Source organism: Psammomys obesus, unplaced genomic scaffold (assembly GCF_907164565.1).
Source record: "Psammomys obesus unplaced genomic scaffold, mPsaObe1.curated_primary_1811, whole genome shotgun sequence".
Classification (NCBI taxonomy): domain Eukaryota; kingdom Metazoa; phylum Chordata; class Mammalia; order Rodentia; family Muridae; genus Psammomys; species Psammomys obesus.
The window spans coordinates 8,740,704-8,863,706 of NW_026586383.1; the positions used below are offsets into that span (position 1 = coordinate 8,740,704).

The window sequence follows — 123,003 nt, forward strand, 5'->3', positions numbered from 1 at the left end:
TGTGCATGTATGTGTGTGTGCATGTGTGTGTATGTATGTGTGCATGTTCCCCTGGAGGCCAGAAAAGGGTGTCAGATGCCCTGCAGCTGAGCAGCAGCACCTTCGGGTGCCAGGAGTCCACCCCCAGCCTCTGCAGGAGTGACCCTTGACCCCAGCCCTCTCTGCAGCCGGGTGTTGGTTTCTAACTCTTTCACTGGTCAGTGTGTTTCTGCATGGTAAACCACCCTGAGGCAAAAACCAACTCTAAGGAAGAAAGGTTTAATTTGGCTGCAGGTTCCAGCCCACCACCGTCAGGCAGGAGCTGGAAGCAGCCCGGCACACCCACAGGTACAAACAGAGAGGAAGGGGTGTGCGAGCAGGCCTGTGCTCAGCTTGCCCCCTTGCTCCCCAGCCGTCGTCTGGGACCTAACTCCAGTGAGCGGTGCCACCCACTTTGAGCTGGTCCTTCCTACACGAGTTAGTGCCATCGAGATACTCCCCCCCACGGACACGCCCACAGGCTACTTTGATCTAGACAACCCTGTACTGAGATTCTTCCGTGTGATTCTAGAATGTGTCACACTGATAACGGAAGCCAGCCATTGTAGTGTCTACACTGTGCGAAGCATTCCTGTGATCTCCTCCCGGGTGGTAAACGGCCTCTCAGGATAAAGCCCTGCGGCAGCCGCGCTGCTTGAAGTAACCCAGGGTTACCAAACTTCATCCCTGCTGCGCATTCCACCGCCCCCCCCCCCTCTGCCTGCCTCACCAGAGCTTCGGCTGCCCGCTCTCCTGTGCCGTCCCAGGCTCTGATTCACTTTCCCTGGAATTTCCTGTCTTAATTACCCACTCCTGAACTCCTACTCGCCCTCGGGCACAGATGACCTAAGTCCAAGATGTAAATGCCATGATGGAGAGCAGTTGACAGTAATTACCTCTGAGAAGAGGGAGGAGGATCTGAGCTGAACCACTTGGAGTCTCTGTTTTACACAGAGAACGCCCTGGACAAACATGCTTGATTTGCTGGAAAGCTATGAAGATGCTCACCAAGAGGTGTAATCGGAGCGTCTCGGGCAGTCAGTGGCCAGCCTCCCCTCTGCCTGGCAGGAACTCCTCCCTGGCATTCACAGCTAATCTTTGTTTTTCTGTATGTGTTCCTACACAAAACAGTTTAATTCCGCTTGTTTCAGAATCTCCTAGAGCCATATCGAATAGTTTGGTGTCTGGCTCCTTTTCTCCGATTCTCTTACAAGGTTCATTTACAGACTTGTGGGAAGCTCTCTCTCAGTCGCTTTCATCATAGCAGAGATCACACTATTTGAAAAAAATGACACAAGTTATTAAACTATTCTATTGCCGATAGACAGTGCGTTGTTTCAAATTTGGGTCTATTAAATCCATAAGAAATGTTTTTGTTCTAATTTTTTAAATCTTACGCATCTGGATGTTGTGCCTACGCGTGTATCTGTGTACCACATTGTGCCTGGTCACAGGGGCCAGAAGAGGGTGGTGCTACACACAGCTGTGAGGTGCTGTCTAAGTGCTGGACCTTGGACCCAGCTCCTCTGAGGGGCGAGCCAGTGTTCTCAACTGCTGAGCCATCTCTCCAGCCCATTTGTTTCCGAGACAGGAGCCCAGGTCCCTCAGGTTGGCCTGCAGCCCTGGGGGGGGGGGGGGGCTTTAACTCCCGCTCCTGCTTCCGCCTTGGAGGCACTGGGATTGTAGGCTTGAACCGCCATGCCCGGCTTCGGCTTCGGAAGGAACCTTAGCATACACACCTCCTAAAGCGTGTGTTCATGCTTTGGGTACCGTACCTCAGGATGGAGATGGCATCGTGTGCCTTCAGGCCCTCTAGATGAAGAGACGGTGCTTTCTAAAACCGGCCCTAGCAGTTTACACTCTCTCCGAAAGTACCCGAGGGCTCTTGTCTTTTTTTGTTTTTGCTAGGGTTTGATTTTTATTGGGCTCAGACTTTTTTTTTTTGTAGATTCAGTCGACATACAATGGTATTTCACTGTGGTTTTAATTTGCATATTTCCCTGATTACTAATTAGGTTGTGCACTCTTTTATATGTTTATTAGTTATTCAGATTTTCTCTATTGTGAAGGGCCTCTTCAAATCGCTCGCTATTTTTTATTTTATTAATTAAATTTGCTCCTTAACAATTTCACACTTGCTCATAAGGCGTACAGACCCTGTCACTGTCAGGCTCTCCTTCCCCCTACCACACCCTGTCCCCCTTCCCTCCCCCCACATCTCTTTCTCACACCCACGTCTGCTGGTTTTGTTTTGTGAACCTCTGAGCTGAAAGGGGGCTGACCGTGAGACCATGGGTTTGGAGCCCCAGCTTTAGCTGGTTGGCTGATATTTACATGGTTCCTCTAATCTTTTATGTGTAGCCTTTTGGAAACCTTAGGCTTCAAGTGAGTCATTCTAAAGAGATCATGTATTCTGAGTTTCAAAGTCCTGACACTGTTTGCCTATTTTCTGGAGCATTTAGTTCATTTTTATTTAACAGGATTATTGACATATCTGTGTACTGTTTGAGGAGGTAGCTCAGTTGGTAAGGTGCTTGCTGTGGGAATTTGGGGACCCAACTTTGGATCCTCAGGACCCATGGGTGCACCTGTGTGTGTCCATAACCCCAGTGTGGGGTGGGGCGGAGAGACATGAAGGTCCCTGGGGCTGGTCAGTCGTCCTAGTCAACCAGTGAGCTCCAGGTTCAGCAAGAGACATCTGAAGAGATGTGCTGGATGGTTCTATGTCCGCGTGACACAAGCCATAGTTATTTCAAAAGAAGCAGCCTCAGTTAAGAAAATTCGGCCACCACGTTGGCCCACGGGGAAAGCCGTGGTGCTTTATTTATTTATTTTTAAAAATATTTTGATTGATGACTGATGTGGGCGGGCCTAGCTACTGTGAGTAGTGCGACTCCTGGGCTGGTGTTCCTGGGTGTTTCAGGAAACAGCTGAACAACTCACGGGGGACAAGTTAGTGAGCTGCACCCCTCCATGGCCTCTGCATCGGCTCCTGCCTTCAGGTCCCGGCCCTGACTTCCCTCAGTGATGGACTGTGGTCTAGAACTGTGAGCTGAAACAAACCCTTCCCTCCCCAAGCTGCTTTTGGTCATGGTGTTTCGTCAGAGCAACAGCAGCTACACCTAGGGCAGGAGGACACTGTCAACCTCTGGCCTCCAGGCACGCACGTATGTATACCACAGCACTGCATAATTGCTTCTCCTCTGCTTGTTCCTCTTGTCCTGCCTGTCTCATGTAACCCCCCTCTTTTTACCACATCATGTGTGTGTGCACAGTTATGTGTGTGAAGGTGCATTGTGTGGAGACCAGAGATGGACCTTGGGTGTCTTCCTCGACTGCTCTCCACCTTCTGGCGTGACTAACTTGATTTGGATAAGCCTGCTGGCCAGATGGCCCAGGCACCCCTCGCTCCCCATCCCTCCCTCCTGACTGCTGGGATGGCAGGCACACGTCACAGGTTCTTAACTTCCCAGAGTCCTGTATTCCCCTCCGCTAACCACACGGCTGTCTGAGCTGTGCTCTGCTCACATCTTCCCAACGTGTCGCTTATCTGGTGTTTAACTGGCACTTCTCAAACTGTAGCGCACTGCAATGTGCTCTCCCTGGTGTCTAGGGGAGAGCCCTTACCTCCCTCATCCTCTCTGCACGTCTGCGGAACGCCAGCAACGGCTTACATTCCTTTGCTGGTAACCAGACCTGTCTTCACAGGGTGTTAGCTTTTCATGTTCGCTGTCCCGCTGCACCCTGCCCTCTGTGGGCATCCAGATTGCCCTCGTATGATAACACCAGCAATGGGCTTAGGCTCCGATTGAGTATGGCCTCTTCTTGATGTGGTTCCCCTCCAAAGAACCCACTTCCAAATAAATCCATATTTACGGGCCTCCTAGGTTAAGACTTCAGTAGATCTTTTGGGAGGACACAATTCAACCTACAAATTGGGGTGGGAGATAGGATAAGAAACGGCATCATAGTGTCAGCTGGCAACCTTACACACTTGGGAAGAGGAAATCCCAGATCTGCCCCCACCACACTGGCCCATGGCCATGTTTGTGAGGTGCTTTCTTGATTGCTAGTTAATGGAAGGGGGCCCAGCCAGTAGTGGGCGGTACCACTTGTGGGCAGGTAGCCTAGGCTGTGAAGGAAAGGCAGCTGAGCAAACCAGAAAGCAGAGTTCTTCCATGATTTCTGCTTCAGCGCCTGCTTCCAGGTTGAGTTTCTGCCTTGACTTCCCTTGATGATAGACCTTACTATAAAGTGTAAGGTGAAATGACTTCTTTCCTCCTCAAAATGCACTTTTAATCAGCATTTTATCATAGCAGCAGAGAACAAACTGGAACAATATCTTTGAGAATAACATGTATTTTATAAAATCCAGCCTGATATTTAGGTACTTCTAATTCCCCCACATTACACGGTAGAAATAAGCCAGTCTCTGGGGTGTCTGTCTATCTGCCCAGCTGTCTTGTAAATGCTGTGTGAATGTAGTTTTAGATAGCTTCCGCCGTGACCGCACGGGACCGAGATGTTGACAGCCTACTCTGCAGTCAGTGTCCACTTGGACGAGGGGCACCGTGGAGTTGCCAGGTTGAACTCGTCTTTCAGATGTGTCCCGACAAGTCTGGCTTGTGCTGGGCTGGCTCATGCCTGCACCATCCCATCACCACCATGTTCTAACACCTCTGTGGGTGCCGGCAACCCCCTACAAGAACCAGAAGGGAGGAATGCGCATATGTGAGAGACATCAGGTGAATCAGCCTCTATGCTTTGCAACTATCCCAACAGAAAACCTTATTGTTCAACGCACAGCCAGGGGACTGACCTGAACTTTTTGATTATGGCTGGGAATGCTTCAAGAGTTATCAGAAGACGGTAAGTGCCGCTAGGATTCCGTATGTCCCAGGTTGTCACGTCATGGCTAACCTTCATTGTCAACTGCACAGGCTTTAGAATCGTCACAAAAACACGTCTCTAAGTGGGCCTGTGAGGTGTTTCTAGAAAAGTTTAACTGAGGAGGAAGGACTCACCCTAAGTGCAGGCCCCACCATCCCCGGATCCCAGGGGGTCCAGGCTGGACATCAGCATTCACCTCTCTGCTTCATGACCGTGGCTATGACGGGAACCGTCAACTCACGCTCCTGTAACATGAAGGATTGTGCACCCTAAAACTGCGACCTAAAGATATTCTGCCTCAAGTGGCTTTGCTGGGTGTTTTGTCACACCAACAAGAAGAGGAACCAGCACAGGGTCCTACTTTGCTTTCAGCTGCTGTGATAAACACTGCGATCACAGCAGCGTGGGGAAGAGAAGGTTTGGCTTACAGATTGCCGTCCTTTACTGAGGGGAGTCGACGCAGGGACCAGGAGGCAGGAGCTGATGCAGAGACTGGGGCGGCGTGCTTCTTACTGGCTTGCTCCCCCTGGCTCATGCTCAGCCAGTTTCCTTAACTCCCAGACCACCCTCCCGGTGATGGCACTGCCCAACCTGGGCAGTGGGCCTTGCACACTAACCATCAACCAATGCAGTTCCTCACAGACATGACAGCGGGTCAGTTTGATCTGGACGATCCAGCAGTTGAGACTCCCTCTTCCTAGGTGCTCTTGGTTGTATCGAGTTGACAACAAACACTATCTTGGATGGCTAAAAACCAACTGGCCATAATATTTTACCCACCACATTTTCCTTGAAGGATTAGTTTGCTTTTAATGACAATAATTATGGGGTCCTGGTCCCTTGGGACCGTGATATCCTCCTTAAAGTTCTATGATGAGACATAAAACTGAATCTAGATCGTAGCCCAGATCTGCCTTGGTCACCTCATACAGGGAGACCTGGACACAGGATGTTGTCCTCCCTATCCACTGGGTCAGGGTACTGACTACTGAGACTTAAGATTTGAGAGATGTGCAAAGCTTCTAGCCTGCCTCCTGCTCCTACTAACAACTGAGACACATCAGAGAAAGAGCTTAGCCCTAGCTAGCCAGGCAATCAGTAAAGAGTTCAAGCAGAGTTCGTCAGGCCTGGAGAGATGGCTTGGTGGTTAAGGGCGCTTGCTGCTCTTGCAGAGGACTTGAATCTGGTTCCCAGCGCCCACATCAGGCAGCTCACACACACCTGTAAACTCTAGCTCCAGGGGAGCCAATGCCCTGTCTGGCTGCTCCATCTGTACTCACATACACATATCCCCTGTATACGTGCATATTTGAAAAAAAATTTTTTTAAAGATTAGAACCGGGCTCTCCACCTCCTAGGACAGGGCTTCCTCTTGTCCCAGCAATCTTCAAGTTCTGACCACAAAAGCTCCAGGAGCCCCGAGAGTGAGGGAGAAGAAGTTCATGGAACACATTAGTATCATTCTCCTAAGAGGGGAAAAACCATGAACTGATGCTTTAGTGATGGGGTGTAGGGATATCTCAGGCTGTAAAGAAGCATGAGGTCTGAATCGGCCCCTTTAATCTGCATAAAAACGCCAGACATTTGGAGAGTGTTCCTGTAACCCCAGAGCTGGGGAGGCAGAGGAGATAGATCCCTGGGGTCACTGCCCAGCCAGCCTAACTTATTTGAAAAGCTCCAGGTCCGTGAGAGACTCCACAACAGTGCCTGAGGAATGACATCGGAGAGTGACCTCTGGTCTCCAAATGCACACATACATGCATACACACAAACATACATATGTACGCACACACAAACACACAAACGATATGTCACTCTTGCCATACCTTTAAAAATATGACTTTTAATGGTTATTTCACAGGTGTGGCCCAGCATCTGTGAACATGCAGTCATGCAAACCGTAGGTAGTGGTGCCACCCCCGTGTGGCTTCTGGAAGACTACCTGAGACATCGAATGAGTCTTTGCCATGCATCTCTGCGAGTTCTGCTTCTGAGAAGTTGGCCACGGCAAATCACATCTCTAGTCACCAACAAGACAAACAGAGCAATGGCATGTTCTGGGAAGAGACATCAAAGACCTTGGCTCTTGATTCTTAGTGGGGGGAGGCTTTCTCAAGGATGTCCCCTCTCAGCCCTGACACCACGACCACAGTGTGACCAGGGGCATGCATTGGTGAGGCGTAGCTGGGAGACACCTCCAGAGGGAAGGAGTTATCACAGCAGAGGGAGACACTGGATCCCGCCCTGCATGGCGGAGTGCCTTCACCGAGGTCCAGGGCCATTCCCGTCCTTACTGGTGATGTCCTCTTCGTTTTGTATCGAGCTAGATGTGCTGCCATTGACCCTGTCACTCAGGCCCCTGGTGACACTGTCATAGGATGGTGGGAACGATATGGCAGAAGCAGTTTCTGATTTGTCTGGGAGTCCGCCGCTGTCATTTGCCATGAAGGTAACATAGCCTTCCCCAGGGGCCGGCGCATCGTCCTCCTCAGCCCTGGGCACATCCAGGCGGGTGGAGAGCGTCAAGGAGCGTTGCAACACATAGTTCCGATAGGCCTTTTGGATGACTGTGGCCGAGATGTCTTCCTGCTTCCACCGGAGGGTGGTTGCTATCGGTTCGTAGGATTCTTTGGAAATGTTAGTTGCCATAAACTTTTCTTCCATATTAATCTTCAGAGAATCCAACTCCCCAGATTCTCCCAAGACATTTTTTGTGAAGGCAAAAAGGATGTCCAGACAGTGGATCTTATCTCCAGGGACCAGCGGCAGATCCATCTGGATTAATATATTCTGGTTGGGTTTTGGGATCCTGAGAGGGCCAGAGAGAGTGTCTGCAAAGTCTGAGAGGGCAGAAAAGGCAATGAACTGGGTGGCCTCCGGGTCGAACTTCTCCCAAGTCTCATAGAACATGTCAAAGTCGTCCTCGCTCAGGGGCTCTGTGCTCTCTTCGGTGGCCACGTTGAAGTTCTCCAGAATCACCGCGATGTACATGTTGACCACGATGAGGAAGGAGATGATGATGTAGGTGGTGAAAAAGAGGATGCCCACCGCTGGGCTCCCGCAGTTCCCCCGGGAGCCATTGCTGTTGAGAAGGTTGGGGTCGCAGTAGGGGGGACCCGTGTTGAGGATGGGGCTGAGGAGGCCGTCCCAGCCGGCTGATGTGGTGATCTGGAAAAGGCAGAGCATGCTGTTGCCGAAGGTCTTGAAGTTGAACATGTCATCGATGCCAGCCTCATCTACAACGTTAGCGAAGCTGGACATGCCGAAGATGGAGTAGATGAACATGACGAGGAAGAGCAGGAGGCCGATGTTGAAGAGGGCAGGCAGGGACATCATGAGAGCAAAGAGCAGTGTGCGAATCCCCTTGGCTGCTCGGATCAGCCTGAGGATGCGGCCGATCCTGGCCAGACGGATGACCCGGAAGAGCGTTGGGGAGAAGTAATTTTCAAGTGACTTAAGGATAGCAGAAAACACCAGACCTGTGAAACAGGGCAGAAAATTATCTAATTAGCATCTCAAACCAGGAGCTCTGATGAATTGGCTATGATCATATTTCCTCATGGTTCGTCAGTATAGGCTTCCATATTTAAGGAGGTTTCCTCATCGTTTGTCAGTATAGGCGTCCATATTTAAGGAGGTTAGGCTACAAGGTACCATTCGGTAACTGTCCATTGCAGTACTCATCCCTCCTTCAGATTGGTTTTTGACCTTTATATGTTCTTATCTTTCTCTCTACCCAGAATATCCTACTAGTTAGCCTCTATGGTTTGCCTAAAACCTTGTCTTCTTCAACACAACATGCAAGCATGGGTAGGACTATCACAAATATTTAATTTGTTCAAATGATACATGTTAATAATCATAATAACCCCCCCCTCTCCACAGCCAAGTTCACCAGGAAGTGACGGTAGTCTGGCCCACATGTCCACAATGCTTTGCTTCCAACATGGCACAGCCCCACCGCACCCATTTCTGCACCCCGGCTCTGTGCTGCGGTTAGGCTAGGATCCCCTGTGACTCATCTCTCCATCTCCCACTGTGAGGACTGACCCAGTTCCTGGCACATGGCCCCGCAGATAATTGTATGGAACTCACATTAATTATAATGGAGGCTGGGAGTTGGGCAAATCGCTGACAGATAAACAAGAAAGGTTCTGAATGGCCAGCTGTCTGCACAATGGTTTTAATTGATCTCTTTCATGTCCAGCTGTACTTGAACTCTATGTTAGGGCCCATAGAGACAGGCGTTTTCAGGGTCAGTGATGTCCCCTAATCCTAGCCATGATTAGTTGGAAAGGGTAGAAACATGAAGAGCGCACGTACCCTAAATGACCTCTAATCTGGCCTATGTGTATGAATGGCTTCTTTGGGAAGCTCTTCTCTTAAAGTCTATCCTAACGGGAACCTTCTTCCCTCCCTGGAAGCATCGACTCCTTTCAGGCAGGTGGTGTGCAGCTTTCATTTTCCCGGGATTGTTTAGGAAAGAGAATGCCCACTGCAACAATAAACATCTTTCTGGTGGGAAAGAAGAATGGGAGGAAAAGGAGAAAGCTGGACATGCGGGCTCTTCAGGTGGTTTCCCATCTGTGCCTAGAAGCGATTCCTGTCCAGGGATGGGGCTGCAGGAACCAGGAACTGGTAATTAGAAGCCGTCCTCACAGCCTCACAGGATACATGGTCTCTATGTAAAGTCAACAGTCAAGCAAGCACACAGCAAAATGTCCTTTTGAATCTCTTGTTTTGAAAGATAAAACAAAATAAAAAAAAGCCCCAAACCCATTGGCCAGTCAACAACAAAACCTCTGTTATGCCAAGTCAAATAAGCCTAAGAGGGTAGGTCATCTTTTGTTTGTTGTCTGATTTTTATTTTTAAGGAAGCCTCACACTATAGCCAAGGCTGGCCTTGAACTCATTTTAGGCCAGGCTAACTTAAATTCACAGTGTTTTTCCCGTCTCATGTACTGTAGGCACAGGACACCACAGCAAGTGAAAGGGAGACCTCAGCACTAACTAACAAAATGACCAATGAGCAGGGAGAAGGCTTTCCGAGGCAAGGAGCGCCCTTGTGGTGTTGAGTGCGGAACGCTTTCACAAACCTCCGAGCCTGGCAGGTTGTATATCACGTACATGTAGTAGATTTTTTTATATCTCAATCTTAAACTCAGAAGTTTTGAAAATCCCAACAACAACCCAGCGGCAATACCAAGACAACACAGAGCCAGATTAAAACCTCAAGCCCATAAACACAACCCAAGATTCTGCTTTAACACCGGTGAGGGAATTGATGAGTCACTGTCTGCTGTATCTAGATGCCAACAGCTCTTGAGAGCAAATTCATGGAAATTAAGCCCACAGCTCAGCTCTGACTCAAAGGGTAGGTGGGCCAGGGTCTAACGGACTGAGATGTATTCATGATTCAGTATGATGCTGCTGAGTCAGGGTCTGTCCTTTTAAGAGTTAAGCGTCAGATAGCGCGTGAGTCCAGGGGGAATGTGGCAGGTCATGTTTGTGGTTGGCTTGCCCGCATTTAGGGTAACCTAGGAGACACATCTCGGGACGTTCTGGAAAGTCTGTCTCTTAGCTCAGCCCTAAGTGTGGCCCATCCCCTTCCTGGGCTGAGTCCTGGGCTGAGTGAAAAGAAGTGAGCTGAGCACCAGCGCCCGTCACTCTCGGCTTCCTGATGGGGAGACAATACAGCCACGGCTCTCACACTGCAGCCTTTCCCGCCAGGATGGTGGCATCTTTCTTAAACCAGGGATCTGGTCACAGCAGGTGAGTCACTTGGTTGTTGGTGTGTGTGTGTGTGTGTGTGTGTATGTGTGCTACTTCACAGGAAGAACACAGGCCTATCTGAGCTCAGATCTGCCTCTTACACACTCTGTCACCGTGCAGAACTTTCCTAATCTCTGAGGCTCCGATTTAGATGTATAAGATGAGGTCAGGGCTGCTGAAGACCTGGGGCACCCGGCCAGTGCTCAGAACTCGGTAAGTGGCTCCGTTTCTCCAACGGTAGACAACACTGCGCCCAAAGAACAGAGGTGTCATCAACACCCAGTGTTTTTACAGCATGGACCTCATTGCACGGGCTCCTTTCCTGTCACCTGTGATAGCGTGATAATGTCTTCTTTCCCTGAGATCACCCGGCGCATTTAAAGTCTGCCGCCTTTGGAAGGCTGCACGAGTGTTTGAAAAAGTGAGCTAAGGCTGGGGACCTAGCTCCTCGGGAAAGGCCCTCATGCTTCGAAGCATGGGAGCCTGTGTCTGTAATTCCAGTGCCCTTATGGTAAGACGGGAGACTCCCCGAAGCTCTCGGGCCAGCTTTCCTGGCGTAAAGAGCAGAGAACAATGAGAGACTTTGGCTCAAACAATGTGGAAGGTGAGAGCTGACACCAGAGGAGTCCTCTGGCCTCCACACGTATATCATGGCACACATGCACCTGCGCGCGCGCACACACACACACACACACACACACACACACACACACACACACACGCGCGCACATGGTTGCCACTTACTCCCGATGGAAAGGATCACCACTATGAAGTCGAATACGTTCCAGCCGTTGGTGAAGTAGTACTGGCGCAGGGCAAACATCTTCATGACACACTCGCCCGTGAAGACGGCCACGAAGAACTGGTTGATCCTGCCCAGGATCTTCGTCTTCTCCTCGCTCTGATCATCGGTCTCCACCATCATGGTGACCATGTTGAGGCAAATGAGGACCATGATGACAATGTCAAATGCTTGCCTGGTCACGATGTCGAACACAAAGCCCTGGTACTTATTCTGAGAGAGAAAGGGAGGAGTCAGACCAGTGTGTTCCGGTCTCCTGCCTCCAGCTCCTAGCTATGAGAGCTCTCAGGGCGTCTTGGGCACCCTCAGCTTCTCACCCCATTCTTCCCCTGCTGCAGTCTCTCCAGCCTGGGAGTTGGCATGTGTGTGGTTCTTGCTGATTATTTGCTCTATCACCAGTGCAACCTCTCCGAGAGCAGGAACTGTGTCCAGCTGGCTTACAGTTTGAATCCTAGCATCTGCCTAGTGCCTGCCATGCAGCGGGTCCTCAAGGCATTGAGGGAAATGAAGACAGGATGAGCAGCCATGAGTTCAGCCCACCTCAGCATTTGATAGCCATCCGGCAAGCTCTGGTTAACTAACACTGCACAGGGACACTCACGGGTGGAGGCTGTGTTTAGGGTCATGGAGAAGAACCTGCCATAGTCTACCAAGGTGCTTCCAGAAGCTTCCAGGTGGGTGGCGGGAAGCGCTGCTGCAAGGTTGAGCCCTGCAGTGGGGGCGGGTTGCTGCCCTGCTGGGTCAGAGCAGAGAGTCAGGCCAGAGAGGGCCCGGCTCTGTGTGTGACTGCTGGCTTTTGTCTTGGCTCGGGTGGGGCGTTGCTGGGCCACTAAGCCCTTCCATGTCATCGCTGAAAATGGAGGAAAAAACAGAGGCCCAGTGATGGTTACGTGACTTCTGGCTAAACCAAGCGAGCATCAGGTCGGGGTTAGGAATCCCGGCTCCTGGCATTGCAGGCTCGGCCTGTGAGGGCTCACGTCTGGCTGGCCCCCTGTGCTCGCAGATGATGGAGAGTGCGCGATAATGTTACAGCCTGGAGTCTACTCTTTTCTTACAACGCGGAGTGTGTGAAACCTGCTCTTAGCGAGCTCTGCAGGAGAGAGCATTACGGAATAAACCCACCCAGGCCTGTAGAGCCGTTAGCTTTTTCTATGGGTAAGATGAGATTTAGAGTGTAGACTTCACCAGAGCAAGGGGCAGGTGGATACGGGGATTGAACTCGGGCCCTTGTGCTAACAGGGTAAGTACTTTACAAATAGCTATCTCCCCAGCACTGTGTGTGTCTCCTCAGAAGGCCTTGCACACCGTTGCTCAGACTTATCCAAACCCAACCATCTTCATCTTATGGGATATAGAAGGCACTTCCTGCCTTTTGGGGTCTGGAAGCTCCTGCCATTCATCCCTGGTCTAATACTTCTGAGCAGATTCTAGGACAGTGACAAATTGATTCTCATTATTGGCCCATAAAATGTGTCAAAGGTGATAGCACTTTTCCTTCCTGTAAAGGTTCTGACAGCCTGGACTCACCAGAGTCACCTGTGTGAGGACCATGCCATCGTGTGGAAATCCTAGCCAGCCTTACTGTTTTGTGCTCTGTGTCCAAAGCCATGATTGACCCTAAGGCTGCAGGAGAGGCAGAGCTCACCAGACAGGCTTATTGAAGTGCCCGTTGGAGCTGTTTCACTTCATTTAAACTTCTCACCTTTGGGGCCTGGGGCCTCATCACTTCCACCTCTAAACTTGCCCCAGACCTCCCCCAGACAGTGCTGGCCCGGCTCCCACTCAGCCCAGGATTAGGCTGAATTAATTCACAAACCTGCCCCGAGAGAGAGAGAAACACAAGGGGCTCACCAGGGGCCGTGGGATGGGCTTCTGGGGTTTCTTGGAGCCCAGCTTCTTCATGGCATTGTAGTACTTCTTCTGCTCCTCTGTCATGAAGATGTCCTGGCCCCCTAGGTAGAGGAGAGGGGCGCGCTGGTGTTATTAAGATAACAACCTCCCCCCTAGAGAAGCCAAAACCTGAGTGTTCTGTATAGGAAGGACCACGTCAGCCTTTTCCCTGCCTCTGCAGGAAGGGCCAGGGAGTGTCTGGCCTGAGAGGAAACGAGCCCTCGGGAGACTCCCTGCCTGGGTTTCTGCAGCCACGTGCTTTACCACAGTGCTAGGCCCACTGAAGACACTGAGGTAGCAGGGTATGATCTACTGCCCATGTTTCTGAAGCAAAGCTCGTTTCCTGCCGAGAATGGAGAGGGCTTGGGAATAGGACTCTGGGCGAAGATGCTGGTACAATGAGAAAGCCTTCTATACCTTTAACACTCATAATTTATAACTAAATATTTGAGATTAGGTTCCAATGAAGCTGTGGGAAGCGTGGAGGCAAAAACCTTCTCTTCCCTCCCAAGAGGTTGGGATTCTGCCAATGCCGGAGGCCTTGGCCTTTCCTGAGATGTTCTGACTTGGTTCCCTGGGGGCTTAAAGTTCTAGAGTGGCAGATGCTGGTCCCTTTCGCTCCCCCTTGGTACTTCTTTAGGACTCGTCTGTGACACCTGGCTCCAGCTGAGCAGAGTGAGGTCTCTGTAGTGGAGGATGGGAAACCTTGGAGAGGTTATAGCATTGTGAACACTGTAAATATAGCTCCCTCGCTGTAGCGGCACCAGACACCAGGCAGTGGCGAGACCCAACCCAAGGGACAAATATCAGCTTGGTACTGCAGACAGGAAGAGCTCTAAGTATCATTGGCTTGTAGCCATGAGGCCACAGCTGTCCAAGGGATAGGAAGTACAGGATTCATTACTATGGCTGAGACACTTGAGCTCCACTTATCTTTTTTTTCTGTTGATTGAAGTTGTCAATTATGACCCCAACAAAGAGATTCAGCGTGAAGAAGCCACCAAAGATGATGAAGATGACGAAGTAGAGGTACATGTACAGGTTCTGCTCCCACACTGGCTGGCTGTTAACCTGTGGTCAAGACAAAGCAGGGGACTCAAGGAGGGCATGTGTCTGAGGTTTTCCCTAAAAGCCAACCTCTAGCAGGATTGACAGAGGTGGGGAGCAATGGCAGATAAGAAAGGCTGAGAGAGGGCGATATTAACTATGTTGCTGCTGTAGGCAACTGGAGTGCCAACCTCATGGCGAACACACCCCACCGTGGACCACCACAGAGTCAGGAAGCTGTGTCCACGAACTCCCAAGACTTATGAGAGCTGCCCAGGAACACCCCATCCCTGTCCTCTGGGAGGGGCCCCAGAACAAGATCTGATGACCTGAAGAAAAGCCTCAAACAGAGGGTGGGAATTCCTGAGGACTCCAGGGGCTAAGGGGACACTGGCAGGATGCCAGCTGTGCCTACCATGGCAGGAAGGGGCCCTATCCCATCAGAAGTGCCACTGTGAGGATTTGAATGTAAAATGCCTCCCTTATAGGACACGTTAGTGTTTGTACACTTGGCCCCCGGTTGGTGCCGCCATTCAGGAAGGTTGTGGAACATTTAACATTGAAAAGCTGGCAGGAAGAGGTGAGTTATTTCCTGTCCATTCTGCTTCCTGACTGGGACAGCAATGTGACCAGCGGGCTCCCACTCCTGCCCTCATGCCTTCTAATGAGAGACCGTATGCCCTTGAACTGTAAGCCAAAGTAACTTCTTTATGTTGCTTCTTTCAGCTGGTCACAGCAAGAAGAAAAGTAACTAATAAAACCACTTCTATCCAGATGTCCGTCGATGTTCAGTAGTGAGCCAAAGACGTGCTTGAGAGGCCTAAAGAGCATGTGTGGACAGGGGCATAGCAGCTGGGTGTCGCCACAGACATGGGTAACCTGTGCACGCCTGGCTCTTCAGGCACCAAGGCTATTTAAATGTCATCACTGGTATAGTCAGTGCGACAGGTTGCACAGATGGGAGGGCCATGAGCACAAGGAGCCGAGACTCACCTCTCCAGAATCGACAGCTGCATACATAATGTCCATCCAGCCTTTGAAGGTTGCCTGGAAACAAGAAGTGGAGGGCAATCAGTGTCTGTCCATTTGGCTGGACTCGTCTCAGGCCATGGTGGCTCAGTGGGAGCGAGCAGGATGCTAAGAGCAGAGGAAAGAGCTCAGGCAGAGAGGGAAGAAAGGAAAAGTCTTTGGGTGACTTGGCTAAGCTCATATGACTTCCAGTAATCCTGAACGTTGTGGTGTTGAAGACATGGAACTTTCTAGAATATGGCCTCCCTGGGGATCTGTCTAGTTACAAGGACAACTGATACTGTTCTATACTCTGTTGGGGCTTCTGTTTTCTCAATCATTTCCCCAGTTCATGCATGTGACAAGAATAAGATACACTCTGGGCGTGGTGGTGCCTTTAATCCTTATTTACTCTCCTTCATATGTTACATCCCGATCACAGCTTCCTCCCTGCTCAGTCCCTGGCCACATCCCAGTTTTAGCATTTGTGTGTGTGTGTGTGTGTGTGTGTGTGAGAGAGAGAGAGAGAGAGAGTGTGTGCAGGAGACAGGAGGTTGTCTAGTGCCCTCTTCTTGCTCTTTGCCATGTTCCCCTATGATCTCTCCCTGAACATGGACCTACACTTTGTTCTCCAGCCAGGATAGCAGGCAGTGAGCTCTAACAATGTCTCTGATTTCACATCCTCAGCACTGGGCTGGAGTGTCGTCATGCCCAGAATTTCACCTGATTAGTGAGCATGTGAGTGCAGGTCTTCATGCTCGCCTAGCAAGTGTGCTTACTCACGGAGCCGCCTTCCTAGCCCAGGTTAGCCTCCCTGGGCTCTCAAAAGCCGGGCTGCTTGCCAGCATATCTCAGGCATGAGAGAGACTTTGCTGGCCCCAAGGTGTTAGAGTATTTGATGAGCTGTTTGAATAATGTACTTGCCCATTTTCCTCATAAAGCCCTGGCTTCCGCATCCTGTCCTGACTATAATCTCCAGGGGTCACACACAGTGCCCCCGGAAGGCCACTGTTACACAGAGACTACCTGCTCCCTGGAGGCATGGACACGGGGTGGAATACAGGAACGAATAGACTAATAAATGTGACAGTAACAATCCAATAAGAAATGTGTAGGTAACTGTGACCTCACGTCAATCAACACGGGGCTGGATGAAGATGCGGATGTGGACAAGTGATGCACACGTGACTCACGTGAACATGTTTGGCCGTTATCACCAATAGCACCCACCATTGCAACAAACTTAGTTATAATTGTCCTACAGGAGATAACGAGAAGTGAAAGGGAGAGCCCTGTATAAGCACCTGTTTTGTATATCCTATCGTAAGCCATCTCAATAAACACACATACACATATATACACATTTATACATGCATGCATACATATATCCTAACCCTAACCCATGGACACATACATGTATATGTGTGTGTATACATAATTACCCTCAATATAGCCCCATGGATGGTCCATCTTAATTATCTTAGCCAGACTTGGCTAACTTTATCCCTGTGAGCTCACACTCATTAGTAAGGCTTCTCATCTGGTGCTGTAGTCCGTGGAAGTAGAGGATGGCTTCACCCTACACTCAGTGCTGCCTTTTGTGGCATCTTCTGAAGGAGTGTGGACACTCCATTTATTAAGCAGCCAAAGGGCAGAACTGACGGGCCTCAGGGCAGAACTGACGGCCTCAGGGCAGAACTGACAGCCTCAGGGCAGAACTGCCGGCCTCAGGGCTGACTCACCACCTGTAGAAGCGCCAGGTAGCCCATGGCAACGTTGTCGAAGCCAACTTTCACGTTAACCCAGAAGAAGCGGCCAGTGTGGTTCTGGTTGTGACACTCGGACCTGTTGCTCACAATTGTCGAATTCACAACAGAAAATGGATTGCTGCTGGTGTCGACACACCTTGAAAACTTCCCTGCGAAGAGGTTCACGCCCATGATGCTGAAGATGAGCCAGAAGATGAGGCAGACGAGGAGGACGTTCATGATGGACGGGATGGCGCCCACCAGCGCGTCCACCACTACCTGGTGGGAAACAGAACAGAACCTGAAATCCCCAAATGCCGCTTTTCTCACACACATACCTGCACACGAGACTGGGAGACAGCCTTCTGGGTCATCTTCAGAAACCCCACCCACCTCCTCTTTGCATTGACCTTGGGCTCACCAAGTAGGGTAGGTTGGCTGCCAGTGAGCCCGGGGACCCGCTCGGCCCTCTCTGCCCCGCTGCGATTATACACGTGCACCTTCAGGCCTGCCTTTTACAATTCTGCTTTTTACATGGGGTCTGGGACTTGAACTTAGATCCTCATGCTTGCAAGGCGAGCACTGTACTGGCTGAGCCATCTTTCCAGCCTGCAAGCTGATTTGAAAACTCCACCATTCATGAAGCTGCGGTGACTGCTTTGAGCCACTGATGGAGGTAAGTCAGGCAGGAGACTGGCAGCCATAAAGAAGGAAAGGGCTGTGTGAGCAAAAAGCCGTAAAGACCATGTCCAGAGCGATGACGCTTTCAGCGGGGCGCTGAGTGGAGGTTCTCTCTGCATTTACACTCAGTGTCAGAGAAGACTCACTTGTCACAGGACACGGAACAGTGGGTGCTCTGTTAGGGATAAGACCAAGGGACAGAGGACAACCAGGAGCACTTCCCTGAGGGCGTGAGGTCTGAGGCCCGGGAGTGGTGGCATTTCTGGGTAACAAGGAAAGAGTTTCTTAAACTCAGACTTGAGGGGGACAAGAGAGTTAGACTGCGCAGTGTCATCAAAGTGTGATCAGGAAGGGATGACACAGAGCTGACAGCTGGAGGTGGGAGCTGCCACTTTGGGTCATGGTGTGGAGGGCACTGGGTCGGGGGAGCTGGGGGCGATTTGCCAAATGCTGCCCATTAGAGAAGTTACGAAACCAGCCTTACCCTCATGCCTTCAAATCGAGACAGAGCCCGCAGTGGTCGGAGGGCACGCAGGGTCCGAAGGGCCTTGATGGATGCCACGTCTGAATAGTCAAGGATCTTCGCTATGAGGCTTGTCAGAGAGATCTGGGGCAGGTGGAAAGGGAAGCATCATCCTAGATTCCAGAATGTTGGCTGGTGGGAAGGGACAGCGGCTCCAGGCCCGGCCTCCCAGTGCCTGCTCTCTCTCTAGCCCATAGTCCTGGCTCCCACCTTCCTCTGAGCTCTAGAAAGTCCTTTTCTTTTATTGAATTAAGATATTTATTAGTACATATTAATTATACATAACGACAGATTTCATTTTATTTTCACAAGAATATATGTTGATCATATTCACCTGCTGTGGTTCCCTGTTGTCTCTTTCATCCTCTGCTGATGTCCTAGTTGGGTCTCTTTTTACTTTCATATTTTTTTGATGACCCAGTGAGTTTCATCAGGATTGCTTATGGGAGCATGGACCTCTAACTAGTGGCTACGCTATTAAGAAGATATCTCTCTTTCTTCTAGCAATCACCAGTTCTCTATAGATCCTTGGGGATGGGTGGAAGAGCCTCTCCTCAGTCATGACACGGTGTTGATGGGCCCCATTGTATGCAGGCAATCAGCATTGCTGTGAGTTCAAGGCACAACACTCCATCCCTTCCTGCAGATTGCACATTCTTCCTGCTCATCTTCTGTGATCTTCTCAAAACCTACTCATTACCAGTTCTGGGCAAGAAAACCCATTTTTAGCCAACCATATCCCCAGATACATGAGGTCAGACTTCTTTTTCTCCTCCAAGGATGCTAGCTGAGCCCCAAGAACCTTGACATTTTGACTGACTTTCAGAGATTTGGGGAGCTGATGTCACTTCATTAGGCCTATGATAAAGCTCACTGTGGTGGTTTAAATGAGAAATGTCCCCCACAGGCTCACATGTGGCTGGAGAGATGGCTTGGTTTTTAGCTGGTGATGCTATTTGATCAGATTATGGACCCTTTAAGAGGTGGAACTTTGCTGGAGAAAATGCATCATTAGGACCTGGGGGCTGGCTTTGAACATTTATAGCCTTGTCCTACTTCCTGTTTCTCTCCCCCCCACCCCATTCTTGTGTGAGTATGGAAACATGATCATCAAGCTTCCTGCCCATGCTGCCATGCTTTCCCTGCCTGTTGTCATTCTTCCCTGTTATAGTGGACTCTCTCCCTCTGGAACCATAAGCCAAAGTAAAACCTTTCTTTCCCAAGTTGTTTTAGGTCATGAAATTTTGACAAAGCAACAGAAAAGTAACTAATATATTTATTCTGAAGGATTTAAAATTATTCTTGATTGTATTTGCTCAGGAAATTGGAAAGAATCCTGCTTGTATGTGTATGTTTAGTCCCTCTTTGTCCCTGGCTTTCTGTGACCTGCTGGATTGGAACACATCTGCCCTTTGTAAAATCAAAGAGTCAAGAGGGAAGCAGGGAGTCGGACCAGAAGTCAGCTAATTCTCGTAGCTGAGCAGTTGTCTGAGATCTAGCTTCAGTAGACATGAGTCCCTATTGGTCTGCCAGTTCTCTTTAGATGTGTCCCAAGGATGGAAAAGGACATAGTTTGTCATGGAAAAACAGTCAACTTTCCAGGAACTTTCAAGGTGCTGGGGGAGACATTCTGGGAACAAGGTTAGCTTGATGGGGCTGTGACCCGGACCCATTAGATCCTAGCTGGTGCTGAATTGAGGTGTAGTTAACTTATTTTGGTAGCCACACTAGGATTCTAGAAAGCAAGGGTTGACATGTGGTTCCCTGTGTCTGCATGAATACCCATTCTCTGAATGGGTGGCCTAGTCTGCAGGGCCAGCACCTACCACAACAAACGAGACAGACTCCCTTCTTGCGCTAACACAAGGCTTCATACACCATAGGGCACCCATCTGTCTGTCTGTCTGTCTTGGGGTAGCAAGGTTTGAGGCCAATTTTATGTCAATCTTGTACACATCCTTCAGGGAAGGCTGTTTCATGTTCAAACTTCATAGATCATGTTCTTCTTCATTTCTGTGGCTGTGATGAAACAACCCAAGAAAAAGCAACTAGGGGGAAGAAGGGCTTGTCTGGCTTCTGATTCCAAGCTACACCCATCAGTGAGAGGAAGTCCAGGCAGATCTCAGCAGGAAGTCACATCATATCCCCAGTGAGAGCAGAGAACAATGAAGGGGTCCCTGCTTGATTTCTTGCTGCCTCTGCTCATCTGTCTTTACTGTTGTGCAGCTCAGGGGCCAGCCCATGAAAGGGTGCAGCATATGTCCAGAGTGGCTCTTCCGATCCCAGCTAACCATCGAGGCAATCCCTTATAGGCATGCCTACCAGCCAACTAGATCTAGAGAATCCCTCAATTGAGACTCTTTTCCCAGGTGATCCTAGTAGACATTTTAAACTGACTATTACATTGGAAAAGAAAGTATGGAATGAGGGTAGACCATATGGCTAAAGGACAAATGATGGATGCTGGGATAGATGATGAATGAGAGAGTGAACAGAAGGTTAAATGACTGGCTGTTTGGTTAGAAGGATGAATCAAAAGATAGATTAGGGTTAAATACTAACGGGTGAATGGACAGAAGGAAGGCAAGGATAAAAGGAAGAGAAAAAGATGAATAAGAAGGGTTAGCTAGAAGAAAAGGGCAGATGGGAGAAGTGAAAATGTATGGACTATTATTGGAAGGAAGGAACAAGGGAATGAATGAGGGAAGCAAGGAAGGAGCATGAATGGTGGAATAAATAGATGGGAAGAAGGCTGCGTAGAAGGAAGGATAGACAGTCACAATGAAGAAGAGACCTCCTCTTCCTTTTCTTCTTGGTTTTCTGAGACATGGTCTCTACATAGCCCTGTCTGCCCTGGAACTCACTGTGTAGACTCAGGCTGGCCTCGAACCCACCGAGATCTGCCTGCTTCTGCCTCCTGAGTGCTTGGATTAAAGGTGTGTGCCACCACTACCTGGCTTAAGAAGAGACTTCTTAAGGTGATCAGGATGGGAAAACAATGGAATCTACATAAGCAAGAGCTCTAGGCAGGGTGGTGATCTAGAAGAAAACATTTTCTTTTCATTTGTGAATAATTATTTCACATGAACAGAACTGTCGCTGGTGACTCAGTCGTCAGGTCTTCGTAGTGAGACCCTGTGGCTCAGCGGCATTAGGAAAGACGGGAGCTGCACGCAGGCCTGTTGCAGAGATATTGCCAACTTAGGCTAGACAGAATGTTCTGTACTGGACCTCAGCCAGATTCAGGAGGCAAATACCAAACACAGACATGTTTTCCTACATCTCTGCTGTGCAAAACCCTGATGCAGGTGGCAGCTGGCGGACGGAGACAGAGACAAACAACCCATGGCTCACCATGCTCCCAGGAACTCTCAGCTAGACAGCGGTGAGAAAGTAACGCAGGTTGCCATATTGAAAAGCCAAAAAATCAGGTGGCTGACAAAGGGGTGCAGCAGTGGAGTGGTTGAAACGTGGGAGTGATGATGGAACGTGTGTGGCATGCGTGGCTGACCCCCCATACAGGGGTTAGCAGGCAGGCTAGGAGAGTCCCTGCCTATGAGCTCCAGCAGGACTTTCTGTTGCTTTTTGGTGCTACCAGGGAGGAGCCAGTGCCCTCAGCTCAGAGGTCCACATCCACAGCTGCACCTTGGAAATGACTGGCCATATTAACAAAACCCTGATGCCTGGAGCCTGCCCGAGACCAGAAAGGCCAGAATCTCTCTGTGTTCTGCTTGCCCAGGGTGTTTTTTAAAAAGCTCTACTGGTATCTTCAGCACAGCCAGGGCTGGAGACCATGAAGCTAGCAGGCCGACAGGCTCTGTTTGAAGACCACAGAGTCCTGAGATCCAGAGCCTTGGCAATCAGTGAAAGGACACAAAGGCCTGAATGCCTGTGTCATCTTGCTTTGGTTTTACCTAACAGAAGCTGGGGACAGGTGGGCTCACTGGTAGGGGTGGGGATGGGGTCACCACTGTCTGAATTGTGAGCCTGCTGGAACTTCCCACTCACTGACATGCAGTTATCCTGACTTCCCACTCAGTGCTCAAAGCGGCCCCTGACAGACAGCCATCAGGGCTCCGTCTGTACTAGCTGCAGCCAGCTGTCCAGGGTGGGATGCCCACCCCACCCCACAGTGCCCACAGAACCACTCACATTCACAATGAGGAAGTCCAGCCAGCACCAGGCATTGGTGAAATATTTTTTGAAGCCATAAGCTACCCACTTGAGTAACATCTCGAACACGAAGATGAAGGTGAACACTCTGTCGGTGTATTCCAGCACAGACTTCACTCGGGGCTTTTCTTCCAGGTAGTTATCCTCGAAGGCCTGCAGGGAAGGGAGGAGACCCATAGCACTGTAGTCCTGACTCCAGCAAGAACCTGCCCATAGTCTTCGGAAAACAGCCTCAGTAGTCGGCATGGCCATGCTTTTTTTTTCCTTTGCTCTGAGGATTTGAGCTGCACAGAGGGGGAGGCCCTGTAGGATATAAACCGAGGCTGTGCAGCCCACAGGGACACCCAGGCCTGGTACTTCGCAGGGCTGTTGGGTACAAGTGAGAAAAGAAACCTCAAACTGGATTTTGGAAGCGTACCAAAGGGATGTTCACAGTGACTTATTTTAAAAATAAAAGCACGGAAGGGTATCCGCAGGCAGGCCAAAAGAAAGGAAAGGATCGCCAAGTGGCTTCTGAAAGTGAGGGCCCCATTTCACAGGTAATCAAGAAATTCAAATTAAAAAGGGGTGGCAGTTCTTCCTTCTATTTGAGGTGAAGGTGAGAAAGAACAGAGATGGCCCCAGTGGCTGGTGGGAGTGAAAACAGCCAGTCCTTGGGAGCCAAAGGCGTGTCAGGAAGTAGTCTACTTTGAGGATATGCTGAAGTCACTGGATGCTACTGGGGGCATCCACAGGGCTCTGCACGAGGCTGCAGTCCGCCAGCTGCTGGGCACAGTTTCACGGTTTGGGGAGTACCTTAAGGTTAGACCCCCACCTCCAGGACAGTCCTAAGACCTGTTTGCCTCTACACGGGGCAACTCTGTGATGCTCTGGGTGGCCAGGGCTCCTGTGGGATCAGCTGAGGCTAGACACCATCTCTCAGCTCCTTCCCCTCCCCCACCCTGCTCTCCCTCTTTCTTTCATCCACAAGAACTCCTCAGTAAGCTGCTGGGTCAGAGACCTGGCCTCAACACCTGCCTTGTGGACTAGGCAGGCATTCAAAAATCTCCACAGTCTGTCAGCATCTTTGACCATCAGTCAACATCTTTGAGCATCATTCAACATCCGTCTGTTATTCATATTCTCGACAATCATTAAAAACCCCTGACAACCCCATACCTATCTCTGATCATCATTCAATGTCATTCAGTACTGTTGACAATGATCTCTGATGGTCATTAAAAATCTCAGGTAAGGATTCAGTGTCTCCACGGCAGCGTGGAAGGCCTCAGGAGTGGCTCAGATTTGACTCCCCAAGACCTGGCTACTCAGTGCAGTTCTCGGCTACCACTGTCAGCCTCTCCCTGCAGCTTGTTGGAAATGCAGGTTCTCAGGTTCTGTCATCAAGCTCCCGAACGGGGCCTGCGTTTCTACAAGCTCTCCAGGTGTGAGGCGTGGATGTGGGCGCAGACTGAACAAACGAGAGTGCAGTCCTGTAATGGCGGATGCTGTGGCTGTTGAATGGGTTTGTAGAAGTGTATTTCCTGAAGAAATTTCTTGAGAAATTACAGAATGTATACATACATTCAGTTTTCTACTATTTATATACTCTATGCATCAGAAAGCTGGGAAGAGACACCTAAGTGTGTTCAAAGTGAGTTTCTCTTCAAGTGACAGGAAAATGGCTAACTTTTTCCCTTTACCTTTTTCTATAATTTCCAAGTTGTTTTTTTTTTTTTTTTCATTTTAGTTTGTCAGATGAAAATTCATGTTATTTTTTTTTTAAGCACTCAAAATAAAAGCATAAAGAAGCCTAAGTTTGGTGCATGTCTGGTCCCACAGGAAAGGAGATAGGGACTGAGGGGAAGCTGCTGGGGGTGGGGCTGGGCAGAACAGCTGCTTTAGGATCTGGGTGCTCCCCTGGGAACAGGGAGGGTGGCGCTGGACTGCAGAGCAGCGATGGGGTACAGAACAAAGATGGGAGCCTTTGGGGGAAGGCCATGGGAGAGACGGAGCTGTGGGGTGCTGAGGGAAGTGCCCACTCAGCCGAGTTGGCCTCTCTCCCTCCCTTCCCCTCTCTGCACCTGTTTCTTCCATGTGCTCGTCCTTAAGGCCGAGGCCACACACTGAACAGTTCTGGCTCTCCTCCCAGGCGGTCTGGCATTTAGTCAGCTCTCAGGCATTCAGCAGACTTTTGTTTTTAGAGAGCAAATGACACAGGACAAGCAAGACGAACGGACACAGACATGGGTAGAGACTCAGGAGAGTGGGGCTCTAGTCCCAGCTCCTACGCATGCTAGCTCAGACCCCAGCTGAGTCTTTGGTGCCAGCATTCTCATGTATGAAGCATGGCCAACTCGGGATAGAAGGTCCCTCCTGATGTCCACGTCCACTTTTTAAAATTAAGATGGGCACTCAACACTGCAGTGAGCCCGAGCTCACGGGAAGAGAACTGTCTTTCCTTGTTCTCCAGGGTTCAATTCAGCCAGTGGCCTCAGGGGTGGCTCAGATTCTACTCCCCAAGAACTGGCTCTTCAGCGTGGCTCTTGGCTGCCAATGTCAGCCTCTCCCTACAGATTGTTGGAAATGCAGGTTCTCAGCTTCTGTCATCAAGCTTCCAAATTGGGCCTGCATTTCCACAAGCTCTCCAGATACTGATATGTGAGGACATGATGTTTGGATGTGAGATATGAAGAAGTAGCTGGCACATGATTTGTTAGGGGAAGATGGTCTTGGTCCTCAGAAAAAGGCAGTGTGTTTGGGAGGTCAGGGGTAGAAAGCCAAGGCTTTGCGGATGCCTATGGGTGAAGTTAGGTTTTGCTACTGCCTAGCTGGTGACATTGGGAGAATCCCCTAACCATCCGAGTCTTGGTTTTTCCATCTGTAAGGAGGGAGACATAGCCGCATTGCTTGTAGTTTGTATCTAGGTTTAGAAAGCCATGTGAGGGCTGAGCTGAGCCCCACCCATGAGGTGTGCTGGCCTAACACTCTCCTTCCACCAGTAGCCAGGGACTTTCAGCTCAGATCTTGGGGCATCCTGCTGAGGCAGCTGCAGCTCCGAGGCCCTTAGATGGAAGCCAGGCCAGCTGGAGGTAGGGATCCCACTTTCTCTTACCAGCGCTCCGCTGCTGAGCAGGATCATGAAGATGATGAAACTCTCAAACCAGCTGTGCTCCACGATGCGATAGCAGGTTTTGCGCAGCTGCCAGCCTGTGGCCCAAGGAAACTTACTGGTATTCACTTTGCAGCAGGGACAGCGGTGAGTGCAGCCTGGAGGGAGAGGTGGACAGGGCCCTGCTTAGCTTTAATTGTCGACTTGACACATTCATTGCTCTTTGGGCACATCTGCGGGGTATGTTCATGACTGTGAACTGATGTATGGGGACTCAGCCCACTGTGGGCAGCACCATTCCCCAGGCAGATGGATGCTATAAGAAAGCTAACTGAGTATGAGCCTGTGAGCTAGCACAAACAGCATTCCTTCATGGTTTCTGCTTCAAGCTCTTGCTTGGGTTCCCTCAATGGCAACTCTGACTTGGAAGTCAAACCAATCTTTTCCTCCCCCCCGCCCATTGCTTTCAGTCATTGTGTTCTGTCATAGCACAGACAGAAGGTGAACTAGAACAGATACTGAGGGATAGTCCCCAGGCATGACTGTTGCTCTGGCCTTCAGGGAAGGCACTGTGTTTGCAGGACCGGGGAAGATTCCTGTTCTGGAACATGAGAGGTGTGGTTCCCCTGCTCTTCTTCCAGTCTAGCCTGTCAGGGGCTCCGCTCACGATGGGCTTGCCGTTCCAATGCCCTCCCCAGCTTCCTTTCTTACTATAAATGAACCTTATGCCCACATATCCTGGAAGACTGATAAACCCTGAGACCTAAGTCTGATGGTGTCTGGGGAGCTACAGCATGACCCTTGATGGGCTGGGGAACTACCACATGGCTGGGATGGAGCCTGGGTCCAGCTTAGTGGAAGCAGAAACTCAGTGAGACGCTGCCCACAGTTCCTATCTATGTGAAGTCACCAAGGCCATAATTACCTTCATAGCAAGAAGTGCTTGTTTATTCATCCTTCACACATGTGTTTATAGAGACTGTAATGTGCCTTACCTTTGTCAGAACGACACCAGAGATCTAAGGGAGCAGATACCCCATGGGCCTCATGGGGTCCTTTACACTCCCAACCAGTTCATGGTGATTCCATGGTAAAATCACTTTTCACTTTTAAACTCGAGGGCTGGCTCACAATCTCTGGAGGTGTTCCTGAGGGTGAGGTGGGAGGAAGGTGCAGGGAGCCTGTCCTCAGGGCACAAACAGCACTTGTTCTGACACAGGTGCCCCAACTGCTGTGATGCTGTTGGTTCCTGTGGGTGACAGGCCTTGGTTCTGGGCATAAGGGTGCTTAGGCAGGTGTTGGGTAGGACCCTGGCCCTGATAAACCCTCACGAGGTGGTCCATGGCCCTGTACCTTCTGTGAAACAGTCCTCTGGCTCTTCCAGGTCATCTGCCAGCTCAGGGATCTTCCTCAGGATCTCCTCCGGGTCGGGGCAGTCCACCGTGCTGCCCTCGGAGGAGCTGGTGTCATCCACTCCCTGCAAGGCAGAGGCTTGGGGCAGTGAACGTGGCTCTTTGAAGAACCCGGGACATCTGTGCGTGGCCACCGCCTAGCTGGTGCGCTGGGATCCCTGAGAGGCAGGATAAGCCGCCTCGGGCCCGGGCTCCGAGGCCTGCTGCCTTGGCCTCCTCGTGTGTTTAGGACTCAACGGCTAAGGCCGGTTCATGGATGCTCCCTAAGGAGCCCTGTGGCTTAGCCGAGCCAGGATGTAACCTCAGGGCCCTGATGGAGAGCTGGCAATGGCCCGAGACACCGTAATTACACCCATAAAGATGCTCAGCTTTCAATGCGCTTGAATATTTAATCGGAGAGCTGTGTTGTGGGGCCCTGCTGTCCTCCCGGCAGCACCGGCCTGTAATGTCTCCAGACGAATTCAATTAGGAGCCAGAGCGCCTCTCATGTTGGTGAACCTGATCGCTCGGCTAATGGAGCCAAATGGTAGGGTGGGTCCCCATCTGTCACTGACAGGCCCCTCCCTGCCTGGACAGGGTCACGGCCAAGGAAAAAAAAACAAAATTAACACTCAGGAGCACAGAGTAGGGAAGGCCAGTCAGGGGTCCATAGAACAGCTTAGAAGGGACAAGACTCCCACAGGCAGAATGCCAGTAGCCTCACCCACCACTGAACGGCTCGAATTCAGGGCCCCCAAACTCCATCTCCGTCCACTCTGTTATCTGAGTCTGCTGCGGTCAGCCCTGCCTGGGCTCAAAGCCAGGAGCTGACATTCCTCACACTGAAGGATAAGTGTGTGTGTGGGAGAACTGTGTTTGCCTTATCTTAGCCCAGTCCAGTGGCTGTCACAGCTGCACTTGGGGCCGAGGTGTCAAGTTAAGGTCTTGGGTTTCTTACAGGGGCAGTAAAAATGCTAAATATCTGGCTCCTATGTGCATGTGTGTGATCGTGTGCCTGTGCATTCACATGCATGTGTGGGGAGAGCCCGAGGCTGAAGTTAGATGTCTTCCTTAGTCGCACTTCACATTTATTTTTTGAGGCAGGGTCTCCCACTGAACATGGCGCTTACTGTCTTGGCTAGACGGGCCGGCCACTGACCACTGGGATCCCCTGTCTCTGCTCCTCCCCGACTGCACTGGGGTTCCAGGGGAGCAGTACCAAGCCCAGCTATTTACATGGGTGCTGGGAATGCAAAGCCGAGAACTTTACCGATGATGAACCATCTTCCTGAGGCTTAACAGGTGTTTCTTTGCACATAGCCACTCCCCCAGGATTCTGAGCAACAGGGCAGTTTATTTTTACCTCCTCCAGCTGAGTGCTCTCCCTGCCTGGTCTCTGGGAGGCTGTCAGTTCACCACACACCTGTAGACAGGTCCCCTCTCCCCAGGCTGTTTTTGGCTAGAGAGGATGATGTGGACTCAAGAAAGAGGGGGGGGCATCTCCAGGAAGACTCCCTCGCCCAGGAAACACCTCCGACTTCCACGTCGCCTCTCAACGATGACTTGACTCTCTTTGTTCACTGTCTTTTGTTCCCCTTTTCTCCCCTGGCTGTCATTTTCTGGGCACTTACTCTGTTTCAGACAGGAACTGAGCATTTGACGAGCAGCTTCTCATTTAAGCTTCCAAATAACCTTACCTAATAGCTCTGCCACATAGCTCTATAGACGAAGACAGGCTTAGCGAGCAGGAGCTGGTCCTACGCCCCACAGCCTGGGGAGCCACACTCTTCCTCCCCGCTCTCACAACCAGCTAGGGATGAGGCTTGGCAGTACAGCATGGCGTGACTCACCAGAGCCTGGCGGAGGCTTAACAAGGGGTCCTGCAGTCAGGGTGCGGCCCTATCCAGCCTCAACCTCTGACAGGACCCGTGCGGCTGGCAAACCTCTCCAGGAAGCTCACATACCTACCTCGGCAGGGCCCTGAGCGGTGGCCTCACTCTTCCGTCTCTCACCCAGGTATGCAGCCAGGTCCTCGGAGGACATCACGGAGCCTGAGCTCCCAGGAGCCTGGTGGTCTTCACATGCTTGTACTTGTGGCAGCTGTTCCTGCTGGTGAGAGAGGGCCCATCCGGGTCACTGAGTCAACCTCAGTTGACCGATTCCGAATCTGAAGCGCTTTGGCATGTGACAGGCCCCCAGAGCTATGGTCCTCAGACATGAACCTTACACGCATATGTACATGTGCGTGAAGTAAGCATGGAAGCTGTAGGTCTGTATGTAATTCCTGGCTCCATGTGCAGCTATGTGACCTTAGGGACTCTATCTAATCTTTCTGACATTCCTTTGTTCCAGCTGCAAAATCAAGAAGGTGAGATTTACTTCATTTTCTTCTTTTGGTCACTAGCCATATTAATGCTTAGATGGCACCCTGCTGGAGATCCGGCTCCATAGACACAGCCATGGCCGCCAGAACTTTGCCAGAAGTCAAACCGGCCAGGAACTAAGGTCATTTGGGCACTCTTGCCCCAAGGACCCCAAAGTAACTGACCATGCCCCTGAGTGGCAGACAAGTCCCGGGAGGCATGACACTCTGGCCCTGCTGTCACTCGCACAGAGGAATCTAGAAAATGATAGTTGATAACAGCAGCTGCTAATATGAAGGACAGCTGGAGGGGAGGAAGGCAACGGGGAGCTGTAGATGCAAGGCATAGCTTTAGCATGGCTTTAGATCTGGCCAGCAGTCCTGGGTGTCCCTAGGGGCCCTCGGGGATCTCTGTGCCCCTCACTGAATACAATGGATGCCCTGAGTCACCAAGGACAATAAGGGCATGTGTCAGCTTAAAGCACTAGGGACCTGTTCAGGCTACTGAACAGGTATGCATTATCGGAAGGCTTCAGGGTGCCTCAAAATCTTTGGTTTCAAAGGGAATGCCATTTCCTCCTGGCATCTCTCATCTGGAAAGTCTGTAAAGGTGTCAGAGAGTAAGCAGGACCTTCCCTGTTCTGGCAGAGATGAGAGGAGCCTGCTTTCTGATGACATCCTGGTACTGCTAAGGTTTGCCCTTAGCAGCTCACATAAGGGCCTGGGCTGCTGGGACAGGGCAACGGTGTGAAAGACAATGTAAAGGCAAGTTCTTTGGATGGTCTGGGCCTCACTTGGTGCCCCTGCCCCTTTGGCCTCTTTTGGAATGTTGACCTTTTCTCCTAGGCCTTGCTTGGGTGAAGTGGTGCCTCCTCTGGGATGCTGGGCATGGCTCCAGCTTCTGTTCAGCTGTGTTGCCTAAGCCTGGCACAGCTCTGCCACCCTATGTTAGAAAGCCTCTCTGATGGCTAATCTGCTTGGCCAGATTCTGAATCAGCGTGGAAACACACCTCTAGGTGTGTCTTTGAGGACGGAAGGCCCCCTCCCAAGTGTGGTCCTGAGAAATGAGGACGTGAGCTGAGCCCCAGCACTCATCCCGCTCTGTTCCCCGGCCGGGGCCCAGTGTGACTATGTCATCCTCCTCAGCGTGGACCTGACAGACCTCCAAACCACGGGAAAAACGAGTCCTTCCCCCTTTTGAGTTGCCGTTTTCAGGTATGCTCTCACAGAGATGAGAAAACTAACGACTGCAGCCTCGTTATCAAATCACTCTGCCCAAGGCCTCCCCCACTTCCTGCTGCCCTCTGACCCCTGGAAAGGACTCTTACCTGCTCATTGGGGCTCTCTTCCTGCCAGGAGCCTTGAGAATCCTGCTCAATGTCCTCCTCGAGGTCGGATTCTCCCTCAGCAATGGGCACAGACACCCACACGTTAGGATTGGTGATGAAGTCCCCGTGGTCCTCCTTGGGGCCACCAAGGGCTGGCTTTTCTGGGTTCCCCACTGCAGCATTGTGGGCATCAGTAGCAGCTTGGTTCTCAGCTTTGGCACTGGCGAGTGGGGGTTTCATGCCCAGCTGGGGCTCTAACTTAGGCCAGCGGAGCCGGCAGCAGCTGCTGAAATAACCGGTAATGGCCTGACTAGCCTGACAGCCAAATACCTGTATCCTGGCCAGTGCCACCTGCAAGTTGTTCACCTCTCCATCATCCTCTGGGGCTGTGAGATTGTCGGCGCTGAAGGAGTTCAGCAGTAAGGCGATGAAAAGGTTGAGCACCTAAGAGAAGGCACAGAAGGGAAGAAGACACACGCATCACTTTTCACGGGCAGTTGGGAGATGGAGAGCGATGCGTGCTGATACCTAGCCTTCCTCCTTTTTATTCAGTGCAGGGCCCTAGCAGGTGGGATGGTGTTACCTACGTCCAGGTGGCCCCAACCCCTCAGTTAAACCTTTCTGGAAATGTCTGCACAGGCACACCCAGGGCTGTGTGTCCTAGGAGAGTCCAAATGCCACCAAGTTGACAATCAATACCAAGTGTCACATAGGCTCTCTGCATCTTCACTGGCACAATCTTTGTCACTTAGGCCTAAGATAGCCTGGGCTGTCCCTGCCCATCTGGAAGACACACGTCTTGGCAGAATTAATACCCTGGGCACAGCCGAGGGGAGCTTGGGGCTGTCTTGGGTACCCTGTCAATGTGGATGAGGCTTCTAAACACACACCTCACCAGATTATGGGTCATCCTGGGGAGTAAAAAGCATTCGGAGGGATGATGAGTGAGTGCAGGGGGGTCTACCAGCAAGGGTCAGCAGAAAGCATTTGTACCCCCCAGGGGCCAGGATGGGGAAACAGACAAAGGCCTCAAGGTCTTCATGCTGTCAGCTGAGCCTCCCCCCTCTCCACCACAGACACACATGGATTCTTGGCCCCCTTTGCATAAGAAAGGGGCTCTTAGAAGATCATATCTCCACTTCTCAGAGGCCACCAGTGACCAGGAGGCACAGACACTCACAGGCCTGGGGTGGGGAGGCGCTGAGGAGCTTAGCTGGGCGCAGAAGGGGTGGCAGGACTAACGGGTTCTCCTGAGGTACATCCCGCCAAAACCTGGGAGCAGACTGAAGTAATGGATCCCCCAGGTACCATCCAGCTTGTCTCCCGCTCCAGACCCAAGTGGAGAGCATTTTTAGTCTCTTGAAGAAAATCATCTGAGCACCCCGGAGCAGGAGAGAAGCTTTCCTTTGACAATGAACAGCCACTGTTCACTGAGTTCCTAGACGCTGCACCAGGAAATCTGCAGATGTCATGCCTGGTAATTTAATTCTGCCTGGACACGCATGAGTAAGCACTGCTTTCTTGGTTTTGAGCAAATTAGGGCTTGGGAAGGTCACTCTCTGGTCCTGAGTCACTCAGCTAGAAAAGGCTGGAAGGGGATTTTCCTGCTCTGTCTACAGGCCTGCTCCTAGCAAGCCAGGCTGCCCCTGAAGCGTACTCACTTCTCAGTGTGTGTCCACGACTTCATAAGAGTCAAGATTGTATGTGTGTCTGTATGTGTGAGAGTGTGGTGCTGGGTGCCGGAGGACAAACCCTGCTGTCACTCCTCAGAAGCTATCCACCATTTTTTTTTTTTTGAGGCAGGGTCTCTCACTTGCTTGGAACTCACTAAATAGGTGAGACTGGATGGTTAGCAAGTCCAAGGGGCTGTCTCCGCCTCCCTGGAGCTGTCTCTGCCTCTCCGTGGTTTCTGGGGCCTGAACTTGGACCTTCGTGTTCACTCAGCAAACCCTTTACTGACTGGCTGTTTCCCCGGCCCGTACTTCAGCCCGTGAGGGTAACCACTCACCACCAGGTTACCCAGCACCATCACGGTCAGGAAAAGGATGAGGCAGATGGATTTCTCGCTGACTTGCATGCAGACCCACATGTTCTCAATCCACTCTCCACAGAGGATGCGGAAGACGATAAGGAAGGAGTGATAGAAGTCGCACATGTGCCAGCGCAGCAGCTCGCCATCCCGCACGGCGGTGCCATCCCGCATGCACCCGTAGCCATCCCCGAGAAGCTGCCTGCCAACCAGGGCGAAGATGAAGACGATGATGGCCAGGATGAAGGTCAGGTTGCCCAGGGCCCCCACCGAATTGCCGATGATCTTGATGAGTGTGTTCAGGGTGGGCCAGGACTTGGCCAGCTTGAAGACTCGAAGCTGTGGAAAAAGAGACCGTCTGAGGTGCTGGTTGCTGAAATCTTGACTGGAAACCAAACCTGTGGGACAAGTACCACCAAGTCACCTCAAGAGTGTTGGCCCATCAGAGGCTGCTTCCAAAATCTTTTCCTTTTCTAAATCACTCGGAGCTATGATTACCTTCCAGGGGCAGAGGCCACACGCTGGAGAGGTAGGCCTATCACCTCTACTCTGTTTCATAGCCATAGACTGGGTCCTTCCTGGACACAGGCCTGCCCTCTGACCTAAGTTTAGCTGTGATTGGGACTCATGGTTAAGAAGAGCCTCACTCCTGACCCGAAGAGGGGCTAGCTTCCCTCGCTTAGGGTAAGGTCCACTGCATCAGGCACACACTGCTTAATCTTTTTAGGGCATTTCATATCTTGAGACAGCTGACAGCATCTATTGTTGCTATTAACTCTGAAACACCAAGCATGATTTCGTGAACCCAGAATTCACACGTTTGTTGGTTGGGCAACCAACCTCCCTGACCTACTGAAGTCTAGTCATGCCGTTAGTCATGGTGCCTAACTGGTTTGTGGGGTGTGTAGAGAAAAGTGGGTGTGGCCCTTCTCTCATGGAATTAATGTTTAGGGAGTGAAACAGCATGAAGACCCAAACTTTTCATTGTAGGGAGTGGGGTCATGGCTAAACTCTTGCCAGTGAAGCACGAGGAACTAAGTTCAACCCCCAACACGCACATAAAAACTGGGTGCAGTGGGAAGCACCCATGATACCAGCACTGGGGAGGCGAGGCAAGGCCAGCCAGTCTCGCTGAGACGCTGACTCCAGGCTCAGCTGGCTAAAACAGCAATGTCCATCTGCCATGCTCTAGATCAGCGCCTCACTCAGCCATCATCACCAGAGAAGCTTCCTCCTGCAGCAGATGAAACAAACACAGAGGCCCACACCCAGATGTCCTGGAGTGAGAGACCTTGGAACTTTCAGTCTCCGTCAAATTCCTCCCCTCGGGGCTCAGGGAGTCCTGTGCAAGAGGAGGCAGAAAGAGTTTAAGCGCCAGAGGGCAGAGATAACACCAAGAAAACAAGGCCCTCTAAATCAACATGATCAACGCTCAGATGAACTCACAGAGACTGGGGCAGCAGTCACAGGGCCTGCAGGGGTCTGCACCAGGTCCGAAGTGTGTTATGGCCTCAGGTCAGTGTCTTTATGGGACTCCTGAGTGCGTGAATAAGTGGTTCTCTGATTCTTGTGCCTTTGCTTGGGCTCTTTTTCTTCTCTTTCTCTTGTCTAACTCCAATGTGATAGTTTTGTTTTATCTTATTATATTTTATTATTATCCCTTAGAAGCCTGCAGAAGTGGGTGAAGAGAGGGAACTGGGCAGGAGATGGAAAGGGGAGGGAGACAAGGGTGAGGATCAAATGTGGGGAGAACAGGGTGGGAGGTGAGAGGGCTGGGAACAAGAAGGGAAACTGGGAAGGAACATCTCTTTGCTAAGCTGGAGGCCTGGGACAGGGTAGGCTCCTGGGAGGACATGGGTGTGACTCTAGCTGAGGCTCCTAATGGGGGAGGCATGAAGAGTGCCACTTCCTTGCCAGGCAGGACTAGTGGAAGGAAGAGAACAACAATCCACAGACAAAACCCTTGATCCAAAAATTACCCTGCCTACAAGAAGTGCAGGGATAAAGAGAGAACAGAGATGGAGGGAAAGTCCAGCCAATAATTGGCCCAGCCTGAGACCCACCCCTGACACTGTTAATGATGCTGTGCTGTGTTTGCAGGCAGGAGCCTGACTTGACTGTCCTCTGGGAGGCTCCAGAAACTCTAGAAGCTGATGGAGCTAGATGCTGGGACTTGCAGCCAAGCAGGAGGTGGAATTCCGGGACTCCTGTGGAAGTCTTAGGGGAAAGATGGAAGAACGTGGAGGGGACAGGGGCTTCACAAGAAGACCAACAGAGACAACTAACCCAGTCCCACGGGGCCTTTCAGAGACTAAGACATCAACTAAGGAGCATGCACGGTCTGTGTTGGGATCAGTAAGCAGGCACTTCTACGGCCAGCCCCAAGGGACCCGACAGACCAGTTATCAGGCATTTGTGAAGACACCCAGACCACCTGCTGACCACCTGGAACTACCTGCGCATGCCCTGGGTCACCCTATAAGAGAACTGGAGCCCTCCCCCTCTCTCTCTTCCTTACTCTTACTCTCCTCCTCTCTCTCTCTTTCTCTCTCTCCCCCCTTCCCCTAATAAACCTCCCACGTGGAACCAATCTCGTGGTGTGATTTGTGAACCCGAGTGTAACCTCCACAGGCGCACAGGCACACGTTTCTCAACATTCCTATGGTTCCTAACAGTCTGGACCAGGGCTTCTTGCATACATGTGGCCAATGGGTGGCTTGGTCTTCCTGTGGGTCACCTGGTGAGTGTGGGGGGGGGAGCTGTTTTTAACATAGACTCTATTGCCTGCTTTTGGATCACTCCCTCCTGGCAGGGCTGCCTTGCCTGACTGAGGATAGGCTCAGTCCTTATGTGACTTGATGCGCTGAGGAGGGTTGATACGGGAGTGGGGGTGGGGAGTAGGGGATTCCCCTTTTATGGTGGGAAGGGGAGAAGGAAAGTGGAATGAGGGGAAGGGGGACTGGGAGTGGAGGAGGGGAAGAGGAATGAGGGGAAGGGAGAGTGGGAGTGGAGGAGGGAGGGGCACCCTTGGACTGTAAAGTAAATAAACTGAAAAAAAAATCCTTAAAAAAAAAAAAAAAGAAGCCTGTTTGTTTTCTAGCAAGAGACAGAAAGAGATCTGGATGGGAGGGCAAGTGGGGAGGAGTAGAGAGAGGGGGGCTGTAATCAGGGTATACTGTGAGAAAAAAATGTGTCTTCAATAAAGGGAAAAAGCCAGTAATGTGGATAGTGACTAAGAAAGACATAGGATGTTGGCCTCTGGCGGCCACAAGCACACACATGTGCACACACAGCTGCCCTGCATGAGCAGTAGGCATGAGCACACACATGCATGCACGCGCAGTCTTAAGTGTAGATGCAAATAGGCCGGGGCCTACAACAGAGCAAAAGTACCGTGCAGAAGATGCACAAACATTCGAAAAGACATTTGTGTGATCCTCTAGCTTCCTAGAAAGAGATACACAGGCTGTTGGTGAGTCAGTCAGGGTGTGTGGAGTGCAACCCTTAGTAGGGGACACACTCAGGCCTAGCTGCTAGGATGTGGTTCTGGTCAGAAAGCACACAGACATGAACATGAGCACACACACACACACACACACACACACACACGCACACACGCACACACGCACGCGCGCTCGAGCACTGTGTGCCATCCACAAGCCGGAACAGACCCTGAGAGAGCAGGTTCAATGTCCATCTCGTGTCTGTCCGCTTGTCTGTGTGAGGAACCATCTTGTTTGGACTGATCTGAGATGGACTCTCTTCAGAGTGGGCTCAGAGACTAAGGGGCCAATCCTGGGCTGGACAGCAGCGTGGGCAAACATGAGAGAAAGTGAGATAGCACACACTCATTCAGCGGAGGCCTTTGTGTGGGGTAGCAGGGAATGCAGACTTTCCTGAACACAAGTCTTCATTCCCAGTAAGTTTTGAACAAATGAAAATGGAGAGGAGGGACAAGGCCCTGACACTGGGTAGCAGCCACCCACCACTCTGCAGAGCCTTGGGGATGGTGAGGGACACAGGGACGTGTTATTGCCACCTGAGCAAAGAGCCAGGGATCCTTCCCTAGGCAGAAGGACTGTCTTCCAAAGAGCAAATGGCAGGCTGGAGGGACGGCTCAGTGGTTAAGACAGCTGACTGTTTTGCGGGAGAGCAGGGTTTGGTTTCAGCATCCATGCAGAATGGCTCACACAGCTTACAACTACAGTTCCAGGGTTCTGATGCTTTCTTCTGGACGCCAAGGGCACTGCACTCACACACACACACACACACACACACACACACACACACACACACACACTTTTATATCTATTTCTATTTCTATCATCTATCTACCTATCTATCTGTCTCTCTATCTATATCTGTGTTGGACATTTACACTCGCCTTAATTGGCCTTCGCTAAGAAAATTCCTGGTTTCCTTAGCTGAGATGGGAGGGTTAGAGATTACTATTAGAGTCTCCTTAGAGTGGTTATTAATTGTCATTATTAATCTCTTATAAATTTAGAAGCAAATTGTGTCTACTCCCCAATCTCAGGCATGAATTGAGTCATCTTCTATTACTTTTTGTTTTTATAAAGGACAAAATGAAAAACAACCAGGACCTGCCCACTTGCATTCCAGAAGTATCTGGGCTTGGAGTCCCCGATTCTCAAGTCAGCACAGGTAAGGGAGTGTCCACTCCTGAGGCGGAAGGCTGCCTGCTGGCTCCTGCTGAGGCCTGAGCGAGCAGCGAGGCCAGTGTCCATCTCCCCGCAGCCATCACCTTTGCTCCCAGCTAACTGCTCCCCACAGCTTCATCCAGCTTAGCACTGTGACCAGAGAAATTCTTCATAGACGCATGCAATCATTTATAAACAATTATTCTTGGTAGATGTTTAATATTCATCTATCATTAATATACCACTTCAATTAATCTCAGAATTAATATAAAAACATCACACTGGGGGAAACAGGCCAGAGAAAAGCAGTGGGTATTTATTTGGCTAGACATGACTTGAAGCCAATTTCTTAAAGTTTTCTCTCCTTCCTTCTGTTTCACCTTGTTTCTCTTTTCCCCATATTTCTTTCTTTCCTCCTCTCTTCTTTTCCTCTCTCCCTTTCCTCTCAGTTTCCCTGTCTCTGTCTTTCTCTGTCTCTTTGTCTCTGGGTCTCATGTAGCTGCTCTGATCTTAAACTCACTATTTGTTTGAGGAAGTCTTTGAACTCTCTTATCTCCATGCCCGGACCCTGGGATCACAGGTGCACACCACCATACCAGTTTTATGTGCTGCCGGGGAGCCCCTGGTCTTGAGGTTGCAATAAATATCAGAAGACAGGGGTACCCCTTTGGTGTCTCTTTCCATTTCCAAATATTGCAGGAAATGTTGGACAATAAAAATCTTAAGTCTGCCAGTAATGCGTAGATGAAGTAAGCACTTCATCCAAACAGTAAACAAATGTGAAGATTCGATTTTCTCCCCTTCAGACACAGAGGAAGGCAGCTTCCAATGTTGCTGGCAAGGTGCTTGGAGTTATGCTGTAGGGTTTGATGCTTGGGTTAGAGATGGAGGCGATTTAATGCTAAATCCTTTCACAGCTACCACAGAAACCACCCAATGGGGTGGGGATACCATGAGATAGGTGATTCCAAAACCCGTACACCCCTTGGAGAAAACTCTGCAACCAGTATCATGTATGTGATGCCACTTCACAGACTAAGGAGTGTTGCTGCAACTAATTGCACTTATTTTGATTAGTGCAGAAACTGGTTCATTGAAAAGAGATGCTGCCATTTCAAAAACACAGAGTGTGTGCCGCTACCTTTGTGGTCATATTGAGAACAACTAGAAAGCTCATAGAGAAAGGCTTGGAAAGCGTTTTCTCTGTTATTCAGTGGCAAACATGTTGTCACCGCAACAATATCAAGGTAGAGCATGAGTTCCTGAGCCATCAGCAATGAGAGAAGGGTTTGTGAAACCGTAGGGCCAGAAGGCTGGGGTTGAAGGCCAATGGGTAGAGTGCTTGCTTGGCACTCTCAAAGCACTAGGCTTGATCCCAGTGCTTCCTAAACCAGGAAAACCCATTTTCCTAGCACTTGGGAGGTAGAGGAAGTAGGATCAGAAGTTCACAGTCATTTCACTTGCAGAACAAACTGGAGGTCAGCACCACACACGAATCCGCCTCGAAAACCAAAGCAAAATGAAACATCTTGTATTTGAGTATCAGTTTGTGATGGGCTGTGCTTGTCAAGATAGCCTAAGACACTTGTATGGCTTAGAACTAACTCACTAATTTATAAGAAAAGAAAGGAAATGGAACCCAGACATTTAGCTCCTTGAAAATTTGGGAAAGCAAGCTGCTTCTTATAAGTAACAGGAGTCAATTAAAGCACATCTTTGGGTGTAGAAAACGAGTTACGTTTTCTAAGGAAAAGAAGCATTTAAGTCAAGATCACACTAATGATGACTCATCGTTTCTTTTGAAAGAGAAAGGCCTGGGCAGGAAAGGGAAGAATTGAGAATCATGACACAGAGGGAGCCAGGAGGCTGTACAGTACAGGCCTGCAGCTAGTTACGTGTTTAAAGGAATGATATGGCACGGTGAGCCACGAGCCCTGGGTGAGAAAAACCCAGAGCTTCCAGAACGAAGAAGCCCTGCTGCCCTGTTTTCTGTAAGTGGGAAGCAAACTCTGAAGACCGCAAGGCCATCTTCAGGAATGAGGGCCCTGCTTCAGGAGCCCAGCGAGAGCTTGCATCGACCGTGAGATTGGGGAGACACAGAACACCAGTGGCTCCAGCTTCTGAGATGTCCAGTTCTCTGCTTACTGGTGTTTTCTTTTCAAGGAGCTTGAGGTAGGATCCAGGTCCTTGGGCATGCCATATAAGCATTCCATCACAGAATATAGCCTCCAATAAAAAAAAAAAAGGGATGTAAAATTAAAATGCTTGATATGATTATAAGTTGGAAACAGAAAAATAATAAGTTTGTTGACCTGGGAGAAAATAAAGATTTTAGCCAACGTTTGATTTGACTAAGCAAATTACTGATGCTATAATTTCTGCATTAACTACTCAAAGAAGGAAAGCAGGGCACCTACTCTCTAAATCAGCAGAGGGCGGGCACAATTAAAAGAAAGGTAGGGAAAGGGAGGAGAAGAGGGAGGAGAGCTGGGAGAAAAGATAGAGATAGATCAAGTTCAGGAGCGATGTCCAAATATGTCAGTGTTTACACTGGCACGTGGTGTAAGTGCTCTGGCTAAAGGTAAAGACTGGATTTCCAGAGCTGAGCAAGGGCCCCAAACCTGGCCATATGTGGTTTGCAAGAGGCACCAGAAGCTGTAATAGAAGCATGCATACAAATACATTGGGCAAACTCTAAACCAGAAGCAGGCTCTTTAATTACCGCCTAGACAAACAGGCTTAAAGAAAAGTAAAATCATTTCTAAAAGACAAAGCTTATTCTTAATAATAAAAGTTTGACTTTACCAGGAAGGTATAAAACTTAAAATATGTGCACTTGATAATCTATACTCAAGACAGACCTACGCAAGCGACAGATACACCGCAATCATAGCAGAGGTATTTTTAAGCACCGCTTTCTCAGTAATTGCTATAACAAGCAGTAGACAACAATAAGCCAGGATATAAAATGCAGCATGTCATAAAATCTCTCTACCCACAGCCCAGAGGCAGAGCAGACACCTACAAGTGCAGCAGACAAAGCCTAGTTAAGTGTGTAGGAATATTTCCAATACACAGGGCCAAGGATAAAATGCAAAGTCTTAAAATCCATAATGCTTTAATACAACAGAGCTAGAACCCAATGACACAACTAGAGATTTCACACATTTTTTGAAATGAAGAACCGTGCTTCTAATTAACCTTTGAGTCCAAGGATGAATCAAAGTTGAAATTAGGAAATATTTAGAATCAAACAAGGTAAATTTGACAGATTAAAGCAGTTCTTAGAAGGAAATAAAGGTCTTCCATGAATATATAAGAAAAATAGACTGAAAATTATATGTTAAGAAGTTAGAAAAGAACAAAATATGTAGGATGGAGAATGTAATTAAGATAAGATGAATGATTAATTGAAATCGGAAAACATCAATGATGCAGAGAGGATCAACAAGCTACAAGCTGGTTCTTTGAAGAAGCTAATTAAATTGATGGCTCTTGACAAGACCGATGAGAAATGAGGAGAGCAAGCACCAGTCAGCATTAGTAAGAAAGGGCCGGCGCAAACACGGTTCACATGGATCCTTAACAAAGAAGAAAAAGGTGTCCACAGTTTCAACGCAGTAACACTGACCATCTAACTCAAAGACAAAACAACTTACCAAAACTGGCTTGAGAAACAAACCCTGAGTCACTTCAGAACAGCAGAGAAATCAGAGCACTAAGGAAAGCCTCGACCTCGCAGGTGGCCTCCGAGGAGTTCGCCGAAGTCCTCGGAGGAACAAACGATTCCAAAACCACACAGAGATTTTGCATTAAAAAGTGAGTGTTTCTCAGCTTTTTTTTTTTTTTTTTTTTTTTTTGCATATGATTGACAGTAAAACCTGGGAAGGATTATATAAATTTTAAAAACCTATAGGCCAAATCATCAAAATGGATGCAAACATCTTACAGATTATTAGCAAACTGAACCTGTTGACTTAAATTTATTAAACTTATTCATTTATTAAAAAATGCACCACACGCAAGTGGATTTACTCTATGAATGTAAAGATTCAGCAATAAAAACTCGACTTGTTCTTTAATAATGTGTCTGTGTGTGGGTATGTGCGTGTGGGTGCTGTTGCCAACGGCAGCCAGAAGAGGGTGTGGGATCCCTTGGAGCTGGAGTTACAGGAGGTTATGAGCTGCTTAATGTGCTGCTGACCTTGGGTCCTCTGCCACAGCAGCACGTATTTTAACCACTGAGCATCTCTCCAGCCCTCTATAGTTATCTGAAAGTGATAGTTTTTCTGTTAGGGGTAGAATAAATATGATGCCTTTTTTAGTGAAATAAAAAAACAGAAGGTGATGTTTTTGTTTGTGTATCTATACGTAAAGATCAAATTAGGGTGGCTGGTATATATGCCACCTTCAACATTTGTCATTTCTTTTTGGTGAGAACATTCAGAATTCTCTCTTTTATCATTGTGGAACCTGAAATGTATCATTGTTAATCATTACTATGATTAATTATGTGCAGAACAATGGTCTGATAAAATTAAAGATCTATTCATGATAAGTTTTTCATTAAAGAAAAATCTGCAAAAATGTCGGACTTATTGAAATGTTGAAAGTATTCTCTTTGCAGTCAGAAAACAAGGCCATCTTTTATTAAGACTTCTTTTCAGCAGGGTACTACATGTCCTAGTCAGCCTGGCCACATAGGAAGAAGAATCAAATAGCACAGGGGGTTGAACAGTAAAACAAAATGTATTGTGTGCACATGATATGATCGTGTCGAAAAATCTAAAAGATTCCACAGACAAATAATTAGAATTAAGAAAGAGGACTTCTGGGTACAAAAATATCAATTATCAAAATGCTAGCTAAAATTAGCAAGGGCTGTTTCAAAATATGTAAGATCTGTGTGGAGAAAGGGACAGAGAAATCATAAACCTTGAAGGACTGAAGTAGGTGGAGGATGTTCTCTGTAGATCAGACGGTTATATAACATGGAGTTTACGCTTCTTCCCAAATTGACTGCTAGGTTATTGCACTCCGAATAAAGAGGGGATGTGAGAGTTTTGTGTCTGTTGCTGTGGACGTAAGGGAAGTGCATTAGCCCTGCTTCCCATTGCTGTAATTAGGTACCTAACAGGAAGAATCTTGAGACAGTTTAGGGAGCACAGCCCATTCTGCAGGGAAGGCACAGTGGCAGTGACGTCAGAGTCCTCAGCCAGAGGGAGGACTGCAGCTGCTCAGCTTACTTTTTCTTCTAAGCCCCTCCCCCACAGCAATGGGCTGGATGGCGCCACCCACGTTCAGACTGAGCCCTGCCTTCTCCTTGAAGTATGCTTACAAACACACTCACAAGTGTGTCTCCTTGGTGATTCTAAATCCAGTCAAGTTGGTAATGAAGGATGAACCACCAGAGTGGGCTTCTAGGTTTCTAGATACAGACATGTCCTAAGCTGCAGGAACTACAACAGCGTGGTCCTGGAACAGAGATGGCCTGCAAGGGAGAGCATCTTCCATCATGTCAAGACAAGTGTGGCATTGAAGAAGGGCAGGAGGTTTCACGGAACGTTCTTCTCCTTGCTCTTTTTCCTTTTCCCAGTCACTCAACACATTTTTTACTCAGTCCCTTTCTGACCGCAGGCTTGTGCTTAGCATCGGGGGTAGAATGGTAGGAAGGGAAAACCTGGTTCAAGCTCTACGGACTGGCATGGTATAGCATTATAATCTGAAAAGAGCAGCTTGCTTTGACGAGGGAATCCGGCTTCAGGTACTGGAGCGTGGGAGACTCTGTGAAGAGGGCATTGTTGAGCCCAGAAGGTCAAGGGCCGGCTGAACTAGGGGAAGTCTGGGGAACAACAGTCTGAGGCCTGGGATGAGGGGAGGCCTGTGGCTGCAGAAAAGTTGGTGGGAGAGAAAGGACCGGGTTTACCGGAGCCTCACTCACCATCCTAAGGACAAGGGGAATCCTCTGGGGAGCCATTTGTGACAAATGTCCCTTGCTGCTTGAAGGTCATAAGGGTAGAAACTGTTGCTTTGTTACTTTATGCTATGTGCTTGACTTTCCTGAAATTTAAAACATTTTTGAAAACTAAAAACTTCACAAAACCCTCAAAACTGATGGTCAGGGCTGTGTATTTTCACCCAGGAGTATACACAGTTCAGGGCCGGTGTAGAGAGAAATGCCAGGCTTCGGCAGCAGGGCCAGGGGCCGGGTTTTTGTTGGTAGTGTGATCATGCTGACAGAGCATGGAATCTCAGCTAGGCTGTAGGGGTGTGGAAGAGAGCCCACACGTGAGCCTGGCAGGTGTGGCTAGGAACTGCGAACTGACTGGCATGTTAAAATCAGAAGGTAGGTGGGGAGGAGTGCACTCCTGCTTCTCTCTCACAAGAACAGGAGAGGAGTGTGGGGGGATACACAGTAGAGTCTCCAAAGGACACGTTGGTCCACAAGCTCTCGTGAGCAAACATGCCATTTTTGGTCATGTCTGTTACGTTATGCTGTATTCTGGGAAGGGCCACACCAGTTCTCCAAGCTTGCTTCTTGCTTGCTTCCAGGAGTCAGTGAAACTCCAAGCATTCTCCAGATGGGTTGGGGACTTGAAGACGTCAGTGACCTCAGACTTCCTGGACCAAAGCAGTTGTGTTGTGGGTGGCAGATAACGGAAACCAGCGAGTGAGCAGAGGAATGCCTCCAGTAGAGGGCGCCCTGGAGCTGAGTTTGGGGAAGAGCCTGGGCAGAGGCTGAGAGGAGGCAGCCTTTTGTGGGTGTGCAGCACTGGCCTCTGATTTGGGCAACCCAGAAATAAGAGAAGGCCTTTTGGAGGGGGACAGAGCTGAGACTCAGCAGTCAGGCAACGTGGATTTAAGTTCAAGGTCGGACACTAGCTGTCTGTCCTGGCTGCTGGGACACATTGGGTTCATCATTTAACAACTGTGTGTCTGTTTTTCTCATCCTGGGGACTTGAAGAGCAATAGTCTCTCAGGGATGGGAGCATAAAATGAGCCTCATTATATCAAGAGTGTAATACTATGGTTGAGCCATACCTTCAGAAAATGTTAGCTGTTGGGACTCCATTGCTGGGACTGTTATTCGATAAAAGAATAGAATGATGTTCAGAAGTCCCTTTTGGTACAAGGAGGGGACCAAGGTACACAGAGAGCAACACACGAGAAGCTGGAATTGCTGCACTGAGTCTCCAGCCTCGTCAGAACCATGCCCTGCCTCGCTCCCACAAAAATAGGAGGGGTGTGGGGAACTGGCTGGCAGACCCCTCAAAAGACACATTGCCTGTCCCCCAGGGGCCAGCTCCCCGAGCCCGAGTGGGAGTCCCCAAGGGACCAAGAGAAGCCATTACCAAGCGAAAGGTCCGAAGCACAGACAGACTGCCCTTCCTGGATATGCTCAGCTCCAGCAGGCTCACGGTGACAATGACACAGTCGAATATATTCCACTTCTTCTGGAAGTAGTAGTAGGGGTCAAAGGCAATGATCTTGAAGGCCATCTCCATCGTAAAAAACACAGTGAAGACCTGAGGAACGAGCATTCATTGCTGTGAGGTCCCTGCCTCGGGGACAGAAAAGACAAGGACAGCCAGAAAGGAAGCTGCTTTACTAGACAGCAGAGCATGCTGGGTGTGGTGGCACCCAGCCTGCAAGAGGCTGAGGCAGGAGGATCTCAGGGTAGAGGCCACGCTGGGCTATACAAGAGTCTGTCACCAAACAACGACATTAAAAAGATAAGAAAACAGCAAATCCTCTTCGTTTGTTCTTTCTGAGCTACTGATATTCAGAGAGCACACATTAGAACTCAGGTTTCCTCTCTCTCTCTCTCTCTCTCTCTCTCATGTATGCATGCATGTGTGCGTGTTCATGTTTGTGTGTGTGTGTACACTCTCATGTGGTATACACTGTATTATTGCATGGATGTGCATCTGTCTACACAGAGAGGAGAGATTCATGTGGAGTCCCTTCCTCTGCCTCCACCTTGTTCATTGAGGCAGGGGCTCTCACTTGAACCCAGAGCTCACCTATTCTTGCACTCTCCAGAGCCAGCTTGCTCTAGGGATCTCTTATTATCAGCCTCCGGGGGCTGGGATTATAGGTGGGCCAAGACACCCACCCACTTGCTCTTATGTGGGTGCTGGGGTCCCCTCGAGTCCTCAGGCACAGGAAGTGCCTCACCTTTACCTCTTCTCTGTTCTATCCCAGTGGTGGTGGGTGTTGAGTCAGCAGATAACCATTAGAATAATTACTATATAATTACGTCAACAAGAATCAGTCTGGTTGTTCAGCAGTTAAAATGCGTGGGTAAGACAACAAAGACTAAGATAAAAGTCCAGCTCAGCCACTTCCTATCTTACATAGGCAACACACCCTTTCCATGCCTTGATTTCCTCATCTGTGTAATGGGTAAAATGGGAGTAAATGCTTGGGTAGTTCTCAGTAGCCAGTCATGAATAAATAGCAGTGACTAAGATCAGCAATCCATGGCCTCATAAGATTCCCTTTTGCATTGAAGGTCTTCAACTGTCTTATAGAGGACAAAGCATTAGGTAACACAAGCCAGCAAGGGAAGGAGGCAGGGAAGAAAGAGAGCAAAAGGACAGGTAGGGGCTCAGCAGCCCCAGGCTTTTATCAAGCCCACCTAGGAGCCTAGAAACAGGCGCAGCCTCTCTCTGACAGATGGTAGAATGGAAGAGAGTATTCTAGACTTGCTCAAGTGGACAGTTCATTTGCTGGATGTGTTTGATGGATGGCAGACAGGCTTGTGCAAGCCTCCTGTCTCCTGCTCTGCCCTCCACTCTTCAATGACCACACTGAAAATAAACCCAGGGGCTGGGGAGATGGCTCAGTTGGCCAAGCAGTGCCAAAAAAGCAGACAGACCCTAGTTTAATTCTTATAATCCCTGTAAAGCCAGGCCTGCTGGCAAACACCTCTAACATTGGTGCTGGGAGGGTAGAGGCAGGAGCCTCGAGGATCACTGGCCAGCTAGGCTCGCTGAGCTGATCAGGTTCAGTGAGACTCTGTCTCCAGAACAACATGGCTAGGAGGATGGGGGCTGGGAAAGACCCCAGTATAAAAATATACTGGATGAAATTCTTAAAGAATAGATAAACACGTAAAAACAACAACAAACAGTGGATGGCTCCTGAGGAATGGCATATGAAGTTGTCCTTCAGATCCATGGTATGAACACATACACGCACAGATTGTCTTTGATGAGGAAGTGGCATTTAACCTCATTCAGGAGGAGAGGCCAGCTTCCTTGTTTTGTAAGGGATGAAACCCCTCCCACCTCAGGGCTCTCGCCATCTGCTTTCCCTGCTGGTCTTAAAGCAACCCCCTCCAGCTTAGCTTGGCTCCTCCAGCTATAGATATATGTCTAATGACCATATATCCCCATTAATGCTCTGCCACTCTGCTCTCAGAGTGACACCCACACACCACCTAGCGAAAGCAAGCAGCCCCCCGCCGTGGAGGCTGGGGCAGCGGGGTGCCGCTGGGTCACTCACAATGTTGCCGGCTTGGAGCATGGCGTCGAAGGCGTCGGTCATGGGGTGGTGCTCCATGGCCATGAAGAGGGTGTTCACCACGATGCACAGGGTGATGGTGAGCTCCGCAAACGGGTCCGTCACCAGCTCGAAGAGGACCATCTTGAACTTTATCCACTTCGGACAGCACTCCCAGATCAAGTACTTCTGAGCTAAGCTGATCAGGCAGGGTGGGCACCTCAGCCTAGACTCCTCAAGTTCTGCATTGGGGTGGAGTCAATGACAGCTATCATTCACAGACCTCTCTCCTGTGGCCATACCAATACCTGTGACCTTCATAGATCCATGTCAGCCCTCATCTCCATGCCTCCGCTTCCTCCTTGTGCAGCAATGGGACTTTGTCTGTCACAGCCATCCGCCCAGTCCCTCAGACTGTTGTGGGCTGCCATCTTTTCTTGTGCATGCGTGTTCATGTACTCAAGCATAGAAACCAGAGGACAGCTTCGGCTGTCGCTTCTCAGGAGTTGACCCTTCTATCTCCTCTTCCTCTTTTAGACAGGGTCTCTCGATGCAGCCCCAGCTGGCCAGGAACACACTCTGTAGAGCAGGCTGGCCTCAGACTCACAGAGATCCACCTGCCTCTGCCTCCTGAGTGCTGGGATTACAGATGGGCAACAGCATACCAGTGAGAACGTGCTTTGCCAGCCTGGAAGTCACTCAGGAGGCGAGGCTGGTCTGCCAGCGAGCCGCAAGGCTCTCTGCCTGGCCGGCCCAGGGATGACAGGTGTGCACTGCCATGCCTGGCTGTTCGTGGGATCCGAGGATTGAGCTCAGGCTCTCAGACTTGCAGGCACTGGCAGAGCTGTCTCTGCAGCCCGAGCTCAGCCATCTTTTACTACCCATTGCTTATATCATGCCCTTACTTTTCAACCTAACCCTCTTGAGTTTCACACCCATCTCCCTGCTGACTCTCTTGTAGATGTGCTTCAATTCTTTTGCCCACTTTTCCCTCCCTCTACTTGCCTGGCAAAGTACCCTATGAATAAACTGACCTTTCCCCCAGCCAGCTGAATGTGGTTGGACAAAATACCCAGCCAGCCTTACCCAAGCTGTTCTTGAGCCTCTGCCAATCCCTGTCCAGGAACTCTGGGGTGCAACTGGTCCCCATGAGTGAGCTACCTCATTCAGTGTGCATTGGAACCCAGTATGGCTTTTATATTATTTTAAAAAATAAATGACAAAAAAATTAAAACACGGTTTCTATACCAGATACTTCAGCCTTGTAGATCAGTCCTAGAAGTTCACCCTTCCCCTCTCCTACAGCCTGTAGCTCCTTACTCTGTGCCCATTCAGAAATCAGAACCATCCACGGAACAGCTCCTTCCTCCAGCGGATCTGCACACCCTCTAGGTCTCCTGCCTGTGTTTACAGAAGCAGGAGGAGCCACGCCCCTCAGGAGAGAAGCCGCACCCTTCTCACCTGCTCCGCCCCCTTCTCCACCTCCCCCTGTTGCCCGGTGTGGGCAGGTCGGCAGGCTTTAATTGTATTTCAGCTTTAGAAAAGGCCTCTGGACCACTTTCTCTCATCTTTTGCCTCTTCAACAGCCAACTTCCTTGCAAGTTTCCTAAACGTAGTCTCCATTTTCTTTCTTCTTCTTTTGTCTGGAGACCCCACTTTCTGGTTCTTACCCCTCCCAAAAGCAAGCAGAAGCCTCTCTCTGCATGGACAGCATTTGTAAGCCAGGCGAGGATGATACCGCAGCTTCGCTCTCCTCTCCATGGCTACCCTGTGTTTTGTCTTTTGCTTCCTCTCCTGGCTTGAGCCTTCTTGACTCCCTCCGGTCATCTTCTCCCTAGGTGATCTTATCGACCCCCCTGGCCCCACCAAACCACGTCCATTCCTAAATTACACTCCAGCTTCCTGATCGCTCCCTTGCGCCGCAGGCTCATCCCTCCAGCCGCCTCTACTGCGTTTCTGCTTGGCTGAGTAATCGGGGCCATCTCTACGAAGGGCAATTTCATCGCTTTGGGCTTGTCCATAAATTCTACTGCGTGCCATACATCCTGCAGGCACATATACCAGCTGACCTGAGCACTTCCCCCCATGTTTTCTTATGCACACACTTTGCCTCCAAAGCTCCTTTCACTGTAAGCTTAAAACAACAACAACAACCACCTATCCATGTTTTCTTCTTTCTTTGTAGCCTCACTATTTTTCGTGTCAAACTATGGTGAATTCGCAGTTTATTTAGGGTACGGAGCAATGTCCCCTATAGCTCCCCTCTACCCCCGTCTTTGGTTGTTTCCATCAACAATATTTCTAGGATGATCTGCTTTTCCTAAGCAGCTGAAATGGGGTTTTATCGTGGTTTTCCACATATTACCATGTACACATGTCCATTTCTCTTTCACAGCCTATTTATTTCCACCACCACGCTGTGCTAATTACCCACTGGGAGTTTTTCAAACTACAGATGTCAAAACTGGCAGAGCACAGTTTTTCGCAGAAGTTGATGTGTTCTGGGAGAGAAATTAATCATCCCTATTTGGAATGAAAGCGGACTTTCCTGGACCTGTTTTGGCACCAGGAGAAAGCCTGAGGAATAGTGCTAACAGAGGACATCTACAGATTCCGTTCTGCAGGAAGCAGCCTGTCTGCGGCGCACAGCGGGCATGGGGTCAGCTCTGCGTGTGCATGTGCGTGTGCGGTGGACAGCACGCTGCCTGCCACGTGTGCGTGAGGGTACGCCTGCAGGTGCCACAGCGTCGGTGTCTTCCTCTGGCGATTTTCTCTAAGGCTCCGATGGCGGCTGGCTGGAGAGATCTGGGGGTCTACCTGTCTCCACCCCCAGGGACCGAGGTCACAGGCTCATGGTGCTGTGATCCGCTTTTACGGGGGTCTGGGTGTGAATTCAGGTCCTCATGCTCGTACGGTGAGCACCGTGTCAGCGTTGGCACCTTCGATTCATAACCGCTACGGCTGGTCTGGATTGGCTAAGGGACACAGGCACAAGAGGGACCACACCCCGCTAGCCTTGAACGTGGCCTCCTTCCCAGCAGCCTTAGTGAGAACTTCCCTCCTGGACAAGCAGATAACAGCCTCAGTCTCCTCTCTGGCACCCTCTCCGACCACTCCAGAATCTACCTGAATGTTCCTCTGTAGCCTGCCCTTCTCTCCCACTCTCTAAGATCCTCCCAGGTCGATGCGCTCAAAAACCCCCAGAAGCCAGGAAGGTGCCCTTCAACACCTGCTCTCCTGGGTCACTCTTCTCTCTCCGTTCACACAAAAAGTCCTTGACGAGGCAGCCTGGGTTCGGCCTCTCCATCTCCTCACCTCTTAGTCTTCATGTGTGGTCTCTGCTCACTGTTTAGCTATGACGGTCCTGGTGTGTGTGTGTGTGTGTGTGTGTGTGTGTGTGTGTTGTTTGTATGATGTGTGCATGTGAAAGTGCACACGCCTGATCTGTGTGCTTTCCTCTAACCACGCTCTGCCCCATTGCCTTGACACAGGGTCTCTCACTGAACTGTAAGTTCCCTGATTTACTGAGACCAGCTGTGCAGTGAGCTCTTGGGAGTCCTGTATCTCTGGTCCCCAATGCTGGGCCTCAGGCACCTGCAGCCAGACCAGTGTTTGTTTGTTTGTGTGTATGTTTGGCATGGGTGAAGATTCGAACTCCTGTCCTTATGCTTGTAAGGCAGGCACTTTACCCATTGAGCTAGCTTCCAGTCTGCTTTGATGATCCATGCAGACCACCAAAAGCTTCCACGTGACTAACGCCCCCCCACCGTACACACTACCTGATGTCTGCACAGCTTTGCCTCTGCTGGCCTTACTATTCTCCCTGGAGGATTTTAGACTCTTGTCTCTTCTGGGTCACTTCCAGGTTCTCTCATATTTCAGCCTCTTTCTTCTCTGTCTTCTAATGGCTCCATCTCTCCTGACCAACCACTAAACTCTGCCTGAGTTCTTCTCCCTGGTGTCACCTCATCTCCTTGCATCTTTTCAGAACCACTGTGTCTTCGGGTCGCTGTGGGATATATCTCTCTAGGTCCCTCTCCACATCTGGATTCTAGAACCATCATCACTAAGCCCGCTTCCTGTCAGACACTACTAGGGGGCCGAGCCCAGGCCCCGTGCCTCTTCTCAGTCCTTCCCTCTGAGGCCCTCTGGTCCGCCCTACAGTGCTCACACCGGTCACTGCACCAGCGCCCCTCAGTTGCTCATTCCAGGACCATGTGCACCGTGAACCCCCGAATCTCATGCCCCTAAGAGACCTGTGCAATCTCCGGCTCTCCTGGTCCTTGCTGCCGCTTCCCCAGAGTTTAGCACTCTAACTCCTGTCCCATTTTCTCTTGTTCTCCCTGCCATCGCCTTCCCACTTACATTCCACTCTGCAAGTATCAGAACCACCTTTATGAAATCCAGATCTTGCTGTCTGGTCTCCGGCCCCTTAATGGCATCCCCCTGTTCTTGGATGAAGCCCAATGTCCATTAGAGTCTGGGGTTTTGTGGATCTGGCCCTCGCCTGTTTCCCTAGCCTTATTTTGAGGCCCTGTTGCTTTGATGTCTATGTTCCAGATAGCTCAGGCTTTTAAATGTCTGCTTCAGGACTTGTCTGCCCAGGATACTTCCCTGACCCCAGGCCAAACTTTCTGCTTCTCTTAGCATCCCGCATTTCTCCAAGACACTCAGCACCCCACTAGCGACTTGTGTCATGTCCTTCTCTCCTGCTAAGTGTGATAACAGCTGTGCTCACAGTTGCAAGCCTGCGCCTGGCCTTCTGGTTTGGATGATTGTCAAATCTCAGCTTGCATGCCAAGCATGGGTAGCTGGCAGGCCTTGAGTTAGGTGAACCGTTACACTCTTATTGGCTTGAACCAAATCTTCTCCGAGGCAATCACCCTGAAGGAACTGATCCTGTGGGTCCCATCATGACTTGGGCAGCATGAGGCGTCCTCCATGGACCTCATAATGGATGTAGCTCCCAGCTAGAGAGATGATGAATGTTATGCTCAGGAACTCTGGCCAAAGTGGCCATTGCCTTTTCCCCAGCTTTAATGTGGCGTCTCCTGACTCTCCTACCACTTGGTCCTCTTACCTCAGATGTCTAATGATTCCTCCTGTTAATTTTTCATCTCTTAGTCCATTACAAATCAGCCCTGTTCTTACAATGTTTTGCCAGTGAGAAAACTGAGGCAAGAGAATGCCAAAGTCAGCCAGGCATGGTGGTGCACGCCTTTAATCCCAGCACTCAGGGAGGCAGAGGCAGGTGGATCTCTGTGGGTTCGAGGCCAGTTTGCTCTACAAAGTGAGTCCAAGACAGCCAAGGCTACACAGAGAAACCATGTCTCGGAAAAAAGAAAAGAAAATAAAAGAACCCCAAAGTCATACAGTCTATTATAAAAGGCAGAGCCCAGATGCAAACCCAGGCACCTGAGCCCTAGATCTGTGTTCTCACCCCTGCCACCTCTCTGCTCTAAGACCTTCATCTGGTCTGAAGTGTGATGTACTTGTGTTCACATTTTTCTTGATCCCATCTTTCTTTTTGAGTCAAGGTCACATGGCATAGCCCTGGCTGACCTAGAACTCACGCCTCCCACTTCAGTCTCCCTAGTTCTTGAATTTGGGGGACACACCACCATGTCCCTGAAATTTTTCTTTCGTGTTTCTGTCTGAGGAACTTTCTCTTGTGGTTTTCATGCTGATTCCCCTTGTGCCCTCACATTTCTGGTCTTCCCAGAGAGACTGGCCTTCCCCTATCTGCTCTCCACACCTTTCTTTCCTGTCATCCCTCAGCGCTGCTGGCGTGTCTATCTGCGCCGATCGCCTCTGTCTCCAGGGCACACACTCCGTGAGAGCAGGTGTGGATCTTGTGCACCATGAAATCTCGGGCTCCTGGAACAGTGCCAGGTGTCTAGCAGATGTCTAGCAGATGTTTGGATGAATAAATCTTTTTAAGAAGTTCCAAGGGATAAATGAAAACTCAAGCTATTTGAGTTGTGGAGCACATTCTGTGGAGCTGCCAGGGACTTTTTTTAGGTAAGTAGTTGGATTTGTCGAAGACGAGATTCTCCCCACCCTGTCGTGAAGTAAAAACTGGGCTAGAACAGCCTCTGTATCCAGAGAGGAGAACGCAGCCATGCTGTCTTGGGACTTGTATGTACAAGGGGTCCTGGCCCAGCACCACCGCTTTTTCCCCAACTCCTCAGCTGAATCATAGACACACCCCTCAGGAAACAGTCTGTTCCCGCTTGATTGGTCGAATTGCAAGGGATTTGGTGAAACCAGTTGGCTAATTTACTTAAGTGGTCTTCCCATGTTTGCCACAATGAAAGTTTGAAACAGAAGTGAAATCACAATAATGAAAGTTACAGCTACTGAATGAAGGGCCGCTGAGTTTCCTGCATGCCTGGGAACTGCCTGCTACTGTCTGCCGGTTCCCAGATCATTTCTGCAGATCCTGTTTGTGAGTAGATTCGAGGCAGGTGCCAATTTGAATAAGAGGAGAACTAGGGCCCTTCTCCATTGAGTCTCTTGTTTAGGGAACTTTATGCGCATCAAAACCACATCAGGAGAGGAGGTTGAGGCCTAAGGCCTTAGTGAATCTGTGATCTCAGACCTCAGAGAGAGGTCCTCAGGTCAGGCTCAGCTCAGCACAGAGGACCGGCATCTCAGCGAGCAGCACTTACCCTCAATGACGGAAGTCATAATGCTGACCACGCTCATTGCCCTCTGTGCTCGGAAAGGTTCATTCAAGTACTCCGCAGACAGGAAGTTCTTCTGCCCTGCGGCATCAGGAGCCTGCTGGGACAGAAGCAGAGTCAGGACACTGCAGCGTGATGACTTCAGCAGCAAAGCTGGGCCACTTGGCTTCTTGTTGGCTGGTCTCACAGCTGTGAGCTGGAGGGGAAGCATGGAGAAGTGGTGTTCCAGCCTCAGGTTAAGAGCTCAGCTGTGGGGACCACGCTCAGGGGCAGGAAGGAGTCCAGGTTGGAACGTATGAGCCCAGGCAATAAGACCCGAGAATTTTGTTGGGAGAAAGAGCTTGCTGAGCCCCAGGGGAGGCAAAGAGGCTTAGAAAACTAGGGAACTTGCTAAAGAAAACTCGGTGCATGTCCTTGTAATATAAAAGGACTTAAAAGGTCACCTTACAGTCGCTGGGTAGTTTCACCAGAATAAATCATGGTTGACCATTCAGGAATGTGACCTGTTCCGGGAACAGATACAGAGAGTGAGGGGTGCACCCCGAGAGAGTTACATGCTAAGTGAGGCATTTTCCAGGGTTAGACAAGCAGAGTTCAAATGGTAAGGTCAGAACTGGGGAAGAGAAATAGGGGATTTTACCCTTATTTTTACCTCATCCCTCAGCTGGGGTATGAGGCAGCCAGGATACAGGGAAGGACAGGGGTCTGAAGAGAACAGTAAAGCTGGTCTCAGCTGGCTCTGGCTGGATCCCTTTGGCCCCCTCCCTGAGAAACACAGCAAGGTTTGCCCTTTCCCCTAATAAATCGGTCCAACATTACGGGTGCTCACATTTTTATATACATTTTATATCTAATGCATCTAACTGTAACACAGCGAGTCATGAGTAAAGACAACTTCTAAGAAAGCCTCTTCCTATTACAGGAAGAAAATCAGCCCAGACTGCCCCAGAATGGAAAGGAGGAGGAACTCCGGGCCAGGACTTCCTGATGCTGGCAGCAGCTGCCTGGACAGCTCTTAATCTGCAGGGCGTAGTTTCTATTCACCTGCTAACCCCAGACTTTGCCTGGCAATGCTCAGTGAGATTTCTTCTTCCACTGTCTCACAGGAGCTAAGACTGGTGCTGTGATGGGGATCAGAGAGAATTCTGGAGGTGTGATCTCCCTGTGCACGGCACTAAGACACTTCCCAGAGAGCCCTGTAACCTGGCTGTGACTTCAGGACTCTGGGTTGGTGACTCTGTTTGCCCTAGAGACACACTCTTTACCTGTCTTCCCTGCTCTGTATCCAGAGAAGGCAACTTTAGCCCTGATCAGCTTGGCCAGCAGGAAGCCCAAAGTGGACAGTAGGAAGGGAGCAAGGGTCCCCTTCAGCTGGCAGCAGTGTGATTCTCTGCCTAAGACCACAGGCCCCTTAGCCATGGATCTTGACATGTTCTGACTTGGGGCCTCTTCCTCACGTTTTCAGCTCCTTACTGTCACTGCCCTCCGGGTCCGTCACAGCTCCTTGTCCCCTGAGCCCAGGCCACACCTTTGTGGGTTCTTTGCTAAATCCCTCCTCTTGCCCACTGAACAGGCCACCTGCTTCTTCCTTAAACAGACCCACTTGCCGCCAGGCTGACATAGCCCCGTTCTGCTGAACTTGCCAGACTCAGTGAAACCAACAAGTGCTGTCTCTATGAGCCTCTCTGCATGTGTGTCTCTGGTAGCCAGGGGCCATTCAGAGGCCACAGAAGGACCTTTGGTGAGGCTGGAGGAGATCACAAACTAAATCGCATGTCCCAGCTCAACACAGAGTCCCAGGTTTGCTGTGGGGCCCATTGTGACTATTCCCCAATGAGTAAGAGCCAGTTAGGTTCCTGTTCCTAGTCTGTGGCACTTTGGTGAGTTAGTCATCTTGTGAGTTGAGCCAAGGCCCTGAGCTTCTATTAAGATCTGTCCTGAGAATCTCAGAATTTAACAAACCTCAGGGACTGCTGGCTCAGAGCCATAGGTTTATATAGAAGGACGCTTGTGTTCTTTGTCCACATAGAGAGCATATGGAGCCATCTCCAAAGCAGTGATGACAGGTAGGCACAGAAATACCAAGAAGAAATAGACATGAGGTCAAACAGAAAATCAGCTACACCTCTGCCTGGAGAGAAGATGGACAGTGCCTTCCCCCTCAGACTATCCTACCAGCTTTTCAGGGTCTGTTGGGTGGGAGGCATGGGACAGATGTTGTTAAAGACCCTTCCAATGGTGGCGCTCAGTACTTATTGGCCAGAGGTTTCTACTGGTGTCGGAGAATGGCACTCACCAGGCTGTCAAGAGGTCCAGCACCAAGCTCAGCGGGTCCTGGGAGCTGTCCCTCCTCTCCATATCCAGGGCCAGGGTTGGGAGACTGAGGCAGTGAGCTCCTGGGGAGAGGACCTGCCTGTCCAGCACCCCTGCCCAGCAACAGGGAACCTCGACGGCTTTCGTGGTCTCCATGAAATACTCCATCATCTGGGGCTCCATCAGGAAACGAGACATCTTGGCTGGGTGTTCGGAAGTGGAACACACTGCTATGGCTAGCCCTGCGTCTTCCGGAAGAGAGGCCTAGGAAAGACTGGGCATCATCCCCAGGTGAGCAGGAGGAAAGCTAGGTTAGGAGTGGTCCTCTCTCAACCCAGCGTGCACTTCCCTCTGCCCGTGTCCATGGCCTCTCTACAGCCACCTAAAGACCTCAAGATATGCTGGAGAGACATGAAGAGGGAACCAGGAAAATGATATCCTAAACAAACTTGGAGGGAAAGAACAGAGGAGAGGGGTGACTAGCGGGTACCTGAGATCAACAAATAGGTTATTATTACCAAATATCACTGGCTGGCCCAGACATCTGCCAGCCTTTGGCAACAGGCTAGGGTGTGGCTGTTCTAGGTTCCCATATGTACAAGGAATATCAGGACCTAAGGAAATGCCTGAACTGGAGCTTGGGATTTGAGTTTTGAATGAGTGAGGATGCTTTGCTGTCTGAAAATTAAGATGTACAATTCACTGATTCCACCTGTGTGCACGCAAGGGTTTGTGTTGGAATGGGGGGAGACAAGAGCTTTATAGTGTAATGAGTTGGCGGGCTCCCCGAGGCTTTCTTTGAACAGTCCACAATGGGAAAGTTGAAGGAAGAAGTTGCAGCCCAATTTCTTGGAAGAATAATGCCATTCTTCCAAATCGATAAACATTTCCCATCAAAGGCTTCCACCAAGCAATGACTTGAGGCTTACAGACCCAGAGGAAACGCTCTGGTTCTCGAATTCTCAGGCACAACACCCACAGAGCTGCTGGATAGACTTGCTAATTCTCATGACTATGGGAACCAGGCCACAGTAAATCACCAGTCCTGTGCTCAGACCACACATGGTATCTCTACAATCTAAACAACGGCTCCCTACCAAACTCCGGGTCATTGCACCCCGAATTTTTCCTTAATTCCTTTTTTTTTTTTTACTGAACAACTAAAGTAGAGCATGTTGCCATTAGAATTTCCTCATTTATGCCATTAAACTGAGCACTGTCTCTCCCTCCCTTCCCTGCTCTCTCATATATGTGCCTCTGTGTGTGCCTTGTCTGTGTGCACAGGTCAGAGAATTCACTTCAGGTGTTGTTTCTTAAGCACTATTCTTTGAAGACAAGGTCTCTCCCTGTCCTGGAGTTCACCAAGTCGGCTGGCCATCCAACAAGCTCCAGGCGTCTGCTTGCTTCTGCTTTTACAGTGCTGGGATTACAAGTGTGTAACACTACCATGCCTGGCTGTCATTTTTTTTTTCCAATGTGGGTTCTGGGAATTGAACTCAGGTCCTCTATTGCAGGACAAACACATCAGCAGCTTAACCATCTCTCAAGCAGCTTGAGGTTTCTTTCCACGATGCCTTGGAGCCAAATCCTGCTCAGCTACCCCCATGGACATCATAGTGTTATACCCAGAGAATTGTCCCTTAAACATCTGTCCCAGGGCTACAGCACTCACACGAACTGTGAGCGCTTCACAGACTGTGGGGGAAGAAGAGAATCAAGAAACCTATCTGAAAGACAAGAAGACAGAGTTGTTTACATCTGGGCACCAGGGCACCAAGCAGACTAAGGAGGGGGCACGTGGAAGGAGGAGGTCCCATGCATGGCCATCAGCACCTCCTTGCCACCGTTACATTTTACAACCAATCTGCTAGACAATGGCAATAATCTTTTCCCTGTGTCCTAGTTCTACATCATTGCTTTTGGTCCGGAGAAGTCCTTCCATGAAAACTCCCAGACATCTATTTACCAGAAGAACAAATGTGAGGAAAGAAGGGAGAGACAGCAACTCTTGACACTCAGGTGCTACTCTGTGTGTGTCTGACTGAATGGGGGAAATTAGAGCCCAATTCAGTGTCATTGACATTTCCATGGAAGCACTGATTTGTCCTCTTCTGTGACTGCCAGAGTCCCAGCCAGATTATCTCTGAGGCATTGAACTGTGCCCTGCGCATTCCAGCTGCTACTCCAAAGAGGCAGAGGGGATAAGACTGGCACAGGTTTGCACAAGTGGTCCAGCGTGGGTGTGTCCCTGAGGCCACAGTGTATGCAAGTGTGCCTGTGAGTGTGGATGCCTGTGTAATCCAGAGATTGTCAACAGAGGAGAGCTTCCTTCCGGTGAGCACAGGAAGGTTAAGACGGATGTTAGGGGCAGGAAGTAACCCCTCAAAATGCTGCCTGAGCCCTCTCCACATGATTAGCATGAGCACTTCTGTTCCACCTGAACAGTTGTAGTAGGTTCTCTAGGTTGTCAGCTTGACTCTGGCAAGAGGGAGCCTCACCGAAAGAACTGCCCCCAGCAGAGTAGCCTGTGGTCATGTCTATAGTGCCGTTTCTTGATTGCTAGCTGATGTAGGGAGGTCGAGCCCACTATGGGGCTGAAGATGAGCCAGGGAGCAAGCCAGAAAGCAGCATTCCTGTGGCTTCTGCTTCAGGTCCTGCCTCCAGGTTCCTGCTTTGGGTTTCTGCCCAAATTTCCCTCAGTGATGGGCTGTGACCTGGAAGTGCTAGGATGAGATGAACCCTGGCCTCCACATCTTGATTGTGGCCATGGCATCTACCACAGCATCAGGGAAGAAAACAGAAGCCTGAAAGAGAGGGAGCTATTTGGCATATAGGGCTTTCCAAGGTGAGAAAGGCGGGAGAGGGAAGAAGAATGTGTCACCATGGGGCAGATTGCCACAGGGTCTAACGTGAGCTACGGAAGTCGTTCCCAGGCTAGGCTGTGTCTCAGACATAGGTTCTGGAGTCTCCTGTGTCAACAGTAGGAGAACTGTAGGCCTCCAGCCTGAACCGGGGGCTGGAAGCTAGAGGAAGGAAAGAGGCAAGTGGATGTTTCAGCACCAGGGACAGAGCTGCCGATCTCAGAAAGAGGAAAACTGACTCTTGTCAGCCAGGGATACCTAAAGGTCAGCATGTCCCGTGGGGCTTCCACCCCCTTCCCTACACAACCAGGCTCTTCCCTCCAGTGCCTCATCTTAAAACCCACAGCTCACCCATGTGTCCTGGCCTGAAGCCTGGGAATCACACTCACTTCCTTTCCTTTACCTTATGCCACAATCTTGATGCCCTCCAATTAGAAAGGTCCTTATCTTTACTCCCATCCCCACTGATGACACTCCTGTCCTAGCTTAGGCCACCAATAAGGAGGGATGTCTGTCTGAGTTACTCGGTCTCTCCTCTCTCCCTGATCTCAGCCTCTTCCCGTTTCGCCCAGCTCAGTGCGTCTTACCATCCGGCGCTGGTTGTAAGGGTCAGCCTGGGGGGACCTGTTGTCATCTGTAGAGCCCTCTGACACCCTCGATTTCATCCTGTGTTTTCTCTCATTGGCACTTTGGGGGGATAAAGGCGATCCATTGTGGGAGTGGAGTGAGGCCGCATCAATCCCCAGGGCTGCCAGCACCTGAGGAAAGAGCAGCAGCTGGACCCTCAGAACCTGAGGGAGCTGGGTGCTCCTGAGTCCCTAAAACATGGTGGTGGTGGTGGTGACAGATTGGGGTGTGGCTGGAACAGGGTCACCTCCCTACTTCAGCCCTTGCAGTAGGGGCTGGTGCCTTGCCGAGGTCCTTGTTATTAGGTTGACACTCGCCCTCGGTCACGTGCAGGCCTAACAGTTGATACTCACATGCAGCACTGTAGAGAATACTCCCTTGGCTTCCTGCCTCAGAGGCAGACATGGAAGCACAAACAGCCTTCCAAGTGGGGTGGCCCAGGTGTGGGTCACTGGGGGAGACCACAGGAGGATCAAGCAACAGCAACCGTCTAGTCGGGATCCCCCTGTGACTTAGTCCTACCCGCTGCCTGATCACCCCCTAGTTTACTCTCCTTGTGTCCAAGAGGCTCCTGAGTAAACAGCTCACTTGGAAAAAAGCTCTCCCACTCAGGCTTTTTTGTGTGCATGCATGTCCATGTAGGAGCACACGTGTGTACATGCTTTCAGAGGCCAGAGGTCAGCCCTGGTTCCACTCCCCCAGGACCTGGTCACTTTCTTTTTGTGACAAGGTCTCTCACTGGCCCGAAGCTCAGAACCAGACTGAGCCCAGCAATTGGTCCACCTCTGCCTCCCCAGCACCAAAGCCCCAGCACGCACCCCACTGCTTTCCTGAAGGTGGGCTCTGGGGATTGAACTCAGGCCATCGTACGTGGCAAACACTTTGCTGATAGCCATCTCTCTGCCCAAGGCTGGGAACCTGAGACAGCCCCCGGAGCGATTCATGCTCCTAAAGGCATCTGTCCAGACTCCTGCCCCCTAAGGTCCTGGCTGGCTGGCCTCATGGGCTGCCTTCACCCACCTCCTGCTCTTTCTGTAGCACCTCAACGGCTTCCTGAAAGGTCTTTTCCTTGGCTTCGATTTCTGCAATTGTTGCCTGGTTCTGCTCCTCGTACGCCATGGTGACCACAGCCAAGATCAAATTGACCAGGTAGAATGACCCGAGGAAGATGACAAGCACAAAGAAGACCATGTACATTTTCCCGGAAGCCCGGAGGGTCTGGAGATTCAAGAGAAAGGAAAGAGGGCTGTTCGAGATGTTCGAGAGGCAATGGGCCCTTGAAGGTCAGTTAGACTTCCGGGATAAGAGTTGCCATGCAGCTGGCCTCGTCAGTCTCCAGCCAAGACTACGAGCACAGGCGGACTGGAATCAGCTGGCACAGCCAGCTGTGGCAGTGCGTGCCTATAACCCACGTACTTGGGGTGCAGAGGCAGGAGAATCACAAGTTTCATGTGAGCAAAGGCTTCATAGTGAAATCCTGTCTCAAATCAAACAGACATACCTGCTGGTAGAGGCGCTCCCAGGAGTCCTGCGTCATGAGGCGGAACAGGGAGAGAAACGCCCACGCAAAGGAATCAAAGCTGGTGTAGTTAAAGTCCGGGTTGTCAGACGTTTTTCTGCAGGTGTAACCATCAGGGCAGTGACTGCAGCAAGAGGAGAGAAGGCCACCGTGGCTTGGCTCTTGCTGATTGGGTGCAAGGAAGTTTGGGGCAGCAAGAACATGACAGGTTTGACGTCAGAGATCTGGGTTCAGAGCTCACCTTTGACTTAGTAGCTGAACATTTACTTTGGGACTCAGTTTCCCTCATCCATAACATGGGAACACTAATGCTTTTGTTCATTTAGTCTGTCTAGAGATATAGCCTGGAGGAGACAAGATGGCAGCTTTGACTCAATTCTATGTGGTGTCACCAGGGAAAGGAAAGCCACAAAGCAGACAGAATCCAAGCCTGCTGTCACCATCTGCAGCATCAACCATCAGGGGGACTTATAGCAGCCAGTTCAGTGACACATTCTGTGGAACGATGAAAACATCACCTTTCACCTGCTAAGCTCCCACTGTGCGCCTCTCTTCATGGACAATATAAGGCAATCATCTCGACAGTCCTTACTTAAAGTCAGGAAGTAGGGTTCAGAGAGAAATCAGCCTCCTGGTCCCAGAGTGTCAGCGGATCCACTAGCAATGGAGGCGTGCCCACGTATATGCCTGCCACATGCCAGGGCTCCATGCCTAGGAGAAGTTGGCCAACACAAGTTTTTGTGTGCTTTTGTTTTGTTTTGTTATTTTTATCTTATTGAGGTTTCTTTTTTATTATCTGTATTTTCATTTTGAGAGAAAGAGAGAATCTGATTTGGGGGAATATGCTTAAAATGTATCGCATGGAAAAATTATTTAAAAAAAAGATTTAAATTTGAGATGTATAACCAGTGATGAACCCAGCGCTGAGCCTGGTTCTCTCCCTGGTGGGGGTGGGGAGGAGAGAGGTCAGGGGTGTGACGTCTGATGGACAGGTGTGGGCTGGGGTTCAAGCTCCCCCCTCATATCAAGGGGTCAGTGTGGCGTTGAGAGGGGTATGCCTGGCTCAGACCGTGGGAAATGCTTCTCCCACCAGGGCATAGTCCGGTTAGGGAACGGGAGCTTTGGCATCATTCCCCACTGGCAATCTCTGGATTCCCCTTATTGTAGACCTCCATGTGAACACACAGGACCCACAGAATGGCTTAGGGCTATGACAAACTAATTTAATTAATTCCAATTTTATCTCCACGGTGACTGCAGATTTGTAAATCCCCCGACTCCCATGTTTGAAGGAAGCCCTTCTGTTTTCCTTCCTGTAAGTTCCACCGTCATCTCTGAGGAAGTGTCTGCTTCTGTCCTGTGTGAGCCCGCTCCACCTCTCGAAGGCTCGCTGCCCCTCCCACCTGCTCACACAGCAACGCTTGCTTAGTGTCTGCGGCAGCCCTTGCCCAGCGCCTCAGCACACCACACACAGACACAAGAAGCAAGTGGAAAGTTCCTGCTATAGGACCAGCGACAGTGCAGGAAAGGGCCGGAGGGCCTGAGTTCAGATCACCGCCCCTGAAAACTCTGACTGTGACAACGAATTCCTTTAGTTCCAGTGTTGGGGAAGCCAGCTGAGACAGGAGGATCCCTGGAGCTTGCCAACCAGCCAGCTGGCTAGGCAAGTCACACACACACACACACACACACACTCATCAGGTGTCTTTTGGTGCTCATTCTCTAATCTCAAGACCCTACACCTCCAGGCTCTCGTTTTCCCTGGAGCCAGCCCGAGACCCAGCTTTTGTGCACACCTCGCTTGATCAGTGCCCTGAGCTGGCCTCTGCTCACTACTGAGGCTATGGAGCTCCGTCCATTCCTCTGCTGCCTGGCTGCCTGTGCCCAATGGGCGGTCTGCCTCTCTGGTACTTGGGAGGTGCTGTGGGTGAGCCGCAGAACCTTATCCCGGGGATCTGTGGTTGCTCTGGAACTGCCGGCTTCAGAAGCACCATTATCCAGGTGGGAAGGTCGCACAGTTTCGGTGTGAAGAGAAACAAAGGGAAAACCTGTATCTGAGCTACCCTTCTCTGGAGCCAAAGACCCAGTGATCTGAGGACTTTGGGAATAAAGGGGTTAAGAGGGCTGGTGTTGACCAGACTCTCCTGTCTGCCTTGGCCCCTCAGCTCCTTCTGGGGTTACTCTTCTAGTGAGATGGTCAGGGGCGAGCCTCAGGAGGGATTCTAGAATCACCTAGGGGACAGACCACAGCCTGTCTCAAGATGTTTCTGGCTCTGTCTGAAGTAGGAAGCCACACTGCAAATTCAGGTGGGGCCTAGCCCGGGCTGCTCACCAGCATTAGTCGGCCTCTGCCTCCCTGTGGGTGCAGTGTGATGCTGCCTCACACCCCGCCTCTGTGCCTTCCTCACAACGAACTGCACCCTTAGGCTGCGAGCCCCAGCAAGCCCTCCCGGCACGTGTTTCACCCAGGCATTTGGCCACAGCAATGGAGTGTAACCAGTGTGCTCCTTTGGGTCTCATTTGTCCCCACATGGGCAACAAAAGCTAGCAGCCACTCGGGAGCAGGCGCCCATAGTTAGGGTACCTCAGGCAATCAGTGCAGAAGGGTGGACCTTTCTGATCTGTTGCCTGGACCACTCCTGCTCTCTCTTCACTCCAGTGTCCAAAGCAGAAGGCTGCGATGAGGGCCTTTCCCATTAGCTTAGTGTCTTACTTTCTGTCTTCCACACAGAAGTCACCTCCATCCAAGTATCACTTGTTCATCCATCCGTGAAGTACCCTTCTTGTCATAAACATCAGCCTTGGCTGCTGCCTCCAGGAAGCCCTCCCTGACTTTCTATCTGGCCTTACAACAGTATCCACGGTGTTGCCCCAGCCTATGGAATTCCGAATGCAGCCTACGTTCCCTAAAGCATAACATTATTATGCACATACAAAAGAGACCAGACCACAGCTGTCTTATATTCCAAATTCAGCCTGCAGAAATATTGGGTCTGGCCAATATATATATATATATTGGCAAACCCAAGGACGGAAAGAGCCATGGTGTGCAAACACACTTATTTCTTCTGGGAACTGATCGCTTGTCCCTCCCTTTTGTTACCCACGCCCCTTTGGGACATGGCCCTGCCATAAGACCTCTCTTTTCTTTGAGAGGTGACATCTGTTTCACCAGCCCTTGGATCTGTACTGCTTTCTGATTTGCTTTGGCCAAGGGGACGCGGAAAGAATGTCACTGTCTGTGAAACCGGGACTTTCACACTTTCACCATTTCCCTTGGAATCCTGTGCCTCCACAATGACAGCTCAAGACAGACTGCTGGGGAGAGAAGATCAACAGGACACACAGAACCTTGCAGCTGATCCATCACGCTGCTTGCAGATGCGTGAGGAAGCCGAATGCCAGCTGGTCCGCGCCTAAGTGCTGACGAGCTGAGCCACAGGATGAAGGGCTGTGTTAAGTCACAAAATCCCGGAGTCGTTTACTGCACACCAAAACCTGACTAATATGCCTACTCTCCATGAGCTTGTGTGTGTGTGTGTGTGTGTGTGTGTGTGTCTGTGTAAGTGTGTGTGTGTATTTGTCTAAGTGTGTGTTTGTGCATGTGTATGTGTTTGTGTGTGTATGTGTGTGTGTGCTCATATGTTGTGTGGGTACATGTATGTGGAGGGCAGGGTTCCACATCAAGTGTCTTTCTCCGTTGCTCTCCACTCTATTTTTTTGAGACAGAATCTCCCACTGGACTCGATGCTCACGGCTGAGTTAAAATGGTCGTCCAGCAAGTTCAGGGGCTCTGCCTGTCTCCAGCTTTCTGCCCCAAGACCTGCTGTGGCCACAGATCTGCACTGACGTGCTCAACTTTTTACGCGATGCTGGGGATTCACACTCAGGTCCTCAGCCATGCCGAGAACGCATCCTACCAGCAGAACCATGTTCTCAGCTCCCCGCTCCGTGAGTTTTAAGGTGCTAGTGTCGACAGTATTTGTCAGCACAGTTTCTGAGGGAGTCCACCGTCTCTGCCAGGAAAGAGCTATGGAAAAAGGTGCAGTCGTGAGCACGTACTTACCCAGCATCAGAGCCGTTGCCACACAGCAAGGGCTCGGTAGTTCCAGGCTTGATGAGGACATTTTCTAAAGAAAGGAAAAAACGGAGGCTCACGATGTGTTCTGACGCCCCCACCTTCTGGGCTTCTGTCTAGGTGAGGTCAGCTCCTTCACCCATGAGCCTTTGGGGAGCCACACATGCTTCCAAGCCACACGGAAGCCATAGGGAGCCAGAAAAACTGGCTTTCAGGGTTAGAACTTGCCAGACTTTTCCCTTTGCTGAAGGGAAACGGATCAGCAGGAAGTGGGGAGGGGATTCAAGGGCACTCAGGAGCGTGGAAATGTGTATCCACGGAGACTCGTGGGGCTGTGCACCGTGTCCCTATAGCCACACAGTTGGTCACTACGGCAGAATGCCCACTCACCTGCCACTTCAGACGAGAAGTTACCGGCCCTGTGGGGTTCTGTGCTGTTGCTGATGCATTTGTTCTTAAGGTTTCCCTTGAAGAGTTGCAGGCCCACCAGGGCGAAGACACTGAGGCAGAAGACAGTGAGGATCGTCACGTCGGCCAGCTTCCTCACGGAGTGGATCAGGGCTCCTACGATGACCTTCAGCCCTGCGGGAAGGTGACAGGGCTCCCACATGTGTGGAGAGTCATGGCGCACAGGTGTGCCTCCCTGTCCCCCTCGCTTACTGCAGGCAGAGGTGATGCACCTACATGCTCCAGACAGTCCCAAGCCCGGCTTCTCACCGGCACCTTGCGATTGCCCAGACAGGTGAGTGGGCAAGGCCTGTCGTCCTCATGAGAAAAGCGAGCAGCTGAGGCCCGGGCAATGCACCGTTTATCATCTCAAGGCTAATTAATGGTGGACATTTGTGATTCAACTAAAACCACAGTGTTTGGGTGTCTGGGGGGGTGTAGCTCCGTGGGAGAGCAGTTCTCTAGTGTGCACAAGACCCTGAGTTCCATCCTCAGCACTGGGAACGTTACATGGCGTCCCAGCTGTATTCCCTGCTCTGCTTCAGGAGTGTGGGTACTTTTCCCACTATAACTATTTCCATTGTATTATTATTGTTTTGCATACAACTCAGTCCTGGTAAGTGCTTGGGACTTGAGATAAATGGGGGTGGGGGGAGAAGGAGGAGAGAAAGCAAGCATGGAAGACGGAAGGTGAGACAAAGTGAGAGAACCTCAAAGACACAGAGCTGAACTTAGCAACAGAGTGAGACTATGAGAGACGCTCAGTGAGGCAGGAACTGGAAAACCCGAGATGGGAGCCAGGCGCAGTGAGCTGCAAGGCTGGGGACCTGCTCCTCAGAGGAGGGGTTGGGTTGTTAATGGAACTGCCTTCTTTGGGGGAACCCGAGGGACCAACCCTTACCTGCTGTTTCTCCTATGCTTGGAGCCTCAGTTTCCTTGTTAAAGAGGCCAACAGTCAAAAATCCCTGTCCTGGAACGTGTGTGTGTGTGTGTGTGTGTGTGTGTGTGTGTGTGTGTAAATGAATTCCTCTGCTGGATAAAGGCCTGATTAAGGCACTCACCTGGGATCACAGACACAGTCTTGAGGGCCCTGAGAACTCGGAACGTGCGCAGGCCTGAGATCCCTCGGAGATCTACCGCTGCACCAACGTACCTGCGGGAGCCGAGGGCATGTCCTCAGGAAAAGGGCTCTGGGGGCATCCGCACACGGTGGTGGTCATGGGGAGAGGAGCCTCGGACACCCAGGGCAGACCCAGCATACAGCGGCATTGCCATCCAGCGACCGACTAAGGGGCCCCTAAGCCATCACAGTCTTGTTCAGGAAGGACCAGTTCAGGGGTGCACAGCTGGGTTTTGAACACACAGGTTCGGTGAACCTGACTCCTCAGACGTGATTCCTTGGGGTGGGAATAATTCTGGACCTCGTCTGACCTGCGCTGGCCAGCTGTTAGCACAGAGCTGACTTTGGCTTAAGTCAAAGTCCAGGCCACAGGGCTCCAAGAGAGAAAGCTGGCTTGATGTGAGGAGGTATTCCAGCTTCTGGGCACCCACACTCCCCGAAAGTCCTTCACCCCGAAGCCCACAGGGACACACAAGCCAGCGGAGAATAGCACTCACGCCAGGGTGATGACGCTGAAGTCCAGCCAGTTCCAGGGATCTCGTAGATAAGTAAACTCATTTAGACAAAATCCTCTCGCCAGAATCTTTATCAGCGCTTCAAAGGTGTAAATGACGGTGAAGGCATACCTGGGGACGAGTGCAGAGTGACAGTAACTGAGCCACGGAGGGACCTCAGGTTTTTCCTCTGCTGGGGGTGGGAACTAGATACCTGTGATTGTTCTAAGGGACACACACAAAGACCATTGCCAGGGCGGTGAGGAGAAGGCTGAAGAGTCACACAAGTGGATGGGGTAAGGTCGGGAGAGAGGGTGGGAGAGAGAGAGACAGAGATAGAGACAGAGAGAGAGAGAATGTGTGGGACAGTGGCAGCTTGTGAAATGGGTGGAGGGCAATGTCAGGTGAAGAACGGATGTCCCGTCCCATGCGAGGTCCCATCCTACCATGCTGAGAGCTCCTTTCCCAGCTGTGGGTGTTGGATGCTGTGGAGGGGGCACAGATCCCAGCTGTTGCCCTTGTCCTTGTACCTCCCTACTTCCAACCCTCTTCTTTTCTCACTGTGCCTGGTGTGGCTGTGTTCCTGGCCTCCTTACTGTGGAAGAGGAAAGAGCATTTGAATCCAGATGTTCTCACAGCAGGATGGAGCATAATGGAACTGTTTATCTCAAAACGGCCCCTCTCTTCTGCTGGGTCCCTTGTTGGGTTTGGATCTGAGGAGCTGAGTTTGAGAATGAGGTGATGTTTCTGGAATGTTCAGAATCCCTTGACCACCAGTTGCAGTGGGTGCCACACTCTGGCTCCCATCAGCCCTCTCTGAAGGCCTTGCTCGAACAGGTTCCCAGGCTGCCCTCGCGGGGTCTGGCTCAGTAGGTCCGAGGTGGGACTCAGGGACTGGGATTTCTGACATGTTCCCAGCTGATGCTAATGCACAGTCTGGGGATGCGTGTGTGCACATACATTGCGCGTGATTTGGCACTGGGGAGAGGGCTTGCTTTGCAAAGTGTTTCTATGCAAACATGGGTGCAGATCCTCAGCATACATGTAAAAGGCTAAGTATGGTAGTGTGTGTGTGCCTGTGCTTCTAATCTCAGCGCTAGGGAGCATCCTGTCCAGTGAGCTTCCCTGGTGCTCACTGGCCAATCAGTTCAGCTGAATCCATGAGCTCCAGGCTCAACGAGAGACCCTGTCTCCAAAAACAAGATGGAGAGCAACTGAGAAGGTGGACACCAGCCTCTATCTCCACTCGCACACGCACAAACACAGAGTATGTGCACACAGGCACAAGGAAATAATTAAAAACTTAAATGTAAACATGTGCTTTTGTGAAAATGGGAAGAGTCTGGACTAGACATGCATTCCCCTTCAGAACAAAAGAGGATTTTCAAAGACATAAACCCACTAGGATAAACACAGGCAACTCTGCAGAACTCCGAACAGTGTAGGTCGCAGAGATGCTCAGGGTCCGGGGGGCTGCAGGAGAAGGAGCAGGCAGGGAGGAAAGGCCTGGTCAGTCTGCTGGAAGCAGCCTTCTAGACCTGACTTCACCACCCACTCACTCCTGTGGTCCCAGGTATCCAACACCACAGCCATGTTCCATGCTGCACCTTTAATAACCAAAGAGCATTGTGAATCCGAGAGATGTTTGGAATCAAAACCAAAGCATGGGCCAGGCATGGCACTGCACTCCTGTAATCCCAGCCCTTGGATAACGAGGATGAAGCAGGGTTGCAGTGGTGGACAGGCCCGACTGGACACTTGAGCCTCAATCCAGCCAGTGCCGAATAGCAAGACCCTGTCTCCAAACAACATCGCCGGCACCGAAAAAAGACAAAAGCCCAAGGCAACCGAAGATGGGGTTAAAAGAAAAAAAGAAGCAATGAAGGGAAGATTAGAGAAATCCGGGGGGGGGGGGGACTCTGTTATTGATATTTTTAGAGAGCTGAAAGGTGAGATAAAAATTTCTTAAAAACAAGAATAAAAGTCTACAAAAAAAAAAAAAACATTAAAGAACAAGAGAGAACTTCTGAAAGCAATATTGCAAGTAAAGTTTTAGAAATCTCAGAAAATGAAACCCAAAGAAGGAATGGATAAAACTGAAATTGAAAATCAGGGAATTTGATTGTTATCAGCCTAAGAGGAGGTCTGGAAAGAAATAGACTGGAGGAAAGTATCACAGGAATTGTTCACGAGAAAAAAAAATTTCACATTGAAAGATCTGAGTTTTTAAAACACAGGCAAGTGTTCAGGAAAATGGTTGAAAACAATAAAAAGCCCCCACCATGGCAGAACTCTGGAGTTTCAGATGATTCTGTACAAAGAAAAAGCTCAGCATTTTGAGAGACAGAAAACACAACAGGTTGGCTACAAAGGACCGATGTCTTATTTACTGTTCTACTGCTGTGAAGAGATAGAGATACCACCGCTCAGGCAACTTATAAGAAAAAGTAGTTAATTGTGGGCCCACTTACACTCTTAGAGGGTGAGTCCTGGTCTTCACGGCCGGGAGCAGCGGGGCAGGTGTGGGGCAGGAGCAGTAGCTGGGAACTTACATCCTGATCCACAAGCAGGAAGCACAAAGGGCGGCAAAAAGCAGACTCTCCCCTCACTGGAGGCAAGCAGTCAACTATTTGCTGCCAGAAACTCATATCACTAGCAAAGATGAGCAGGGGTCATTCAGGAGTGGAAAAAGATATTATAAACAAATGGAATCTAAAATCTAGTGTCAGAAAATATACTTCAAACATGCTTAGCGGACACCAGGAAAGTCATTTTGTGTTGATGCCGTGAACAAGCTAGAGGATATAAATAACGATATGTGATCTAAACACTTACGCATCAGATTTAACAAAGCAGTAACCCTGGACGTAAGCAGCCCAGACAGAGCGCAATGCAACAGCAGGGGGTAACTTTGAAACTCCACTGTTACTAAAAATAGGGCTCCCAGACCCCTCCCCAATCAGGAAAGACATCTCGGGAACTAAGCTGCCCTGTAGACCAATGGCTTTAACAGACGCCCGCGGGAGATTCCACTCAGCCACTGCAGAACACACAGTCCCCGCAGCAAGTTTCAACAAATAAAAGACCTGAATGAAAGTGAAAATCAACAGCAGGAGAAACTACAGAAAGCATCTAAATATGTGGAAAATTGAACAATTAGTGGGAACCGAAAAAAATCCAATGAGAAGGGTTAGTCATATTCCTAGTGTCAAGTTGAAATAAAAATCTAATTTTCCAGAACATGTTCAGTACAGTGAAAGCAGTTCTAAACTATGTTTTTGCAGCTATATTAAAGTGAAAGATATATCAAATAAGCAATCTAACAGTACATCTCAAGGTCTTAGAATAAAGGTGCAAGCCAATCTCAAGATCACTAGAAGAAAAAATAAAGATCAGAGCCAAAATTAATGAAATGCAAACTAAAAAAAACACATACACACACACACAAAAACAATGAAACAGAAATTTTGTATTTGAAATTATAAGATTGACAAAACCTCACCAAAGTAACCAAAAGTAAGAAAGAACATAAACTAACAAAATTAGAGACAGAAGACATTATAACGTGTACCATGGAAACCTAAAGGATCACTACAGATTTTTAAAATATTTATTAATTCTGTCTGTGCATACCTGTGCGTGCGTGCGTGCATGCGTGTGGAATTCAGAGGACAGCTTGCAGGAGTCAATTCCTTCCTTGCATAGAGTCTCATCAGACTTGGTGGCAAGCACTCTTATCTTCTGAGTGTTCTCACCGGTCCCACTGGGAAAGATTTTGAAAGCTTATATTCTAATAAACTGAAAAACTCCTAAAGAAATTGACATAAATCTAGAAACACACAATCTAAAAGAAAAATAGAACTGGGGAGTTGTAAAACCTCAACAGTTCAACAAGCAACGTAATTGAAGAAATATTCTCCCAACAAGCTGCCAGGACCAGATGGGTTCTATATGTTTAAAGTTTAAGTTTTCCAGGTGTTTAGAGAGAGAGGAGAAATGCTTCCCAGCTCATTCTACGAAGCATGGCCCTGCAATTACCACAAAGACATAACAAAACGAGAAAGCTATAGGCCAGTGTCCTTGAAGAGAGAGCAGAAATCCTCAGCAAAAATATGCAGAATCCAACAACAAATTAACAAGATCACAGATGTCACCATGCAGCTGGTACACAATGATGGTTCAACACATGCAAATGAGTAAGTATAACCCAGCATGTAAACACAGGTACTCAACAGCCCTACAGCAAACGTTATACCAAATGGAAGGAGCGGAAAGCATTTGTTCTAAAGTTAATAATGAGACAAAGCTGGCCACTATCCCTACTCCTACTCAATGTATTTTTAATATAAATTGTGTTTATTGTTATCACATATGTATATGTCTTTGGTGGGGAGAGCATATATGTACCACAATACATATGTATGGCGACCACAGGACAGCTTTTGAGAACTGGTTCTCTCCTCCCATTTTGTGGGTTCCAGGGATTGAACTCACGTTATCAGCCTTGCACTATGAGCACTTTCACCTGCTGAGCCATCTCCTTGGATTCTTAATATATTTCTTGAAAGCTTTGCCAGAATAATATGGCAAGAAAAAAATTAAAGATAAAAATACGCAACGAAAAAGTCTTGTTATGCCGGGAGTGGTGGTGCACACCTCTAGTCCCAGCATTTGGGAGGCAGGGGCAGGCGGATCTTTGAGTTAGGGGCCAGTCAGATATACAAAGCAAGTCCAGGACAGCCAGAACTGTTCCACAGAGAAATCCCTGTTTCAAAACACTAAACTAAGAAAAAAAAAGCCATGCTATTTGCAGATACTATGACCCTGTATTTAAAAGCCCTAATGACTCCACTAGAGGCTGTTAGGTCTGATGAACAGTTTCAGAAATATAGTAAGCTATAAACCAACATATGGACTCAATCAGGAGACTCAAGAACAAACCCACACAACTAACATACCCTGACCTTTGACAAAGATGCCAGAATTGTCCCTGGAGAAAGAAAGTATTTTTTTAATAAGTAGTTCTTGAAATTTTGCATGCACATGTGTAGAGGATAGAAGCTGGATCCCCCAACTCACCCTGTGCACAGACCAACTCAGAATGTATCAGAGGAACACCAGGGAAGAGTCAAACATTTGAAATTGCTACAGGAAAACGGGAGAATGCTTTAAGGTATAGATGTAGGCAAGGACTGCCTAAAAAGGGCTCCACCCACTCAGAAAATGACGGCGCGTAGTGGAAAAGTGGAGTTGCACAAAATCAAAAGGCCTCTGTGCACAGAAGGAAACGCTCAGCAGCCTGGAGAGGGCCGGAAGAGTGGAGTGAATGTGCACCAAGTGAGATCTGACAGGGAATTAATCTCTAGAATCTACAGAGAACCCAAAAACTAAACATCACAAAGCCGACTCATTCAACCAGCAAATAGGCAAACCGATTGGACAGATGGTTCTCAAAAGAGAAGCAGCTCGTGGCCATACGCATTCGCTTTCCTTAGCCACCCGGAAAACACAAATCAAGACTACGCTGAGGCCCCAGCTCACTGAAGCCAGTACCTGGAACACAGGTGATGGCAAGGAGCTGGGAAAATGATCTCTACCCGCTTCAGGTGGGGGTGTAAATTAGCAAAGACACTTTGGAAACTGTCACATTATGTATGAATTCTGCCGCTCCTGCTTTGTACCCCAACAGTCAAACTCAGAGAGTTACCTGCACAGACCCGTGTGCACAGTCCTGTTTGCAATCGGCAGCGTCAGCATAGGTCTTCATTAACAGGTAGGTGAATACAGAAAGCTTGTGTGTGTGTGCGTGTGTGTGCGTGTGTGTCATGATTGGACTACCTTTACACATGTATGAGGATGTCATAATGAAACCCATTGTTTTGTATAGTTAACATGTAGTAATAACATTTTTGAGAATATTGATGCAAATATAAAAGAATATGATATAAGCATGTATAGAAATGTCCATAATTTGTGTGACTGAATAAGTATAACCAAAAATTAACTTTAAAATGAAAACCACATTTAAAAGACTAATATTTTGTATGTGGTGAGAGAAACAGGTGGAAACTCCCTTGACCTGCCCCGGCCAATGGCTGCTGGAGCCGTCAGCGGCATTCTTACGGGATTTGCTGTCCCCGCTCTTCCATGCTTTCTAAATTAGAACATTTTCACTCTGAATTATAGGCTGTTGGGAAGCTTTGCTGGATATTTCCAGCTCTACAGATCAAACAGACACAGAAATTATTAAGTTCTCTCTAAAGACTCTTTCCAGAGCTTCATCGAGGGATGAGGACCCGGCTCTGCACCTCTGGTGCTGGCAGCTCAGTGCCTCACTGGGCGACAGCATGAGCAGAGGCGGGTCCTCCCCGGGTGGTCCTTCCCGGGTGGTCCTCCCCCAGCGGTCCTGGTGCCGTGTTGCCTCTTGAAGTCTGCTGGCAGCACCTGGATGTGCTCTTAAATGTATGGAGGACATCAGTCGCCTTAGGCTTTCTCAGGTGACGAGAGAAATATTAAGTAACAGGACAGAGTCAGCCTGAGTCTTCTGCCCTCCCTCTCCCTTTTTCCCTCCCTCCCTGCCTCCCTCCCTCTGTGTGTGTGTGTGTGTGTGTGTGTGTACACGCGTGCTCACATGTGCACACACATGAACGTACACTTAAAAGTGTGTCATGAAGGCATGCACATGGAGGTCACATGACAGCCTCATGTGCAGTCCTTGCCTTCCGCTTTGTTTGACAAAGCTGTCTCGTTGGCTGCTGTGCACTCAGCTGTGAGCACCCATATCCCCCTCTCTCCATCTCCCATCTTCTAGTAGGAATGCTTATATTACAGAGGGGCCCGCTGTAGGGGCCGGCATTGACCTGAGCTCTGGGGACTCAAACCCAGGTCCTCGGGTCTGAATGGCAAGCGCTTCAGCCATTTCCCAGAGCCCCTGTGAGGTTTTGCCTAAGCTTTTAGAAGTGGGCACCAGGATGACATGGTCACCAGGCTGACAGGGCTCAGTGAGCCTTATTCTCCATCATGGTTTTTGTTTTGTTAGATGTTTACCTTCTTCTGTGCAGTCAGCATGTCCCCTCCACCCACCTCATGATGGAGAGACCCAGGCTCCATCGTCACGGCAGAGTCCGCTCATCACTTATGTTTGAGACCCAATGTTCTGGCTGCAGGATGTAGGTGTCTATTTTTGTCATTATTGTGCTTCAGTAAGCCATCTTTGAAATGATGATTCGTTTTTGTAAACTGTCGTATTGTGGAAGGCAACAGTAACAGTGACAGATGAAACTTGAACAAATGCAAACAGCTGTCTGGACAGGAGAAAGCCATTATTCAAGATAATCCATCATCAACTCTTGCCACCAGTGGGAGCTAAATCAGCCTTTGGAGCACATAAGTAGTTTTTAAGGACACAAACATTATATGATATTAGAGTTCACCTTATATTTTATGTTGGAAACAGTGCATGTATAATTTAATGACACTGTTCTCTTCTGAGTCTGCTGACTCAGAGAACAGTGAAAGACTTCAAGTGACCAAAGAGAAACATTCCAGGGGATGGAATGAGCTAAGCAGTCTGCAGATATGAACTTGGGGAGCTTGGAGTTCCCAGGCGACGGAGAGGTAGAGTGTTGGAGTGACCCAAAGGAACAGTTTATGGATGACTACCAGCCAGTTTCAATATAAAAATAGATCATCTGGGCCAGGATGGATCAGCAGGGATTGGCACTATCACTAAGGCCAAGGAATTGAGCTGGGTCCTTGGGAACTACATAGTGGAAGGAGAGAACCAACTCCTAAAAATTGACCTCTGACCTGTGCGCGCGCGCACACGCACGCGCGCGCGCGCGCACACACACACACACACACACACACACAACTAAATGCCTTTACACATCAGATAAAATGTATACTAGCAAATTGAAGCCAGTCCAGAATCAGCTGGAACCATTAAATATTAAAAACAGATGAACAAAGCCATTCATGTTGCTATTGATAAACTACATGGCATTCTTGACAAAGAAAAATACCAATTAAAGAAAAACACCGCCCATTTGCAACAAAACTCTTGTCTGATTGCTGAGACAGAGCCTGAACCGAGAACCCCACTCATGCCTGGCAGATCGCGCTTTCTTGCAGATGAGAACATATCTCTTTCAGGGTGAGGCTTCCCTGTAATCAACTGTTTTCTGAGCAGTTGTGAGGTAGTGAGTGATGGTCCAGGCATCAAAGGATGCCTTCACTGACTCCCTGTGACCCTAGGGTATGAGGAGGGCAAGTATTCCACTAATACTTTTTCCTTGGTTTAGCTCTCACCTCTTTCGGATCCCCTTCCTAGTACAGCTCCTTCTTTAGTTTCTTGTGAACATAAGAAAAAGAATTTTTTAAATGGGCTTTCTATGTCCCAAGCAGACAGGCAGGCAGGAAGGCAGGCAGAGAGGGAGCACCCATTAGTCAGCCAGTAAAAGCTAATGTTTTAGAAAGGCTCAATGGGAAGCTAAGAAAAACAAGCGCTTGTGTCTATCAGATAGATTGTATCAAGGACAAGGCTATTCCATTGGCTTCTACATCTCAACCGTCTACAGTTTATTTTCTTCCTAAATAAATACACAGCCTGATCCGCAGGACCTGAATCTATCCCAAGGATAGATTCTCTTCTCCTGCCCCAGCGGCAAACAGCCCATGGCTTCCAGCTCACACTCTGAAGGTCAGCGCTACTCTGATGTTTCCACAAGGCCAAGGATATTCAGCCTTGTCTGGGACTAGAACCAGATGGGAATAGTTTTTTATCTTTTCAAAGAAGTTATGCAAACAGCTCATTTTACACGGAGCCTACGAGAGGCTGTTCTTCATAATCACTGGGAATGACAGTTGACACAGCTTTGGAACGTAGCTTGGCAATATTGTAATAGTTAAAGTGCTAGTGGCTGGGGGTGCAGCTCAGTTGGTAGAGGCTTGCCTAGCATGAGGTCAATCCCAGCACTGGGTCAGCAGGACCAGGAGACCTGCAGGGAATGCCCGACTCCGAAGTCTGAGGTAGGCCAATCAGACGTCCAAGGTTACACCGAGGGCTCAAGGCCATTCTGCAATGTGTAAGACCGACTCCTCAGAAAATAAGATGAATTAAAATATACACCCCCTGGCCCGGAAACTCCTACTCCTAAAATCTCATCTTTCCAGTTTTGTTGCATTAGCTGTACAAAGAGAGAGCTGATGGTGACACAAAAATATAAGGACTCTTCCAGTGATTGGAACGTATCACGGAGAACAGTTCAATTCTGCCTCTCCCGTGCTGCTAAGACCCATCCATCCCACTTGCACAAGAGTGATTGCTGCTGAGACATTTTAGTGAGATTTCTATGAATCTACAGATAAAACTGAGCAGCACTAACCATTTAATAACAGTCATCTCCTCACACACGACCACAAGACACATTTAAATTTATATAAGTACTTTAGAATTTTCCTCAATAATGTTTTTTCATTTTTTTAAATATTTTGGGACAAAGGTCTTGGGCATATATTTTCTAGCACCGTTTGGGTCCATTAGCCCCATTTGCTATTTATCTCCTCTTCTCCAATTGCTAATATTTTTCTTTCCGTCTGCCTTTTCACTTATTTTTATCATTTCTCTAATTCTGTGCAGACACCTTTCGGCCTTAGCTGGTATTAAGATGCTACCCTGCTGAACTGTAAATCTCCTCCCGAGTCCCTATGGGCTCTGATTAAATTTGTTTTTAATCTTTTCATCCTTAGGGATTCTGCAGTTTTAGTTTGTGATTGTCTTTCTTACGAGAGTTCTTTAAGAGCTGCTTTAAAACAACTTCCTCGTCCCCTGCTACCAGCTTCCTATCATTTTCTAATTTTACTGCAGAATGACAAGAGAATTTATTTGTTATTGCTGCTTTGTGGCACTAGCCCAGCTGGGTTTGTGGCTGCTGTTTGTTTTGTTTGGGGATGGGCTAACACGGGGTTAGCCGTATGGTCTTGTGACAATCTCAGGGTGGTGCTGCGTGCCAGGCATGAGCCAGATCCAGCCTGGTCCTGGTCCCTCTTCATCTCTACAGACTTTTCACACTTCGTCTGTTAGGCGCAGAGAGAAATGCGCCCCTCAAGCCCTCCAGTAGCTTTGCATATTCACATATTCCATTTGTAAATATTGTTCCTTCGCCATTCACTTCGAAGCTAAAACTTGCCCTAAAATTCAGGGCTCAGGGTGTCACATTTCTCTGACCTCCTGCTCTTTGGTGTAAGTTCTACTTTCTCTGATGCTAGCTAGATCATGACTCCCACTGGTTTCTGCCTTTCCTTCTGTACATTTCTGCCCATTCTACTGTCCCATTTGTTCTGAGAGAGGGTTTTACATAGCCCAGGCTGGTCTAGAACTTGCTGTGTGGCTCAGGCTGACTTTGGACTCCATGTTTCCTGAGTGTTGGAGTTGCAGGCATGCATTGCCACATCTGGCTTCCCCCTACTCTTTAACTGAAATCTTCCTGTATCATTTTTGTGCGGGTGTGTGGATACATGCCCGTGTGTGCAGCTGAAACCCGTGTGCGCAAGCTCATGGAGGCCAGAGGTCAACCTCGGCTGTCATTTTTTGGTGCCATCCAATTTGTTTTGTTTGGTTTGGTTTTTTGAGACAGGGTTTCTTTGTGCAGCCCTGGCTATCCGAGAACTAGCTCTGTAGACCAGGCTGGCCTTGAACTCACAAGAGCTCCACCTGCCTCTGCCTCCAGAGTGCTGGGATTAAAGGCATGTGCAGCCATGCCTGGCTTCATTTTTTTTTTTTTTTTTTTTTTTGAGGCAGGGTCTCCCCCTGGCCTGGATCGCAATAGGCTGGCTGGCCGGCGAGCTCCAGGGATGCGCTTATCTCTGCCTCCCAGTCCTGGCGGTATCATCTTGTACTGCCGAAGCTAACTTTTACACATTGAGCTGATAAGCAATGGGGAAAATCACTTATCAACTCAAGGCTATAAAACAACAACTGTACGTTTATTCTACCCGTTCCCCCCAGCCACCGCACTGTCAGCCACGTGCATGTGGGTGCAGTCAGAGGACCAGCTTGCTGAAGCGTGTTCTCTCTTCCCACCAAGTGGATTCTGGGATGAAACTCAGGCCACTGGGACCAAGCCCCCTTCCTATGAAGCCGGGGTCTTTCGTTTCCCCCTTTAGGGAAGCAGGAGCCTGTGAACATTTCTCCTCTCCCACACATCCCTCCTCTTGCCCCACTCGTGTTTTCGTGTGTGTCCTGTCAACTCTTCCAGGAACTCTGGAGCTTGCACGGGGCAGAATCCCAGATCTCATATTCCTCAGTCTGCAGCTCAGCCTAAGGAGAGCCGGTCTGCTGGGGGCTTGTCATTCCTCCACCCACCCCAAGCTCGTTCTGCATCTGTGTTTCCTCCCCTCCTCCCGCTGTGCTTGTGTTTACACTGTTCTCTACCTGTGCTGTCACTGTGCTGGCATTTTGAGAGAGAGGGTAAAACAGGTGCATCCTGTCTTCTGCATTTAACCACAGTCCCAGGTGACTCCTGAGTGGCTCACACTAAGAAGCAAAAAGCTTGCACTGGAAGTTCCCAAGGACAGGAATTCCAAATGCAGCATCATTTCAAACACATAAAATATGAGTCTTATGGTTTACCTAGGCGTTATATTCTGGTTAATATTTTGTAGTGTTCTCCATTTCATGCAGTGTTCATTTTCCTTGAGTTTTATTAGTATAACAATTATTATCACTATTATTGCTATTATTGTTATTTTGTTTTGTTTTGAGACCGTGTCCCACTCTAGCTAAACTGACCTGGAACTCCCTACACAGACCAAACTTGCCTTCAATTTGTCATGATTCTCCTACCTCAGCCTCCCAAGTGCTGGGATTGGATTACAGGCTTACGTGCCCACTTCAGGCTTACAGATCGTTTGTTTTCAAAGCGGCTCACAAGGACACATAACACATCATGAACAGGACTGTAGTCACTATCAAGGGAAGGCTTTGCCAACCCATCTAGTTGTAAGCAAATGCCATCACCTGGATGGCTTGAACACAGAACTTAATTCCCTCAGGGTCTGGAGGCTGGAAAAGGCCCTGGCTGGGTGAGGGCCTGGAAGAGGCCTTCATGGCTGTGGGTAGTTGTCATCTCCTGCATCCTCACAGGGCATGGAGAAAAACTGGGTTTTTCTTCCTTGTATAGCATGTAAGTTCTGTTTGTCACCCTAACCTGGCTACCTCAGATACCCTCAGCACCGCCTTGAAGGCCTCACATTCTGCACAATAATATAAAGGGTCGGGGTTCCAACTCATGAATTTGGGAACAAGGGACAGTTCTGTGTGTCAGCTGTCTATGTCCCAAAACAGAATGTCTTAACACTTTTAGGTCCCCACCATATTATATTCTCCTTTGTCTTAGGGGTTCCTCTTCACAAATAAGCCTTTTCACAGCCTATTTCACTTCTACTCTTAACTCCTGTTATGCTGTGCTTTGACTGTGTCTCCTCAAAACTCAGGTTATGACCAGGAGCTCCACAAGGAGAGAGAGAGAAAAATAATAATCTGGGCACAGGGGTCTTTTCTGAGATTCATACTCCAACCAAGGACCATGCGTGGAGATAACCTAGAACCCCTGCACAGATGTAGCCCATGGCAGCTCTGTGTATAAGTGGTTCCCTAGTAATGGGAACAGGGACTGTCTCTGACAGGAACTCAGTGGCTGGCTCTTTGAGGGGGGTGCAGACTTACCAGTCCACAGAGGAAGACAATGCAGCCAGTCCTGATGAGACCTGATAGATTACAGTCAGAGGAAAGAGGAAGAGGACCTCCTCTATCACTGGACTGGGGGAGGGGCATGGGTGTAGAAGAGGGAGGGAAAGTAGGATTGGGAGGGGATGCAGGAAGGGGTTACAGTTGGGATACAAAGTGAATCAATTGTAATTAATAAAAAATAAATAAAAAACAAAAACAAATGTCTTGGCTATAATTTACTCTTCATATTTTCACATACATTTTGTCAGTTTGTCAAATAATGCTATCAATGCTGGCTGAGATTGCACTGGAAATCTCACTAAATTGATTTGTCATCTGCCCAGTTTCTATAATGTTGAGACTTGGAGTCTAACAACATGACATTATCCCTCCTGTTTGGGGGCTATTTCTGTAATTCACTCAATGCTTTGATATTCTCTTTTTCTAGGAGCTTGATATTTTGAAATTCCAGTGTAAATGATACCTCAAAAATTATTTTATTTTCAGATTGTTGCTGCTACATATCTACATAACTGATTAATATGTATTAATTCACACAACTATCTTGATATACAGTCTGATTAATTCTGCTAGATTTTAAAGATTTATTTTACTAATTATTTGCATCTGTGTGTGTGTGTGTGTGTGTGTGTTGTGTTCACTGCCCGTGAGTGCAGGTGTCCATGGAGGCCAGAAGAGGGCGCTGGATACCCAGGGCATGGCCTCCATGGACACCTGCATTCATGTGCACGTGAACTCACACACCCAGTGTGAGTGCTGGGAGCTCAATCGGCAAGTGGTCCTGCGGAGCCAGCCTCCAGTGCTCTCCAAGTTATGTAGGCTATTTTATGTACCTAACGTCTGTAAGTTGCAACATGTTCGCTAATCTTAACTGTGTACTTTTATTTTTTTATTCTTGCCTTACTGCACTAGCCAGAACCTCCTCTATGAGACTGAACTGATGAGAACAGACATCTCTGATATTTATCTCCCCCTTTGGTCTCAAAGTGAGAGCGTTACGTTCACAATTAAGTTTGACAGATGAACACCCTTTTGGGAGGGCACAACACTTTGAAGAGTTAATCAATTTCATCAGAGCAGGACAATTTCTTTTTGTTCCAACTCTTGCAAGAGTTTTGAAGTCATAAACAAAAACTGAACTTTATCAAACAAGGTTTCCAGTATCAGTTAAAATGGCTACACAATTTTCTCTCCCTTTGCTATTTTCATAGAGATGGAGCATCTTTTCTCTCAGAGTTACCAAGAATGAATGGTGGGAAGGTAGGACGCTTTTCAGAGACCAGTTGTTACCCCTGATGCCTTGAGCAAGGGCAGGGACAGCTGCCCAGGCTATGCTAACACGTGTGCTCTTAGAAAATGCTTCTGCTCTGAAAGGAAAGGGGCTTAGCCTGCTGGCCAAAGACACGGGTCCCTGGAAATGTTACAGTCCCTTTGAAGCACCTGAGCTGGGGCAAGTTACACAGTTTCACTCATTTCCCAAAGCTGCTGTTCACAGTTCGTTCAGTTTGTTCCCACCTCTTTGAGTGTAGGTCTTCCAAGAACCTCATCCTCACATGCTAACAGGGGTGTGTTTGTGTGTGCCCGTGTGTGTAGCTGAGAGGACTCACCTGCCCAGGGCATTGGAGTCTAATGAAATCAGATGCTCCTGGCACAAGAGTTTTAAAAGACCTCCTTAAAGTTCCAATGTGGAGTTAAGGTTGATAACCACTAACCTACACGGCCTTGAAGTTCAAAATCTTTTTTTTTCTTTTTATTTTATTTTAATTTTTTATTTAACTTTTATTAATTACACTTTATTCATTTTGTATCCCCCCATAAGCCCCTCCCTCCTCCCTTCCTGGTCCTACCCTCCCCCCCTTTCTGCATGCATGCCCCTCCCCAAGTCCACTGATAGGGGAGGTCCTCCTCTTCTTCTTTCTGATCTTAGTCTATCAATTCTCAAAATCTTAAGGGAAAGGCACACAGGAGAACTCTGACCATTGAAAGATCAAATAGGCACCGAACTCAGATGTGCTTAAACCAACACTGGCATGATAAACAAAAGAAAAAGGCAGCAGAGAAAGAGAAAACAAGGGAGAAGGTACAGGAGCCTAGGGTGGCGATTGTACTCACTCGATTTTCTCCGGAAGATCGTTTTGGGTCATGCACACACAGTTGACCAAAATGGTGACGGTGATAAATATGGAGAACCAGCTGGGGAGCCATGTTAAGGATAAGCGAGGATTTCCGTCATCCCCTTGCTGCTGAGTGGGGCGTCTGCAGCTCTGCTAGTGTCAGCTTTGTGGTCCTGTCATGTGGTTGCTGCTCTGTAGACTGTCCGGCCCATGCCTGGAACTCTCTCTTTATTATAACTAATAGAAACAGTTGTAACAGCAGCAATGAGAGTGTTGGATATTGAACCCAAGGACTTGTACTAAGCAAATACTTTACCACTGGGCCAAATCCCCAAACTCTGTTTCAATTATGCCAAATGCCGTTAGCCTTTGGACAGCACTTAGGATCTGAGCAAGCAGCATGGAAAGTCTTAAATAGCCTTAAACCATGCTGCACTGTGGAGCCTGGTAACCATAGTTACCAGGTGCAGGGCATCACTTTTTATGAAAATCGGTTTAGTTAGATTGGTTTCCTAAGCTGAGTTCAACTGAAGCAATAGATTCTATGTAGGGATGGCCAAAACAGGCTCAGGAAGTGAAGTACAGGCTCTGGAAGGATATTCCAAGGAGAAGGAGATGTTACTAGCCAGAGGGAGACTCTCAGGGATCGAGGTTTGGCTGAGGGATAATCAGAAGGAGAGGGCGGTTTCGAAGGGAAGGTGAGTGTGCAGGAGTAAGAAAATGGCGGTACAGAGTCTAAAAGCAGACGTCTCTCTGGCGGACATTTCCTCGGGGCTGAGTGAGCTCCTATAGTCCCTTCTAGAGAAAAAAACTTCTGTCCTGGACAGAAGCTTCGGCCCAGGGGAAGGATATTCTATAGATACCTTTCAGATCTTTGTTTTATACTTACTTAGGAAAACATCTATCTGAACAGGGAAATTCTACTAACAAGACCACATTTTCTCATTGATTTACAACCAGGAAATATGTTTGCATAGGTGGAAACTTAACCCAAGCATGAACATTAAAATTATATGTTCAGTTCTGCAAACCTCCACAAGTTGTATGATGTCACATGACTAGTCAAGGCCTTCACCAAAATGTGATTGGAGTTCTAACTTTGGATGAAATAGTACTAGACTGAGGAGCTTGTACCATGAAGAATCTTGTTTGGGGCTGTACTGACCAAACCGGTGAGGATTAAGCAAATCTGCACCCTCTGCGAGGAGGAGATCCCTCAGCAGACTTTCTGTCCAGCTCCGACCCCACCAGGTTACACACCAGATCTCATGAGCTCACTTGGCTGTCGATAGAAATTTTGTATCTAATTAACTTTCCTTACTTATCTCCATGTAAATCCACTAGGAGCCACAGAGAACACTCTGTGCATTGGCTATTTCTCTTTATTTGGGGTCTCTGTGTCATTGTATACACCTTCTTTTAAAACATATAAAGTAGGTTTGGTGAGCAGTGTAATTTTTAAAAATGTTTTTTCTTCTCTCCCCTCCCTGTGAGTCCCTTCCCCACTTCCCTCTCCCCCAGATTCACTCCCCGCCTCCCCTCAGACAATAGGAGGCCTCAAGCAAACATGGCTACAACACAACCAGGCACACGCCATCAAGGCCGGACGAGGAGACCTAGGAGGAGGGTAATTCTCAGAGAGCTGGATGGAGAAAGTGTGTTTAACGTCTCAAACTCACTGACACTGGCTTTTTAAAAATATATTTAAAAAATAAAACCCATATCTTTTATGTACAACAATATAATTTATATAGTAAATAGACTATTACAGAAAAACGATATAGTTTTAAACAGAAGAAAACCTGGGGAAAAAAACCCAGGCTCCCAAACCCTTGCCTGTAAACAACTTTTCAAAAAATTACTCTAAAAAATGGGTCAAAGCAGCAGATGTTTGCGTGACCAGTCACTCTAATCCTAGTGCACTGAAGGCCGATGGATTGTAGAAGAAAACCCAACTTCTTCACTCACTGCCTCAACGGAGGAACACACTGGCGTCATTTTTGTTATTTATGCAAAACTGGATCTTGCTGATTCAATGCCCAGAAGTTGAATTCAAATGTATTTTCAAAAAAAGCAACATTTTGCCAGAGTAGAGATGGCCCCCTGAGAGAATCATTGCCTTAATCTGGGCCCATTCTCCTCCTCGCTGAACACACTGCCCTGGAGATGCTGGAGGCTGGCGCTCTTAACTAGCTGTGTGACCTTGAGACATTTCTGAAATGCCTCTGAGTGTTGGTTTCATTATCTGTAAAACAGGGTGCCCCTAATCCTTTCCAAGGCTCCTGTGGCTGTGGCAGTGTTGACACTTGGGAAGCAGTTAGCCACTCGGGGGCTGCAATTATCATAAAGTATTTCTAAGAACCTAAAAAATCCCAGAGTCAGTTCAGAAAATGGAACTCCTGCTGAGCCGTCGTGAAGATAACCACAGCAAGAGAAAACTGGCCGGTGTAGCTGGACAGGGAGTGTGGGGAAGGCTCTCTGCCAGGCTTCCTCACTCACGTACCATTGGGCAATTTCCTAGGCTGATCAGCAGTGGCTGGGGTTGGGGTTGGCCAAGGAAAGAGTGAGTCCCTTTTCTACTAACCTGCACGTGGGTACAGAGGCTGGCTACCGTCTGTCATGCAACAGAGCAAGGCCATTCTGAACATGAGCTTCTGGGAAGCCAGGGCTGGATTAAGGTTGAGAATTTTCAGTCTGAATGATGCCTGGAAGCCAAGCCCAAGTCCTTCTTTATCTAAGGACTCTGGCTCGGGTTGAATGCCAACACAAAACCAACACTGATGATGGCTTATGATGCTCCCTACGTGTCTAATTACGTTTCCCTGTGGCAGGAAGCTCAGGCAGATTGTGTCTTTAACCTGCTGGGGAGATCGTCAGTGCCTTGCGGTTGGTGCGGTCCCATAGAAGACGATGGGGCTCTGCCTTTAAGAGTGTTCTCTTTGCTGTCTGGGAGGTGGTTCTCTTTTGTGTGATGAGCGACCACCCTCAGCACGGCCAACAAAAAGTCACAACTCACGCCTGCACATCTGGCCAATAAGAGCCTTGACGGCGTCTCACCAGCCATTACGTCATAGGAGAAGCAGGCCACATTGACAGTATGACTATGCCTGGGCATCAGCAGAACTCACATCATGATGAGGACATTTGAGTGCCTCTACCCAGCCCCATGCCAGCCACACAGCTCTCCACAGATGATGGCTTCCGGCGGGGTGCAGGTGGAGGAAGGCTCGCCCCCTGTGGGGTCTGTCCCCTAGGAACATGCTCCAATGAAGATGCGCACAACACAAAATGGACCTTTTTCCTTTCTTCTTTTTTTTTGGGGGGTGGGGTGGGGAGGGAGTCTTAGGAAGGACTGGGAGGTGAGGACCCTGCACACACATCTGCACATACACACACATACACACACATACACACACAAATAAGGTTTCAAAGATAAAAACACAAACGGTGTTTGCAGCGTGCAGACTTCAGCGTCCCACGACCCAGTTGGAGGAAGGCTCTGCTGCCCCTAGGAAAGGCGCCAAACACTGTGACAGAGCCTGAGGCTAAAGCGTGGCCCCGTGCAAAGGATACGAGTGGACGGAGACCTTGATGGCCGTTCTTCTGACCAGGTTGAAGGGACTGAAGAGCCACAGGGCCCATGTGGCACTGAACCTGGAGATGGTCCTGCCTTTGTTCAGAACCATGAATGTCTAGAACGGAGCAGAGCAGAAGCGGTTCAGCGAGGAGCAAGAACCCGGGCCCCTCTTAGGCTCACGGGACCTGCTGGAAGAATCAAGGCTCACTGGCCGCAGAGGAGGGGTGCAGAGAGCTAGAGAGGGAGAGGCAGGGCAGCCCACACCCTCACCCTCTCCACAGGAACCTCCGCTCCAAGGCCGACTGCACCAAGACAAGCCCACTGGGTGTTCTTCATGTATGTGTGCTTGTGTGGTGAGTGTATGTGTGTGTGAGGGTACGTGTGTGAGCGTGTGGGGGGGTGTGCAAGTGTACACTGATAGGACACATTCTCCTCCTCCTCCTCTTTCTCCTCTTCCTGCTCCTCTTCCTCCTCCTCCCAGCAGTGAGACTATGAGTGTGTTTCACTATGCCCGGTTGTCTTTTTCACATGTGTTGTAGGGCTCAAACTCAGATGCCCACAGTTGCTCAGGGAGCTCTTGACCGACGGAGCCCTCTCCCAGCCCCGGCACTTAGCTCCCTCCTGACTGCACTCTGGTCCTGGTGCCCCTGCTTTCTACCACCTGGATCTCTGTCCCTCTGTGCATTTAGAACGGTGGGCTCTGGGGAAGAGAGAGGAGGGAAAGACGCCCCTGTGTCTCATCTCTTCTACAAACTGCATTTGCAGTGCCTTGTTCCAGCTCCTCGTCACTTCCTAACGTGCTTACCACGCTCTGGCTGTGCTGAACATCTAAGGTGCACAGGAGAGAGACTGACATGGACACCTCTTTAAACTATTAGCTCTCAACCTTTTTGATTAAAAAAAAATCATTAAATACTCTATTATATTTATACTTTTTTGCTTTTCTCATGTGTGTTTGTGTGTGTGTAGATATATGATAGAAATTTATATATGTGTATGTCTCCCTAACTCACCTATCACCTGTCACTTACCGATTATCTATCGATCCATCTTTCTATCTATCATCTATCTATATCTATCTTTCTACCATCTTTCCATCTATCATCTATGTGTGTATATATCATGCATGTATGTATCTATGTATGTATGTATACATGCATGTATGCATGTATGTATCTATCTATCTATGGATCGAGCTATTGATCATCCATCTCTCCATCTACCTACTGACTGACCTACCTACCTTGCTATGATTGTTCCTGTCTTGATCTTGGATAGCTTCAAAGCTCAGTCACTGAAGGGTTGTTTGTCAGCCTGCTGTACTTACAGCGCTACTGTAAGGCGGTCAAAGCCTAGAAGATGTAGCGTCAGGGCAGGGAAAGTTGAGAGGATGTTGGGGTCCCAGACTTGCTCTCTCTCTTGGCTTGCAGGCCACCATGAGGGGAGCTCTTTCTCTCTGCGTGTACACTATGAACTGCTTCACCCAAAGTGACAAGGCCAAGCATGGATGAATGGAAACCTTTGAAACTATGCACAAAACAACCCTTCCTGCCTTTAAGCTTATTTTATGTGGTATTTTGTTACAGCAAAGGAACATTGACTAACACATACATGTATATGTACATATTCATGCTCGTATGTGTGTGCATCCTGTGATGGCCAGTGTTGTGTCTAGATTGGGTTGGCATGTGTGGGTGGGGATGATCTTGATCATGTGAACTGAGGCGGGAAGAGCCAAGCACTGTGAGTGGAGTTAACCCCAGAAGGTCCTGACTGTGCATGTGAAGAGAAAGCAAGCTGAGCCCTAGCAGTAATCACACTCCTCTTCAGACCACAGACATAATGAAACTGGTTCCCTCAAGCTCCTGTCGCCATGACTTTGCTACTGTGATGGAGTGGAGCCTGGAACTATGAGCTAATAAATCCTTGGTCCATTAAGTTGCTTATGTCAGAGGATTTTATCACAACAAAATGGAAGGAAAGCAGGACACATAGCATGCTAGAAATTAAAAACTTAAGAAACTTGAAAACCCAAGAGCACACAGGCACGAGCACACCTTTCAGGGGCTGCTGCTGGTGATGTCACTTCCTTGGTGACTGCTTTATGCTTATAAGATGTGAGTAAGAGACAGGTGATAACAATTATTCTTTCAAACAGTTTTGACTTCAGGAATCCATGAGCGACCTTGGAAGACTCCAGAGTCTCTAAGGCCAAACTTTAGAGAACCCTGGCTCAAGGCATCCCTCTCTCAACTTCAAAATCCCTGCTCTTGATCTGCAAGAAGGGCTAACACCCCTAAAGGTCCTGGGCTGTGTCTCATCCATGGGAACAAACAACTTCCCATGCACGTTCTGAGCAGCTGTCTGCTTTGGGGATTTGGGTTTAGTTTGCCTGAATCATAGAGTTCCTAAAGATTCAGAGAGAGGGGCATGCAGCTGGCTTTCCATCATCCCATCCCTCAGTAAACAGCTTCTTCCCCTGGGGGTGAGGAGCTCTGGGCGGAAGGAAAGGATGTGGGTGTCCCCCGTGGCAGCTCTTACCCGGTGAGTGCTGTAGAAAGGGTCCAGGTCCTCCAGCGGCTCCCCTACCAGTTCCGCTGGGAGTTCCCCGTAGAACCTGGGCAGCTGGTTGCAGGCTTTCAGGTTCAGCTGAGGCCTGGGCTTCTCGTCCTTGCCCTTCGACTTTCCTTGCTTGGTTCTGACCTTCTTTTCTGCACGATGGGAAGCAATTCGCTTCTCAATCTCTGCCAGCGACTCCGGAGTGAAGCGCCGGAAGTTGTTAGTTCCCATGGACTGGAAGGGGAGCTCCATCTTTTCATTCTTCTTGGGGAAGAAGTCACACTCTTATGGGAAAATAACCACAGAGAGGGGACAGCTTGCCTGCTGAGCTCTCCTTCCATCACCCCTCCTTGATTGCTAGATCAAGCCCTACCCTGTCTCCAGCTCCTCAACACCATTGCTTCCTGCTCACTCTGTAGCAAGCCCCATCCCATTCCCCACAAACTAGCTTTCTACATTTTGTCATCTTTCCTCATCTCTAGAGTTGCCCGGATACAGCCTGGCCTGGCCCCACTGAAGACTGACTCCTGATCTCCATCTTAAATCCCCCCACTCACTTTCTGTCCACAATCTTTTATCTGCTGCTCTTTTTTTCTATATTTCTCCCTTTCTTTGAACTGCCTTTGGGTCTCACTGTCCACGGCAGGAGAGTTTTCTTCATAATCACAGCAGACTAGACTTCCCCACTCAAATCTCGGGCCCATGTCCACCCAGAGTAGCTGAGTTCAGTTTCCTTTGAACTTAGGCTGCTCTGGGCTGGAGCTGGCATTGAAGGTGATCAGTCCAGACTACGAACCAGCTGGACTCCCTCGTCAGCACTTCCTCTAGCCTCAGATCTCAAAGATTCTCTTTGCTGATTATTCCCCATCTCTCCATGGAGAAAGTCAATGGCCATGCTTTCCAGCTGATGAAGAAAAACAGATCTCCAAAACTCTGACTCATCTTTTCACAGCCTTTTCTCCTCCTCCTATGAGGTTGTCACCTTTCATCCCCACCAGGACCAGCCCTTGCCTTTCCCTTCAGATCTTATCCCTCCCAATCCCTGTCCCCCTCATTTCCTTGGCTCCTTCCTATCAATAGTTAGAGATGCTTAACTCTAAACAAACAAAAAATAAAAAAAAAAAACCTTTAGCAATATTTGTTTGGGGCTGTGGAGCCAATTCAATGGAGTTCCATCCCTGAAATCCATGTAAGAGTGGCAGAAGAAAAATGACCTCTGACCCGCAGACATATGCCATGGCACACATGCCCACACATACATTGTCCATACATGCAGAGACACACACAAACTAAATTACAAATTTTAAAATATGTGCTCAGGGCTGGTGAGACAGCTCAAGGGCTGAAGGCACTTGCTGTGCAAGTGGAGAGACCAGAGTTCCATTTTCCTGAAACCCACATAGAGAAGGAAGGAGAAAACAGACTCCACACAGGTGTCCTTTGACTTCGACATGTGTGTATGTGAGTGTGTTTATGCAGGGGCCTGAGCGCGTGCGCGCATGCGCGCGCGCACACACACACACACACACACACACACACACAAATATTAAGTGAAAATGTCAACATTTGCTTGACTACAGCCCATGTTAAGCTCATCCCCTGCTGGGTTTCACAGAGGACTTGCTCACACTGGTGGTCTCCAGTCACTCTGGCATCCTTGCAGCTTGGTTTTGCCCTCAATGCACTGAAATGCCTGCTGCCGAGGACACCAGAGACCTCTCGGTGGCTGGGTCAGGGGACTGTTTTGTTTCCTTCTTGACGGTCTTGTTGGCTCCCGCTTGAAATGCTCTCTTGTCCTGGCTGCTGTGGCACCTCCTGGGTGCCCACTCCTCCTCACCCCTTCTTCTTCAGCTTTTCCTGCAAATTGCTACCAATTGTGGAGTTCCCCTGTGCTGTTCTAAAGAGGAACAGTGTCTGCACCATGGGTAAGGGCTAGCTAGCATCTGTTCCAGAGTGTGGGTTAAGCAATTTGCACACATTATTGTATAACCGTTGTGGACGCTCTCCAGTATTAGCTTCAATGTGTGAACATAAAAAACAGGTGACACCAGGCTTTCCAACATGACATTGTTAGTAGGTGGTGGACCTTGGATCTGGTCTCTGGGAGCATCTCCTCCCTTCCTTCAGATTAGCTCTTATTTCTGTACAGTGGATCCACTGAGTCCTTGCCCCGGGTCTCACTTCTTCGGGATGCACGACCTCATTTGGCATCTTCTCTTGAGTGTCTTATGGGCACCTTAAACTTAGCCTGCCTCAACCTGAGCCTATTACCATCTTGCCACGCTTTCTAATCCTTGACCATCTTCCATCTCTGGCTCTATGAATGGCCCGAATAGCCTGCCCCCCCCAACCTGGATCCTCAAAGTTCACTTCTGCTTTTCAAGTCTGTTCCTTGTGCCTACAGTTAGTCCACCCCTTTGTTTATCCTGAATGGTCCTCCCTAAGCTTTGAACTCTTCACTGTGAAACACCCCTGTCCTCCCTATATGAAGTCTGCCTTCAGATTCCTATTTCATGCTTCTGTTACTGCCTACTTTCTCCATAAACTTTTGGTCTGACACTGCTCTTTGTTTTCTAGGTCTGCCAAAGTGTCAGTACAGGGAGGCCCGAAGAAGCAGCTGTTCTGCTCACCCCTAGAAGACTCTATAACCAGTAGATATTTGTTGAGCCAATAGCAGCAATGGTAAAAACAAACACATTTTGCTTAGAAAAGTAGAGCCAATCACCAGAGTCCACAGAATCAAAGAAATGACCAAATTTAGTGACTTCAAAAAATGTAGTTGGTGTGCCCCAAAGTCCAGCAGATGGTAGCAGAGAGATCACATTCGTTTCTGCTAGAGCGGCCCTGCTTGCTCCCACCTTACCTGGAGACAGCTCTTAGTCCAGTGTCCCCATGGTGGAGACCCTGCTTGCCGAGCCTGTCTGGAGTCAGATCCTGTCCTCAGCTCTCACATGAGGGAGAGCCTGCTTGTTGTTGCCGGCCCTCCAATGTACTGCCAGTCTGGAGAGAGACTTCCCTAGACACCCATCTTAGTCAGCTTTAACTGTTAGCTTGGCACAGTCCTAAAGTCACCGTAGAGGAAAGCCCCCACTGAGGAACTGTCTACTTCAGACTGATCTGCGGACATGTCTCTGAGTGACCGTGTTGATCGTTCATTGATGGAGAAGAGTCCAGCCCACCATGGGCAGCACCATTCCCTAGCCAGTGGTCCTGAACTCTACAAGAAAGCTGAGCATAAGCTGACAGGCAGCTAGCTAGCAGGATCCTTTGCTTCTTGCTGGACTTCCTTGGCTGTGAAGTGAGTCCTTGGTCATATATAATAGTGTGTGGGATAGCAGGCCCACCTTTAAGATCCGGCCTTGACTTCCCTTAATGTGGATGGATCATAAGCCAAATAAAGCCTTTCCTACCCAGAGCTGATCTTGGGGTATTTTTTCACAGTGGCTGCCTCTCTTGTTTATTAATACCTTGTCACTTGCCTGGGATTCTCTCTGCCTCCTTATCTCACTTTCTGCCCTTGTGCTTCCTCTTGATTGGCAAGTAAGTGTGTCTGCTTCCACTCCATGAGGCCTCTTTGTGCTTCTCATGTCTGTTTCACCTATTCGTATAAAGCCACAATGGGCATTTTCACGTGGGCTTTCCCACACCTAGGCCTTTCTTCTGATCTCTAGACTTGCCACCCAAATGGACTTACCAGTTTGAATGCTTAGTGGGCACCTGGGGAATCTTTGGGTCTCCTGATAGCACCATCTTCCCTCCACACAAACCCAGTATCTTTCTAAGATGAAAAGTCAGATGCCCCTTTATGCCTCTTTCTAAGGCAAACTTTCCTTCCTTATTCCAAGCACTAGTTTTGACTCTGGGTGACAGCCATTAATGAGCTGCGGCTCTATACCATTGGGAACTTATTTGGCCATAAATGTCATAGCCCCTTACTCCTGAGAGGACAAAAAGGCTGGCTTATGGTGACCCGAGGCACAGTCTAACCTCATCTCAACTTGGTGTAATCATCCATCCACACTCGTCACTCTTTCTCTACACATAGGCCCCGTCCCACACAGGCTTGTCCCTTAGTCTCTCACTATTTCTGTACATGAAAAGTTAGTGTTTTCCAAAAGCTTAGACTCCAAGCTTTGAAACTTCATACTGTTTTATTATGCTCAGTGTATCTGGTTTTAATGTTGAGGTATTTGATCCACTTGAACTTGAGTTTTGTGCAGGGTGATAAATATGGATTTATTTGCTTCTTATACATGCAGACATCCAGTTAGACCAGTACCATTTGTTGAAGATTCTTTCCCCCAACTGTGTATTTTAGCTTCTTCCTGTCCATAGGTATGTGGATTTATGTCTGGGTCCATTGATCAATGTGTCTGTTTCTATGCCAATACCATGCAGTTTTTATTACTATGGCTCTGTAGTAGACCTTGAAATCAGAAATAGTGATACCTCTGAAGGCTCTGTTATTGAATAGGATAAAACAATCCTGGGTGTTTTTATTTTCCCATATGAAGTTTAGTATTGTCCTTTCAAGATCTGTAAAGAATTGTATTGGAATCTATAAAGAATTGTGTTGCTTTTAGTAGGATGGCCATTTTTACTATGTTAATCTTACCAATCCATGAACATGGGAGATCTTCCCATATTCTTGTATCTCCTTCAATTTCTTTCTTCAAGACTTGAAGTTTTTGTCATACAAGTCTTTCACTTTTTTTTATTAGAGTTACCCCAAGATATTTCATATAATTTGTGGCTATTGTGAAGGGTGTTGTTTCCCCTGATTTCTTTTTTTAATGAAGTATTTTTTTTCTATTTATTTATTTACTTACTTACGTATACAGCATTTTGTCTACATATGTGCCTACACACCAGAATAGGGCACCAGATCTCACTAGAAGGTGAGCCACCACGTGGTTGCTCAGAATTGAACTCAGAACCTTTGGAAAAATGGCCAATGTTCTTAACCTCTGAGCCATCTCTTTAGGCCTCCCTTGATTTCTTTCTCAGTCTGTTTGTCATGTATATACAGGAAGGTTACTGATTTTTTTTTTTTTAGTTAATCTTGTATACAGCCACCTCACTGAAGGTATTTATCAACTGCAAGAGTTCCTTGTTAGAATTTTTGAGTCACTTATATATACTATCATATCATCTGCGAGTAACAATACTTTGGCCTCTTCCTTTCCAATTTGTACCCCTTGGTCTCCTTCAGTTGTCTCCTTGCTCTAGCTAAAACTTCAACTACTGTGTTAAATAGACACGGAGTGGGCAGCCTTGTCTTGTTCCTGATTTTAGTGGGATTGTTTTGAGCTTCCCCCCACTTTATTTGCTGTTAGACATGTTACATGTCTATCTGCATGCTGCGTGTTGCCTTTATTATGTTTAGGGTTATATTCCTAGTCTCTCCAAGACTTTTATCACAAAGAGCTGTTGGCTTCTGTCAAAGGCTTTTTCAGTGTCTAATTATATGTTCATGTTTTCTTCTCAGTTTGCTTATCTAGTAGACTACATTACTTATTTTGATATGTTGAGCCATCCCTGCAGCCCTGAGATGAAGCCTACTTGGTCATGGTGAATAATCTTCTTAATGTGTTCTTGGATTCAGTCTGAGAATATTTTATTGAGTATTTTTCTACTTATGTTCATAAGGGAATTGTATGTAATTCTCTTTTTTTGTAGAATCTTTGTGTGGTTTGGGTATCAGGGTGACTGTGGTCTCATGAATTTGGCAATGTTTCTTCTGTTTCTGTTTTGTGGAATAATTTGAGTAGTATTAGCATTAACTGTTCTTTGAAAGTCTGGTATAATTTTGTGCTAAAACTGTCTGACCCTGGGCTTTTGTTGTTGTTGAAAGACTTTCAATGGCTGCTTCTATTTTCTTAGGGGTTACAGGTCTATTTAAACGGTTTACCTGAGCTTGATTTAACTTTTATAAGTGGTATCTATTGAGAAAATTAGCCATTTCTTTTAGATTTTTCCAGTTTTTCAGAGGACAATTTTTTTAATCTGATAGAAGAGAAGTGGAGGGTAGCCTTGAACACATTAGCACAGAAAACAACTTCCTGACCAGAGCATGGACATTGCAGGCACTAAGATCAACAATTAATAAATGGGACTCATGAAACTGAAAAGCTTCTGTAAGGCAAAAATGCCATCAATAGGACAAAAGTGCAGCCTACAGAATGGGGAAAGATTTTCACCAACTCCAGATCTGATAGAAGGCTTTATATATTTTCATATGTCCAAAATATATAAAGAACTCAGGAACATCAACAAACCAAACGATCCAATTTAAAAATGGGGTGCAGATCTAAACAGAGAATTCTCAATAGAGCAATTTCAAGTGGCAGAGAAACACTTAAATGTTCAATATCCTTGGCCATCATGGAAATGCAAATCAAAACTACTTTGAAATTCCATCTTACACCTTTCAGAATGGCTAACACAAGTAACAACACATGCTGCTGAGGATATGCAGCAAGGGGAACATTCCTCCATTGCTGGTGGGAATGCAAACTTGTACAGCCATTCCAGATTGATTGGAAATCAAGATGACATTTCCTCGGAAAACTGGGATTGATCTACTTCAAGATCCAGCTTTACCACTCTTGAACATATATCCAACTGACACACCATCCTGCCATAAGGACACTTGTTCAATCATGTTCATAGTAGCTTTATCCATAACAGCCATAAACTGGAAACAAAGTAGATACACCTAACCAAAGAACAAATAAAGAAAATGTGATACACTTACACAGCAGAGCATTATTCAGCTGTAAGAAAAAAAATGACATCATTAAATTTGCAGGCAAATGTATGAAACTAGGAAAACATCATCTTAAGCGTGGCAACCCTTACTCAGAAAGACAGACATGATACAAACTCACTTATAAGTGGATATCAGCTGTAAAGTAAAGGGTAATCGCACTATAATCCACAGACCCAGAGAGGCTCATTAACAAGGAGAGCCCAACAGGGGACACTTGAATCTCCCTGGAAAGGGAAAATAAGAGTAGATCATGCAGGTAGGTTGGGGGGAGGGTGGGCATGGAAACAGGAGGGGTCAGGTGGAGGAGGAAGGGACAGGGGAGGGATAGGAAACTTCAGTAGAGGCCATTTATGGGATGCTTGGACACCCAAGCTGTGGAAACTTCAGAAACCTCCAAGGGTAACCCTAGCCAGGACGCCTAGTAATAGAGAATACAAATCCTGAACCTGGCTATCTCCTGTAATCAGCCACATCTCTCAGGGGGACACCAACCCAGCACAGAACCTTTGACCCACACCTGTCCTGCCTACAAGACCTGTTGAGACAATGGTGGCTCAGAGCTGGTGGGAGTGCCAACAGATGCCCATGCCACAAGAGGGAGCCCATTTCAGACACTGCCTGGGGGGCCAGGAACTGGAAGCTGGTTGGCTAGGAGCCCTAGAGCAGAACCGAACACCACACACACACACACACACACACACACACACACACACACACACACAATGAAATAATTCCTAACGCTATTCTGCTATACTCACAGATCAGTGCCTAGGCCATCTGTCATCAGAGAGGCTTCCCCCAGCAACTGATTGGAGCAGAGGCAGAGACCCACGGCCAAACTTTAGGTGGCTCACAGGGAAGCCCACGGAAGAGGGTGAGGAAGGATCATAGGAGTCAGAGGGAGCGCGGACGCCAGGAGAGCATGACCCACAGAATCGACCAGCAGGGGTCACGGGGCAACCATGGAACCTGTGTGGCTCCTCATTAGGTCCTCTTCTCACTGCTGTGGTTATTTATCTTGGGGGTTTGTGGGTCTCCCAACAGTGGGAGTGTGGGTATCCTTGACTCTTTTGCCTGCTTTCTGGACCCTTTTCCTCCTACTGCGTTGCCTCATCCAGTCTTACTATGGGGGGTTGTGCCTAGTTTTAGTCCATCTTGTTATGCTGTGTTTGATATCCCCAGGAGGCCTGCTATTTTCTGAAGGGAAATGGAGGAGCAGTGGATCTGGAGGAGAGGGGAGGGGAAGGAGGACAGGGAAGAGTGGAGGGAGAGAATTGTATTGTATGAGAGAAAAATAAATAAAAAGAAGAAATGTGGTACATTTACACAATGCAGTATTATTCAGCAGTTTAAAAATGACATTATGAAATTTGCAGGCAAATATATGAAACTAGAAAAAAAATCATCCCAAGTGAGGCAAATCCAGACCCAGAAAAACAAACATGGTATGTAATCATGTATTCGTAAGTGGATACTAGCTGAAGTGTAATCGATGGTCATGCCAACCCTGACCCAGAGAGGCTGAGTAACAAGGAGGGCTCTAATCGGGGTGCATGGATGTCCCTGTGAAGGGGAAACAGTGTAGATTTGTGGGATGGACTGGGGGCAGTTGGAGATGGGAACAGCAGGGATCAGGATAGGGAGGGAGGGAGAGAGGAAGGGATGGAGGGAGAGAGTTTGGGGAGAGATGACTGGAACTGGAGAGCATTTGGGGGGGGGTGAAAACCTAGTGCAGTGGAAACTCCCTGGGATCTACGAGGGTGACCCTAGGGAAGTCCTGGTAATGGAGGCCACAGAGCCCGAACCTACCACCTTCTCCAACCAGGCAAGACTGTCAGCGGTGGGTTTGGACACCAGCCCAGCTACATAACCTTCGACCTACAACCTGCAAGATGTTCGGGGGCAAGGTGGTGCAGGGCTTGTGGGCGTGGCCAACCAGTGACTGGCCTATGCCACAAGAAGGACCCCAGGCCTGACACTGCCTGGATGACCAGGAGCCAGAGGCCGGATGGCCCAGAGACCTAGGGTAGAACCAAGCATGACTGGCCAAAACAAACAAAAATCAGTAAAATGATTCTTAATGATGTTCGGCTATACTCATAGAATGATGTCTAGTCCAGTTATCACAGAGAAAGCTCCTTCCTGTTGGAGTTCAGGAGAACCCTGCAGAAGAGGGGGAGGAGGAATTGTGAGAGCCAGAGAAGTGAAGGACACCAGGAGAGCGCAGCCAACCGAATCAGCTAAGCAGGGCTCATGGCTGCAGCAGCAAAGATGGAGCCTGCATGGGTGTGTGCTGGGTTCTCTGTGTATGTTGTGGTTGTTGGCTTGGTGTTTTAGGGGAACTCCTGCCAGTGGGAGTGAGGGGGTCTGTGAGTCTTTCATGTGCTCTTGGGACCGTCTTTTTCTTACTTGGCTGCCTTACTCACCTTGATGTAAGGGTTTGTGCCTGGCCTTATTGTATCTTGTACCATGTTTGGTTGACGTCTCTGGGAAGTCTCTGGGAGATGGAGCTGGTAAAGAGGGTAGATGGGGGAAAACTGGGAGGAGTGGAGGGAGGGGAAGCTGTGGTCAGGATGTATTGCGTGAGATAAGAATGAATAAAATGAAAAAATAAAAACCCTTCATACTGAAACTCTCACTTTCACATGCAGCCCCTCAGATATCGCCGGCCCCTGAAGGGTGGCTGTATGCATCTGCACGCAGCCATGGCCATTCCACTGCCACCCGCTTCTTTCCTGCTTCCAGGACTCCGGTCCCGCACACAGACTGCCTCTCTGGTTCTCTCCCTCCAGCTCCATCTCTGCCTGTTTCCCTCCTCCACTTACTTGTGCTTATTCATGATCATCTGTGTGCATGTATGTACACATGTACATACACATGCGTGTGGAGATCAGAGGACACCCTCAGCTGTCATTCTTCAAGTGCCATCTGTGTTGTTTGTTTTCTTGAGAAGGGTCTCTCCCTGCACCTGACTCCCCTTCCCCAGAGCTGAGTTATAACCTCTCACCACCATCCTCAGCTGCGTTTTTTTCTTCCTTTTTTTTTTTTTATATGGTTTTCTGGAGGTCAGACTCAGGCCCTTCTATTTGCAAAGCAAATATATTACCAAGGAAGCTATCTCTCCAGCACCCTGCTTTGCCTTAAACGTACAAAGTGTAATTTTTTTGAGTCAGGGTGCCACTATACAGCAAAGTCTGGAATTCACTAAGATGCCCAGGCTGGTCTTGAGTTCATGATTCTCCTGCCCCATCCTCTTGAGTGCCAGGACTATAGTTGTATGGATACCACACACATCTTATGGAGGACATTTAGTCACACCTTCCAGTCTCCGTCCCCTCTGCCCAGCTTTATGCTCACGTTTACAGCCACACACAGGCCTTCCACCATGGCCTTGCCAGCCAAGGCTCCCTCAGAGCTCGCTCCTGTACATAGTCCCTGTCCACGCTCTGCCCCTTTACCTGCCCTGATTTTTATTAGCATTTCTACCGCCTGATGTTAAATTTTCTAGCAGCTCATTATTTATCTCCTTCAGCAGGGTCTGTTTGACTAACTGTGGAACCCATAACACTGAAACAAATATGTGCTACATTGTAGGAAATCAGCAAATATTTGTTGGATATAATCAGTGAATAGTTATGGGACCTGAAGGGACATGAATAAAATATTTATGGACTAGTCTTTGTCATCTGGCCCAGGATTAAACTTTGGGAAGTTAGAAACAACAACAAAAAATGTTTTGAAATGTCAATCTAGGGAATAAAGACTGCCTTATGTTGTTGCTGTAAAACCATGTGATAGATAGATAGATAGATAGATAGATAGATAGATAGATAGATAGATGATAGATAGTAGATTGAAAGATAGATAATAGATGATAGGTAAATAGATGCAGATAAATAGATAGATGATAGATAGATAGATAGATAGATAGATAGATAGATAGATAGATAGATTCTACCCTCCTATACATAAACATCATTCTCTAAACAGAAGGAAGAGTCTCTGGAGGTAGGAAATAGAGAGATACTGAACAACAGGATGTCAGGTGCATAGACACCAGGCAGACAAAGTTTAAGAATGGGTTGGACTTATTTTGGTGAGGCAGTGATTTTAATAATGAGTGCCATGAGTGAGTTGGCTCCCAAAATGGAACCATTCCATCCAAATTAGCACCAAGAAATGAAGAGGATGCAGCTGGATTCCTGAATGTCAGAGAGAACAGGATGGGTATATTATACAGGTGTAAACATGACCAAGATAGCTGTAAGAACCACACCCAAAGTGGAGCCACACACGGTCTCGAGTTCTGCTGGTCAATGGCGTGTGTGCTGTGAGGGTGACCTGGGACAGAGGCTGCTTGGAGCTTTCATGTCTCTATGAGAGTGTGACCAAGCTGGGGCCCGGGAAAGGTAACTGTATGTTGGGAGTGTATCAGGTTCTCTGGTCCATAGAACAGATATCAAAACTAGCCTGGGCACTGGCATACACACACACACACACACACACACACACACACACACACACACACACCTGCACACCTATACCTACATATCACATACATCAGTAATGCTGGCATGTTTCCAGATAGACTTCCCACTGTATTGAAAAGTTTTATCCCTAATATGTCATTGGAACATCAGGGTTTCTGGATATATGTGCTGTCTGGGGAAGAGAAAGGAAGTAGCTATGCATGAGGCAAGAGGGCTCAGTGCAGTCATGGAAATGAACATCGAGAGCAGAAGCCATGCCTGCGCACACATCCTAGATGGAGCCTCCGATAGCCATGGCACCAGAAAGAAGGCGCAGGGCAGGAGGGAAGGGAGCATCCTAGCTGGCGATCGATCTGCTGCAGACTTGGATCCACCTTCCTGCAAGAGCAAGCCCGAAGCTCGGCCCTGTCCGTGGTGCTGAACGGCAAGAGCGAGGATGGGCTCTGACTCTAGAGGGTTCCTGTGAGCCATGGAGAGCGAATAATTCACAGCACCAAGCGAGTGTGACTGGTGGGATGTGGTTAGATGTACCTCTGTAGGAGGGAAAAATATGTAGAAGTTGACAGAAAAAAAATCAAAGCTGAGTGTTTGGGGGAGGGAAGGGCCCAATCAGTTATGAAATCGAGACAGCTTTGCTCTCCAAAATAGAGACCCAAATGAAATTGAAGAAGAGGAGTATTGATTATAAAGAGCCTTTGTTTCCCTAAATTATCGAAAAATTAAAAATTTTCTTTGTCGGGAAGGAAATGAAAGACATCCCCCATCATATGATCTGGGAATACTGTGGCCAGGGACTCAGTGATGAGCCAAGCCAGAGCCACATAATCTGAGTTGCAACTACAGAGAGCACCCAGAGAGACGGCTCTGGCGGTAAAGTCACCATGTTGCATGCAGAAGGACCCAAGTTCAACTCCCAGAGCCCATGCTGAAAACAAACAAAGAAGCAAAACTGGGTGTGGCGAGGTGTGCATGCAGTCACTGAGGAGGTGAAGGCCTCGGGAGTCCTGGGCCCACTGGCCAGCCAGCCTAGCCTACCTGGTGAGATACAGACGGGAGACCCTCCCTCAAGAAACAACAAAGTGGGTGGTGCCTGAGGAGCACTCCCTGAGGCTGTCCTCTGGTCTCCACGTGCACCCCGTGCCCACAGACACGTGTGCATCTGAACACGCGTTCGCACACATGAAGTACACAGAGGTCCCATGGTGTTGTTGGAATGGCCACTAGGCTTAGAGACGTAAAGTATGGATTTGGAACGTGACTAAGTCTTTGAAGCCCTGTGACCCACACTTCTGTGTTTCCAAACTGGAGCTGACTCCCTCTGGCCTGCTCACCCGACACCGTTGCTGAGGGGACAGACAATGCGTGCGCAAGCATTTGTCACCTAAGTGCTGTGCAAGCGCAGCACGCCGGTGTTAGCATCCCATTACACGTGTGTAATAGCCAGTGGCCACTTAGCCGATTTCCAAGCCACACCGCTGGGTCTCAGGCACATAAATTAAATAAACACGTGGGCCCATTTGCAATTATATTCAATCTAAAAATCTTACAGGGCTCCACTTTATTTCTCTACCCACCATCTTTAGTGTGTGGATACTTTTGAATACGATTAAGCTGCCCAAAATAAAAGCACTCATTCAATGAGGCAATTTAAATGACAATAACCCCAAAGAGACTGAAGGAGATTTGTGTTGTGGGTGAGTTTTTGTTTAAAAAATTCAGAATCTACTTCATTTTTTTTTTTCTATCAATCTTCTCCCCACTCCCAGCTCCTGTACTATTCCATGGGACCAAACTAAACACATCACTTGCAGAGTTCTGGGAGGAGGGTGGCAAGAATTGAATTCTTATCATTTTTAAGACCACAGCTTTCCACTGCTACATGCACGTAAGTAACCCAGCGGTCTGTAAGGATAAAGCATAGGCTTAATTCAAATGCCATCTTGAAAAGACCAACGTAGACAATTCCTTGCTATTTATGAAGTTCCGTGAACAGTGAACTTCCTGGTAGAAAGCTGATTTAATAATTGATTAAGGTGTGTGTGTGTGTGTGTGTGTGTGTGTGTGTGTGTGCACATGTGTGCGCATGAGAACAAATAATGCACATCTGTATGGAAGCCAGAGAGCAACCCAGGTGTGACTAAGCTTATTTGTTGTTCTGTTTTACTTTGAGACAGTCTTCCCATGCAGCCCTGGATGACCTGGAACTCGAGATGTAGACCAGGCTGGCTTTTGACTCACAGAGATCTTCCTGCTTCTGCCTCCTATGTGCTAGAATCCAGGGTGTGCATCACCACTCCCAGCGTACCTTGGCAGACGGCCCGGGGACTCACCTGTCCGTCTTAGCTCTGGGATTACAAGTGTGCACCACCATGCCTGGCATTTCCACACGCCTGTGTCTAAGGCACAGACATCAGCCCTCACCCTTGCACAGCAGGGGCCATACTGACCAGGCCGTGCCCCCGCCTCAGCTAAGCTGTTTCAGGGTGCTGGCATCACCATCAGGGGACCTGCTATCTCAGCAGGCATGAGTGAAATGCATCCATTCCTGCTGAGCCTCCTCGGTCTGCTACACTGTGTCTTCCTGGGTTCTCCAACACTGCTTTTCACTAAAGGTGCAACCGCCGCCAGGGTGCCAATTCCAGGCTGACACACTCGCCAGCCTCTGTTGCTGCTTCTCTTGGCAATCTGCCCCGTATGCTCTGTATGAAACTTCACTAAAGGCTTCTTTTTCCCCAAGTCACGAAATATTGGAGCTTCTTGGGAGTCTGTCCCAGTGCCCTTATGTGTCCTGTCTCAGGGTAACCGGGGCTTTCTTTCCTCTTCCGGCTTCAACAGCCACTCGAACCTCTCTCCAAGGCTGAGCTGCCATCTAACCCACCTGCTCCTTTGGACTGTATCTTACCTCCTCTAAATTGGTTTCCTTTTGTCTGTATCTTCTGCTGCATTAAGTGATGCCCACAAGTGCCCAGTGGCTCTGTCCCAAACGTAGAGACACACTCCCCCCTGCTCCAGTCACCCAGCCCTGGTCATGTTGTGTAGCTTCTGTTTGCTCACCAAAGGACTCCGCCATACTGTTTTCTCCATATTCACAGCAACCAATATGACTTTTGTTAATGCATTCATTCAGTGGTTCCTTGTGTGTGTGTGTGTGCGTGTGCGTGTGCGTGTGCGTGTGTGTGTGTGTGTGTGTGTGTGTGTGTGTGGGCATGGCACACATGCTGTGCCATGTGCGTTGACGTCAGTAGGCAACTTGCAGGAGTCTGTTCCCTCTCTCCACATGTAGGTCCCGGCCGTCAAACTCAGATCGTCAAGCTGGGAGGCCTGTGCCTTCTCCTCTGTGCCCTCTCCCCAGCCCGCGACATGCTGTCTGAGAATGGAAACTGAGTGCTGTTAGTGCTGTGATTATTCCCTTCAGAGGCTTCTCATCAGCTTCAGATCAGGTCCACGTTCACTCCCACGGCACAGCCTGGCGTAACCTGGCCCCTCCCCATCCTCACCACCGGCTCCTTTGTTTCCTTCCTGGAAGTTCTCGCCGGTAGTTCAGTGGCTGGAGTTCGTGCTCCTTTCTGCTCTGGTTCTTTCACACTTGTTTTATCACCGCCCCCCCCCCCAGCACTGCTCTTTCTGTCCTTCAGGCTGACTTCTCTTGTTCTTTCAGTTTAGTTTAAATGCCCTTTCTTCAGAACAGCCCTCCCTGGCCCTCACTCCGCACGGTCTCTTTCTCACAGCGGCCTCCACCTCTATGGCACCATTCCAGCGCCATCTGTTGAGATGCTCGCTCTTGTCCTAACATCCCGACACCTACAAAAGCACCCATCTTTCCCACTGCATTCTTAGCACCCCAGAGAGCGATGACACAGGGGTAAGTATTGATGATTTGTTGGGTAAAGGGACCAACAGGCAGAAGTAGGGCGCTTTCCTGGAGACTCTTAGAGTGGAGAATCAGAAAGCACTTGTTGTGATTAGCTTCTGCCATTGGTGCTGGTTTGACATGAGAGTGAAAGCTATAGTTCTCACCCCTCAAAGATGCTGGGCATGACTGGGACTCTCTTCTAAAGGAAGTGAAGTCTGGGCTGAAGCAAGACGGTTAAAAAGAAAAATGGAAATGGGAAAGGGGATGAAAATAAGTTCAGCACTTTGTTTAAGGGTCACGGGATGCTGTGAGACAAACTCTCTGGTTTGAGAAGAGGGAGGCCTGGAGTCAGCTGACCCAGGACCTGCTGCCAACTGGAATTCTGAGGCCTGGCATCATTTTCATCTCTGCAAGCAGTTACCACACAGACAACAGCAGAGCTCTCCCTGTGCCCTGCTGCCTTAAGAACCCGGAAGCCTATGGGGAACCGCAGGCCTTGCCCGATGAGGGAAAATCTGGGTTCCATGAACATGAGGGCTTCTTCGAAGCTCCAGGTCAGGCCTCGTCTGGCCATGCAGCTGGCAGGAGGCCTTCTCATCTGTGTGACACATCACCTTCTCAGCTCCCTGAGGAGTAGAAGCCACAGTGCACAGCCATCTGGGCAAACACAGACCTCTATGCTTGTGTCTACGCCTGGATACGGACATGACCCTGGGTTTGGACAGCTCAGGGCCTTCTCTCTTAAAACCATCATGGACCAGGGGAATGAGCTCAGTTGCTGGGAGGTGTGATGACTCTGAAATCTGCTATTTCGCTGTCATTAATTGCTGGAAGCCAGCTACGTGCTAGATGTCTTTGGACACCAAGGAAGGCAATGCGGAGACACAGAGCATTGAGAAGCTGAGGCTGCTGCCCCTGGCACCGGCTCTAACAAGCTCTTCTCTGTGCTGGGACACAGGGTCTGGATCCAGTTCCTCACATGTGCATGAAGGGACTGGTATAGGTTGTACATTAAGATCTTCCTTCTCAAAAGGAAACTGTGTTCCATATTTTACTGACATGTTTGTGGCCAAACAAATTCCTAATGATCAGGACAGAATTAGGAAAAAAAAAATCATCTTGAAGGTTTAAGAAATCAAGTGTTTTGAAGTGTGGAAGAAATAACAGAGACATCTCTGAGTGTCCTGGGTAAGTTGTTGGTAGAGGGTTTAAAAAAAAACTTTGTGAGTGTGTATGTGTGTATATTAGTGGGGTGTGTCTTCATGTGTGTGTGTATTTGTGTGTGTGTCTTCATGTGTGTGAGTGTGTGTGTATGTCTTCGTGTGTGTGAGTGCAGACATACGTGTGTCAGGCCACGTGTGGATGTCAGAGGACAACCTCTGCCGTGGTCTTGACTGTTGTCCTTGTTTGAGGAGGGTCTCTTTGTTGGTTGTCGTTGAGTGTGCCACGCTAGCTGGCCTGCAAGCTTCTGGGCTTCTTTGTCTTCCACCACTCGTGTCAGGAGTTAACATTGCAGCTGTGAAGCACAGCTTCACTGGGCTCTGACGAGGTGAAGTCAGGTGTTCCCATCAGCATGTACCTGCTGAGCCATTTCCCTGACCTACGTGCTGATGAAATGACAGACACTTGCAATACCCATAGTGCCTGGGGGAGGCACGGCCCACCCTGAGCCTTGGGGACTTTTGCAGACTTGTGCCCTGTCTGCAGGGCCCACTGGGACCTTTCCCCTCCAACTCTGGTTTCCATAGGTTACATCCTGCAAGCAGGGGCACCTAGGTGGGACCCCTGTCCACGAAGCAATTCTACGGTGGTTAATCTTCTTAAGCATTAATTATTTTAGAGCCAAACATATTTCTTGTAAAGAGTAATTCCTCTTTTCTTTGCTAAATTTCTAAAGAAAAATATGCAAAGTCTAATAAAAATTGACAGGTAGAAATGGGTTTTAGACAAAAAGTTCTAAGGCAGGAGCACTGTGAACATTATGTAAATGCCAAGCAGTATAATGCAGCCCTTTGGTTTATTCTGAGGCGGCAAAGGGCACTGGGAAAATCCCAAGCTGCCTTGCAGCTCCTGGCATTGAAGGAATTCGCCTTTTGTTCACAAGTCACATTTTGATTTGGTCCTTGAATTTTCTGTCCAAATGTGGAGTTCTGACAGAATCACGAGTCTCCTGTTCGCCTATGGCTTCCACCTGGCTCCTCTGTGAGCCTTTCTGGGTCTGGCCTGTCTGAACTGGGTGTCCTGCTGTCTTATCACATTTGACAGTTGTGCTTATTTGTGCATTTGCTCAATATCTGTCTGTCCCACTGTCTGTGTTCCATGCAGGCAGAAGTGACTTCTTTTTTCCATTCTTAGCTCTGAGTCCTCAGGGCCCTGCACAGTGAAAAGCACACAGCAGATGGTCCAAGTGGGTTTTCTGACTGTTTGCATCAAATATTGTCATTGGATTAAAAGCATGATCTGAAGGAAGGAGCCACATTTGGAAAACTTTGTAGCATGTGTCTAGTTTTAGACTTTGCAGCATGCAATAGATTGAACCCAATCTTTGCATCTCCTGAGGAATATTCTTTGCATATTTTTATAGTTGCCACAAGCCTTCCCCACCACAACAAAACATGTATCACTGGTTAATAAGTCAATATTTGAAGAGACAGCAAGTGCCATACTGAATTGTTAGATTTCGGAGCCCAGACTCTTGGCTTTAAATCCCTACTTAAGGAGCATCAGGGAAGAGGGGAGGGAAACATGTAAGAGCTGGAGGATGAGGAGAGCGATGGGATGCTGTCTCCTAGACAAGGCCACTGCTTGTATGAACACACAGTGGCTCTGGTTACCTGCACAAGACCAGCATAAGAGCAAGCCAGTCTACATTCCAGCACGGACACGGGAGGGTCTTGCAGAGCCCAGCCCCCTAGCTGAGGTACTACTTACGGCTACTGAAGAAGGGAGAGTCACTCTTCTCTGGGGCACAGTTGCTGGCATGCTGCCCACACCCCAGGGCGGTGGGCAGCACTGAAAATAAGAATATGAAGTTGGAAGGGAAATGTGTGGGAGTGAGGGCCTGGATGAAGCTGATGGGAGGCTAGGGGTGACTACTATTTAAAAAGACCGTATACGTGTATGAAATTTATATTTTATTTGTTCTCTGAAAAAACAAACCCCCACGCTACAGCTCTCGTTGTGGACAGTGTGTGGGCGGTCAGGACACTTCTCACTTTCCTCAAAGCAGTTGTAACAGTAGTGCCATAAGGTGGTCAGGGAATTAAATGAGTGAATATACATGTACTGTTTAGAGCATCACATTAATTTTACTGTCAGGGTTACGGTTGTTAAGCAGTTGACTGAACAGCAGCCAATGTTCCTGCTTCACATCGGACTATATGGCCTCTCAGGAATATGACTGTTTCCCAGCCAGACAGGGGAGCCAGAAGAGTCGCGGACCCATCTGGCAAGAAGCAGCGTTAGGATGACAAGCCATGGTTTCCAGCTCTTGTTTCACCCCACCAACACAATGTCAAGATTCCTTTCTCTTCCTTGTGCTGGCATCCCACAGAAGAATGGTCCCTTCTGCAGTATCGGGATAGCCACGCCTACCCCACGCACCAATCAGCCTGAGACAGTGGCCCGGCTAGGCTGTCCTAAGCCCTTCCTCCTGCCCCTGGGTTTCCAGAGCCAAGAAGCAGTGAAGACCAAGTGCTGGTGAGCTAGCTCGGCCTGTGACCATCCAAGCAGGACTCCGGCTAACAGGATAAGGAAGTGCACCACAGCTTCATCTGGTTCAAAAGACAAACACAAATAAGATGGCCTTACCAACCACACTGCCGTTCCATTTGCCAAGTGTTGCATGCGCGCAGTGTGTCTTAATGCTCACCCAGCAACCGAGGCTGACCCATTTAACCCTTTCCTAAGATGACACACAGTCAGCCTAGAGGCTGTCTTAGCCAAGCCCAAAGCCCGCTGGAGGTCTCAATCTGGAAGAATCAAGACTCTCCTGCCCAGGAATGAGTAAAATATGCCAGGCTGGTCACTCTTGGGGCCTGGTACTAAATACGCACGCACGGAGCTTGCTTGTCTTGAGCTGATGGTGGAGTGCTTTCTTCTTAGCACATGCGGGTTCCCCTGTGATCACCACTACGACTGACACATAGAAAATCTCCCCACACAAACCTCTGCGGGTCCCAGAGGCCACGCCTCTCCCACCTAGAGGTGACTCCAGCTCTGTCTTTGTCACCACAGTTGGCCCCAAGGTGCTGCCGCTCTGCCTGCCACTGCACCCTGAGCACAGCAGCCTCCCCTCTGCTCTCTGGCTAAGGCTCCCTCCCCCCCCTTTCTTGGAAAAATTCTCTGATTTATGCTCACAGTCATCTCTGTGAGCCACACAGCAGCAATGACAACAGAAAACCACAGTAAGCAACACACAGCGACTCTTCCTCCTCTTCCCTTGCACCGGGTCGTGTACAAGGCCAAGCTTCATCCCCTGAGAGACATGTCTGTGGGGTTTTCGACCACCTTGTCTTCTCCCTATAGACTGTGAACAAAGCCTTACAGACAGACAAGGCCAAACCCTGTGGAGGGGAATGACTCGTGCTGGGGACAGTGGAAAGGGGGTCTTGTTCTCTGTACCAGAAATCAGCTGTATTGAATAAGTCACCAGAACAGGAAGTCCAAGTCTCAGTTTCAACCAAATAACACTGGGCAGAGAGCTGGGAGGCAAAGCGAATCCCGTTCTGTGCGTTCGCCTGCTCAGTCCTACCAGTCCTGTGGCCTGGGTTTGTTATGTCCATTTCAGAATTATAGAGACAAAGGGAGTGGGGGTGGGGAGCCTATGTTGCTAATAACAGCAAAGCCTGGATCCTAAGGTCTGCCTCAGGCCACGGGCCTGTGTCCTTAGTCACTTAGTCATGGCCTATGCTGGGCCATGGTCACCTCGACCTCGGCTTCCTCTTATGAACTAGTTCATAAAGCATGACTTTCATCATCTTTGGAGATGCAGGGAGAAGCACAGACTGGCAAGTAAGAGATACAGGAGCAGCAGAGACCAGCGGGACATCTGAGGACATGGGCCTCTCGGAGAGGATGCTGACAGGGAAGGGGGGTGTGTGCCTGAGTGGGGATGGTAAGAGTGTTTGTTCATCCAAATCTTGTTCTCACACAGTTCAGGACACCAGCCACAATTTTTATTCGCTCAGTACTCACGGAGCTGTTAATGTGTACAAAGGCCTGATGAAGCTATGAAAACAGAGGAGCTGAGACCTCGCCACCCCTAAACTCACAGTGTGGCGGGAGCTGCCAAACACAAGCAGCATTTCACCAGGAGAGTGAAGGTAAGCAGAGGCGAAGAAAGGAGGCAGGAACAGAGAAAGGGAAGGAGGAGCTGTGCTGTGTGGGAGAAGGAGGTGAGACCAAGACTTGGACAGGCAGGGAAGATGAGGGCAGAATGTCTGTGCAGAAAAGTCCTGCCAGCGGATGGAGAACGAATGAGAAGGGGGACAGGGGAGGGATAGCAGCGTTAGAGACTCCAAAGTCACAGCGTCACTTCATATTTGCACTCTAGAGAGCTGACGCTGGCCTTCTTGGGAGCCTCGTGACTTGATTAGGGTCTAACACTCAGGAACACATGAATCCCCATGCCCAGGGTCAGGAAAGACTGGCTTTCTCCCCCTGGGAGAGCACTTCCTTGGTGATATTTATTTGTGAGGATATAAAAACAACCACTTTGCCACATTTTACCATTACAGACCATTCTCAGATTTCTCTTCCATTTCCTTCTGGTGGTTATTAAGGCCAGCCTTGAGGATATAGACTATTGTTTATTAGGGCCAGCCTTGAGGATATAGATTATTTTATATGCCAGGGGAAACATGCTGGTGTTTCTGTCTCTATGATTGCAAATCATCACCACCACCACCACCACCACCACCACCACCACCACCACCACCACCATCATCATCATCTTGCTGAGCAAGTGGACAGGGAACTAGGAAATCACTTTTAAAGACCATTCCAAAACTTCCCAACATTTCAAGCCAACTTTACGCCATTTAAAATAAAATTTTTGCATTTGTCTGAAAGCAATTCATTTCTCTATGTCACTTCAACCTTCCTCCCACATGGTGTGGTTAAAAATCCCAACCTTTGGCTTCTGTTACTCAAAATATGTATCTGTGATTCCTTCCCCCTGCTTCTTTTTGCAGTAAAACTGGTTCAAACTATGTTTTAAAACCACAGCTGATAGGCAGCTGGTATTTCTCTTTTTTTCTGGCACCAGTCCAACCAGATAATCTCAAAGAACAAAACCATTATTAAGAGAGAAATTTTATACAATGTATACTAGAGCAAGATGAAGACAGAGGAAGAAGAGATGAAGATGATGGAGAGGAGAAGGAAAAAAAGGAGGAAGATGGAGAAAAAGAGGGAGGAAAGAGGAGAATGGGGAAGAAGAGAGGAAATGGAAAGAAAAGGAAGAGGAAAAAGAAAAGGAAGAGAGAAAAAGGAGGAGGAAGAGAAAAAGAAAGAGGAAGAAGATATGAAGATGATGACAAGAAGAAGGAAAGGAGGAGAAAGATAAAAGGAAAGGAAGAAGAGAAGGGAGAGAAGAGGAGAAGAAAGGAAAAGAAAAAGAAGAGGAGAGTAAAGAAAAAGAGAAAAAAGGAGGAAGAGGTATAAGGGAATAAGAAGGATGAGGAGAAAGAGGAAGATGAAGAAAAAGAAAGTTAGTTGCTGCTGCCCAAGCAAAGCTAGACCCACAGAGGGATCTGAATGAACCATTTTTCCTGGTTTCAGAGTGGCTGTCTGTATGTGTCTCTGGTTGTTTCTCTGGACATATAGAAACGCTCCACTGCATTTTGGAAAATTCACCTGACCACCAAGATCTGTCTTTTCTCATCAGCACATCTCAAAGGTTCCACGCTGTAGCCAGTTGGACCAGCATGGCATCTAGCAGCCCCTAAAACATCTGTTGATTCTGCAGTGTGAGCAAGAACAGAAGCCCCTGGTTTTCTCTCCCTGCGTCTCCACCAAGACTGTTTGGCGCCTTGAGATTGAGGCAAAACTCATCTCCCAAAGCCCAGAGAGGCTCTCATGTGTTTGTGTGTGTGTGTGTGTGTGTGTGTGTGTGTGTGTGTGTGTGTGTGTTTTAAATGTAGAAACCTCAACAATGCCTCTGGTATTGGTGTCTCTGTAACCATCATTTTGGTAAAACCTTGTATAATCACACCATCTCATAAAGGTTTTGTTTTTTTGTTTGTTTTAACGTCAGTGCAACTCTTAAGCATAGACTTAATAGAGCATGCAGGAAAGAGCAGTGCTTGATCTGCTGTTTGGCCACAACCTTCTCTTAGCATTCAAAGAAAGGGAACACTAGAACTCTTCACAGATCACTGAGTGTTTTGAGAAGGCCACAGTCTTGAAGAGCTTACGCTTTGTTTCGTGAGCAAATCTGAAATCCTTCTCATAACACCCCTAAGCGTGTGTCTCTAAATCACCGGACTGGACCCTGAGTCCCACAGCCAAACCTTTGCTGTTCCGTAAGCCGGAGCTCTCTTCCCAGGTTGCATCTACTGAAAACCACCGGCTCCTGGATCATGAGGTCAGTCCAGCATCCGTGCATGGCAAGAAAGGCCATCTGCCATCCGTTCTCCAGTCTAAAGGCCTGGCGTTAGGGTTAGCAGAAGCAAGCTAGAGCCCCCAGCTCTGCAAAACTTACACTTGTCCTGGCTCCTCCGAGAAGTGGCTCGCCTTGTCTGATGGGAACCTCACCCATCACTCAAGGAGCTACAAGGAAATCGTGCCTTCATGGGAGCCGTTCCCATTTCCCGTCACGAGTTCCCCCCTGGATGGAGCTCCAGAAAGTACACTCTGAATGGAAGGAGGGTGGAGGGTATGGGAGAGGCTTATGTGTGATTAGATGGTAAAGTAGTAAATGTGATTTTAAATGCCCTCTTGGGATGTGCTGAAACCTAAGGAAGAGAAAGGGCTGCAATTAGACAGAGCTGTGTCTGGCAGCCATGACAGACTCCCAAGCCTGGGCCCAACTGCATCCTCAACAGGGTGGCTGAGCCCCACCGCGACCCCGGCATGGCGGGGCAGCACCCCACACTCTGCCTCCCAGACTCTGTGCTCCAGAATAAACCTCGGCCCCATGAAAGTGTGCTCTGTCCACCTCTGCCAAAAAGAGACAAATTAAAACAATTCCGCCCCCCCCACCCCCCACGCTTTAGAAGTACTTGACTGAAAAAGTTTTGGTATTGTTCGCATATCATATTTGCAGACTTGGTGATGGGTTAGTCCTGTGAAATGGTGGCTTTGGGGGAAATGCTGAAGCAAAAACCATTCTCAGAGCACAGATGAGCTCTGAGGAGAGAAGGGTAGGGAAAGTGCCTATCTCCAGGGCTGTGGGACAGAAAGAGGGGAGATGGTCCGGGGACCCCAGCCTGAGCCGGCTCCTTTGCTGAACTCACACTGCAAGAGATGGGCTAGGTGCCATGCTTGTGTGTTTCATTACAGCTTCATGGATTGACCACTCCCGAAACAACTGAAACACAGCTTTTTTTGTATCAAGATCCTCTCTATTTGAGGTGGGGAGTGTTGTTCTGATTTGTTTGGCTTTCAAGGCAGGGTCTCACTATGGAGATGTGGCTGGCCCAGAACTCACAGAAATCCACCTGCCTCTGCCTCCCAAGCCCTGGGCTTAAAGGCTAAAGGCCTGTGTCACCACGCCCACCACTCCCTGTGAGGCCCCCTCTTTCAGCAGAGGCTGAATGGTAAAGGGACGGGGGAAGGAAAGCTAAGACCCCTGCTCCACAAGTTTCCTGATCCATGTGTGCAGCAGAATTATGTACAATCCCAATCACCTTATTAAATTAAATTTCTTTGACAATTTCATACACGTACTCTATTGCCCCATTCCTCCTTCCCCTGTCCCCACCTTCTCTTCTATTCTCTTCCTCAGTCTCTTGTTTGCTTTATGTCCCTCTGAGTTTGGCCAGTGACCTTGTGTGTTAAAATGTTATAGAATTTTATGGCTGTGGTAGCTTGCTCCTATAATCCCAGCACTTGGCGGGGGGGGGGGGGGGAGGTGCAGGAGAATTGCGCTAAGTTCAAGTCAGCCTGGGACAAATGATGATATATCATGCCAAAGTTAGTGCACTCCAAATAGGGTTTTCGCCAAAATTTAAATTTTGGTGTTGTATGAATGTGAGTTTCCTCATTCGACAAGGTGCTGTGGTTAATAACGGTATTGTAACTGGGGAAATTGGGTTGGGAGTATTTGGAAGCTCTTGTGTTTTGTATTTGTGAATTTTAAATTATGTCGAAGTAAAAAGTCAAGAATTTTTTAAAAATATCAAGGTAGAGAGATAGTTCAGTGGTTAGGTGCATTTTCTGCTCTTGCAGAGGACCTGTGTTCTATTCCCAGCACCAGATGGCAGCTCACAACTGCCATAACTCTAGTTCCAGAGTAGTCAATAACCTCTTTTGGCTTCCACAGGCACCAGGCACACATGGTGCACACACAAACATACAGGTAAAACACTCACACATTTAAATAAAAACAAACATCTGGAAAAAATCAAACTGGGCCTGGTGGCTCGTGCCTGTAGTCCCAGGATGTGGGAGTCTAAGACCAGGGGATCGCTGCCAGCTCAAGACCAGCTTGGGCTCAAAACACAAAACCGTTCACAGAATTTACTAAAAATACCCTATTTCTTAAATGCCAGGGCAGAGGGACAGCAGATGGAAAGGTCAAAGAGTGTGGCAGGGAGGGTTCGAGGCCTGAGTCGCTGTCCCCACTGAGCCTAATCTGTCTCAACACAGTTGTTATTTTAAGTGTGTGTATGTGCAGGCATGTTGATGTGTGTAAGGGTGCATGGACATGTGTGTGCCATGGTGGCATTTCAAATTCTGTCCTAGGTTCCAAGGTTCTGCTGTTTGGAAAGTGCTGTGTATCGTGTTAATAGACCCCAGAGAAACCCACTGGTTGGGGCCAAATCTTTAGCCTCGGGTGTTCAGCTGCCCCACAGCAGCCATGTCAAGGGGGAGAGGAGCAAAGGGGACAGCTGTTCAGTGTTCTGACGATGTCTGCCCTTGGGGTGCGGGGCCCTGTGGGGGCTGGTGAGCCTGCCAGAGGTTGGAAGGAGGCCATCTGGAGAGTTCAGACCCCTGCTGTTGGGGTGGTGTGTCAGCCACTAAGTAAGGATGTGTGTGATGGTGACGGTTATCCTAAACTCTCTCCAGCATGTATGCCAATAGCTGTCATCCCTCCGCCATCCTTCCGGAAGAACAACCCAGATGAGCCAGAAGAATGGCGTGCTCCACGGTGGTGATCTGAATGACGTGCCCCATAGTCTCGGGAATTTGAGCACTTGGTCATTCCAGGTCGCTCTTTCTGCTTTCTGCTTACAAATAAAGATGTAAGCTCTCAGCCTCAGCCGCGGCCGCCATGATTGCTGGCAACAATGCTTCCCCGCCAGGATGGAGATGTATTCCTATCCCTCTGGAACACTGAGCCCAAATAAGCCCTTTCTTCTTTGGAACGCCTCGGTCAAGGTGTTTTATCATAGCAACAGAAAAGTAATGAATACCCCCAGTAAGGAAGAAGCATGGGTTCAGAGGCAGCCCTGAGACACCAGAATCTCAAGAGGTTTCCGATGGTCTTCCTGTGCTCATGAGACTCCTCTCGGTGGCTCTCCTGTCATAGGGGCCTGGCAAGGTCGGCTGCATGGCCCTTGCAGACACATTCTCCCCTCTTGGCTTCTATTTTCAGAGCTGCGTCTCTGGCCTTGGCCGCCTGCTCATCTTCACCTGGCCAGTAGTTAGGGAGTCATTAAGATTCCTAAGCCTCTTCTCGCTCAGGGCCTCAGTCATCTACTTGGCATGGCACCCGAGTCTGTCAGTGCCATGAATCTCTCCCCTGAGATCCAGACTTAAACATGTCTAATCCCCCTCATGGAACCTCCACCAACACCCAGACATGCTTACAGATGAACTAATGACCCCTGTCCCTGTGTCCCACTCCTTCCCAGAGAAGCCCCTCCAGGGATGCCATCGCTTACCTGCGCACTCAAGCCAGGGGTCTAGAAGGTTATCCAGGAGTGGCCCCTGTCCCTCACCCGCAGCCCTCACTCCCCTGCTCCTCCTGAATACATCAGCTTCTCTCCATCCCTGCGGCCGTGGTTGTGAGGAGGTCACTGAGAGGCCTCCCCACCGCCGCTCCCCACCACCACCACCGTGCTTTCTACACTCAGCAACTAGAATATTTTCTATGGAAACAGCTGGGACCATAAAGCGGTCACATAGACTCTAGTCTCCCATTACTGCTACCACGAAGTCCCGGATCCCAGAGGTGGCTCAGGGGAACCCTGTCGCCATGATTCTTCCACGTGGCGCTCACTTCCACCACCACCACCCCATAGGTGGGTGCTACAGCGCTTCAGCTGCTCAGACACCCCACACTCTTGCAACTGGAAGCCTTCTTGGGCATTGTTCTTCCTTGTGCCCTCACCATTTACCCCTCTTCTTCCCCCTCCCCTGCTCATTTTGACCCATCCTGCCACAGACTAGGCGCCACACCCTGTTTCTACACATCAAAATAGAGATGGATATTGGATTTGTTTGCCCTCTATTGCTGTGAACGCCGTGGCCAAAGCAGTGTGGGGAGGAGGGGGTTTATTTTACTTAGAGTTTACAGTCCATCATTGAGGAAAGTCAGGGAGGGAGGGAACATCGAGACGGGAACCCAGAGGCGGGAACTGAAGGGGATGCCGTGAAGGGATGCTGTTAGCTGGCTTGCTCCCCAAAGTTTGCTTGGCCTGCTTTCTCACACAGTGTAGGACTACCCACCCAGGGGTGTACCACCCATGTGGGCAAAGCCCTCCCACATCAGTCACCAATCAAGAAACTGCCCACAGGCTCCACCACAGGTCTAATGGTGGCATTTTCTCAGTCATGGTTCCTCTTCCCAGGTGACTCTAGCTTGTGTCGAGTTGACGAAAATATAACCGGGACAGAGCCTATGTCCTCATGCAATTTCATAGATTCTCTCATTCCATAAGCATTTGCTGAGTGTCACCTGTGCACAAGGACCTTATAACGGGGAGACACAGCACTGAGCCCAGGATGCCACTGGCATTTCCTTTAATACAATAAGCTGCCACGCAGGAGATGAGCTCCTCAGACCTGCCTGCTCAGAGTCTCGGGGAAACCGCGTTCTCCATGACTGAGTTTCTGTGGCTGTTCTCGGGCACCCGGCAGGATTTTATTGTTCTACCAAATGAAGAAGCTGTTTCGAGGAGACGTACAAACGAGTGCTTAACTCACTCTGGATTAAAGCGTGTCTCAGGCGGCTTGTCCACCGCTACTCCCCTGCCGTTGACTCCTTAGCTGTCACTTAGTGAGAAGTTACCACTGTTTCTGTCTTGATGAATATTGCCAACTTGACAGGCTCTGGAGCCTCGGAGGAGATGAGCCCCGGTCACACCTGGGAGGGGGTTTCTAGGCTGTGGATTGAGGGGGAGAGCACACCTGACTATATTGCGCTGCATCCCGAGGGTGGGCCTGGACTGAATGAAAGGGAGACTGCCTGGTGTGAGACAAGGACACGCTAGGCAGACCAGGCCGGCTCTGGGTTCTAGGTTGTCTTGTCCCAGCCTCCCTAGTTCGTGGATTATAGGCATGTGCTACTGTGCACAGATTATCTAATTCTTGTGTGAGTATGCTTGTTAGGGTGTGCATGAATATGCATTCACATGTGTGTTCATGCATGGAAGCCAAAGATAATCTCAGCTATCATTCCTCAGCAGACAAAGACCTTTTTTTTTTTTTTTTTTTTTTTGAGACTGGCTCTCTCCATATAGTCTTGGATGGCCTGGAACTTTCTATGTAGACCAGGCTGGCCTCAAATTCAGAGAGATCTGCCTGCTTCTGCCTCTCAAGTGCTGGGGTTAAATGAATGCATCACCACAGACAGATAGTTCACTTTCTTTTTGAGGACTTTCAGTGTCCTGGAACTCAGCAAATAGGTGAGCACCAAGGAGCAACCTGTCTCCACTGCTCCAGCACTGGGACTGCAGTGTGCGCCATCGTGCCTGGGCTTTTAAGTGGGCTCCAGGAGCCAAACTCAGATCCCTGTCAAGCCTACAAATGCAAGTACGTTACCAACTGAGCTAGCACCCCGGCTCAACTTACCTAGTTACTCTGAGCACAGGTTAGATCCCTAAACTGCTGTGCTGACACATGGGAGCTTCATAGCTTACCCACGAGCAGGGTATGTGATGAGGACCTGAGGACTGGATGGTCTTTATCTCATACGTGAGAAAAGTGGGCACAGGGAGGCTGAGAAGGGTCACAGTGATGCCCAGCTGTGAAGCACTAGCAGGGACAGGAACCCAAAACCCGTTGTCCCAAGACTTCAGACACCAAGCGTTTTCTCCCTGCGACCTGCCTCCTTCCAGGCAGTCTAAGAAACTGTGGCAGTGGGCAGAGCCAGAAAAGAGAAACTTGTGGCGGCTTCTCTGCCCCTCTGCTCCCCCTGCTCCTTGGAGCCTTTGACCCATCTCTGTGGCGCTGCAGTGTACTTTGGACACAGGCTGAGAAGGGGGGGAGGAGCCCGGGGGAGTATGTACTGGCAGAGCCTGGCCTCTGTCAGAATCTAAACACCAGAGAAAGGCCAGCAGTTTGGTTTCCATGACAACCTGCCCACCCTGTCCCTGCAGCTGCAGCCCCTCACGGGCCTTGTGGCGGGGGCTATGGGCGCCCTGAGCCGGCTCTGTGCCCACGCCAGCCCCCACCGGGTTCTAGGGCCACAGCACGAAGGAGGGAGTTTGGACCCAGGACATGTTGCTCACTCGGAGTTGGAGGTTTGCTGGATACGGTTCCCATGGGGACAGCTGTGGGCATGTGCTACCTGTGAGCAGATGCCTAAATTCAAGCAGCCCTGCAATCCACGTGCTCATCTCAGCCTCAGAGAAGAAAGCCTGGGTCTGGGCTGCGTTAGCCGTCTTCCTGCACCCCAGGGAAAGTGGGTTTCAGCAGCTGGAGCTATACAGCTCTCTGATTTCATCATGCCCCATCTGTACTAGGCCCTCACGACAGTAGGATGACTGAGGCACAGGCCCCATCTCTGTCCTCAAGCTCTTCTGCTGGACAAGAGCTGCCTAAGGAAAGAAAGATTTGCTTAAGTTTGAGGACAGTCTCTCATGGCCGGGATGCCATGGCCAAACGAGGGTGAGGGGGCTGGCCACCTTGTTCTCCAGTCAGAAGCGGAAAAAGATGGATGCTTCTGCTCAGCTCACTCGCTCAGTTTCATTCTTCCCCCAACCAATAGAATGGTGCCATCCACATTTAGAGCAGGGTTTCTTACCTCAATAACTCAATCTGGAAACCCCTTCACAGCATGCCCAAGCTTTGTCTCCGGGATAATTTTAGGTCCTGTCAAGTTCAGATCCTGACAGCATTAGCTGTCACGCTGGCCTGAAGGACCAGCGAGGAAGTAGCTGTGTTATTGATAAGGACAACACAGGGTAGCCCAGTGACAGAGCAGCTCGAGGACGGAAATGTGAAGGCTCCATCGCTCTGGGAAAACCTCAGGGATGAAGGCAACATTCCAGATGAGGGGGTCCTGCAGAACTGTGTACAAATCACAAAGCTTGAGGTGGGGTGCAAAGAGGGAAGAAGGAAGCCTGGCTGGGAATGGGCGGAGCCTCCTGAACTGAACTCTGAAGAGGTGGACAAGGGCAGTGAGTGGACGGTGGTGACCCACAGACAGAATCTCAGCTCTCCGAGGCCTGAGGCAGGAGGATTATGTGTGAGAGGCTCAGTCTCAAAATCACAGCAAACAGCAGTCACGGCACGGAGGTGGTGCCTGGAAGCAGTGTCTGTCCAGAAGGACGGTAGTGCAACTGCAGGCATCCAGACAAACGTGCTGAGGAGAAGGACCAACCCCAGTGTCGGAGAACTCCGTCCCTGGCAGCTGTGGCCAGGGCGCTGCTTCGAGTGCTGTTTGGAAATGACAGGACTGAGAGCCGTTGGGATACTTGCTGCCACAAGCCACACTCTCTGCTACAGGAGACTGGTTCTTGAGAAATGCTCAGAGATGGAGCATTTGCGGCCCAGTGACAGAGCAGACTAGGGAGGATCCCTGGGAGGGAGGCCTGGTGCCAGGGGTGAGGGAGCCAGGCTTTATGGGGTCTGGGAAACCCCCAGGTGGTTCTGCCAGCGTTGGCCTGTGTTGGGTGGCACCCCGGGCGTAGGGCAGTGCTGGACAGGCATGACCCAGGTCTAGCAGCTAACTAGCCCAGGTGCTCCCTGGACAGCTGAGTGCTCCAGTGTGCCTTCAGGACTCAAAGGTTCGTGAGTCCCTCACTGGGTGATACCCACTCATGGCCTAGCCCACGAACTCTGCAACTACCTACATGGCCTTGCTTGCTGGGGGATCCTTAGCACCTCTCAGGAATGGAAAATGAGTGGGTTTGGATGAAAGGGTCTAGACCCTAGCTCCTAAATTGTGGACTGTGACCTCTCATGGGGTCACATAACTGAATGTGGGGAGGGTCACAAAAGGGTTGGCAACAGGAAAAGGGTTTTGAATGCTCGTCCTCCTTAAATTAATTCAAAATAAAAGGCCACAAGTCCAGTGTTTTTCTGGCATCGTTCAGCCGCGCCGTGTCATGTGACATCATCAAAGCCTTGCTTCTGAGCACTCACACGAGCACTTTGCCCTGCACACTCACCCACACCAGACGCCACGAATGCTGCCCAAAACCCCAGCTCACATTCAGACTGTTCTTTATTGCGGACTGCAGTGTTCTTCCTGCAAATATGAAATCTTCCGCTCTTACAAAAGTAAAATAGTTTAATTACAGAAAACAGAGACTTTTCCTCTTCTCTTACCACTGTTCTTCAGGATGTAAGCATCAAATTAGTACACGTTTATAGTGTAGCGTGCTAGAATGCTTGATCTTTAAAATTTACTGTTTGGCTGCTGACTTGAGTTTCATTTAAAAAACGTATTCAATGAACTTAGGTTGGCCCAGAAGATATGTCTACCATTTATACTATAAATTTATGCAAAAGCAGTATCCTCAGAATTGATGATGATAAAAAGAAAATATCAATCAATCCTGACAAGTGTGGAAAAGGCTCGGTGCCCTCAACATTGAACATGCAGCCATGTTCAATGTTAATTCTCATGTAAAAATAAACAAACACATCTATCTCATTGGTGTGCACGTTTTCTTTTGTCTTTAATAAATGGTAAAATATATGTATACCAAAGAATTGTTTAAAATAAATGTATGATTTGTTACCAGGAAATCTTTGCTTTGTAAACCTGTTTCATATACCTGTATCAAGAACTGCATCAAAAGTATTGGATATAAAGAGATTTTTGAATGGAGAAAGCTTAAGAAGCTCTACTCTAGAAAGTTTTCTTGGGCTTGGGTCTAAGCTTTTAAGCTCTTTTAAGAGTCAAGAGGCTGTAATAACAGCAGAAAATTATAAGGTGCTGACAGCCACAGCAAGGGCACTGAGAACCAGCACATCTGTCAGTCTGTTCTACAGGAGAGAAAGCCGGAGTCAGAGATGTGGTGTGCCCAAGTCCATGGTGCATGGTGGCAGAAGTGGGACCTGGCATCCGTGTCTGGCTCCTGTGGGTTTATCTTCATTGAGCACCCTCGGTTGTGCTGGCGATTGGCGCCTGGCCTGGCCTCAGACTTGTAGAAAGATGGCAGATGGGTGAGCCTAGGAAGATGGCTCAGTTATTATACTGCTTGCAGTACAATCTTCTGCACACCCCCATTCTACAGAAGAGAAAGCTGTCAAATCACGCAGCTGTCTCTGTGTGGAGCTGTCTCTGTCTACAGCCCTGGTGTAGACAGACTGGCGAAGGGTCTGGTCATGGTGGCAGGGTCGCAGAGACACAGCTCTGCAGACTCCAGGAAAGAGGGAGAAGCTGCCCAGAACTGGAGGGCTCCTCCGGTTGGCTGCTGGAGGCTGAGGCTAGCGCTCTTCCTGGACCAGACTCCCAGGGGCATCAGAAGTCAGAAGAAAGGACACGGGAGCTGGCTGGCTGGGGTGGGGAGTCACAGGGAGTCACAGAGAGCATTCAAGTCTGAGTGACAATGAGCTATGACTCAGGAAACCTGCTCTCTCCTGTCTAGATCTCAGGCTCCTCAATGCGGGCAGCGGGGTGTCTTGCAGCACAGCAAGAGCCTGGAGCTGAAACAGCAGAGAGTTCTTAGAACAACCCAAGGTGCTAAAGCAGATTACCCCTGAGCCCCACTCCACAGATCTGACTCAGGAGCTTCCCCTTTCCTAAGAAGCCTGCATGAAACTGTTGCCCATGCTGGGCCCTGACCCCGGTGTGGTGCACTGACTCCTCTCCTGTCCTGGGCACCCAGCTTTTCCAAGCAAGATGCCTCTAAGACCCCTCATCTCAGGAAGGGCGGAGGTAGCTTTCTGATCTGGGAACCATGATGAAGAGACTGAGCACGTGGTGTGTGTGTGTGTGTGTGTGTGTGTGTGTGTGTGTGTGTGTGTGTGTGTATGTGAGTGTGTGTGTGTGTATGTGTGTATGTGTGTGTGTGTGAGTGTGTGTGTGTGTATGTATGTGTGTGTGAGTGTGTGTGTGAGTGTGTGTGAGTGTGTGTATGTATGTGTGTGTGAGTGTGTGTGTGAGTGTGTGTGTATGTGTGTGTGTGTGTGTGTGTGTGTGTGTATTTGACAAGGCTGGCTGGTCAGCAAGCCCCAGAGATTCACCTGTCTTACTTCCCAGCCCTGAAATTACATACACATACAACCAGGTCCAGCATCTTCTGTTCCTGGGGTTCCACACTTATCTGGCAAGCAGGAGCTATCCCCTAACCCTGGGTGTGTGGTTTTTGCTTGTTAGTTTGTTTTTGCTCCAAATTTACAGATACAAACCGAGAGCTCAGAAAGACCTTCAGTCCAGGAGGCTACAAAACTCACAAACACTGGAGTCAGTACCAACCCCTGACATTCAGTGGAGACCTTAGGGAGTCAGACACAGCACAGGAGGGCTCGTGAGACCCTCCAAGACCCTTAATGGTCATTGTTCTGTGAGAAGGTAGAGGCGGTATTTGTTTGGGAGGTCTGGGCTCCATAGATAGCCCCCAATCCAAGATCCAGAGACAAGAAGGCTGATGGGAATAGAGATGCAGTCTGCAGAGGGGCCACAGCGACAGAATAGATCAACTTTCCTGCCAGGGCTCAGACAGAGATGCACCGAGTTCACAGGCAGAACTCAGGAAGAAAGCCCCTTTGCGGGGGAACAGCGGGAACCTGGGGTGATGCTCATCTGAATATTAAAAGAGCTAGGTTTGGTTTGGTTTTGTTGCCCGAGCTCGCCCATACAATAGCCTGAGATGGGGGAGGTACTGAAAAGAAAGCTACACACATTGTAATCGGCTAAAGTAGATTCATATTCCTTTAAATGACAATTGTTTCAGAGTCATAATTGATCCCTGTTTTTATCATTTCCAAGTGTGAGGGAGAAATAGTAAAAGGAACAACACCTAAGCCCACAGTGGGGTCTGAAGCTGCTGCCTTGCGAACAATAGCACTTTTTGTCTAGAGCGTGGCTCAAAGGAAGCCGCCTCTCCTGGTGTGCAAGCTGGAGGGAGCAGCTTTCACAGAGGAAGACGCTTGGGGTGTCTACCCTCTCAGTTCTGAGCAGGAGGAAAACTCAGAGTGGGCTGAAGTAAGCCAGGAAGGGTGTGCCCTAAGAGCTTTGGCATGCCCAGGAGAGCCGGGAATTGGAATGCAATTGAATCTAAATGGACAAAGGAAATTCACAGTGGATGATAATGGAGATTTCAGGCTAAGATGAAATTTGAGTACAAGGGGCATTTCAATATAATATATATTTAATTGAAATGAGCTATGCGCATCTTAAACCAGAAATGACGTAGCGATTTCACGCAGGGTCAGGACTGCTCTGCGAGCTTTGTCTCCCTCTGTGATGGTTCTTTCAGAGAAGGTTGTTAACTCAAATATTTGTTAAATTAATAATCTGATTAAGTTAATGAAAGAAACTGAAATCAGCAGAGTGTGAGGGGACTGAGGGGATGGCTCAGTGGGTAGGGACAGCTGCCTGGGTGAGCACGGAGGTGTGAGTCAGGGCTTGGCACCTAATTAGAGCCAAGTATGGCTGGCCGCACCTGAGGTGCCAGCATTGGGAAACGGTGAGACCCAGAGGAGGGGGAGAAACAGTGAGCACTGGGTTCAGGGAGAGAGGCCGCCTCATGTGCAGAGAATATTCAACATCCACTTCTGGCCTCCACGCATGTGCTCATGCTTAGAATATACACACACACACACACACACACACACACACACACACACACACACACACAATGTACCTTGAGTTACAGTCAATGTCCTGTGCTTTCTATGTTTTCCCACAGTGAAGAGATATGACTTTGAAAACTGGGCATGTAGGAAGAGTTCTGGAAAGGGATTCCCCAAAGGGAATTGGTGAGGCATCCAGTCTCCAGGGTCAGAGATAGTTCCCCTGAGCCAAGAATAAACCGTGAAGGGACAGTTGAAGGAGGAGGCCAGTCACAGGACTGACCGTCACCAGCTGGGACCGGGCCCCGCTGAATAAGAAACTGTGGCAGACGAGGGAGCGATATTAATATTTATTGTGCATCACTCTCTCTGAGATTGCCGTGTGCATGGCAAACAGCGAGTTCACGAGAGGCGAGGTCTGGCAGCAGGCGGTTTGGGCTGGATTTGACACCCTAGCACACCAGTTGCTGTACTTCAGCCACACCTTGGCCAGAAAACAGAAGTATGTTCTGTCTTGTC

At 49.0% G+C, this 123,003-nt stretch overlaps 1 protein-coding gene across 3 annotated transcripts; it reads right to left on the reverse strand.

Annotated features, from left to right (window-relative positions):
• Nucleotides 1-7,170: 7,170 nt before the first annotated feature.
• Scn10a (sodium voltage-gated channel alpha subunit 10) lies at nucleotides 7,171-88,319 on the reverse strand. 3 transcript variants are annotated; one of them, XM_055601602.1, is made up of 27 exons: nucleotides 88,050-88,319; nucleotides 85,505-85,623; nucleotides 81,930-82,010; nucleotides 67,070-67,198; nucleotides 66,514-66,605; nucleotides 65,396-65,587; nucleotides 64,994-65,057; nucleotides 60,910-61,051; nucleotides 60,429-60,626; nucleotides 59,369-59,539; nucleotides 55,904-56,194; nucleotides 53,593-53,704; nucleotides 46,925-47,163; nucleotides 44,767-44,940; nucleotides 32,733-33,092; nucleotides 30,725-31,168; nucleotides 29,003-29,140; nucleotides 26,997-27,120; nucleotides 25,647-25,801; nucleotides 22,532-22,705; nucleotides 18,341-18,463; nucleotides 17,170-17,454; nucleotides 15,413-15,466; nucleotides 14,306-14,443; nucleotides 13,334-13,438; nucleotides 11,425-11,695; nucleotides 7,171-8,387 (listed from the first exon to the last, which is right to left on the reverse strand). In XM_055601602.1, the coding sequence occupies exons 1-27, from the start codon at nucleotides 88,317-88,319 to the stop codon at nucleotides 7,171-7,173; spliced, it is 5,862 nt and encodes a 1,953-aa protein (XP_055457577.1). The 3 variants fall into 3 exon arrangements, with proteins under 3 accessions (XP_055457577.1, XP_055457576.1, XP_055457578.1); XM_055601601.1 differs by having other exon boundaries at nucleotides 29,003-29,143; XM_055601603.1 differs by lacking the exon at nucleotides 55,904-56,194 and having other exon boundaries at nucleotides 29,003-29,143.
• Nucleotides 88,320-123,003: the final 34,684 nt, after the last annotated feature.

Excerpts from the sequence above, each read along its gene's own strand:
- Scn10a (XM_055601601.1), bottom strand. The coding sequence starts at position 88,319 with ATGGAGCTCCCCTTCCAGTCCATGGGAACTAACAACTTCCGGCGCTTC. Across the intron at positions 85,624-88,049 it reads CTTTCTACAGCACTCACCGG|ACATTCATGGTTCTGAACAA; the intron begins GTAAGAGCTGCC and ends GCTCCGTTCTAG. Across the intron at positions 56,195-59,368 it reads CTTACAACCAGCGCCGGATG|TCTTTCCTAGGCCTCTCTTC; the intron begins GTAAGACGCACT and ends GATGATGCCCAG.